This window comes from Crassostrea angulata, chromosome 1, assembly GCF_025612915.1.
Source record: "Crassostrea angulata isolate pt1a10 chromosome 1, ASM2561291v2, whole genome shotgun sequence".
Classification (NCBI taxonomy): domain Eukaryota; kingdom Metazoa; phylum Mollusca; class Bivalvia; order Ostreida; family Ostreidae; genus Magallana; species Magallana angulata.
In genome coordinates, this window is record NC_069111.1 from 23,297,774 (window position 1) to 23,424,672 (window position 126,899).

Below are 126,899 nucleotides of genomic sequence, written 5' to 3' on the forward strand. Positions count from 1 at the left end.
TATCCATGAATTTTTGAGGTTTCCTGAATGTTGTTAGTTGTCACACTGTTAAAATCTTTTCCAAAGAGTCTGTGCAAATCTGCATGTGAAAACTTAAGGTTTTCTGTAAATATTATAGATGTATTACTAAATAAATGAAATGAAAATTAATGATTTCATTCCTGTTTGATCTTATAAATATCTTAATATAAGTAATACAGCAATTGTAATCTTTATATTCATTAATGGCTTTCTTATTTAATTATAATAATTAATTCAGCCGCTTTATTGTTTAGTTAATTAACTTAAGTAATTCTAATAAGTTTCACTTCGTTTCATACGAAAAATACAAAAAAAATTACATGACTTGCTTATGCGGGTTATTCTATTTTTCTGGCATGTTAGCTACATGAAACACAACAAAACCCCTTATTTTGGTTTTGTTTCCAAGGATCGGAAATTCTAATACAAAAATACCGTGTAAAGGATTTATATGTAAACCATTATGAAAATGCACAACTTTTTAAAACTTTCCTAAATATGATCGCATCTGTACTACTGTCCTTTCCGATATATTTTATTTTATTGTTTTATTTGATAAAATAAAATATATCGGAAAGGACACTACTACCGGATGATGTAGCGCACCCATTACAGAGGTCACATCTAGTTCCCTGGGACGACAATCGCTATCGATTGCCTTCTTAAATAAAGGTCTAAATGATAGGATATGACAAAAGAATGGGATAATTTATCTGCTGAATAGATGGAACATGTGTAGTGCAATGGTACAAGCGTCTATGATTAATAGAAAAGAAACACTAAGAAACAAAAAATAATTCAGACTAATTACGACAAGCTATTATAAAAATGGATTTTTTGGTAAAATTTTTAATGTCTTTGATGTTTAAATTCGATTTGTTTTGTTTCTTAGTGTTTCTTTTCTATTAATCATAGACGCACGTTCTCAGTGCTGGAAACTTGGGGGTTTTTTAAGGCTAGAAATTATGCAAATCTTCCCTACCTAAACCAAAACAGCAAAACGCTCAATAATGCAGTGCACTCTTATGTTGAAATAGATGTGAGATAGATAGTGACGAGATAAATGTTTACTAGTATTAAATTTACGCACGGAAAACAATCAAAAAGTCCTTGTTTGTTGACAAATAATGAATTTAGCACGTATTAATTTTCATCAATTGGACCCTCCCCCATCCAAATTTTCCAAATTGCTGGATCCGCCTTTGCTTAAACTATGATGTTTCAGGTGCATGCATATTCTTTTTTCGGTTTTTTTTTTTCAAACGTAAATACAAGTAATAAACAGCAATGTTAAAGTTCACCGGGTTATGATCTTGGTATTTACGTGATCATAACTATGGCAAACCGAAACTGAAACAGTGTTTGAACCTAAGCACAAATCATCACCGCTGACAAGACTTAGTTCTTGAAAAAAATCGATAAATTCGATGTAATGTACGCTGAGGCATTTTTTTTAAGGAATCTTATTTATAAATACCTTGAAAATAGTAAGATTTTAAACAGTACGATTAATTTAGAAGTTTTTTGCAGTCGTTTGTATTCCTACGCCAGAGTTCAATATAGTCTCGTTCAACCATCGGATGTCTCCGTACATCTCCGACAAGCAGAGAGTCAGTCTATAGTTAGAGGTAGTATCATCAAGCTATCACGTGACCGGGTATCTCTTACTTGTCGGAGATTAACGGAGACAGTCGAGCATCTGGTTGAACGAGATTAGAGTTCATTATTGGTTGGATCCATACAATTTTTGAAACATTCCGAGTACCGATACATAGTTTGATGAAATCAATTCTATTTTTTAATAATACACTACATGATTCATAAGCGGTTTTCTCGAAATTCATGTCGAAAAAGTCCGAGAATTCATATTATAAAAATGAGCGTAATTCAAATACAGAAAATAAACTACTTGCATTGCCAAGCAAAATAACATATCGTTGATTTTAAGATAAATAATAATCGATAAAATCAACTCCCGTCAGTACTTAGTACTTTAATTAAAATAAGTTATCACACCACTGTCCGTGGCTAAACTTTTCACATGTTTACCAGCGGACATCTTGATCATTATAACTGTATGCTTGGTTTGTCCTGCCGAATGTCTGGTACTAGAGAAAAGTTTGTTTAAAGAAGCACTTCACATATACTATACGATTACTTGAACAACTCCTTAACACCAGAGCCTCTGACACTGAGGCAATAAATTTCACAATTTTGGTAGAGGCTCTCTTGATTATTCTAACCATGCATTTAATTTACATGCTAGTTGCCAAGAAGTAGAGGGGTTTAAAAAGAATGTATATTTACTATAATATGAATATAAGAGCCCAGTTCAATGCTAGCGCCTTTGACCCTGACTGCGTATATTTCACAAATATACTAGAGGCTTCCTTTATTGTCATAACAATATGCTTAGTTTTGTTGGATGTCCAATTGTAGAACAGATTTTAAATGTCTTTTTAAGAGTCTATGGCCCATTGGGGGTGTCGTGAATTTCATGACTTATGTTTTTCTCCTACTGTAAATGTTACTCATAAAATTTGGTCAATATATTTCTAGTACTTTCAGGATAGATTCTTAAAACTAATAGCAATGGGTCACTTGAGTGACCCTGAAAAAATAATTTTACTGCGTTTGAAAGAAGCTTTTAAAAGTTCAAGGAGTGTGTATTTCAGTTTAAAACTACCTGTGAGTAAATGCATTTGATATCTAATCTGATTTTAATTTGTGTAAATTCTGAACACGCTTACGTACTGTGCATCCGCTTATCTAACGAAAAATTATTACTTACTGAGTACATAACTATTTTGCTTTTATTTTAGTGGGTCTCACCTTTAAGGCGAGATGTTTCATATAAAGATTCATATCGCTCAGAAAAATGATACCGGTAATTACTAAGAGAAAACTAATTGTTTTAAAGAACAAAGACATTTTGTAGGGTTTTCAAAAAAAAAATCAAATGGGAATTATATAAAAAAAAGAACGTTTCCTTTATTTTTATTTTACTCGTATGTACATCTGTATGTACATCTGTTTGTATACAAAGTGAAAAAAAAAAGATCATTCTCACATCATTCTCACATCTCTATTGCCACAAAGGGAAATGACTGATCAGATGACTATGTCAAATGTACGTGTTAAAAACTCGCATCGTAGTGACTCTGCTAGTGTTTTTCCTTTATTGTTTCTTTCCACATTTACTTTATATACTATAGTGGAGAAGTTTAAATCTGTATATGTCTTTCTGTGGTTGCTTGCCTGGTGTGGTTAGGAAATAATAAGAATAAAAGGGCAATTCCTACATTATTCTTTAAAATAGTCGTCATCCTTGAGTAGTAAGTTTCGTATATTAGCCGGTTTTATATACTCGCTTTTATGATATAAATTAATATCTGATGTTTTAGTACTCGCAGTTATTCTCTAATGAATGGGTGTTAATTGACAAAAATCGTCGTAAATAATAGGCGTAAGTGTAGACTGTCATTTTAATTAAGTTAGATTTATGAAGAGATGACATCAATACTAGGTATCTTGCTGATTCCAGTATATCATCTCTCTCTCTCTCTCTCTCTCTCTCTCTCTCTCTCTCTCTCTCTCTCTCTCTCTCTCTCTCTCTTAGAATCAATCACTCTGTAGTACTGCATGGACATCAAGTGTAGTGCATAAACTATACTGCGGACTGAAAAAATGTATTAATAGCCTTAATAAAAAAATAAATTACATGTGAAATGTTTCATCTTGACCTCTCTTAAAATGACTGACCACCGTAAATAATCAAATGGGCCTGCATGTCAGAAATACCGTTAATTTAGTGCACCCGTAAAAAAGTGTTTTCTGATTTCACGCAATTATTAAGGTGTAGTTTTGTTAAGTTTGAACACATTCTTAAATTTAAACGTTGTAAATCGTTGACATTTGATTGAAGCTTTTTGACATGCAAAAAATGACGTCATAATCGCCCTTGATTTCAAACGTTGAGGAGTTTCCCGAAAGTGGCGGAGTTAGGGTAGTGACGGAGTTAGGGGGCTATGCAATATCTAAACAATTCAATTCAGTAAGTAGCTGCAGGTCTGTAGCTCCCGGTCTGAAAAAAACTTGGATGGACGACCTGGGAGCTACAGTTCCTTCCATAATAAAAAAAACTGCAATTTACAGCGCACAAAATTATGCGCTTGTTTAGGACTGATAAGCCTCATTTTCCCACAAATTCGGTGAAAACCATTAATACCATTAAATTTTTCGGGCAATTTGCTACCAATATCGTCATTTTACTTGCCTCAGACTTTCTCTTGAACATGATAACCGATTTCGGAAAATGAAGTATATTAATTCGGGAGTCGCCATTTTTAGATGTAAACAACACTGCCCCACTTCAGGTTGCACACCACTATTAATTTTTACTATATATTCTTACCAAAATTACGCAACTTTAGATACGGGTAGCGAGTTTAAAACAAACTTCTGGGAATATTTCCTCTTTACAACTTTTAAAACAATTGTTCCTAACCACATCTGATCGAAGAAAGTGTCACCGGAGAGTAAACTGGAAGAAAATGCTTGAAAACTGCTAAAATTGTTGCCGGTGTTTAAATGTTGCAGGTATTCCTAAAAACTATGGTCTTTTCCCGATCTAATGATACCTAGAGTACAGGGTTTAACGTCCGAGAAGAATTAATACGAGGCGACCGAAATCGGGAGGTAGCGATTTTTACGAGTTTTGATTCCTCCCTTGTGTATTTTATTGTATAGAGGTGGTAGATATAAAAGGTTGAAAAAACTTCGTGACGAGGTGGTAGATATAAAAGGTTGAAAAAACTTCGTGACGAGCCCCTGTGTTCCTAACCAATTCAGTAGCAAAAAACACACAGCCATCCACAAAGGCACGAGAGTTTGTTTACATGCGCTTGAAAATCATGCCCGAGCCCTTTCACCCCCCCCCCCCCCCCCCCCCGCCGAAACAACTGGCATCAAAAATTCAAGTGACCTCGTATTTTTACTAAGGTGGGAAAATCAGGCATTTTACACGTTGTTTTTCATCTCATAAAAAAGTACAGTCCCTGTCGCTGGCGAAAAACTCCTAAAAACGAAGGGGAGTATTTGGGAATTATTTTCCCTCAGCCATGTTTTGACGTGAACCTCCGGAAAAATAGTGTTGTGAGACCTTCACTTTCCGGGGTTAGTGATTTACCTTCACTTTCCGGGGTTAGTGATTGTGTTTAAAAGACTATCAGAGGCAGGTGAAATGAGGATATCTGTGGTAAAATGTCCAAGGAATTTTTTGGAATCAAATATTTGTACAGAATGTGTTCGGAAATGAGATTAATCAGTCCAAAACTAGCGCATTTTTGTGCGCCGTAAATTGCAGTTTTTTACTATGGGAGGCACTGTAGCTCCCAGGTCGTCCATCCGATTTTTTCAGACCGGGGACTACAGACCTGCAGCTATTCAGTAAGTAACAACAAAAGCCTCTTCGGGATTCGAACATGATACTTTATCCACTCGGCTATGGAGTAAGTGACATTTTGTCATCGATAAAATCCTTTTAATAAAACGAAATGTTGTTTCGATCAGAGGTCAGCCATTTTGTGATGAAGTGTTATTCCACCTTAAAAAATGAAATGTTTAAAAAAATGATTTTTTATTCTATGAAATTATTGAAGTATATCGGAAAACAATGTTTTGTCTCAATTAAAGCCTCAGCACAGTTTTTTCAGTTAAAAGCGACTGGAACTATTTCATCATTTGGAAGACATCTAACTGATTTAAATATGCATGATGATCCATATTTTACAAAAACTTGTTCTGACTGTTTGCTTTTTAAATGATTTTAAAAGCAACATGAGGTGTGCATTTTAGAATTATATCAAGCTGCAAAATTATGTTATGATAATTATGAATGTACTAAATCTTTATGATATATAAGATCAAAATTTATGAACAAATGTCATCGAAAGAAAGGTTTTCTACTAAAAGAAAACTTAGTCTAGTATAAGTCAAACATATATTTGTACAGGACCACAATAAACTAACTTGCTTCCTTCAGGGCGTCTAAATTGCTTTAACAAAAAACATGTTTACAGAAGTTTATAAATCATAACCATCTTTTGACTTTATAGTAGTAAATGACTATTCCACAATAAAAATATTTCCTATGATCCCAAAGGATAACGCCGCGAATAATATAAACCCGGAATTAAATCATATTGTTAGAATTTTTTGTTATAACTGACCTTCTCATACCACAGCCACAGTCATCTGACCAGGAAAACAAACTTTCATCTGCTTGATATGGTTTTCACATGGTAAAGGCTCCCCATCTACATGGGTGCTTATGTGTTACTGTATATACTTAGCATAAATTGAACTTTTCGCTTTAAACTGTATATTTATTTAGCTATTATGTAGAATACTTATAATCATATTATAAAATTTATGTAGTATATTTGTTACACGAACTTTAGTCATATGAATTTAAATAAATAAACAATAGCATACAATACAGCAAAAATACTTTAAGATCAGTATAAATTCATCTGAGCACGCCGAGATCTGTCTGTGAGACACGAAACTTGAGTGTAGACCGTGTACATCGTCTTTCAGTACATGGGTACTTACTTATTTACTATCTAATTTCAGCATCGGTTTAAAACTTTTACTTATCAGTATCATGTTCTTTCTAGCATTAGATACAATGTTTTTATCAAATATTACTGTTTGATCGAAGTCGAGGTCGGCATTAATACTATTACAAAACATAATTGAAAAAAAAAACTGTGATCGCCAAACAAAAATAAGTATAAGGGTGAGAGAACAACAACCCCATACAACGTGTTTTTAATCGTTCTGTGAATTGTCCATCCCTTGAAGTGTTGATCACCCGAGCTCGAATATCACCACGTCAGAGCCACTTACTGGGTGTGCGTTATGGGGCGTGTTTTAATAGACTGTCTTTTCTGTATTCCACTCCCCAGCGATGTCATGGTTTGATTACTCTGTTTGTATATATAACCTAGGCAATAGGTTCCCAGCTTACAATAGAAACAGAGCTTTGACCAGTTCACTTCATGTTGGAATTTTTATGAACTCGGATTTGTAGTGTCCACTGTGCTGATTGAATTTACGTCGTATTTGGTGAGTTCACTTTCCAGTATTTTGAGTGTGTTTTTAGGTCTTTACAATTTTCAAAATAAAAAACAATATAACAAAAAATATATTTTATCACTTAAAATAGCATCAAAATCGGGTTTGTAAAGATACTCGAAGAAACCAAACCAAACAATGGCATATTTAAACATTAAATTGGTTTATTGGGTGATTTGTGCAGAATACGAAGGTAGCGAAAAAATAAGATAATAATAGGAGAAATGATAACACTATACAATTTCATTCGCAGGGACAAAATAGGGCACTTGTTTGATTATGATGTCACAAAACAAAACAAAAAGTGTTTAAGGTTAAATGATTTGTTTGGTACAATTCGTCCATTAAACTTTATATTTTTAAAGTCCATTACAATATTTACGTTTGTGTTTGACAGTTCTTAAAATGCGGTCAAGATATGGGGCTGAATAGATACAAGAAACGTAGTTCTTTTATCCAGCACGTTATTGAATTGAAAAACCCTGCAATTTGCTCAGGACAAATGACTTCGACCAATATACGTGTATGTCATAAACTAAATAAACTGGGAGAGGGCGGTCTAAGTTATGGAACTTGTGCCCAATCCAAATTTTGTATTGTTGTACAAAAATAGGTTCAAATCATAAACTAAAGTATAAAACCAACGACATGCGTTTGAATAAGGAACACACCACATTCACTGTTACTCTCAATGGTCTGTTGACAATGCAAGCAATGCAAATAATACACCTGTATGAAAAATAAGACATGGAAGCATTGAATTTAGAATACACTCGTGCCTTTTTGATTGTTTATAAATAACGTTAATCTTTTCTGTATCTATGTACTTGAAATCTAAACACATCATTTTTATCTAGCTTATATTATTCCCCACCACCCGTTTCAGGAAAAAAATCCAAAATTGTATCGTAATTACCGCTAGATAAATTGTCTCTTTTATCATGAAAATGTGCCTCAATCAATAAAATTCATAAAATTAATTCATGGAGCACGATTTATTGTGAAATTCTTAACCTTTAATAGTAGTACCTTTTCCTTGAAAAATACAGTCTTAATATATTTTGAGCAGTTAGCAGTGTTACTAGCATTTGATGTAGCGCAGGGGTTTTGTTTTGATTTGGGGGATTTTTAAATTATTTTCTTATATTATTGTTTCTTTGTTTTTTGGGTTTTTGGAGGGGTTTTTTTTTGGGGGGGGGGGTGGTGGTGTGTGTGGTTTTATTGGTTTTTTTTGCAAATCATTTCAGTTTTAGATTACTTTCATTACATCTGTCAATACCAGTGAATTTCTGCAAAGTTGTGTCTAAGGTTTAACGTCGTTTCTGTCAAATTTTAAGATATACTAATAATATGTACATTTTATCTTTTGATTGAAAATCGTCTTTTCAATATTGTTTATATCACATTTATGCAAGTTGACAGAAATATTCAAAGCATTTTTTGAAAAGATGCACGAACACAGTAATTACACCCCCTAACGTAGGGAAGTCGACAAAGAGTATATTTGGGAGTATGGGGGAGTCGATTTTCTCCGCTTCGGAGACGGGAGTAATTTAGGTCACGCCTTTTGTAGGTATTTAGAACAAGTATTTTCAAAAAATATATACTGCACGAAAGACAGAGATAGTCAAACTTTGTGATGGTCATTGGCCCGAGTGCTCTTTGCGTCTAGTCTCAAACACTTTGAGAACTATTTGGGAAATTTCAAATTCACGGTAATCTGGTGATCAAAATATGCATGATTTGTAAAATATACGACTTATTTTGGATCACAGATAGTCAGATACATACATGTAGTTAAACAGTCGAACAAATAATCAACCTTGTAAGCGCAATAATCAAATCATAACAAATCTTAAGAAAAAACCCAATAGGCATGAGATTTTCTGCTCAGATGTAACGGCAACGTAGGGGGAAGTCGATTTTCGGAAAACAGAGCATCCGGGGGAGTTGAAAAATAAAAATTATCGCATTTCATCGGAAATGGGTTGTATACGGTGTTCATGTACCTTTCAAAAAATGCTTTAAATATCTCTGTCAACTCGCATAAATGTGATATTATCCGTCTTATTACCACTGACATCTGACTTGCGTTTTACCTTACAGATATAATAAATAATTGTTTTAACCTGGTGTAGCTTAAAATATAAATTACAGATAGGCATACAACAAGAAAGAAGGAATAATTTTAAAAAAAACCCGCAACAACAACAAATATTTTCAACGATAAACAAAAACATACAAGAAACAAATATATAGATAATAATAAATAGCACTCAATCTGTTTCTTAAGTGATACATGTACACAAATGAACCTCGCATCATAACTTTTAATAATATTTATGTCCCTTGTTGGTTTTTTTTTACAGGTTTGAGAATGCAAAGCTTGTTTTGGGCGTTGATTGTGCTTGTGTCATGTGACTGTGCCCTCTGTTTATTTTACACAAGTAGCAAAGAAAACGATTATCCAAGATTCGGGAAACGAAACAGTAGGATTCATTCAGACGCTTGGATGGATAAAGACAGTATTGAGGATTATAATGAGATTATAGATAGCAGTGAAATAAAACCCACACAGTACCTCTCACAATCAAGACTACGTATGTTCAAAAGAGGAACAAACCTGCTGTTTCAATTCTTAGACCGAAATGGTAGGAGCTACTCTTTACATAATGAATTGAAGCAAATATTTTAAGCATATAAATGCAGTTTTATACTAAAACTACACTTCTAATCAATCTTTGGAGGTGAATGGATTATATGTAACAGAGTGCATTTTTTTTTTGTAGGTGACCAATTAATAACGAAGAACGAATTCACAGCAAATTCATTTACGGAAATTTTAGACGCATTAACCAAGGACCATCACGGAAAATGATACAGCGAACATCCATAGCGCCATCCTGAACTATAACATTTGTGGTCTTTTGTCATTTTATTCAACAAGAAATTATAAGATGCATTAAACAAAGCAAAAAAAAACCCAAATCGCTTTTGAATTTAACATTTTAAACCAGTCTAAAAATAAAGAAATTCAATATCAAAATGATTACAATTATTTTAATGCAATGTGATGTTTCTTTCCTGAAGCTATTGTTGATTAACAAAATATCATCAACCTAATATGGGCGGCGAAAAGTTAAAAAAATAGGTTAATGCAAAACGAACAACTGATTATTAAAATCATGCTAAAGTACTAAACAGACCAGCTTAAATCAAAATCAACAGCAAAATCAGCAGTCACTGATGTAAAACAAACGGGTATCGATGCAAAAACAACAGTCATGCACCAAATTAAAGCTAGATAACGTGCAAAGAGGCATCAGGAAAAATCGTACCCTGGAAAAAACGTAACCATGAAAGGTACCATTGACTTAAAGGAAACGCGGATCCCGAATAATTTTTTCTCAGGAAAGAAGGGGGAGGGGGTCCTGGAGAATATTTAGATTTGCAAGGGGTAGGTTTGTCAGGATCCACCACCCACAGATTAGGGTGCGTTTCCTCAGAAGTAAAAGTACATTAGGGAAATCGTAACAAGAATTGAAATAGTTATAAAAACTATTCAAATGCAATAAAATATTCAATAAATATTTGTATCATTTTTGCTTATAACATTGTTATCTTAATCATGTACATTAAATAAATACACAATACAGACAAATAACATCGTTTTTGAGAGGGGAGAGACTCATCCTTAAAAACACTGACATACAAAAAGAAAATTAATTTACAAATCCTAAAAACTCTAATCGGCAAGAGCAGTTAAACTACTAGTAGTTGGCTACATATCGATACAGTATAACTGAAATCGTTTTAAAATATATGCTAGTTTTGATTGATAGATTAATATAATTATAAGAATAATGTGTTTACATATTTGATTAGGTGTATTCATTTATTTATCCTTATATGCCATGTTTATCAGTATATCTTAACAACTTGAGCCAAAGAAATTAATTTTTTTTCAATTTTTATGCATAGAATGGTGATTTGATGCTTTATATGCTTGACCATATGGAACACCTCAATTTCCTTATGTAGATAATCTTCATGCTATGATGATACTTTAACATTACATGTTGATACTTTAACATTGCATGATGGTACTTTAACATTACACGCTGATACTCGAACATTACATAATATACTTTAACATTACGTGCTGATACTTTAATATTACATGATGGTACTTTAACATTACGTGCTGATACTTTAATACTACATGATAATACTTTAACATTACGTGCTGATACTTTAATACTACATGATGGTACTTTAACATTACGTGCTGATACTTTAATACTACATGATGGTACTTTAACATTACGTGCTGATACTTTAATACTACATGATGGTACTTTAACATTACGTGCTGATACTTCAACATTACATGCTGATACTTTGACATTACATGCTGATACTTAAATGCTATGTTAAATTGCCATCATGTAATGCTGAAGTATCAACTTGTAATGACCAAACTTTGAGAGTAAACAATCACGATACAAACGAAATAAAGAGCTTTAAAGTCTTTGTTATGTAGATAAGATCAAATTCGGACCCCCTGGAAAAATCAAATTTCTTAATCTTGCATAGTAAAATTACCCCCGCCCCCCCCCCCCCCCCTCAATCCCCACCACCCAACCCCTTCCAAACCTTAATATCTCTCGGACCTCCCTCCCTGGAAACAAATTCGTTTAAAACGTTTTCTATAGGTCAAGGGTATGTTTTCTCAAAGATACGATTTCTCCTGATACCTCTTCGCAAGCCATCTAGATTTAATTCAGTGCATGACTGTTTGTTTTGCATCGATGATCGTTTGTTTTGCATCGGTGTCTGTTGATTTTGCAAAAGAGGCTGTTGATTTTGTTTAAGCTGGACTGTTTCGTATTTTAGCATGTCTTTAAAATTTAGTTGTTCGTTTTTCATTATTGTCTTTTTTACCCTTTTGTCCGCCCAACCTGCTTTAAAAAAGTTGTAGGTTATTCTGTTATCTCCATGGTTAAGTGGAATCTTGCAAGTCTAAGAGCTCAAATTTGATCAATTCAGATGTTTTTCAGTATAATGTTATTGCATTGTTTTTATCTTGTCTCACTTTCTCTCACAAAGCCCTTGGCCCTAAGGTTTATGTACTTTGTTTAAAACGTCCTTCGACTGATTTGTATTTTTCGTTTATCAATTAAAAAAGAGAGATATTAACAGAGAGAGAGAGAGAGAGAGAGAGTGTGTGTGTGTGTGTGTGTGCATGTTGGTGTGTGTGAATGCACACATAGTTGAGTCTTCCTTTGTGTAATTTACATCGAATCTTCACACTTCAATTTGAATTCACATAGCTCTTTAAAAACTTTATTTCATAACACAAAAACTGGAAAACAATATTCATGTTTTAATAGCCGAGAAACAAAGAAAAAGAACATGCATTTATCAAAATTATTGGGTTTTTTTTACCATTGAAACTTAATCAAGTGAAAATAGAATTTAATTCTTTTATGGAAATCCCGTTTACATATATTCATTTGTGAACAGTAGTGATTAATAATAATAAACACACTCTGGGACTGACGTCATTCCACACCATGTGTTGAGCAAACTGACACACATTGTACTTACCAAAGGTAATATAGAAATCAATTTATAGGAAAAAATGTTAAGAGAAACATGAAGGATAGTCCATCACAGATATCTAAGAACAACAGATTACGATACCCACTGGTCGGTTATTGACAATTTGACGCCAAAAAATACCAAGCCATCTGATGAATGAGAAAATGATAGATGTCAAAAATGTATCCCATGATTCTTGGTAATTAGCAGTCGCTTAATTTTCTACTACTAGTATGGCGGTTCATGCCAGTTGCTCATTTTAAATGCTTAATTGGTATATAAATTACAATCACAAATAGCAGAATATATGCTCTAGAACATTTATCATTAGGATCAAAACTGCTTTTTATTGAAGGCTTTTGTAACCATCTGGTGGTATATAAAATCCAATATGGTTTTATACATGTAGCTTTCCCAAATTTTACAAATGTCGTTCAGTATTGTTTCTAAATAATAAATTTTGAGCAAAATATTTGTTCATTCGCCGAAAAAAAAAATTACCTATATGAAAATGAAAAATATTAAGGAAAGCATCAACAGTTGATGCCTTTTTTAATTTAGAGTATAAAATTATTGGAAAAAGTAAAAACAATTGTTGAGAATATTGTTTTCTTTCGGCGGATACCGGACAGAGTTCAACTATGCATGGAACATTGATGCAGGCAAACGTGTAAAAGGAAAGATATTCACAATAATTAAATATCTTTATGATAGGGAAAAACATGATTTGTTAAGTGTATGTTAATTCAAAGCAAGGAGAGACTATATTTTTTTTGCTGTTTTCTATGTACATGTATTTACATTGGAATTCTGGTCAAATTTTAAGAGGTAACTTTCCTATACAATGGACAAGCATCTATATGAGTTTGTTTTCAACTTTGTACAATTTGAATGTAACTAATGTGTGCAGATGATGTGGCTCTTTTTACCGAAAGCAAGGATGGTTTATATCATCTGATAAATACACCTGGAGAATACTGTCATGTAAATTTTGAATTGGCCGGGTGGCAGTAAATAACAATTTAACAATAACGATTGTCATGTTGTAAATTTTGTATTTACTGCCACCACATGACAATTGCCATGTTGTAAATTTTGTATTTACTTCCACCACATGACAATTGCCTTGTTGTAAATTTTGTATTTACTGGCACCACATGACAATTGTCATGTTGTAAATTTTGTATTTACTGGCACCACATGACAATTGCCATGTTGTAAATTTTGTTTTTACTTCCACCACATGACAATTGTCATGTTGTAAATTTTGTATTTACTGGCACCACATGACAATTGCCATGTTGTAAATTTTGTATTTACTGCCACCACATAACAATTGCCATGTTGTAAATTTTGTATTTACTTCCACCACATGACAATTGTCATGTTGTAAATTTTGTATTTACTGCCACCAGCTGGTAAACTCAAAATTTACAACATGACAGTACTTTGTTGCATAGAATTAAAATGTCGACGCAACCTAATCAAAGATTGTAGTGTTTGGAAAATGAGATAATATACAAGACAATTTTTAGAAATGAGGCTTTATAACAAGTGGTTATTAGATACTACAGCGAAATTTCAGTTTCAATGGTACAGTGAACCACGTTTAAATCAAATTGTTAGAGACAAACTTTGATTCCATATCGTTAATTGTTCAAGTAGTTCTGTGTGTTCCATTTAAAGTTTAGATTTATCAAATTTAACCTAAAGGGGTAAGCTTTTATAGGTAAGTTTTAACTGAAGGATTTTAAACATCTAATGTAACAGTTACATGTATAAGTAACACAAGTTTTAAAACAATTCTTGATATTTTAATGGTTAATTGATAAACGCTGGTATATAAAGCAAAAATTATGCTTTTGTAAATAATTTCAATGTTTTTAAATCGATACTTTTCATTAATTTCTTTGAAACTTTCATACCATCAAGCGACTGCCTTCTCATCCTAAATGAAAGGATCAACAAAACAAGAGTGTCTGGCTGTAAGCAGTCCTACATGTATATATATATACCGTATGTATGTTGCGCTTTAAAATCATGCATAGAAGTATATCCGCGAGAATGGTTGGGGATGGTTGTGGTGAATGTTTTCTTAGAGAAAACTTTTTACCGGGAATTGATACTTCTGAAGTAAGAACAACTCTAAGGAAGGGGGTACATTATTACTAATTTTGCGAGGGGAAATGCTAGTAAACAACAGCTATATAGGCGCTTGTTTCATACAGAACACCTATATACTAAAAACGTTGTTTAAAGCCCCAAACATGTGGATGGTTTAAGAGTTTACAATCGCTTGAAAATTAAGACTTCTATTAACAATGCACATGTATATGTGACTGTATATATGTATTTCTAGCCTGTAAACATTGTTTATTTCTTCTGAAATTCACTATTTCGTCAGAAACAAGAAGAATCGAATTTCTCCTTGATTTCTCCAAAAAAAAATTGATGACATATTAATTTTCTGAAAAAGAGGTAAAAAAAAAAAGTCAGCCAATTTCAAGGGTACTTTGACAGGGTTACCGGTAACAATATGGCCGCGTGGCTTGACCAAATGCACGCTAATGTAATGTCCATAGATATTCAAGTTGTATTTAAAGAAATGAATATGTTTAAATTGTTTCAAAGTCACTGTTGGAAATGAAACCTGGTCCATTTTAACGTACACGTCTTTATATAATTATAATTAATTACTATTTTGCTCTTGAAACGTACGATAACACACACCTTAGTCCAGAGAACACATCAACGTCATAATACAACGTGTCTCTTCCTAATTCCTTTCTTCTCAAATGGACATGCAATTGATGTTAGATTTCAGATCATGCACTGATATTAGCTGTGCATGGTGTGATTTCTTCCAAATCAAAATTCAAACCATGTACACTTATTAGCAATTCATATGAAAACATCCAAAGGGCCACGGATTCGACATTTATTTCAGCAAGACATATTCATATTTGTCGTCAAGTCGATCATGGATTCTTCACACATTCCTCTGGGCTCTTACCTCATGTGAATGTTTTTCACACTCTCAACTTTAATGTATATGTTTAACTCTTTTAAAACAGAGACGCCTAGTTTAATATAGTGCCTTGGGTCTAGTTTATTCCAATGCATGTTGTTTGTATTGGGGGGGGGGGGGCTGTTAATATAGTAATTTGTGAAATGCTCGTTGTTAGCAACCATTATTTTTTAAAGTAAATGCCCCACTTTTAAAATGAAGATGTATTTATTAACAATGTTTTGATGTCCGGGTTGAGAAGTCCTGAATTCACCAAATTTACAGTAATCATCAAATTACAGAAATTACAGAAACTCTATGAAACTTCTGCGAGAAAATATTCACATTATGATTTTCTGTCATGAAATGACTTAGTCTTGACTTGTTTTTTGAGATGTAGGGGTACATGTGTCTCTGGCACATTATCTAGGTAAAACAAGCAATCTGAGAGTATTGGATAAGTAATACACGTCCCCTACCGGTTTTTATTATTCTATGATAGATTCGAAGCATACATCTATTTCAAAACTGTTATAAACGAGATGTTATGCTTTAATCAGAGATAAAAGAACAGAGGAAATTCAAACTACATCGTTGATATAGAAATGAAATTAAAAAATGGGTAAAATACTCTTTATTTTATCTCCTGTAATTTCGCCCAGTCCATTAAGTATTTGCTGGTAGAAATTTGTGAAAACAATGCTCTGTTATGCAGAATATCATTTCTTACCGTCTTCTGTACAGTGTACCCCGAATAAACAGACCAACCCGATAACGAACCCGATTGTAATAATACAAAAAACACTATCGATTTAATTTACAACACAATGTTTGATACTATTTTACAGAACTTATTTGTTTGAAAGAAACAATATAAGGAATGGTACAAGTAATGCACGATACCATTACTGACTACATACTTCACACACCGAACCCGATAACGAATCCGAACAGTAAATAAATTGGAATATAAAAAATTAATTTTCTCGAAAATATGTCAACCAGACGCTACAAAAGTGTAAACTTGATCTGTAGTTTGACATTTTGAAGCTGTTCGGCAGATTTCATATTATTCCACAAACGCATAAAGAAAAAAAGTGTGGAAAAGTGAAGTGGGACAGACAGACGGACAGACAGACGGACGGACAGACGGACTAACGGACGCAGAGGAAAGCTATAGTCCCCTCCGGTTAAACTGGTAGGAAACTAATAAAAGATAACCTATGCAATTTTGTGTTAAGGATGACGTTTACTCAGAATGAAAAAAAAAATTCACTGATGATAATGAAAAACCACTTTTTGAGTTATTTGATGCATTTCTAATGATCAATTGAAATTTGATAGTCATTCGTGGAGTTATAAGCAAGTTAAAGGGCTCACAATTTCTTTGTCACGTAAACAAGGCTCGTGTATTGTTTTTGTTTACATAGGTTCAATATACATGTACCAGTAAAAAATCTTTTTCAAGCTAATTTGTCTCTCTTTTTATTCATTTTAAGCATAATTAAACAGTTCATACCTTTTAGCACATTCATTTTAGGTCTAAAATTGGAAATTCAATTCAAGATTCAAAATGTAACAAACCCTTTGTTTACATAGGAAAGAATTTCAAGCTCTGTAACTTGCTTATAACTCAACGAATAACACTCAAATTTCGGTTGCCTATTAAGAATGCCTTACTGAAGCATTGTAAATATTAAAATCGGAAAAATGATTTTGACCAAAATCGTGACCATGCCCATTTAAGAAAAATCTCTAAAAATTTTACACTATGATTGAGATTTCTTACTTGTGAAAATAATACAATTTCCATAACCCTTTAATAAATGAAATACAGTTTAAGAATGGCAGTGACATTAAATAGATATAAAGCATTAAGTTTTCATTCACAATTTTTATAGATATTAAAGTCCGATTTTCCTTTATCAGTTTTCAAATCCCTACCCATTTTTGATTCAATATAACAAAGAACTGAATGATGATAATGCTAAAACATTTATAGCATTAAACTAAGTATATATATCGACCTTTCTCTGCTGGCATAAAATTTATATGAGGTCAATGATAAAAATTTTTTAGATACTTTTATCATTTTTGAGCATTTTTCAATATTTTTGTAGTGTGTGTCATACGATTATCTAAACGAAAAAGGGAGATAAAACCAACAGAAAATATGCAAAATTATGTTGACTAACAAATAAAATCTTGACTTTTAATATTATAGTACTACCAAAAATATTGCAGTGGAAAATTGAGTCCGACTTTCCTCTGTATTGCTAAAAGTCAAACTTCGTTTGAGCCTAATTCCATAATATAGTAAAGATATCTAATGCTATGTTAATAAAAATTCATTTCATATGTATTTTTTGTGTTTAGAACAAATTTTACTCATGACAATAAACTTTTTTACGATCTGGATTTGAGAACTCAAACCCTGAGTAAACAACGTCTTTAATCGGATCTTTTATGCATTAACACTTTTAAATCAATTGAGAAATTACCGGTATATGATAAACACAAAAAATTGGGTGAGTAGGGCCCTACCTTATGTGCGAGTGATTATTTATTGTTATATAATATAACATAAGATTAATAATCGGGTGTGGGAAAGAGTATTCGATTTCTGGAAAGAACTCGAGAAAGGCTTCGTTAATGTATCATGTGTAATTGCATCACGCAAACAAAGTAGTACTTACCAAACAATATACATTGTTATGTCAATAAAAATGTTTAAATATTATGTAGTAATGATATTTAAAAACGATAGCCTTTATAGAACTTCAATTTCTATAAACAACGATGCATGCTAGTTTTTTTTTTATCTGACGGTAGTTTAGAATTACTCTGTTATAAGAGAATTCACATGTTGTGGGGCGTGGTTTTGTAATTCAATTTTTTTCTCTCCAGTTTTAACAACTGTGCCAGTTCAATGACGTTACTATAGTCTGTCCCAAGTTATTGCTTCCATCACTTTTTGATGATTTTTCATAAAAAAAACCACATAGCCTACCTGTGAATTAAGTACAGTTAAAATCGATAAAAGGGAATATATCCAAGATATCTTCATTGAAAAACTATCATTTTTCACTCATAAAAGTTCACAGAAACGAAAACAAATTTCTTACAGAAATTTATAATGTGAAATGTTTTCTCCATTCGGAAGTACTCGGGACACCTTGCGCAATTTTTCAACGTTATCATCAGGGCCTATTAATGGCTGATGCAATGCAAAATCCCCGTGACTTTCTATTTTGGGATGCGTATTGAAACCTGAAGCGGTAGAGGGGGCGTTTCAAAACAGATAATCTGGACATTTTTTCATATTAGTGGATGAACGTTGTTTGAGCACAAAGTTACTTATGATTATCAAAATATCAAGCAAAAGGTGCTGGAAGCAAAAACTCGGGACAGAGTAAAGTATTTTTTTTTCATGAGTTGATTATCAAATATAATTATTACAATAAACCCCCACTACAAGTAAACTGGAATTGTTCGGTAAAATTGGCATCTCTCGTAATGCATAATTTGGTTGATTTATGTACATAATTATATATGTTTTTAATCATGTTTTGAAAAAATATATGTGCAATTTATTTATCATATTAATCAAATTTTACTTTTTATTTCAGAATGAATTTGCGACATTTCATATACCAACCCTTATATAATTAGTGTGGCGGTTAAAAAATTACTAATGAACTATACCTTTAAAACCCGTATGAAACACCAAGGAAGCGCTACCACTACTTTGAAGTCTGTGATTTAGATAAAGTTTTGATCAATCGTGAAAAAATCTAGACAAAGTCCACGTCAACAGTAAGATATCAATAAACAATATACAAGGGTCAATCAAGAAATATGTACATGTAAACAATGTCGCTATTGTATGTTTTTTCATAAAAGTTACAACTTACACATTATTTATTGCACTTACATTTACTTTATTGATATAGGAATGTTAATTCCATTTGTTTACAAGAGGTTTTTTGTAACCCGATTTTCAAAAACAACATGATTTAACACCACAGAGCACGATAACGTCCATAACCTGAGGTTGATATGACGCACAGTTTATCAATTTATACATGTACATATATAACGCACGAAGCATCGTCTTTGAAGGGTGGGTGGGCCAACGGACTTATCTGAAATCTTGACAAGCATAGCAAAATACAAAACAACCCTTTTCCCCAAAATCTTCAAAATCAATCATAATTCGTTGTGGTAAAAGGGAGGGGGAGGGGTGGGGGGTAACAAAGAGTGTAGCACTTAAAACTTCGCTTTTCCAATGGCCGTTTCTCATTTAGAGAGACGCACTACATGTAGCATTGACGCAAGAAATACCAAGCCATTTGAAAATGTTGAACCATTATTGTTTTTTCTTGTTCATTCTTGTACAATTTGTGTCCATTTTTTTCATAGTTGCTTTCTTGACGTACATGTACTTTACAATTGAAATTAAAAAAAAAACAACTGCATGGCTGGATATTTAGAGGAGCAGGCAGGTATGAAAAATCTAAACTGAAATGAATGATATATATTTTTATGCTAACTCCCACTGACTTGGATCCGCCTAAGCGCCTTACTCTCACTTTTGCTATTTCGGGCTAGTTTATCGAAAATGAAAGAAGGTCTTTAAATAATTTTACAGTAACTACTTATCAGATAAAATTCAGTTATATCTTACGGACATCATCTTACACATGCTGAAATACCAAAGGTAATAGCAGAGACTCGGTACAGGCATTTCGTAGTTTATTTGCAAAAAGTCTTAGTTTATAAGTATAGATATTGTATTTCTATTAGATACTTTCACTAAAATCCTGTATGATTCCCCCAGTTAGGTGGGTTAATTCCCATGTAGCTAAAATTCTGAAAATCTTCCCACCTAGCTAAAATGATTTTCACACCTGAGTGAGAACTGAGTATTGTCCGTTTTTGGTGTGAACTGCCTGTATAATATTTTTTTTTATAGATATTCTTGACGATATCGATTTACAGTGTAATAAAAATTTTAATTTAAGCACTATCAATTATTTGTACGCATCTCCTGGAATCATGGTTGTGTTTAAGTACAGTAACGTCAATATCTACTTTTCTGAGTTCGATCGATCGATGTTTTGTAAATGAGTCAGATGAAACACACGCACCCGTTTCTTATTTCTGTACATTTCCCGTGGAGAAATAATCCCTAATACACGCATACACCCACAGAAGTCATATGATTCAACGTCATGTTCTCATATAATATACATAGTTTTATACATATTAAAGAAAAAGAAAATAAAAGAAACACCAATATAGGGATTCAATTACATGTACGATATGTTTGAATAAAACACACTTTTAGATTTTTAAAAGATCCGGTCGAAAGTATTATAAAAATTCCCCATAAAGTAACTCCTTCTTTCCTATAGGAATGATAATTAGAAAATCTTACAGGGTTTTCAGAATATCCGGTAAGAAAAATATTTCTTCCTTACAAAGGCATTTTTTCCCCAAGGAATGACAATTTGAAAGAAAAAATTTCTGACCTCGCTCTTGTGTGAGGCACACTTAAAACAAAAATGGTGATATAGTATCTAGGCAAAGGTCTCTCGTCTGACGCATTTTAACGAAATTACATTTTAAGCGGATGCAAAAACGGCCTCCTTTGCAAAGGCATCTAAGTATCTGGCACAGTGTTTTCAAAGGAAGCATGCTCAAATTACAGTGTATATCATAATACCAATATCTCCCGCAGTTGAGTAAATCAAACGAACGACATGAAATCCTTATTTTATTGGTAAATATATTAAACTGACGTCTGTTTTGCGTACAGATATTTTAGTAAAATTCTATATTTACACCCGTTTAGTATTTTCTCCAATGTTTCTTTTAGAAGACTTATTGCTGGTCATGCAGCTATTGACTAAACCAAATCCACATGTAGCCTAAATCTACAATGAAAATAAGTCAAAAAGTGAAATCTTTGATGTTGAAGTATCAGCACGTAATGTTAAAGTACTACCTTGTTATGTTGAAATATCAGCATGTAATATTATAGTATCATCATATTATGAAGATTATTTACAATAGGCAGTTGGGGCATTCCATAACAAAAAGTAGCTTTCAAAAACTTAAAATTACTACGCAAACAAAAATTAGCTTTCAAAATCGAGGGTAGGTATATATTTGGTGTAACTCTTAAGGCAAGGAGAAGAACCAGTGATCGAGTATAATTGTAAATGCGTGGTAAATATTTGTTTTATCACATGTTTATCTCAATATGCGGTGGATATCACTCATGGGATATTTTTACTATGTGTTCGTACGCCACGTGACGTCATAATTAAACATTAAATCATATACCATCGAAAATCATGAGAGATTCTTTTTATCTCCATACACATTAACTGCAAGACGTCAATTACTTAGCGCAAGGAAAAGAAGTTCCTTGAAGTTTAACAAACAAACATTTTATTTTCGAACATTTTTTTGGTATGTATTCATGAAAAATAAATAAAACAACACTTATTGCTTCTCATTTACTGTGTATGTGTTGTGCGACTCACAATTACAATTTTTATAGAAAGAATAGAGATTAACAAAATACGTGGTAAAACATGTGATAAAAAGAATCTCTCATGATTTTCGATGGTATATGATTTTTATCCATCTCGCTGTGTGTTTTCTATCCTCTGGATAGACATCACACAACTCGTTGGATAAAAATCATATACCATCGCAAATCATGAGAGATCCTATATAAATATGTAGCAACAAACATTTTTCATTTACAACTTCCAAAGTTCATATATTTAAATGGATAAATTCAATAGTAAAAATTAGCAATCAGACTGATGATAAACGCCTGTCATATGTGACTAAAAATAAAAACAGAAGAAAAGTAAGGTTTGATGCAATTTTAATCAAAGTAAACTCGAATTAGGTTAACGTATGTTGTACGAAAACAGGTTTGTGTCAAGTGAAAATTAATATTTTCAAGCAACCAACATACAAATTAGTTCTCTGGCGGCCGTCCACGTAAGTTTTTGGCTGCCGCATCAGATGATTGAGCTTGTTGGTTAACAGATACATACCTCGAAGAAAGAAAAAAAATACGTTTTTACCATAATTTCAAGGCCCTATTTCACAGCAAAGGAGGGAATAAAAGGTCAACGAGTGACACATGTAATCTTATCACAGATTGACAAAATATGAAACGAACACACCAACGAATAAATGTTCAAAATGTTCTACAAAATTTAATACATGTATAATTTACGTGATATTAATAAGCAGTTCTTCAGCTCGTTATACATACTAGATGAGATTTGTGCAAAACTTACGAGAGTCTCCTTTTGTTCAAGTTCTCAATAAACTTTTCTGGGGCCTGCCAGATATGCAAGTTGCACACTTCAGAAACTCATCTTGCGGCAGATAGATACATGTTGTAATATTTGGCGGCCGCGCGATAAAATATTTCTTACGGAGAATGATAATGGAAAATGTATACAATGTATATATCTTTTCTCTATTCGAAAGCAGTAGAGGGGGCATTTCAAAACAGAAAATCTTGACTTTTTCATTCTAGTGGATGACGTTGTTTTGGCACAAATGTATACCTGTATACTGTTTTCGCAATATTAGTTCCTTGAACTGCATGTTAAACGTTCCTTTTCAAGAATTGATGTAAGATCAAATGCTGTTACAGGGTGTCTCATAATATATACCATTATTTTTTCTTTAAATAATTTTTTATTTAATTTATTTTACAAAATAATTAATGCATTTGCATAAATGTATTTGATTTAAATTTTCAATCAATAATTTTCACGAACATATCACGAAGTTTTTGACTAATCGAGCTTTGTTTATAAAAAAACAGCAAAAACGAGTGCTCGCCCTTTTCTATACTCGATTAGAAGTATTTAGATTCCTCACAAAAGCCGCTGCACTAGAAGAATCTGTTGCCTGTTGATCATGAGTTGAATTCTCCAAGTATTCCTTGCGTATAATTCGTACAACTATACAGTAGCCGGAGTCTGTCTTTGATAGTACAGTTTTAAAACTGAACAAGCTTATTGTTGTTTCAGATTTATCTTGAATAAAATTCTATACATTGAACCAAAGAATTATGATGCAATTTTGTGACATCATAATTAAAAGATTTTCCCCCAAAAAACTTCTTGTAAGTAAAAATTAAACAATTTTACTTTTAATCTGAGTTAAACTTTACAAATGTTGACCAACTATTGTTTAATTTATGCAGTTTTAAATGGTATCAGATATTCTAGGACACCGTGTACATCGAAAATTTTATAACTGTAATTTTTTTCTTCATCTTAACTTTAAGACAAAATTTGCTAACACTGGTAAAACAACCATTTAATTATAAGGGAAAACTTGTGTTTTATTTATTAAACATTCCAAACTGAAAACTGAGACAAACTGAAAATTGAGACAAACCTTCTGTGTCTCAAACTTTGGAACATTGATTATGTCGTGGCAAGTTTATCTGCTCCTCAAAGCTTGCAGTCGTCCACGAAATACATATACGATGCTTAATATGGAGGGTAATCGTGTTCAAAAATCCAGACATGTAAACTTGTTAATCCGAATTTGTAATCGTGTTGGTGTGTTCGGATGTCTGGATTTTTGAAAACGATTACCCTCCATAGCTTAACACTATGGTGTTCCGATAGGGCCACTTCGACCATCGCACTTTCGCCTTTAGGTCGAAGATGCGAGAGTGCGAAGTTGCGAAGGCGAAAGTGCGAGAGTGCGACGGCGAAGGTGCGAAAGTGCGAAGATGTGACGGCGAAACGCGAAGATGCGATGGCGAAAGTGCGAAGGTGCGAAGGCGAAGAAGTGATACTACTATCGCTCCTTCGCCTTCGCAACTTCGCACTCTCGCCTTCGCAACTTCGCACTTTCGCCTTCGCCTTTTTTGATAGCATTCAGAAAGTCTCGGTCGATTACATAGAATTCGATGCAGGCGCCGTACTCGCCAAGGTTTTCCGATTAATCCATGATATTATTTGTACGCATGCGCTAGGCCATTGTGCTTACTATGAATGTTTATAAATATTTTAATGTGTATATGTGACATATATGTTTACCAGCGCTGGCTATGCCTAATCATTATATACTCCGTTTAAAATGCAATGTCCGCCATAATGTATACATATGGACTTCCAGACTCCTGTTACTTACCAGCTGTCTGTTTACCGTGGATCAAACAGAGTAACATTCTAATTTCATTATGCGACACTCCTTGCTCATATATGGACCTAGAGGGGGAGAGGGGGTCCGCCCCCGGAAAATCCAATATTAATTATAACTTCACACATGCAGTAAAAGGGGAGAGAGGGTCCAGATCCCATCCCCCCGGAAAATGTAATTTTATTAATTATATATAATAAAATCTCTAAAATATGTCTTGGACCCCCCCCCCCCCCCATTAGATAAAGTTATGGATCTGCACAGGCTGTTGAAAATAAATTCTAAAAAGTTCATCGTCTACCTCATATGTCCTTTTATACAGCTAAAATTGTCTTTAAACGAAAGAGAGCTCCATAATTATAAAAAGGCGAAGACGAAAGCGCGAAGATGCGACGGCGAGAGTGCGAAGTTGCTATGGCGAAGGAGCGATAGTAGTATCGCTTCTTCGCCTTCGCAACTTCGCACTTTCGCCTTCGCATCTTCGCGCTTCGCCGTCGCATCTTCGCACTTTCGCTCCTTCGTCGTCGCACCCTCGCACTTTTGCCTTCGCAACTTCGACCTAAAGGCGAACGTATAACACTGATGTCAGAAATAGAATGATAATAGTAGCTTTTTCTAGCATCGAATTCGGTGTGATAAAAACACATTAACCGAGCATCAAGTGTGAGGTCGTTATTACTTTACCAGGCACGTGACATCGCTTTTAAAACTTGAGCCAGACCCACCCACCAAACAGCTTGACAAAAAAGGAGAGGTTAAATCCTATGTGGGGAGCCACGTTCGCATCGTTTGTTGAAAAAAAGTTTTGTATGTATAGATAATAGGAAACGGTTAAAAAAGGGGGTGGGTTGCAAGAGGTTTGCTTATCGCGAGGTCGATGTGTATTTTGTCTCTTATGAAGTTGATGTTGATGACATTCAGAAATTCTATCTACCTCATCAATGTTGCAAAATAATGGCATCGTATTTTGTGGTCAACAACAAACTTGACATTGGTCGACATCATGGTCAAAGAGGTGACCCTCAGGCATTGTGTCCCAACGTTCGGAATAGTTTGTGGACTAAAAGCATGGTCTTTGTTGGGTCACGATTAATGTCATTTTACCTGATGGATTGCGACTTATATTAATCTGTTTTGTATTAAGATTGATCGCTCCAATAATCATGCACCAAGTTTAATTATACATCAGTTGTGTGATTTCTTGATTCAGTACATTAATAATTGTACGACATTAGCGTTAACTAATATCGACTTGGAGGTGAGATAAACAGATCGATTCAGCGCCAAGTGTGAGGCTATATTATACATGTATACTCACTCAGCGCCAGGACAACGTCTACAATCGTTGGACTTTATGAACATAAAGTTTAATGGTTATTTGGTTAAGCGAGTAGTGTTCGTGAAAATTATATGTGATCAAATGATAAATATCGATATTAGTTTATCATGTATGAATATTACTGTGAAACACTATTCTAAACAGCTCGGCGACTCTAACATGCAAGATAAAATGCCTAGGCCCAAATTTTGTTAATATATTACTAAAGTGTGTTGATTAATTAAGATCCAATAATATTATTGTATGTTATTATTCATTTTTTTTGTGTGTTAAAGTTTTATGAATATGTTTTTGCAAGATTTTAATTCTATAGAACATGCTCTATATATATAGCGTATTATTATTTTTGTTTAATGAGAGATTTGTAAGTAAGTCCAGTGATGAGCCTGTCGACGCCAGGTCGATCAGAAATCTTAATAAAATGCTACTACTGACCACGGTGCGTTAGATCATTAATATGTACTTGATTGCATTTACTTTTTATGAGAATGTTGTAGCGCAGTGTCCGTGCATTAAAGAAAATGGGGGGGGGGGGGGGCGCAGCTCTCCAGTAGTCATATGGAAGCTGTCTTTCTGCCTCCTCTTTTTATAGAGGAAAGATAAATAAATACAATTGCGCGCATTCTCAAAGTAAAGTTGATAGATTCAGGGGGTTCATCTAATATTTTTGGGAGAGAAATTTTGGTAATGAATATTTATGTTGATATATTTCATTTAAATTAATATTTGTTGTTAAAATGTCATGTTAAAATGTTATATGTAAAACAGGGGTAGACATCTGGGAGCTGTCTTTCTATCTCCTCTTTTTATAAACAGACTGGGACACGGGCTACTCCCCATGTAGAGGTCACTATAGGAGGAGACTTTCCAGTAACACTTTGGCTAAGGCACCCGCCAGAAAATAAGATCTCGAGGATCTATATAAACTAAATATCATAAAACTCCAAATGACAAAGAATGAGCGTTACGATAGATGTATATAGTGAACGGGCTGCCCAAAGCTCAAACCAAATTTATATGAATGTACATTATGAGCCTCGCGTATAAAAAAAGTACTGATTAGTCGAAGAAAGACGGCCAGAAGAAAAGTTTGAGCCAATGCCTTAATTATGTCATCAACGATATTATTAAGGAAATGAGAGACATTTTGAAGATTCCTCGATTAATTTAACTGATCAAGAAGTTATTTTCTATCGTACGTATTTTAAAGAGTTAATTTATGTATTCAATCAAATATTTTGTAAAATATGAATAGTAAAAACAGTATATCAAGGCCAGAATCCTGATATAATGTCGCAGGAGTGCGGCAACTATCCTTACTACATGCATCTAAATGTAATTCTAAAAGTTATTATTACATGTACTTTGCATGTGTGCCGTCTGCATGCTTTTGTTCACTTGTCAAGAACTATTTAAATGTTTCGAATCAATTGCAAATTTGCTTGCCTAGATTCAAAAGGTAGTACGTTCATGCAAATGTGTCAGTTAATGAGGAAGTCGATTCGCACCATTTCTCCTAGAGCTCTTTGACTTGGAGGAATTTATCTATGATCGAGAGATACATTATTTTCAATAACGTTATATATTTAGACATATCATGAAGATATTTGCATATTTTTAATATATATGTGGATGACTGAGCAGTATTTACTTCATATTATGCATGGTAAGAAATGAGATTTTTAAAAATCCTTGTGAATCGAATTCATGAAATTGATATAATAACAGGCACATAGCCTCGTTTTTAAACTGAGTTGAGGAGGGGGAGGGTCAAGCTAATCGGAAAACTCTTGACAAGCAATTAAAATAAGAAAATAAAGTAAAAGGAAATTTGCCAATCATGAAATTCCTAATCCGCGCGCTCGCGTTTGTGTGTGGTTGTGGGGGGGGGGGGGGGGGGGGCGGGGGTGTGCTCCGAGATGTTCCACAATCGGGATATTGGCGGTATACATGTATATAGAACCACATGCAGGCGCTTCCTTTCTGCAATAAAAAAACTTAAGTTCACTCTATAGCAGGTACGTAGCATCGGGAGAAGGGGGGGGGGGGGGGGGGGGCTGGCCCCGGGCCACTTTTTCTCGCAGCAACTAATTTTTTTTAAATTTACATATAAAAAACTGAATTATAATGAAGTTGCCCCCCCCCCCCCCTTTTTTGAGGGTATGTAAAAATTGATATAAAATAAGGGAAATTAGGAGTGAAATTGAAGTTATATACTACGAACTGAGTCTGCCCCCCCCCCCCCCAACTTTCAAAAACGATGCTACGTGCCTGTATAGTATAACAATAAGTATTTATTTATTATAGTATTTTTATAAGTATAATGATAACTATGTATCATAGGCGTCGGAACCGGGGGGGGGGGGGCTAGGGGGGGCTTAGCCCCCCCCCCCCCCCCCCCCCCACTTTTTTGCAAAGTTATACCTAACCATTAGAAACATAGCATGATAGAGGGTTCAGCCCCCCCCCCCCCCCCCCCACACTTTTTCTCGCAGGATTAGTCTAGCCCCCCCACTTTCAATTTGCTTCCGACGCCAGTGTGTATAGGGTAAATTTTTATTACAAGAATCAATTAAGGGCCTTGTATTTAGATTAAATGCATCGTGATCGGCATGCGATAAATAGCGAACAAATTGTACTTTCAGTTTGCTATCGTTGGGTCTTCTTGGAAATGACGTCTATTTTCTAGTAAAAATTAAAAAGAAAGTAATGATTGTGGTGGTTTCTTGGGTTTAACAGGAACAATGGTTCAATGCTGTTGAATAAAACTGATTGCAGGGAGACGTATCTTTTAAACAAGTGATATATTGTGAATCTTGCATCGTTTCCTTCCGTTCACGGGGTACATGACATTTTCAGTGGTAAGTAATTTACTACAAAAAAAAGCACAAGCGTCAAAAAGCAGTTGGACATATAAGAATGCAATTCGTCGAGACTGAAAACGTCAGTCAAAATTTATCTCTGCAAGATTCGTCGAGACTGAAAAATTTTGAGTGACGATTTCAGTCTCGAATGCATTGCGGTGTCCTCGTTAAATCTAAATATATATACAAGTCTGTGTTATATATATTGTATTTGTATATATCTTATGCATGTAAGTTGTATGAAAGATAATGAGGTGCTTAATTAATAATTATGAATAAATATCTGTAATGTTTTCCTTTGTTTTTATATTCCATGATTGATACATTAATATTTTAAAATTTCATGCCCCAATTAATTTAAAGTGTCAAAAAAGGTACAGGTATTTTATAGATTTCACTATAGTGACACCTCTGGTACAGTGTATATAACTGTTGGCTTTTTAAAAAAAATTAACTTATGAATTGATACTATGTTAAAGTAAATTGTGGATAAATACTTCAACGCATTGCAGTTATCCCATTGGGAATAACCGGGAAACCTCATTTAACTTCTTCTCTTGTGGTTAAACCTGGGGTCATGAACCCAACCCATGGTATAATTTACATGTAGCCAGTGTTCGAAATAAGCCAAGCTTGGGTCGTTGTTAAATATTTATTAATACAGAATAAACCTGAAATTTCGTAATTAAACAAATAACACAGAATAGACACAAATGACAAGACAATTAGACACAGACAAACATACACATTAGAAAACGAAATGAAACAGTAATATTATAATTTAGAATGACTTTAATTTATTACATTAAGTCTTACCGGGACAAACAATCCTTATGCTTAAGTATATTGCTATACAGCTTTAGTTCTGACCCGTTCAAGGGCTAGGCGGAGAGTGCCAGTCCGGTATAAGATTTTGGCGGGGAAGGGTGCATGCAGAGTTAGTCATGTGACCCTATTGTCCAGTCTTGTCATTGTCCACGTTACAGATATTAAACTCTCATACATAACCACTCACTCTAAACACGTATACCAATCAAACACGCTAGCGCTGTAATATAATATACAAATTATATACCTGGTTACATACACAACACAACAAAACAGTTAAATCTATAACTTAATTGAGGATACTTGAGATGGAATTTGTTGTTACTGAAAGAGTACTACTGAGTATGTATATTTTTAATTTACTGTACAATGCAGGGTCCTCTTTCAATGGAGCATGGTCACATTTATTTTTTTTAATTTTTATCGTTCACAATGTCTTAGTAATGAATTTCAAAAGATCAACCAGACTTTGAGAGTCAGTCAAGATACAGCTAGAGCTCACAATTTATGTAAAACAAAGGCTCTTGCCATGTTTTTGTTTACATTAATTCAATATACCAATTAAAATTATTTTTCAAGCAAATTTCTCTCTCTGCTAATTCGTTTTGAACAAAAATAAACAGTTCATAGCATAAATTTGTCACATTCATTTTAGGTTGAAACCAGGAATTTTCTTTTCAACATACAAAATGTAAGCAAAAACTTGACCAGAGCTTTGTTTACATAACAAAGAAATGTTGGCTTTATTTCTCGCTTACAACTTGACAACTGACACTCAAATTGGTGCTTTGTAACCAACTGTCATCCGACAACCAGTAAAAATGCATATTATAGTACCTTAGCTAAATTTAGTTGATGTTATAACTGGAAAAAATCAAATTATGCACACAAATTACAGATTCTACTAGATTGTGTCAAATATATCTATGTCATGCTCTAGGAGCATTTTATTTTTTATGATACTAATTTTTCAAGTTTTGAATAATAATACTTTGTTACTATGGTTTTTATTGTATGTCATTGTCAGTTAAGATCACTAGCCTTGTTCCATCATGGACCATATTCTGTCCGTTTTGTTGCAGTAACAATATTGCAGTGGATTGATTTTCATTTATTTCTATTCCAACATCTAGCAATCATTCAAAACTTAAAACAGTGTTCAAACCACATGTATTCTAATTAAAATGCAGATCTTCACAATTAGTGCAAAGCTGTGCAAAATCCTTATTGTGTAAGCCCATTAATTGCAAACCTAACTCAATCTAATAATAGACAATGGCAATAAACCAAATTTCACTGTCTGAGTGTCACATTTCCACAGTATTTTATCTTTTTTTGAACCTTATCTAATTAAGCTGTACATCTTCCTGTCAGAGCTGCACGGAGTCCATTAATTTTCAGTTTATGCAGTATATGTTAATTATTATTTTTAGGCAATTAGACTTAATAAAAAAATTTACACATGTAATTGCCTTGTTTTCAGGCATTCAGTGTCTGTGAGCCAGTAATCATCAGTGCATTTGCATTTGAAGTAAATTGACCAGCTTTAATGTACATGAATATTGTGAGTTGAAAAACCTAATTTTGGCTGATTTTCAAATTCCTTTTGTTTAGCATATAGTAAAAATAAACAGAAATGCATTTTGCATTGATTTCTACAGTTGACATTCATAGAACTGACTGAATACTAAAAGATGTTGAAGTACAATATGATCTGTGATAACAAATAGCTATAGACAAATATTGTAAAAGATATACTAAGTATGCTGTGTGTATGACATACTATTAATTCCTCATTAATCTTGAGGATCCCATTAAGCAGGTCTCAAGGAATTTAAAATCTCGCTCTTTTTTTTCAAACAGTTTTGTCAAAACTTTTGAGCTGTATGAAATCATGACAAAAAACTGGTTCTTGCAATTTTTTATTCTTGCTATTTGATAAAGAATTTACGGTAGTTTGAACTTACTGGCGTTTAATTATTGATTTTTCATTTGTTACTTAATAATTTATTACACATTCATTTATTACACAAAGCTTTATATTTGCTTTACATATTAAATATAGGATTTCTCATGATTTGCAATGGTATCAAATGAGTTGTGTATTTTCAATCCCTGAGCCTTGGCGAGGGGATAGAAAACACACACGAGTTGGATAAAAATCATGTACCATCGCAAATCATGAGAGATTCTTTTTATCACATGTTTTATCACAAGTTAAACCTCACTCTTTCTGTAAACATTATAATTGTGAGCCGCACAACACATTCACTACAGGACAGACATCAACAACTTTACGCATGGAAAAAAGTTCCTTGAAGATTATTAACCAACAAACATTTCATTTTTTAGTATATTTTTATCAATGTATAAAAAAAATTGAAACAGCATTAAAAGCTACTCATTTATAACTCTATGCTTTTCAGCTGAATTATTTTGTTAATTTTTAATTCTACGTCATTAATCTGCCTAAAGCTACGTAATGTTTAATTAGGACATCACGTGGCGTAAGAACACACAGTGGAATATCAAAAATTTATCCCATGAGTGATATCCACCATATATTAAATATAAGATAAACATGTGATAATTTAGTTTTATATTTAATATGACTTGACCAAATAGTAGTTTTAAGATTCTCAAGCTAAAATTCTAATCTTCTTCATTTGGAAATTACAGAGTTAATGCATTGTATTGTATCATGATTTGTTAATTGTTTGATATGTTTGATCCAAAAGTAATGTCACAGATGCGATAAAATCATGAAAAATCGACGTAAAGTGACAAAAATTTGTGCTGTTAGATATCCACCTATTTCAATTCAGATTTGAAAATTCTAATGCATTATGATAAATTTTCCTGAAGATAATATATTTTGTAGAGCCTGAGGTAAGAATAGTCGCCACACGTAAGCGACGTCATTTCTAGATCTTTGGCGTTCTGGTAGAATTTTGTAATTTATAACTCTATTAACATTGGCCACGATGCCCTATTTTACATTTTTGTTATCATTTTTTATAAAGTAACTAATTACTCTTTTTGTAATCAATTGATTAGTATATTGGATTATTTAATGTGCGATCAGTTTGTCAAGGTCTCTTTAAGAAGTCATTAACGTAGCTTTATGATATAGCTCATTACCTAAGAACTTACAGTAGCTTTAACTTTCCTTCAGAGCTCCTGTCTATCTAATTTATTTATAAACATGTCATATGCTTTTATTAGATATTAAAACCACGTTAAGGGTACCTTGTGAACACACTCTCAATTTTAGGTCGATTTTTCGTTTCCAGTACATTTTCTAGTGATTTCTATCCATCGCACTAAAAAATGCATCGTATCACTATTCACATGGCCAGCCTTTTTATTCCTTGATCTAGAGACAAAAGGCATTGTATAGATATCCGAAATGGACAGTTAAACATTCCCTTCTATTTTTTTAAACAGTTAGAAAATGTCTATGTTATATATCTGATTCAAAATATTGTGTTGTTTGGGGCTTTTTTTCAAATTTTGAAGTATGTAATTTATTCATAAATACACAATTTAAAAAGACGTAAATTTATGACACGGCAATGTCACATATTTATTATGCTATAAACATCAACATCTTGATATCTGTTCAATGAGATTTAATCAAAATTTTAATTCGAATTAGAATTTTGATAAGGACAATTTTGATGCATCATTTTACACAATACAGTGCAAGTGAGAAGCGCGGTCCATAGTGTGACGTTACTTTTAGATCAACCCTCGTAGTTAATAATTGGCCACTCTCCAATATTTAGAGCTGTAGCTAAATAAAGCATCACATTTTCTTGTCAATCTATTCCTTCCTTATTTACCATATGCATATAATGACTGTAAAAGGAAATATTTTTTTCTTCATATTTCAGATGAAAGATTGCAATCCTTTACTGTGCAAATGAAAGTGATCCGAAATATTACAGTTTAAAACAGAGTGCAACTATGTCAAATATGTCAAAAACTCAGTTGATCAACAGCGATGCCAGTGCAAATACGAACTCTGCAAACTCCCACATTGAACTTGTTCCAGGAGGTTCGGCCGAGACCGGCCCGGATTCTGTGTCCTCCACCCACACACAGGTAACCAACTTGACCTCCACTACAGTCAATGGCCCCTCAACCTCCTCCTCCTCTTCCTCCCCAAGAGAGGAGAGACTAGCCCCTCCCATAACTAGTGCAGATCTTGACAGTCAGCCAGTCCAGAATATTTTGTCATCGGTGTCTGTCCAATCCACTTCTGGGGTATGCCTGCAGGTAGAGCTGCATGATGGCACAGTGTATAATGTGGACTCGAGAGACAACCCGACAGTTGTAGAGGACTTGTGTATTCAGCTGTTAAAACGCTATTTCCCAAAGATGGGACCTGCAGCTGTTCAGCTTTTTGGATTGGCTTCCATTGACAAGAAACAGATACCCAAAATGTTGTGGGTGAACCCTTGTATCACCATTGAGGAGTTGAAAAGGCACATTTTGAACTCGCCAACAGCTGGTGGGAAAAACACTTTCTTTCTGAGAATTCGTTATGTTCCTGGGAGAAAGTTCCTACACAACTTGCCTGCCCTTGGGCCCGAAATCTTGAAATATCTCTACCTTCAGTGTAAAGATGATTTTGTGAAAAGCCGACTGAGTGATATCTATGAACAGGACATAAAGAATGAGGCTAAAGCCAGAGGTTATGCTGTTCTCAGCATTGTCATTGCAAGTAAAATGGAGGAAAAAGACTGTCAGGATATCCTTAACAAACAGAAACTAGAAGCTTTCCTGCCATCCCATCTTGTTGTGAGGCTCTGGAGAGGCTACCAATTGAGAAAAAATATGAAAACGAAAACGGAAGAATTCTTGGCTCAGCACAGCAATACTAAAGTGGAGGAACTATTGATGGGATATATCAAGGTCAGATATTGTATGGCTGTTAAAGCATATACATCACAAGTATTAGTAGAATTTTTTGGAAATTCTTTATGGACTAAAGATATTCATCCACTCTTGCAACTTGTCAAGCATTGTAATAGGTCAAACCCTACTCTTTTCCAAAGGTATGTTAGAATTATGTCTCAAGATCTCTGATATTATCAAGTATCTATAACTCTTACTTTATGTACGAATTAACAAAAGAACACAATGAACAAATCAATCGCGACTTCTTGTGCTTTCCAAGAGACAGAAAAACATTAACATTGAATATGTTACATATAGGCATCCATCAAAGATTTAATTTAAATTTTTTTTGGTCTAATCTGTCTTTGTTTAAGTGCATATAGCAACACACTAAAAAAAACCAGTTTTAGATCTGTGGCTCTTGACTATTATTTGTACATTAATTTTTTATATACATGCAGTCCATAAAATTACTTTGATTTCAAAATATACTCTTCTTCTCGTTATTTGATACAGTGAAAACTATGTTATAGAACTTTGTACAGGAATGTAGTTATCTGTACATATTTATGATATAACAGGATGTTCTGAATGAGGTGCAGAATTATGGAAGAGAGCGGTACGAGGCTAAGAAGGTATCAGGAAGTCTACGACCGGTTCACATCACCCTGGACATACAGCAGCACGAGGAAAATGTCAACACCCAGTACAAAGGCCTGTTTATTGACAATGTAAGAACAACTGATGTTTATAGTCTGCTAAAAATGTAACATTACCTGTACGAAGACCTGTGAAAATAACACTTCACCAAAATATTTATTACAAACAACAATTTTTCAGTAATAAACAAAATGGTGGTTGAATTGATTTTTTATTTGGTTTGTTTGTTTTTTTTCTTTCTACCCAGGAGTTCTTTTCTTCAATTGTTGATTTCCGCTCTATACATATAACACCTAATCATGCAGATCAGAAGAAATTGTCATGGAATGTTCATTTGGACAGATCCAATGGTTGCCCAGAGGTAAGACCATCATTCCATGAGCAAGCTAGCGCTACAGACATCATTTCTTATTTTCTTTGGGATCACTTTTTATGGGAAAAGTTCAATTTGGTTGTGTAATTGGTATGTGCCTTCTTAAATGTCAGTTTTTAGGTCCGATTTCACACAAGTTGATTAAATCAGTAAACGGTGACAATCTATTTCTAAGTCTTGTGCAGTCATGTGAGACTTATCCAACTAACCATTTTTTTTTGTAAAACAATTTGTGTAACTGGAAAGTTTGAGTGTATACATACTGTAACTGTTGATAGAAATATTAAATCATGAAGAAACTGGTTTTCAATATAATACAGAGAGTTCCACTTAATCTGATAGCGTTTAATTGAAAAAAATTGGTTAATCTAATATAATATCAAAACATTGAACCATTTATCCTTTTATATTTTTTTCTGATAAATGGATGGAAAAAAATACCTGTTATTTTTTCGGTTATATGATCTCTACAGGGTATAAGTTATACTTCAACGCACACAGGTGGCTCCCTTCCTCGTAAGATGAATTAAGCTACCGACATCGATAGTTCTTCCGGATGACCGCACACAGGACTGACCTTACACATTTTACTGTTTGTTTATTTACCTATTGTATATGTTAATTTCATGTAGGGCTTGCACCATTAAGAATCAGTTAAACATGAAATTCTGAATCTAAAATGATTTGCATAGGAGCATGTGACATTGAGGAAATTCTGATTACCGTACTTTCAAATTTACATCGAGATAGAAAACTTAGAAAATAGAATTCAAATAATTTTTTTATCATGCATAATTAATTATATTTAAGAGCATGTTATATAACAGAAAAAAAAGAATTCAATTAAATTTTACAAGTGAAAAGAGGGGCAAACAATTAGCCATTTCCTCTTAGTACTTCCTGTCAAAAATGGCAGCCACTGACAGATTGTAATGAAAAATAACATATTTTTTTTTATCATTTACAAACAAAAAAAGACTAAAATGCTATTTCATTGCAAATGCAAGGTAAATTATTCATTTCAAACTGTAGACATACAGAATATATCTTTTTATTGATAAATTATGTCTTGAAACAAGTTACATTCTATTCTATCCAAAATCAAAGACCACTAAAATGATAAATCTAATAATCGCTTAATCTGATAATTTTTCTCTGACAAATTGACTATTAGATTAAACGGAACCCTCTGTATTTGTCTCTCATGATATTTAATTTGTCTGTTGTAATTCAACCATACATATATTGTAATGATTTTATATAAATGATTTAAGTCTATTGAACTCAATTTTTTCAAATTAATTTTCTCATTAATTGTATTAACAGTCATGTCCAAATACAACGTGTTAATGAGGTCTTTTAACGTAGAATACTCTTTGATTATCATGTGCTGATAAATTTTTTAAGTGTTTGAATTAATTGAAATTATCAGCATGTTTTTTTTTCTAATAATAAAGATCTTTATATTTAAGACAACAATTTTTTAGTTTTTTTGGATCCAATAATAAAAATCTTTATATTTAATACAACAAGTTGTTAGTTTCCATGAAAAAGTAAACAGCTAGATCATTGCCCCCACTTGAACCTTTTTACTGATGATTGCCTTTGTTCATATTGAGCACCTGAGTCATCTATTTACCTGTTCGTCTCAGGTGGGCATTTTTGCTCAGGTGAGTGGTGTGGCCCATGGACCTCTTGTCCCTATAATGACCTATTGGCAATGAGATTATTACTGTATCTCAAGAAAGATTGGAAGATCATAAAAAAGATTTTTTTCTTTTTTTAATACTGTATGATATCAAACAATAGGTTCATGCATACTGATGATTAAACCTAAGGTGAATTTCAGGGAAACAACCATTCAGAGTCACTTCCTTTATAAAACCATTGAACTTGGTTGTTTATTTATTGGGAAAAAGGCTTTCTTATGGAATCACAAAGGTTCATGGTTTTGCTGTCAAACTGCTTATTGATTATTGAAATTTTGGCCACAGTTATCATTGACTTCAAACATTGAAAACCAGTGGGCATTTGTATTTTGTGATGGTGAACTGTCAGCTAGGCTAAGAAGACCACCGTCTTGTGAAGGGAATATTGAGAATTTTTACCTCTTCAAATGTCAGAATTACTAATTTAAATAGTACAAGTACAGATTTTTTTATTCCTAGAAAAGAATTACAACATTGTGTGAATGCTGTCATTCTCTATATATCAACAATTTTAGGTGTTACTTTAAGGGGGATGTGTGGCCATCTTGTACATTTGAAGATAAGAATGTAAACATTTCTTGAATTGGCTTGAAACTTGCCAAAAATGTTGCCAAAAGATATAAAAGCAATAAATATGAAGTCCTACATGCCATTTTGTTTGAAAAGTGTTCATACAAGAATAGGACTATGCCTTTTTCATCACTCAGAACAGCTGTCGTACTGCACAGCAACAGACTTATTTTGAAGATTAAAAATTTCTGAAAAAATATGAAAGAGGTTCATTGGTGACCTAGCTACAACCATTTGTTGAGAAAAAGTTTGAATTTTGCTAATTTAATTGGTGCAACTTTGTCTCAAATGTTTACATTCTTATCCTCAAATGTACAAGATGGCTGCACATCACCCTTAATTTATGTTGAATGCTATATGTAATCATCACAACAATTTACAAATAGCTGCAGAGTTTTAGCTTTCATAATAATTTTTTTTACATATTATTAAATATTATTTAATGAGAATGTACAATTTCATAAATTTAAATCCAAGATTATTTAGGCCTTAATAATCTATGTGTACTGTATTTTCTTCTCATTGCTATCTGAGAACGCTGATTTGAATGATACAATGATAAACCATATGTTGAAGGAAAAAAGTTTAAAGCTCAAGTATGAGCAATAAAAATGTTTAATAGTCTTGAGTTTAAAGCTTTATGCGACTAATGTTTCCTGATATTGCAGCCTTTAAATTAAAACTTTTAGTAGGAAAAAGTTGCAGGAAGAGATATTTAAACAGACAAAGAAATGTCTTCTGATAAAAAAAAAGTTCAACTTGGTCAATTATCACAATTTAATGTCTCTGAAGGGTATATTGTTCACTGGCTGACTTCTTTAATCTAACTACGCAGTTTTTATATATATATATATATATATATATATATATATATATATATATATATATATATATATATATATATATATATATATATATATATATATATATATATATATATATATATATATATATATATATATATATATATATACACACACACATTCTTACAACCTTACATTGATTCTTTTTGTACATAAATAGCTTTAATACCTTGCAGTCTACCTTTCACCATTAAATTGATTCAGATTTTTTCTTCAGTTACGTGTACAATTTATTATTAAAAATAACTTTGGAGAGATTTTTTATGCATTTTACAAGTAATTGGATTTAGAAATGATTATTATAAATGCAAAGCAATGTTTAATTCTGCAATAGTGTCCTATACCCTGTCCCAAGATAATTTTGCAGCACAGTTTCTTAAAGTTATTTGATATTTATAAATACCTCAGGGTTCAAACGATGTTCATTTAATAATATGAAAAAATCCAAAGATTTCCCTTTTAAAAAGCCCCCACTAACTTGTCAGGTTTCAATACAGGACTAAAAATAAAAAGTCTACATGTATGGGGATTTTGCATTTGCTAACAACATGAAGTTCCATGGTTGATGATAATTACTAATTGTGCAGGTGTCTCAAGTATTTCCAAATGGAGAAAAGCTGCAAACATTACCCATAACAAATTTCTGTGGGTAAAAACGGATGAATAGTACATGTATCAATGAGAAATTTTGCAATTTTCCCTTTTTATCAATTTCGATTGTACTTAATTGATAGGTATGTTTAATTTCACTAAAAATCGCTAAAGTGACAGAAACAATAACTTGGGTAGACTATAAAACAATCTTGTTTATCATTTTTATTTGCTTTAACAAGATTACCAGTTAGGTGCCTTTGGCAGCTTAGTCCTGAGTGCATTCAAGATTATTATACATTTAGAATTAAGACTGGCACTGAACAATTAATTTATTTGATTATGATCAGGCTTAATAGTTGAAAATTGACACTTGTACATTGTACTTATATTTCACTGAAGTAAATTTTGTACTTATAACATTTTTCATGCAATAAAGTTTGGCATTGGTCTATTTCTTTAATAACTCTTAATTCCTGTCCTCATTATAAAACTTACAGTCAGATGAACTGTTTACTTTTTAGCCCACCTGAGCTGAAAGCTCAAATGTAAGCTTTTATGATCACATTTTGTCCGTTGTCTGTCCGTCTGTTTATTTGTCCGTCTATGTAAACTTTTCACATTTTCAACATCTTCTCTAGAACTACAGGGCCAATTTCAACCAAACTTGGCACAAAGCACCCTTAGGCAAAGAGATTCAAAGCTGTGAAAATTAAGGATCATGCCTTTTTACAAGAGGAAATAATAAGGAATTATTTTTAAAAAAATTCAAAAATCTTCTTCTCAAGAACCATTTGGCCAGGAAAGCTGAAACTTGTGTGAAAGCATCCTCAGGTAGTGAAGATTGTGAAATTGTGAAAATCATGACCCTAGGGATGGAGTGGGGCCACAATGGGGTGTCAATCATTTATATAGGAATACATGTATATAGAGTAAATCTTTAAAAATCTTCTTCACAGAAACTATTCAGCCAGAAAAGTTGAAACTTGTGTGGAAGCATCCTCAGATAGGGTATAGATTCAAGTTTGTTTAGATCTTGTTCAGATCTTGATTGGGGGATGGGGATTTTTTTTACATAGGAATATATAGAAAAAATCTTCTTATCCAAAACTAATAGGCCAGGAAATCCTAAATTTGAGTGGAAGCATCCTCGTAGGATAGATTAAAGTTTCTTCAAATCATGATCTCCTGGGGATGAGTTAGTTCACAACGTGGGGGGGGGGGGGGGGGGGGCAAAGATTTAAATTGGAATATAAAGAGAAAAATCTTTATTAAAAAATATTTTTCTTAAACCATTTTCCTAGAAAAGCTGTAACATTACTCAATACAACCTCAGATAATGATAATGTATAGATTCAAATTCTTTAAAATCAAAATTTTGAGGAGTAAGGGGGGGGGGATATAGGGGATCCAATTTTACAAAGTAAAGTATTTTAACTATTCACCAAACCTATAATGTTATAATGTATTGTTTTACCTACATGTATAAGCAAGCATTTGACACATTGTGGTTTTTTTTTTTTGAGAACTGCAATGCCCAACAGGTGATATAACTATAAAATCATCCTGTTAGAAAAGGGACTTGATTATAACCATAAGAATATCCAGGGTGAAAAAAAAATGGATATATAATTATTTATACAGTATCTACGTGCATTATATTACATTGTCCAGATAGTATACAATTAAAGTATACCATTGAGGGAGTCAGCAAGATTCCAGTTCCCCAAGAGCAAGTCTATTTCCCAAGGTGAAGCTGATGCAAAACAAATGCATAGACAGCTGCAATTCATAAGACCTTTAAAAATCCTGCATCACTCTTGCGAGTACACAAAACATTGTAAAACATTCATACTAATGTTTGTGTGTTGCAAGGCAATAATTTGGCATTCGGTTGCGTCTAAATATTGTGCATGTCCACTTTTTTAACAAGACTTGATGTGACAACTAGAAGCATTTTAACAAGGCCTTGGACTTTCAGTCAGAGAACTATCTATTTTGCGTCAAAACAAGTTAAAAATGACGCTGGTTTCAAATGAAATATACACCGACTGTGTAGTCTTAGCTCAAAATAAGTCAGACAAATCTTGTTGATTTCAAAAAGCAATGGCTGAGTGTCCTAAATTAAAAAAGACAGGCCTACGTCACATTGCTATTTAGCACCAACTACCCAAAGTCCAAGCTCTTGTTAAAATACTTCTAATTAACGCATGCATCAAATGCGAGGGCTCATGTGAAGCTAAAAAATTCCGATCGCAAAGTGTTTTAAAGTGCTTGTGTTTCAGTTGTGAAAAAGGCTTAAAATGTGGTGTATACTTTGCATTGAGAATTGTTATAGCATCTTACTTAATACATGGCACAGGTAGCTAGTTTATAATGTTATAAAACAAGAATTGATTTCATCCAGAAAATTGGGGGGGGGGGGAAGAAAACAACACTTAAGTCATTCTTCTGAAGAATCATAATTATTAAAAAAAAAATTGTGAAAATAGATTAGAATGAAGTTATAATACAGAATGTCTTGCTTTTACCTTTTTTGGTCAGAATGAGGCAGTTGGGGGCTTAATTATACCACTTTGTTGAAAACAAACGACCTTAATAAGGGAATGTAAAATTGTCTTAATAACTGCCATCAGTTGAGTAGACAAATCATAACTAGACTTTGACCCGTGCGTGCACGGGTTGACATTGCATTGTGATATTGGAAATTTACGAAATAGATACATCAACACACCGTATTGTTAGAAAATGTAGCTGCATTGAAAATAAAAGTTAATTATTCATAACAAACCATTTTGAGGCTATAAATACCTGTCATCTAAAAATTTAATTCAATGACAAATTTTTGAAAAATTCAACACTTCTTCACCAACTTTTTTTTACCATGTTGACATTCGAAACTCTCGTAATGCACCGAGTTAGAGTTATCTCCCATATTTCCTTTGATAAACAGAAAATATGACAAATTTTCAATGAAAATTTACACGCATTTGTTTTATCGTTTCTGAGTTTATCCATGCCAATGGGATATTGTGAAACATAAACTAAAGAGCCTCCCGTGATTTAGCGTGAATGTAATGCACATGCGCAAGATTCTAAAATCCGAAAAATCCACATGATTTCCGGATTTTTTAAAGGAATTTTCGTTTATCATTAATTAGCGAAGCTTGATTGATAAAAAATAAAAACAAATTGGTAATCTTCAAGTACCAATGATGTTTAAAAAATATAAAACAAAAGACAGTACTCTTCCAATTTCTCGGTCTTAAAGCCCAAAAATTCGAGTCTATTATTTTAATGTAGTAGTATAGATACACTATTGTTATTCAAGTTATCTGCATTTACCTGAAAGTAGTTAATAACAAAGACAACTTCAAAAATAAATCAATCAATGCTGTTTTAAAATCCAGTTATTGTTAAACTACATACCATAGTTTTATTTGTTTTTGTATGTAAAATGATATGTTGCTAACAAATAAATCAGTCTCTGAAAAGCTGTTAATATTACTATTATTATTAAAGGGCACCAAAGTCACTCGGGTATAATTATGCTTGTGTGACAAGTTAAAAGCACAGACCTGTTGTTATTTTCCTCTAAACTTATTTCCTTTATTAATAATAGGTGTTGAAATCACGAGTCTGGGGTTTATATGATGTACGTGATACTGATATCTAAGGAGAGAAAAAAAAAATCATTAGACTACTAAATTTCAATTATTTTCAACATCTTAGCTGTGAAGTTTGTATTATTTTGTATGTAATATGATATATATACTGCCAACAAACAAATTTATTGTTTGAAGTTGTGAAATAAATTTACTATTTATTACTATTGATATTTGTTTTTTTTTAAATTTATATAACTCATATATTTTATTTTTTTTATCAGGTGTTGAGGTTTGACAGTAAGACAGTTGCAGAGTCATTTGTCTCTGGTGTCAATGGGTATTATCGCCTCATTACTGACTATTATATGAACCTCTCCCAGCAGATGGAGCTGCCATCACTACAGGAAATCAACCGACTTAAATGCCATGGACCAATCGAGTCAGTTTTTCTTTGTATACAATCAATTTTACTCTATATACAATTATTGTGGTAGTAATTGCATTATATAAATTATGGATGTCAAAGTTGGAAGTTTTCATTATTCAAATAATTGGTTGCAGTCAAAAGATAGTCAGATGTTTGAAACATTTTTAGTAAATAAAGTTTTGTTTTGAGCTATTTAGTCGCCTATAGTCATAGATGACTGTGCAGGCACACACACACACACACACATATATGTTTCATACTACACTTTTACATCACATTATATGTAAAAAATTAATGAACATTTAACATCTATGTAAGACATTTACCATACTTATGTTTCTTTGTAAAATCTGTCTGCATGATTGTTATGTTGATATTATATTTTGTTTATTTTGCTCGTATTTTGGGTGATGGAATGATATGACGGGAGGATTATGTGTCTTTGGTGTATATAAAAGGAATAAGGAATCATTCTTTTAGTAATATGAGGTGATCAATTATGGTCAGGGGTTGTCAAATTCAATAAAGCCCAAAGGGCTTTATGATAGATTTGATCATGCCGACCATATTTGATCATGTCATAATATTCAAAGAATGGTTCTCTATTACTTATATTTATAAAACTTTTAGTAGTTGTACTATTAAATATTAAAATATTAGTCATTGATGAAATGTATTGGACTATATTTATTACAAAATTGAATCGTATATAGTGTTATCACTGACAAATTTCAGACAATGAAAATGAAAATATACAAGACTGTAGTATAGTATAATACTACAGTATAATACAGTCAAACTTCGTTATCTCGAACTAGATGGGACTGTTTAAAAACATCGAGATATTCGAGTATTTGAGATATCGAGGGTAAAATACTTAAAAAAATAATTGGTTGGGACTTACAAATCACTTGTACAAATCCATGGTATTTGAAATATCAGTATTCGAGATATCGAAGTTCAACTGTAATTATCAAAAGCTAGCCCTACATCCAATAGGGTAAATAGAAGTCTGCATGATTACATAATCAGATTCTTTAAAAACAAAACTGTCAAAACAAAAAAACAAGGATGGGCTTTTTTGTTTCATTAAGTAATTGGTTTTTTTTTTGTTATTTAGCATGCAAATATATTAGACATACATGAATAATGATACGTATCTAGTTGTCAATTTAACATTTTCATTTTAGTACCAGCACAGCTGTACGAAAGTTAAAGACCAAAGATCTGTCGGATGAGTATTATATACTGAAGCAGAGCATGCAAGTCTTTGATCAGCTGGCCATCTTGTTTTGTTATGGCGGACAAACCAGAAAGAGGTTGATTGATAAAAAAGAAAACATGTACTGTCTGGAAGGAGAGAATGAAGAAGAATTTAAAGACATCAACTGCCTCATAAAATACATGGCTGAAACCAGAAACCTGCTTCCAAAACGTCCTATCAAGGTCAAACCACAGCAAGGTAAGCCACGAGAAAACATTTTAAGGTCATCTTACCAAAAACTGTCTGTCAAGATCAAACCTTTGGAAAGTTAACCAAATGTCAACTTTGTGAAATTAAACCTAAACCATTCTTTGAAGGTCAAACCTCTGCAAGGTAAAAAGCAAGAAATGTCCTTAAAGTCAACTTTGTGAAAGTAAACTTCAATCATTATCTAAAGTTCAGAACGTCAGGAAGAATTTTTTTTATTTTATGTTGACTTTATGAAATAAACGCAAAACATTCTATTAAGGTCAAACCTCAGTAAGGTTAACCCCAAGACATTCTTCAATGTCAATTAAGTCTGTGAAAGTGAACATGAAACTTGATGGATAAACCTAGGCAAGGTATAATACAAGACATCCAGTCCAATCCAATTTGAACCTATACATGATGAACCATCAAGTGTCTAGTGTGCACATGCAGCTTGAATTCTGGAAGAAATCCTGGTGGTAAAAGATCTGATCAAACCTTAACACACCAAAGTTCATTTGGACCTAAGAATTGCCAACCATATAATGCGTTATACCTTGGCATGGTTAAGTGAGGTATCAAGTGTAGCTCAAGATCTGTCTCTGAGTCAGGAAAATATCCCACGTCAAAACAAGAAGCACTTTAAAAGTCTAGATTGTTATGAACCCCTTTGGCATTCATAGGCCTTTAAAAAAAAAAGAAAATTATTTCAAATAAGCTGCATGTCAGGACACATTGAATTCAAAATGTCTTTAATATAAATGATATTCCTAGACTAAGAGTAGAATTTTTATGTGCTAACCATGCAGGTTTTTATGTGCTTTAAGCTGCATTTATTTTATTTGTTTGTTTTTGGCTAAGGTTATCTGAATTGTGCTTCAATATTTACAGAGCCTGTGGATGTATTGAGAAAACTTTTTGTGGAAGAGATCATCCCTGATGATGATGAGGAGGCAGCCATGAACAATCAAAGAAGGAAACCCTATATTATCCTTCCTGAAGAGATCAAGATCAAGGAACTTATAGGTATCAGATCCTAATACAAAAGGCATTGATTCCTAATAGTAGATAAAGGCATTGATTTCTAGTAGATCAGACACTAAGTCCTAATGGATAATGCATTCAGTCCTAGTGGATCTGACAGTAAGTCCTTGTTTCAGTCCTAGTGGATCTGACATAAAATCCTTGTAGAAAATTTAGACATTGAGTCCTTGTAGATAAGGCATCAAGTCCTAGTAGATCAGACATTCAGACCTATTACATCAGACATTAAAGAGGCATGGTCAATATTTTGGTCAAATTTTATTTTTAAACTCCTGCTCCAAAGAAAAGAGGAGTAAACTGTTTTACCCTTGTGTGTCTACCGTAACAACTTTCCTGTCACATTTTTTTTCAGCAACTATTAATTGCAGATGCTTGAAATTTTAACACACTGTTTGTTAAGGTGTGCCATTCTGTGGGATTAATTTTTCAACCAATCTGATGTCGACTTAATTTCAGTAGACTATAAAAATTGCCTTACTGAAGCATTGTAAACATTAAAACGGAAAAATAAATTTTGACCAAAATCATGACCATGCCCTTTTAATGAGTCCTTGTAGATCAGGCATTAAGTCCTAGTAGATCAGGCATTAAGTCCTTGTAGAACAGGCATTAAATCTTAGTAGATTAGACATTAAATCCTAGCTAGTAGATCAGATATTTAGTCTCAGTTGATCAGGCATTAAGTCCTTGTAGAACAGGCATTAAATCTTAGGAGATTAGACTTTAATCTTAGTAGATCAGGCATTAAGTCCTTGTAGAACAGACATTTAGTCTTAGTAGATTAGATATTAAATCTTAGTAGATCAGACATTAAGTCCAAGTAGATCAGACAATAAATCTTAGTAGATCAGGCATTAAGTCCTTGTAGAGCAGGCATTAAATCTTAGTAGATCAGACAGTAGATCAGACATTTAGTCTATGTTGAACAGGCATTAAGTTCTATTTTTTTAAAAAATAAAGATATCTATATTAACAATGCTTGCCATCTAAGAAAGTAATACTACGTGATTTCATGTATACAACTCTTGTGTGTTAAGCCTGTTACACTATGTTAATACTTGTTTGTACTTGGCTCAAATTTGTGAGATAAGCTAACTTGCATCATTTTGGTTTTTGATATATAGTTATTTTTGTTGTTTTTGTGTTCACATGTAGATTTATATACATGTAGGAACAAAAAAAAAGGAAGTTTGGTGTGTAGAATATATACTAGGATTAGTTCATAAAATTGACATTCTCCCCTAATGGTGCATAGGAAACAGGTGATTCTATTCACCCAAATTAAAATATGTTTTAGAAATAAATATGGTAGATATTTTTATTATTTTCTGAAAATGTGTTGCCTTACCATCCTAACTTAAAAGAAAAAATATTTTTCTTAGAGATTTAAGTTCTAATTATGTTGACAAAATTGAAAAATTAAAAAAGAATTGTAACCTACTATAACCATATTACATTTAACTGTGTATTCTATTTTGATTAGCAATTTGGCAGCAAGCAGCTTCTGCTAAATCAAATACATCACAAAATTCCATGCACATATGCATAATGATAGGTACAATTAGAAAAACACTAATTCAAATCCACACTAACACATTGAAAAATCAAATACCATATACACTGTCGGTAAACATAATATGTTTACAGTAATTAAATAATATAATTAAGAACTACAAATTCATTTCCACGTACATGCACATATACTTTTTGTATGCAAGTTTTTCTATACAAACAACATTTTTATCTCCTAAAACTTGTTTTCCAGAGCGTGGAACCTTCACTGAAGTTTTTGTATGTGACCTAGAGAGTGGAACTCTCCATGCCGCCAAGCGTTTACGTCAAACATCAAATGATCAAATGTTTCGCTGTTATGAGGTGGGATATATCATATATTGGTTAATTAAAGCTCAATTTAGATGCAAGGGATTTTTTTATTCAACCAGACATAAGAAAGGTATTGGTGTCTCTTTAGAATTTGAATTCAATTTTTAACCAGGTTTTCCATAGGAAAAATTAAGTTATTGAAATGGTGAAAATGTATGGCAGCTGTCAAAAATATATCAGAGATGAGCATTTTACTTGGATTTTGATTTTTAATAATTTATGCAAAAAATACCAGCTGTTGAATTTGGTCATTTTTTTTGCATAATATTGCATATAGAACACCCCATTTCTCTAGATAGTTAGTGTTTATCAATGAATTTTTTTCAGGGGTCGACAAGTAGATTACTGATACACATTGACAGCTTTTCTCTTGGTGTTTTTGGATTGTACCGGTACATGTACTGTTTGAGCCTTAGATTTGTTTTTTGATTGTATTAGGGCCCTGTTCTGCTGGCGCCCTAAAGTGATCAGTCTATCTGTTCATCTATCCATCTGTCTGTCTGTCCATCTTAGATCACTTGTCTTGATCATATATTCTCTCCCCTTGGTCCTATCTGGCTCATACTTCTCTTACAGAGTGTCTTTGGGTAAAGGATATGCATTGAACTTGAACCATGTTGCTAGGTCTAAGGTTAAGGTCATGGCAGAATTATTTGAAAAATCCTTGTCTTGATCATATTATTCTCTCCCCTTGGTCTAATCTGGCTCATACTTCACCCACAGAGTGCCTGTGGTCAAAGGATGTGCAGGGACCTTGAATGACGTTTCTAGGTCAAGTTCATATCAGACCACATATTTACTCTCCCCTAGCGCTATCAGGCTCATACTTCACATAAACAGAGCTTTTGGGTAAAGGGTGTGAAGTGACCTTAAATCACCATATAATATATAACTTAAAGTTCTATGCCAGCCTGAAAACATCTAAGTCATTGATCAATATGTGAAAGCAAAATCCTCTGAGATGCTTTTATCCTATTGTCCATTATTGAAGCTGGGCCCTTCGAGATGGTCACCATTTCAATGACTTCTAGTTCTATCTGATACCAAGAATAAAACTATTTTGATTATATTCTTTGGTATTCACTTCCATTAAGTTCTTGACATTGATGTTATAAGAAGCTATTTTTCTAAAATTAATACTTTTTAGCTATATTTTCTCCACTTCTAGCATTTTCAGCATGCTGTTCAGCAGTTGATTCGAATGGAGGACCCTAAGTTCTTTGTGCGCGTCCATGGACTGGTTCTCTCCACTCCTCCTATGCTGGTGATGGAGAAGGCCCAGTATGGCTCATTGGCTTCATTCTTCAGGAGAAGACAGACCAGCCAACCAATCAAACCGTTCCATCTTCTTAACGCAGCCAGTCAGGTTGCTCAAGGAATGTTATTTTTGGTAAAAAAAAATTATGCTACCTACATGTAATATTCAAGACTTGTTATTCTACATTTATTCTTTTTTGTTGTAAAGATTACTATTATTTAACAAGATTGTTGCATGAATTTTTTATCCCAATTACCCTTGTCTATTAACGAAATTACATCCTCCCCACAAACATTGACCCACAGTATATGTTTGTCTTTATTTCATGTTTGTCCACTCCATGAATTTTTAACGTAGCATCTAAAGCCTGACATATTTTGAACAACTGTTGCTTAATAACCTTGACCATCTTTCTTAATCTGGTCTAACTGGAAGTCATTTGACTATTAAGGTCAAGATCACATTATTATTCACATAGAATTGACTGTATTACATGTATTACATTGTTGGAGGATAAGTCCTTCTTTTACAGCCTTTGTTTTTCGAGGAATGAAAAATTATATTACAAAATTCTTAAAATCTAAAATGAACACTGCTTTGCATTGACAGTTCTCATTTTAGAAAATTTCTTATGCTTAGTCACTTGCTGTATTCGTGTGCCTATATAGCCATTTGCTCTCTAACTTAAGGAACCTTTTTTTGCAACATTTTGTAGAATGAGCATCAGTTGGTACACGGAAACCTCTGCTGTCGGAACTTGCTTGTCTTTCGATACGAGATTGATGACATCCTAGTTAAGATCGGGGACCCGGGTATGGTCAGCCTTATGAACAGTTTGGACCTCAGTCTGCCCCAAAACAGATCCAGGTCAGTGCTCACAGACTGCTATTATATCATCAAGGCTAGTTCAGTTTAGATGCATCAATTAAATTGACATACAAATGAATGCTTACGATCTTTAATCAGAAAATAAAGTATGTAGATTTTTTACAGGTTGCTATTTTTAGCACCGGAATTGTACCCAGATTACCGGAAATGTGATTCCAAGATGACCCCACAGTCTGATGTGTTTGCCTTTGGGACAACTCTCTGGGAAATGTTTGCCCATGGACAGAATCCTGTGGAAACAAGAAAGTTAAAAAATTTATCAAACCTTGAGGTAGTAATTCAAACATGATTAATTCTTATTCTTCAATTTTGGAGTGAATGTTTAAGAAAATAATAATAGTATTAATACAATTATAGTGACTGTAAACTTTAATTGCTTATCAGCCCACCATATTTTGAACAGATGGTACATCTTGATATTATATACAATCCTATGCTCTTTTAATTCTCTTGGAGCTTATCAGATTTAAATATGATTACTGTAAAGCAAGTTGTGTTGCTGTAGTGAGACAAAATTTATCCCCTGACTGTTTGAAGTTTTTGCTTTTAAAAGACAAAGAGTTTGATGAATAATTACAATAAAAAAAAATGAAATATAAATCAAGAGATACCTACCTTGTATTTATTGTTGATATTAAGATCCTCCAGACTCCAGCCCACACAAGGCTTGATCCTCCCCGATCATTGGATGAGGCAACGGAATGGAAGAGAAAGGTCTTGGACTTCATGTCCCTCTGTTGGAAGCCGGTGGAGGACCGCCCCGCCCCTAACCTGCTGCTTAGAGACCTGAGGGCCCAGGTCGCAGACTATGGTGAGTTAGGACTGATTTCAGGAAAGCTAGTAATTTCTGGAAATATTTGCCCCTGTTTTATATTAGCCCCTTTCCCCTAGTCAAAAAGCAAAAGTAATGTCCCTGCGTAATGTAAAAGCGAAGTAACAAACCATTTTGAGGCTGTAAATACCTTTCATCTCAAAACCTGATTCATATTATTGAAGAATTCAACACTTTTTCACCAACATGTTTTACTCGCTTCAAATTTATACACCATGTTGACATATGGAACTCTCGGAATTTTTCATAGTAAATGAACTGTGTTAGAGTGAGAACCATTTTAACAAGACCTTGGACTTTCGGTTGGAGGTAGCTATCTATTTCTTGCGTCAAAACAAGTTAAAAATGATGCAGTTTCAAGCGAAATATGCACCGATTGCGTAGTCTTAGCTCAAAAGCCAGACAAATCTTGTTGATTTCGAAGAGCAATGGCTGAGTAGCCAGCAGTGAAATAGACAGGCCTACGTCACATTGCTGTTTGACTCAACTGCCCAAAGCTCTTGTTAAAATGGTTCTATCTCCCGTATTTTCTTTGATGAACAGAATATATAGCAAATTTCCAATTAAAATTAACACATATTTGTGTATTATCATTTCTGAGTTTGTCCATGCAAATGTGATTTTTTGGAAACAGAAACTAAGAGCCTTCCATGATTTAGCATGAATGTATAATGCGCATGTGCAAAGTTGTAAAATCCAAAAAATCCAGATGATTTCCGCAATTTTTTGAGGAATTTTCGTTGATTATTAATTAGCAAGACTTGATTGAGAAAAAATAAAAACAAATTGGTAATCTTCAAGTACCAATGATGTTTAAAATATATAAAACTAAAGACAGTACTTTTCCGAATTATCAGTATTAAAGGCCAAGAATTTGAGTCTATTATTTTAATATAGTAGTAAAGATTTCTCTAGATACCAATCTATTTATGATATAAGGCCTTTTTAAATCAGTTATTTTTTACTGTAAATGATGCATTGTATATTATCAAATTTCTCTCTCTCTCTCTCTCTCTCTGCATATTTCAGAATTTAGTGGAATACATTTGAATTTCTTCCTTGTTGTTTTGTAAATACCGGTACTCTGTTGACACAGCTGCTTGGTCAGATTTTTTGGCTATAATAGTACATGTATCAAATAATTTTCCATACAAACCAATTTTCTTAGAACTTACAGACTTTCATCTATTTACACCATCAGAATCAGTCTCCTTTCGAAGATAGAAATATTCAAAGTATTAATGAATTAATATTATCTGTATGGGTATACACAAAAAACCCAATGAAAATGCATCATGGGAAAAGGGAGCTGTTTGGTTTTGTCCTCCAATTGGTTTTATTTATTCAACTTGCATTTTATTCATCGATTGTAAACAAAACAAACTTCAGAAATATTAGGAAAAAAAATGTTCGCGTTTATTTTTGATTTGCTTTGACAATTTTGAAATCTTGCTTTATTTATAGCGAATGTACGTCAAAGTTGTAATACAATACCTGCCTCACCGCTAGGGGCAAATCTTAATTAATAAAGGGTGAAACAACGTGAAACCCTTTTATGTTAAATTTGTTTTATAAACAAATTTTTAATATCATTTCCCATGGAAATATGGATTAATTGACTGGGAAAACTGCTGCAATGCATGTTATTATACACATACATTGTACTACTACCATTGTTTAAAGCATACATAAAATTTGATATAAAATCAGACGAAGCTGCTTTTAACAAGCTATCTTATTGCATAATTATTATTATAATTTCTCTATAAAGAAGAAAGGAAATGAATTTGTAAGCCATAAAATAGTTTTGATTGTAAAATTTAAAAAAAGAAATGGAAAGGCAGTCAGAATAATTATTTTTTCCCCTTACCTGTCTTTAACTCTTACAAAAAAGTCTATAAACTAACAAATAATAAAAGAGGAGCAAGGATATTGTTGAAGTTTTGTTTCTCTGTTTTCAGACTCATCCCAGAGAGGCCATGGCTACTCGTCCATCAGGAGAGAGTTTGAGGACGACATCCAGGACCAGGGCAGGGACGGTAATGCTGTGCCTGACCTCATCAGCAGCACCCAGGGTCTGTATCATGTTGTGAGATTGGAAAGGGTGCTTTCCCTTGATTGCGTCAGGGTCTGTGGTGCTATTCTTTGATTGGGTCAGGGTCTGTGGTGCTATTCACTGAATGGGTCAGGGTCTGTGGTGCTATTCACTGATTGAGTCAGCGTCTTTGGTGCTATTCACTGATTGGCTCTAGCTATCAGATATCTCAAATGCAGAATTCTGAACGAGTTTTCAATGGGTTCTCCAAAGAAAAAATCCGGTTATTGAAATGGTGAAAATGGCAGGTGGACGGATGGGCGTCTGCCAAAAGGGTACCCTTAATGTACGAATAACTGCTCCTACAGTTTTCAAGATAGGAAGTTGTTCTTTTGCAGATCAATTGTACATATATCAGAGGTGTGCATTGTGCTAGAATTTCAATTTTTGATAATTTATGAAAAAAATACCAGCTGTTGAACCTAGTCATTTTCTCGTAGAATATTGCGTATAGGGTACTCCATTTTTCTGTATAGGTAGTGTTTATCAATTCAGGGTTGACATGGATTGTGGATACAGTTCACATAAAAGAAAACCCTGTTTGCTGTCTTAATGACAGCTTTTCACTTGTTTTTAGACTTATCAAAGCTCAGTTCTATTTTAAAATGTAACTTTAGACCTTTATAGGAATGAAAAGGAAGTTCCATACCTTCTTTCAAAATAAACAATACATTTATTGTCAACCATTACTTTGAGTTCATGACCACATGAGATTTTTATACAATATCTTAAACATTGTTTTCTGTATTAAATGTCAGTATCTCAAAATATTCCATTTTTTCTCATGTGAATAATCAGAATTAAATTATGATTTTCTATGCACCGTTTGCTGTGCACATCTCTATACTGTCAATATCTTAATTTTCTTGACAGAATCTCAGCCCCTAAGGCCAATGCTGTCCCCTACATTACCACCAGTGAATGCTGCTTTCATACCTCCTGCGCCTTTCATGTCAACTCCAAGTCGTGCCTCACTGAATACGAAAAGCCTGAGTAACAAAGCTGGAGGGGTCTATAACCGGTCCCTGCCGGAACTCCCGTTAGATTTCAAATACATCATCAGCTCCCGCAGACTGCAAATTCAGGAGAAGCAACTAGGATCTGTAAGCAATTTAAATCAAAATATTTTTTAATCATATGGGATTATTATATGTGGAAATGAAAAGGTTTTCAATTGAATTGAAATATAAATGCAATGGTAAATGTTTCAAATTTTGTCACAAGGATATAATTAGGGCCACGCAAGGATTTGCGGGTGCCCTATAGTAATCACTGTCCGTCCGTCCTTCTGTCCGTCCGTCTGTCACTCTTCCGTCCACAAATTTCGTGTTTTTTTCTAATAACTTTTTTTATGGTTGCCCAATCAAGTTCAAATTTGGTATGGTAGTTCAGTAGGCAGAAATACATATTTTGATGCTAAGTTTGGTTCTCTATGTCTTCTGGTTTAGAGCTGGGGTGGTGGGTTAGATTCCTAACTATGCATAAGAATGAATGGGCAAAGAGAGATAACTGCTGAGAATGAATGGGCAAAGAGAGATAACTGCTGAGAATGTTACCATTGTATACATGGAAGGCTGTGCAATATTTGTCCTTTGGGATTAATTAACCTTTCACACTATTTTATTTTTTAATTATTTATTTTATTTTTTTCTGCCTTAATGCTGTTAATTTTAACAGGTAATTAGATAATAACCCCATTCTGTCATTTCTCAAAAAAAAAAATCTTATTGTAAATTTAGAAGAAAAGGATCAGAGAGCAGAACAATTAATCCCCTAGGATTAATTATCTTGCCTGCTGCAGAAAATTTACAGGCTTATCTCTATCTGTCATATCAGATTAATGAACACCTTTGTCTGCACTTATGTTTGTTTTGAAGCAAATTAAACTCTCATTCCATGAGCTGCACCCTAATATTTTTACCCCTCAGTTTAAAGGATGGTATTTAATTGATAAAGAATATATTTCATTCTAGTCCAAATACTTATATTCTGTAAAATAAAAAAAAATATTTGAATTACAATGAATTTAATTTTTTTTTTTTATTAGATATCAGTTTTTTGATTCTTTTTTTTTCTTTTTTAATGGATGTTTTGGTGTTGTTGTTGTTTTTTGGTTGCTATGTTTATATTAAAGGAAACTTAAGAATAGTACTTCAAAATGTTCCTTCTGTAAGCCCTGATTAAATTCAATAAATGGATGAGAGCAGGATAATTAATCCCCTGATATAAATTATCTTGCCTGTTTCAGAAAATCTAAGGTATGTCTTTATCTGTTATATGTATTACAGTAGACATGTGTGTGTAAGTGATGTTTGTTTGAAGTTGAGATAAGGCCTAGGTATGATTGCATTGGTATCAATTCTTTGTTTTTTTTAACAAATTTTATTTCATCCCATGTTAACCTCCTTTATCCCATGGATATGACTCATTGGATATTTTTTTGATATCCCACAGTTGTGACTTTACAACGGGATTTGCGTAGGCATAATGAAGTAAAATAATGTGGAGTTTTATAAACAGTGTAAACATTGATTGTGATGTATAAAACATAGGATAAATAGAATCTCATATGATTTGTAGTATAATATGATTTTTATCCAACTTGTGTGTTTTATCCCCTCACTAAGGCTCAAGAAAAAAACACTTTAATTGTTGGATGAAAATCATATCCAACTACAAATCATGAGATCCTATATATTGCAGTTCTTTACATCTTATGCTTGGCATTTATTTTTCATCATTGTTAATATAAAGAGGATGGAATTCAAAGTTTTTTCACTTCTGTATATTAATTGTCATAGCGAGGCCCTTCCTGACTGGTCAGTTTTCTAGTTGTCTATTGTCATTTAATCTATGTAAATAAATAATATGTATCATTAAATCTGATCATCAATATATTTGAGTACATATACATATTGACATATTTCAATAATGAATAATGGTACTATGTTACTGTGTGATAGAATTTGACATTTATTTAGACTGATAGGAGGTACTTTTCACAATTTTTCTCTGTATGTTTAGGGGCACTATGGTGTTGTAAAAGAGGGTATGCTTTTTGCCAGCCAAGATGACCGATCAAATCCACAGAAGATAGCAGCAAAAGAGTTGAAGGGGGATTTCCAGAATGTTATTGACAGCGAAGAATTCAAAGAAGAGGCTGTGCTGATGTCTAAACTGGAGCACGATAACGTGGTCAAGTTCTTGGGAATCAGCGACAACAGTACGTAGAAAATCAACACTGGAACGCTTCTAAAAAATACATACAATTATTAGTTGGAGCTTTTTCGTTATTAAAATAGAATTCATGTACTAATTTGTAAATGAATGTTATTAATCAATAAGGAGGTTGTACTGTCAACTTTTCTTATAATCTTACTTGTATGATAAACTCAATGTAAACGATTTAATTAATTTTAAAATCACATCACATTCTATCAGTACATGTGAATATTCAACAGACTCTTCATGTCCAGAGGTAGAAGATACTTTAACTGTCTTAAAATGACCTTAACCAATGGGCCTCTTTAATTTGATGCATGATGTATCTATTTAGTGTTGATCCTAGAGTATGTTGAAAAAGGAGCCCTGAACATGTACCTTAGAAAATTTAGGAAACAGAACACCTACCTTCCTGTGTGGAGATTGATGAAGATGATAAGTGACGTGGCTCAGGTAGGAATTGTGGCTGAATCTGGCCACCATTTGAAATGTGTGAAATGATTCACTATTGAGTGAAACAAAACTGAAGCTATTTTTCCAATTGCTCAAACTTTTGCACTTCTTCAACACCACCTATGGCTTTCATTCAAAACAAGTCAAAATGCATTGATTTGATATGATAATGTGGAACCAGATAAAGAAATATTAGGATGCTCATTCAAGCATGGTTGCAATGTATTTTTCTTGCAAAAATGACTGGTGTATAGTAACATTTTCAATGTGGCATCTTGCAACTGACTTGTGGACTTATGGAGAGAACATGATTTTGTAGAAACATGTATTATGATAAGTTGTTGGGAATTTTCTTTTAGGGAATGGCCTACCTAGCCAGTATGAGAGTCATCCATTGTGATTTGGCCGGAAGAAACGTTCTGTTGACTGATAAACTGGTGGCCAAGATTACAGACTTTGGGTTGGCAAAGATTTTGCAAAATGATAAGGACTATTACACGAGATCCACTGGCAAAGAACTCCCTTTGATGTGGTCAGTTTATAATATGAACTATGTAAAATTACACAGTATAACCTGCTTAAGGTGTACAGCTATGAATGTTAACTTAAGATATGTACTTGTGGCTATACATAGAGGAAAGTGTTGAGAAATGAAGGATGCATGGAGAAAACACTGAAATTGCTTAACGGTATTTCAAACATTTCTTTTCAGCAATTTTTCTTGGCTGAACTTGTTCAAATTCATTACCACTTACCAGAATAATTTAACTCTTATGTATACTTTCGCAACTTTTTGAAATATGATTTATGAGTAATTGATCTGCGAACCATATCAAGGTGTTCTCCGGAGAGTATTGCCAACCGAAAATTCACAACCAAGGGGGACATATGGAGCTATGGTATTCTGATGTGGGAGGTCTTTACTCACGCCAAGCCACCGGTTCTGTGCAGCAATTTCTCCAAGGAGGGATTCAAAAAATTGGAGGAGGGAAAACGCCTCAAGAGACCAACCCACTGTCCAGAATTGGTTTATCAATTCATGGAGAAGTGCTGGAAATTCAAGCCAGAAGAAAGGCCAGATTTCAATGAGGCTTGTCAGAGTTGCAGGTATGAATTTAAAGACATTAAGTTGATTATGTGTCATGTGTATGTGTAATAAAATAAAACCACTACCTATCCTATAAGGAAATATACTGAATTTTGTTTTTAAAGCAGCACAAAACATAATTAATTTACTTTTTAGCTCACCGAGACGAAGTCGAGGAGAGCTTATGCTATACCCTCGGCGTCGGCGGTGGCGTCGGCGTCGGCGTCGGCGTCCGGACCTGGTTAAAGTTTTTGTTGCAGGTCCTATATCTAAGCTATTATTTGTCCTATCTTCACCAAACTTGCATGGATGATGCATCTGGACCTACTTATGGACTTGAAAGACTTGGATGCTGAATCTGGGTCCTAAATTTCAGATGCTGGAGGAGGTTAAGGTTGTTGGACCAGGTTAAAGTTTTTGTTGCAGGTGCCCTTTGATAGCAATATCTTAGTTACTGCTGGTGCGTACTTCACCAAACTTGCATGGATGGTGTGCCTTATGATACTAATGCACCAGACAGGCTTGAGTGCTGAATCTGAGCTATAGGTTTCAGATGCTGGAGGAGGTTAAGGTTTTTGGAGCAGGTTAAAGTTTTTGTTGCGGGTGCCCATTGATAGCAATATCTAAGTTACTACTGGTCCTAACTTCACCAAACTTGTATGGATGATGCGTCTTATGATACTGATGCACCTGACAAGCTTGAATGCTGAATCTGAGCAATAGGTTTCGGATGCTGGAAGAGGTTAAGGTTTTTAGAGCTGGTTAAAGTTTTTGTTGCAGGTGCCCTCTGATGATTATATCTTAGTTACTTCTGGTCCTAACTTCACCAAACTTGTATGGATGGTGCGTCTTATGATACTGATGCACCTGAGAAGCTTGAATGCTGAATCTGAGCAATAGGTTTCGGATGCTGGAGGAGGTTAAGGTTTTAAGAGCTGGTTAAATAAAGTTTTTGAAACAGGTGCCCTCTGATGATGATATCTTAGTTATTACTTGTCCTTACTTCACCAGACTTCCATGGATGGTGTGTCTTATGATACTGATGCACCTGACAGGCTTGAATGCTGAGTCTGGTTTCGGATGCTGGATAAAGTTAAGTTTTTAGGAACAGGTCACATGTTTAATAGATGATAGTACTATTTCAAACTTGCATAGTTGATTTAACTGTAATATGAATGAATCGCAGAGGTAGCTTCAGATGCAGAGCTTGATCTCAATTATCAAGGATGCTAAAAAATAAATCTTAGTTATTACAGGTCCTAACTTCACCAAACTTTAATGGATGGTGTGTCTTATGATACAGATGCACCTGACAGGCATGGATGCTGAATCTGAGCCATAGGTTGCGGATGCTGGAGGAAGTTAAGGTTTTAATTGCTAGTGCCCTCTGATGACGATATCTTAGTTATTACTGGTCCAAACTTCACCAAACTTGCATGGATGATGCGTCTTATGATACCAATGCACCTGATGGGCTTGAATGCTGAATCTGAGCCATAGGTTTCGGATGCTGGATGAGGTTTAGTTTTTTGGAACAGGTCACATGTTTTATAGATGATAGCTTGCATAGTTGATTTAACTTTATTAATTAAATGCAGAGGTTGCTTCAGATGCAGAGCCTGATCTCCATTATCAAGGATGCTAAAGAAATCTCCTACCTCACTCAAACCAGCTCGATAGATAGATGTGTTTGTTGATAAATGATATAACATGATTCCTATGATATAGTATTGTATGATATGAAACAATATTGTTTGATATGATACAATATGATATCTTATGATATATTATAAAAAGTTATACGATAAGATATGATATTGTATCAATTTTTTTTTTATATTTTATATGATATTGTATCATGATATTGTTATGTATAGTATTGTATATTATGATACAATATTGTAATATTATATTGTATTTTTAATTTATTATTTTATATATATAAGAAATATTGCAAAATATTATATTGTATCCTATGATACAATATTGTATATTCTATAATATTGTATGATACAATATTATATAATATTACAATATCATATTATACAATTTCATGTGATATAATTCTATATTACTGAAACCAATATCATATTATACAATATTGTATGATACAATAATATTGTATGATATGATATTGGTTTATATGATATATTATCATATCACATAAAATTGTATTATATGATATTATAATATATATTATTGTGTCATATGATACAATATGTATAATATAATAATGTATTTTATAATATTTTACTTTATCACATAATATTGTATCATTTGATAAGATACAATGTTGGAATCAAATTATATTGTATTATATGATATAATATCATATAATGTATCAAATATGTTTCAGTGTCATTTAATACAATATCATACTATATTATACAATATAATATCATGTTTCAATGTTATGTTGTATTATGTAATATGATATTGTAATATAATACTATATTGTTTTATATTTTATGATATTGTATTATGTGATCAAATACAATAAGGTATACCACAATACAATGTCATATCATACGTTACAATATCATATCTCATTATTGTTTATTACGGTATTTTATTGTATTATATGATATATATTATAAATATGACATGATGCAATATTTCATTTTATATCATTGTATTGATTAACATATGAACATATGATTATCATAAAAAAAATTATCAGATGATATACGATATTTTGTCAAAACAGAATCCATGAATATCCAAGATCATAAAGTATGATTTTCATATAAAATGATAAAGGTGGTCTTATAAAGGTGATGTCTCATAAGGGTGATGCTCCGTCTCGGTGAGCTTAGTAATCTATGATTACCTATGTTTTATTCTAATGTTTTTTGATATACGACTATTACCGTAGTACAGAAATTCAAATTATTGACCATTATTATCAATATAAAAGAAAATGTCAGCTCAACGCCTTTGTGGCTTTCCGGCTTTTAATTTTATTTTTAGGGTTACAAAACCACCGCTTGGTTTTTGAGTTTAAGGGGAAAAAATAAAATTACAAAAAAGATCTCTTATTTCACCGACAGCAAATTTTTGACGGGATCGAGATTTTTTGGGTTTGGGATCGAGAAAGTAACAACATTCTGTAAAATATGGCACGAGAAAACGTTCACACTGAATTTAGGTTTGTGTTTATTATGGCCCAGTTTAGTCGGAAATTTGCTTGTGTTGGCGGAAAATGCCAAGATCAACCACTTTTTTTTCTCTTTTTTTTTCACAATATATATCAAGTTTTTATGAAATAAAGATGATACACTGTACATTTATATGTGTTTATCAGAGAAAATGAAAAAATCCCTGCATTGATAATTTACAGATCATCATCGTAGATACACAGAAACATAATTCATACATATGCATGTGAGTTTTTCTGGCCCACACATATCAAAGGGTTTCACTGCCATCTGCCAAAGTCTGTGTCCATGTTAGAAACCCTTGGTATACAACTGAGGCTAAATTTTGTTTCATTGGTAACAAAGATTTCTATTAACAAATAAATTGGCAAACTATTTGTACCTAACTAAAAAATTAATATCATAATGATACAACTGTAACTAAAGATTCTTATAATGATAAATGACTCTGTCCCTATAAAATGACCAAACAAGAAAACATATATACACAAGTGTCAAATGGGCTGCCAATTTAACGGTAAAAAATATGCCGGATAATTTTTTTTCTAAATAGAATTATAAATCTTATCTAAACTTCAGTTTATGAAGATAATCATGGTTATTTGATTGCATGAGGTTCTCAAAGGTATTAAAAGTTAACTAGGTCGGCTCAAATTTTCAGGTCTCTCATATTTTTGCCTAAATAATTGATATGGATGTCATTTCATGATATTTTTCTACTACATGGAAATATAATTCATGCACAAAGTCATTTTATTTGACGTAGAACATAGAAATTCAAATATATCATATATATAAAATTTCATGTTATTCAGGTCGTTTGTATGTCCCATATAATGTCTCGATAAAAACACGCCTAACACGACAGTCTATATATGACTTAATTTACATTTACGAGTAAAAACATAAAATATGTAGTATTTTTTAAAGGCATAAAACATATTTCTACATGCAAATTTACTTTCAATTCATAAAAATAAGCATAATATTAATTCTATAAAGAAAGACTATCCCGCAGAAACGCAGTTACAATATCTAATTGTATATCAAATAACGGACACCTTCTGGCAGCCCGTAATAAACATTGCTTCATAATTTGTCAAATCTGGATGTCCAATATTCCATTGCACTATTTCAGTGATATGTTACATAGATGCCATACTTTTCCCGTGCTACACTTGATGCAATACGTCACACACCCCTATCACGAAGTTGTCATTTATTATATTATTTAAAGAAAGGTGATGTCATAAAATTTTTATTTTACCTCCTACAGAACATTACATTTTTGTGGTTCGTAAACCTAAAAAAAAAAAAAAAAATTGGTGGTCAAAAGTGATTTATTTTTTTTTCATTTTGTGGTTTGTAAACCTAAAAATAAAAAAATGCTGGCCTAATACAGTTTTTTTGTATGGATGGAACTGTAGCTCCGATGTCCGTCAACCCAAATGTCCTATAGAGCTACAGTTCTGTAGCTATCTGTATTTAAAGATTGCTTATGATTCCACTTTTATGATCAGTATTTTGTTTCTATTTTGTTTCTAGGGAGTTTGCAAAAATTTACCCGGAACCAGAACAAAGGGTGCCAGGTAACAATTTTTACCTGAAATAATCTTTGTAGATTAAAATTTATTTTTAACAAACATTGTTGAATACTATTAAGAGTATATACTAAACATTTAACAAAGAGGTTATATTTTTCATTTTTTGTGGAGCACATGGCTCAGTGGTCATGGGAGTTAGGCCAGTAACTGAAAGGTCTCTGGTTCAAACCCCTCTGTGGTCACTTGACGTCGTGTGTTGTGCACTTAGACAAGGCACTTTATCTACATTGTCTCAATCCACCTAGCTGAAATTGGGTACTGGCTACGTTGGGGGTTAACCTGCGGTGGACTGGTGTCCCATCCAGGGGGAGTCTATGACTCTCATCTGCTTAGCACCACGGAAACAGGAGATAAACACCGGCCCTATGTGCCCTCCTGGCTTGGAGAAGGATTTAACTTTAACTTTTAACTTATATTTTTAGCATAATTAAGAGTGCTAATTAATTCAAACTGGAAGGTTGACTTGTTTAATTTTAAGCTGACCGAGACGAAGTCGGGGGAGCTTAATTATGCTATACTCCGCCGTTGGTGTTGGCGTCAGCGTCCGGACCTGGTTAGAGTTTTTGTTGCAGGTCCTGTATCAAAGTTATTACTTGTCATATCTTCACCAAACTTGCATGGATGATGCATCTGGACCGTCTTATGGACTTGAAAGATTTTGATGCTGAATATGGGCCCTGAATTTCAGATGCTGGAGGAGGTTAAGGTTTTTGGAGCAGGTTAAAGTTTTTGGTGCAGAAGCCCTTTGATAACAATTTCTAAGTTACTGCTGGTCCTAATTATACCCCCGCTCCAAAGGAGAGGGGGTAAACCGTTTTACCCTTGTCTGTCTGTCCGTCTGTCCGTCTGTCTGTCTGTCTGTCCCTCCGTAACAAAAATTTCGGTCGCATTTATCTCAGCAACTATTTATCTCAGATACTTGAAATTTTTACACAGTGTTTGTATAGGCATGCCATATCGTGGGATATTTTTTTGTACCAATCGGACGTCAACTTCCTGTTAAATGACGACTTTGCTTATTTTTTAACCAAAATTTTCAAACAAATTTTCGTCAAAGATTTCTCAGCAACTATTAATCGCAGATGCTTGAAATTTTTACACACTATTTGTATAGGCATGCCATATTGTGGGATATATTTTTGTATCAATCGGACGTCAACTTCCTTTTAAATAATGACTTTGTTTATTTTTAGCCAAAATTTTCAAACAAATTTTCGTCAAAGATTTCTCAGCAGCTATTAATCGCAGATGCTTGAAATTTTTACACAGTGTTTGTTAAGGCATGCCATATCGTGGGATATATTTTTGAACCAATTGGACGTCAACTTCCTGTTTAATGAGTACTTTGTTTATTTTTAGCCAAAATTTTCAAACAAATTTTCGTCAAAGATTTCTCAGCAACTATTAATCGCAGATGCTTGAAATTAATATTTTTACACACTATTTGTTTTGGCATGCCATTCTGTGGGATATATTTTTGTATCAATCGGAGGTCAACTTCCTGTTAAATAATGACTTTGTTTATTTTTAGCCAAAATTTTCAAACAAATTTTCGTCAAAGATTTCTCAGCAGCTATTTATTGCAGATGCTTGAAATTTTTACACAGTGTTTGTTAAGGCATGCCATATCGTGGGATATATTCTTGTACCAATCGGACGTCAACTTCCTGTTAAATGCTGACTTTGTTTATTTTTAGCCAAAATTTTCAAACAGATTTTCCTCAAAGATTTCTCAGCAGCTATTTATCGCAGATGCTTGAAATTTTAACACACTATTTGTTTAGGCATGCCATATTGTGGGATATATTTCTGTACCAATCAGATGCCAGCTTTCTGCTACATGTCAACTATGCTTATTTTGGATATTCACATCAGAGCGGGGGTATCACTAGTGAGCATTGGCTTTCAGATATCTTGTTTCACCAAACTTGCATGTATGATGATTCTTATAGTACTGATGCACCAGATACATGTAGGCTTGAATGCTGAATCTGTGCCATAGGTTTTGGACGCTGGAGGAGGATAAGGTCTTTAGAGCTGGTTAAAGTTTTTGGAGCAGAAGCCCTCTGATGATTAGATCTAAAGTTACTTATGACTGCTCCTAACTTCACCAAACTTGCATGGATGATGCGTCTTATGATACTGATGCACCTGCCAGGCATGAATGCTGAATCTGACCTATAGGTTGCAGATGCTGGAGGAGGTTATGGTTTTAAGAGCTGGTTAAAGTTTTTGGAGCAGATGCTCTCTGAAGATTATATTTGAGTTATTACTGGTCCTAACTACACCAAACTTGCATAGATGATTGTCTCATAATACTGATGCACCGGACAGGCTTGAATGCTGAATCTGAGCCATAGGTTTCAGAAAGTAGATGAGGTTAAGTTCTTTGGAACAGGTCACATGTTTAATAGATAATAGCTTGCATAGTTGATTTAACTATATTATAAATGAATCGCAGAGGTAGCTTCAGATGCAGAGCCTGATCTCCATTATCAAGGATGCTAAAAAAAATCTCCTACCTCACTCAAACCTGCTTGATAGATAAGTTTGTTGTTTAATGATATAAAATGATTCCTATGATATATATTGTATTATATGATACACTATAGTTTTATATGATACAATATTATATCATTTGTTATATTGTAAAAAATTATATGATGCAACTGATATTGTATCAATCTTTTATCCCCTAGAGCAACTTGTTGCGAAGGGGATATAGCATCGCTGCTGTGTGGCAACGCACTTTGAAAAAATTACACACTTTGAAAAAAATTTTCAAAGTGTGTTAAATTTTGGACAAAATTAACGCACTTTGAAAATTTTTTTCAAAGTGCGTTAAATTTTGGACAAAATCAACGCACTTTGAAAAAAATTTTCAAAGTGCGTTATGAATGTACATCAACATTTTTTAGTATCGACACTCTTAACGCACTTTGAAAAAATATTTTTACATCACAAATTCTGGAACTGAATTTCTAATTTGTTGTTAGTATGATGATTTGTTAATACTCGTGAATCTAATATAACGTATTTAGAACAGGGATGGGGGTGGGGTGGGAGTTAACCAAAGTTACAGGTCAAATACCAGTGCATCATTTAATTGATTACAAAAAGAAGGTCCCTTACGCCTCATTTTTCCTTCCAAAACATATGATATTCAGTAACTTTGGGTAAACATTTAAGATAGGAGAAAGAAATATGCTCTGTATAAGTACATGAAGTGTTATTTAAAAAAACGAGCTGGCCGAACAATAATTTCTCCATTGGTATGTTAAAGAATCTATGTGTTTCAACAGTAACCCTCTTTTCGTATTCTTATCAAATAAATCACTTCAATAAAAGAATATTAACATTAACGAACATTAACTTATTATAAATTAAAAAACAAGCATTAGGATGTTGGTTAATTTTGTCGCATTGATCTTCTCGGAGATCATATTGTTTTTGATAAACAGAATTCAGGTATCCTTTTTTCACATCATATTTGCAATAAGCCAGTTGAAATATATTATACATTGATCTCCATTATTCATATATATAAATCATATTCGTTCGGGCATAGCCCAATACTAGTATACTAGATAAGAGGTAAATTTGCTGCACACTCAAAAAAGGACATGCAGTTGCTAAGCAATGAAGTTTATGTGATATTGGATAATTCAAACCTCCTGAATTTTTTTGGTGTAAATTGTCGACATTGTCTTAATAGCTTAGGATAAAAGAAAAAAATATTTCATCTAGAAACTGCTTATCAAGCTAGCTGAGAATGCAATGAGTTCTTTTTTAAATATATCACATTAAGCTGAACAAGGTTAAAACAATCTTTTCTTGTATATAAAACTATCAACTGTTTTCACTAAACCATGAACATTTTTTTTCAAAGTGCGTTAATATCAACGATATCTACGCACTTTGAAAAAAAAATAAAAAATTTTCAAAGTGCGTTGACTTGGTCCCAAAATTAACACACTTTAAAAAAAATTTCAAAGTGCGTAATTTTTCAAAGTGCGTTGTAACACTGCTCTGTGTGTGTGTGTGTCCAGCTTGGAAACAAGTTTAAAAGGAAACCATAAAATTTGCACGGATGTTTATCAAACTTTGTATACTTATCTGGCATAGTAAAAGGCCAAATCCTGTTTTAAGTCAATTAGTAGAGTACTTTTTGATATATCGTTAAAATAAAACAATTTAAAAAGGAAAATTTATGTACGACAATAACTACTTCCGCTTTGCTTCTGTGAAACCAAAGTGAAAGTAAGCAGTTCAAATCAACAACTTCATATTTTTTGGATTTAGATCAGATATAGAAAAAAAGGTTTTGTAGTAATGGAGGGTTAAAAAATGTTGTCTCCTCATTTTCATTTGCATAACTATATATTCCTAGATAATGCATCCCCCACACAATAACTCATGTCACGAGGGGATGCTCCGCTTAGTGGTGCCCTTGTTTTATATTTTATGATATTGTATCATAATATTGTTATGTATAGTATTTGATATCATGATACCATATTATATAATGTGATATTGTATCATATATTATATTATCACATGACACTGTTACATATGATATTGTAATTGATTATATTGTATCTTATGATACGTTTTTGTACAATATATAATGTAGTATCATATATAGTATATTATTATATTACATAAAATTGTATTATATGATATTGTAATATATATAGTTTTGTATCATATGATACAATATTGTATATAATGATATTGTAATATAAAATATTTTACTATATCACATGATATTGTATAATATGATATGATAGAATGTTGCTTCAAGTTATATTGTATCATATGACACAAAATCATATTATGTATCAAATATGATAGAGTATCAGACAAATAAAATATCATACTACATTATACAATATGATATTATAATAATATGTTGTGATATTGTGATGTATTATGTGATATGATATTGTATTAATGATACTATATTGTATCATATATTATATATTATGTATTGTATTATGTGATCAAATACAATAATGTATAACATGATACAATGTCATATTATATGTAACAATATCATATTGCATCATTATTTGTTATAGTATTTTATTGTATTATATGATATATATTGTAAGTATCATAGGATACAGCAATTGTATTTTGTATTATTGTATTGATAAACATGGTGTCTTATAATATCGTTTTAAATGAATGTATGATTATCTTACAATTTTTATGATATTGTGTCGAAACAATATCCATAAATATCATAAAGATCATAAAGTTTGATTTTCATATAATATGATAAAAGTGGTCTAATAAAGGTGATGCCTCATAAAGGTGATGCCTTGTCTCGGTTAGCTTTGTAATCTGTGATTACCTATGTTTTAAATTTAATTTTCTTTTTCCAATCCACAAGCAATACGGGTAGTTTGACAACTTAAGTTCAAATTTTCACAATAGCGGACTTTCTTTTATAGAATAAAGTATTTAAAGAGTGGACCAAAGGTTAAATTTGCATGACTTTCTTTCAGACCCACCCCCTGATGTACCCCCTGAAGTATCTGAACCCAAAAAAGAGAAATTAACAGTCCCACCAGATGATCAGAAGTTACCCGCTTCTGATAATCTGAAGTACATGATCAACACAAATCTCATCAGACTGGAAGAAAAGATCATTGGAAAGGTAGAGATAATGGAATTATAGAACTAAATGATTCATTACATTGTATACAAGCCAGGTAAGCTTGTCTTGCAGCTGTTAGTATTGATTAATCTGAAATGTTTGAAAAATTATGATGCCACACTTGATATTTTAGAATATATATAAAAGTTGCATCATTAAAAACATCAAACATTTTGAATTAAGTTTACATGCATGTATGCCTAACGCAACCGCATGAATTACCTTTGAATTACCTTTGAATTAGTAAAATAATAGCTATGTTTAATGATTGGGTTTTTTTTTAGCTTGCCTAAGCCAAAAGCTTAAGAGAGATTTCTAATAAAAATTTGTCCATTGTCAGTCGTTCTTGTCATCATTGTAATTTTTTCACATTTTCATCATCTTCTCCAAAACTGCAGGCCAATTTCAACCAACCGTGGTACAAAGCATTTTTGGATAAAGGAGAATTAATTCTGTTCACATGAAGGGTCAAACCCACTTGAAAGGGGAGATAATTTTGAATTATTAAAAATTTGTTGATATTTTAATTCATCCTAAGGTAGGGTAGATTATTCGTTCAAATCATGGTCCTGGGGTTCGGGTGGGGTCACAATTGGGGGCCGAATTTTTACATAAGATTATATAGAGAAAAATCTGTAAAATTCTTCTACTCAAGAACCAATTGACTAGAAAAGCTTTAACTTGTGTGGAAGCATCCTCAGGTAGTGTAGATTCAAATTTGTTCAAACCATGTTCCTCGGTGGTAGGGTGGAGCTAAGGGGGGGGGGGGCGAATTTTTACGTAGGAATATATAGAGAAAAATCTTTTTCTCAAAACACTAAATGGCCAGAAAAGTTGCAACTTATGTTGAAGTTCATACCACTACAAGGTAGTGTAGACTCAAGTTTGTTCAAATCATGATCTCTTGGGGTACGTTGAGGCCATAATTGGGGGTCAAATATTTATAGAAGAATTGTATAGAGAAATATCTTTAAAAAAGCTCGTATTTGCATCCTGAGGTAGTAAAGATTCAAGTTTGTACAAGCCATGATCCCAGGGGATATAATGGGGCCAAAATTTGAGGTCAAATAGAAGAGAGAGAAGGAGAAATATATTTAAAAATCTTCTTCTCAAGAACCATTTGGCCAGAAAAGCAGTTACTTGTGTAAAAGCATCCTCAGGTAGTGTAGATTCTAGTTTGTTCAAGCCATAATCCCAGAAGGCCACCATGGGGGGTAAATTTTTACATAGGGATGTAAAGGAAAATATCTTGTTTTTGAAAATCAATTGAGCAGAAAAGCTGTTACTTTAGTGGAAACATTCTCAGGTAGTGTAATATATATATATATATATATATAGAAAGAAAAATCTTTAAAAATCAAATATAAAAGGATATATCTATAATGGGGGGGGGGGTGAATTTTTACATAGGAAATAAATTTGATCATTCTCAAAAATATTTTGTATATAGTATTTTAGTATATTAGAACCAATGGGCCAGAATAGCTGTAAATTGTGTGAAAGCATTCTTAGGTAGTTGAGATTCAAGTTTGTTCAAATCGTGTTCCCCGAGGGTAAGGGAAGGGCCACAATGGGGGGTCAAATTTTTACATGGGAATATATAGAGACAAATCTTTAAGGTATCTTATCCATATTAGGACCAAATTTTTCCAACCTTGAATATCCATCATGCATTTAATACTTTGATATTTATTTAAAGCATTTACGAGTAGCAAAAGATTCACCGAGAGAAATTTTCAAAAATATATTTAACTAAGCAGTAATTTACTACCGTAAAGTATCGTGTATTATACGCACCGTGTATAATACGCACCCCCAAAGTTTACCAAAAAATGGCGGAAAAACAGCAGGTCCTATGTATAACACGCACCAAAAAAAATGGCGAAATCAACGGCCGCCATTTACCCCCAAACTATCGATGTTTCATGAAAATATTAAAATCCATACGCAATTTCTGTAATTGTGTGAACGGAACACAGCTCAGACGATGAAAATCGACGGCCGCCATTTTTCCAAATAACTATCGATGTTTAATGATAATTTTATAACTCAATTGCAATTACTGTATTTTCGTGGTCGGAACATGGCCCAAGCGATATCAGAGTCAAAGTTCTTACAATTTTACTATTGAAAATGGTATGATTTACAAAAGTGGTAACAAAAGGGGGCCTATCATCTGACACTTCGTACAGTAAAAGTTTTTTACAGTTACACAACAGCGGTGAAGTTGAAGATCAATCATCATATGTAGAGAAAAACGGCATCCGAGCTCTGTGCTTAAAAGTAATAATGTTTGCAGATATAAACCAAAACAACAACAAGAGAAATGATTTAAGTGATTAATTTTTGTTAAACTGTTTGATTGTTGTTAAATAAACATTGTGAAGAAACGTATGTATGTCGTATATCGTCATTATCAAGTCATACAAATGATCGATGTATTTTTAGCAGTGTCTATGTAAAAACAATAATGTTTAACTGCATAACTGGAAATAAAGTGATCAAATTAAATAAAATCATAATTATTGCTAATCTTCATGGACTTGAAAACACCATGTGAAGTCCGACACGAGACAGGTGCATGCTTCTGACACCGGAAATCGTTAAACAAACATTGACCACGCGCCGAGTCAACAGGTGGCTGCTTACGTAATGGCGAATACACTGGCGATTTTAAAACTTGTTTGATGCAAGGAATAGTTTTGAGAAAGGATAAATATTTCAATACATGGAAATAAAACTAAGAATAAGGTATTTCTGACGCAGTAAATATAGCATACACTCATACAACTTGCATACCACGCTTTATCGGCAGTATACACTCATACAACTTGCATAACACGCTATATCGGCAGTCACTACTCCCGTGGTATCAACAATCACGGCTTGAAAAAATGGGGTAAAATTTTGGTCCTATGTACAACACACCCTCCACTTTTGAACAAATTTTGGCTGAAAAAAAGTGCGTGTTATACACGCGACTTTACGGTAATGAATATTGCATAAAGGTCTCTGGAGACTAAGACATTTTTAGCTCACCTGAGCTGAAAGCTCAAGTGAGCTATTCTGATCACATTTTGTCTGTCGTCCGTCTGTCTGTCAGTCTGTCTGTAAACTTTTCACATTTTCAACATCTTCTCAAGAACCACTGGGCCAATTACAACCAAACTTGGCACAAAGCATCCTTAGCCTAAGGGGATTTAAATTTGTGAAAATTAAGGATCACACTCTTTTGCAAAGGGAGATAATTAGGAATTTATGAAAATTTTCGAGAAATTTTCAAAAATCTTCTTCTCATGAACCATAAGACCAGGAAAGCTTGAACTTGTGTGGAAGCATCCTCAGGTAGTGTAGATTCTAATTTGTGAAAATCATGACCCCCGAGGGTAGGGTGGGACCACAATGGGGGGGGGGTCGAAATTTAACATAGGAATATATAGAGTAAATCTTTAAAAATCTTCTTCTCATGAACCATAAGACCAGGAAAGCTGAAACTTGTGTGGAAGCATCATCAGGTACTGTAGATTTTAATTTGTGAAAATCATGACCCCCAGGGGTAGGGTGGGGCCAAAATGGAAGGTCAAAGTTTTACATAGGAATATATAGAGTAAATCTTTAAAAATCTTCTACTCAGAAACTAATCAGCCAGTAATGCTGACACTTGTGTGGAAGCATCCTCAGGTAGTGAAGATACAAAGTTGTGAAAATCATGACCCCCGAGGGTAGGGTGGGGCCAAAATGGAAGGTCAAAGTTTTACATAGGAATATATAGAGTAAATCTTTAAAAATCTTCTACTCAGAAACTAATCAGCCAGGAAAGCTTAAACTTGTGTGGAAGCGTCCTCAGGTAGTGTAAATTCAAAGTTGTGAAAATCATGATCCCCAGGGGTAGGATGGGCCACAATGGGGGGCCAAAGTTTAACAAAGGAATATATATGGTAAATCTTTAAAAATCTTCTTCTCAGAAATTAATCAGCCAGTAAAGCTGACACTTGTGTGGAAGCATCCTCAGGTAGTGAAGATACAAAGTTGCGAAAATCATGACCCCCGAGGGTAGGGTGGGGCCAAAATGGAAGGTCAAAGTTTTACATAGGAATATATAGAGTAAATCTTTAAAAATCTTCTTCTCAGAAACTAATCAGCCAGGAAAGCTTAAACTTGTGTGGAAGCGTCCTCAGGTAGTGTAAATTCAAAGATGTGAAAATCATGATCCCCAGGGGTAGGGTGGGCCACAATGGGGGGCCAAAGTTTAACAAAGGAATATATATGGTAAATCTTTAAAAATCTTCTTCTCAGAAATTAATCAGCCAGATGATTCTTTATAATTGTTAAGACTTTGGCCCCAGGATAATTCTTTGGCCTCATAAGAAGGTTCAGAGTTTATGTACGTTTATATCCCATATATAAACAATTGTTAAGGATCTTTTTGAGAACTGCAATACTCAACATATGATATGACTATAAAATCATCCTGTTAGAAAAGGGACTAATGATTATAAACATAACAATATCCAGGGGAAAAATGGATTTTATTTATACAGGATCAACATGTATTATTGTACATTGTCCAGATAGTTTGTATTATGACTCCATTAAGCTGATTTTATCATACCTATTGTTCCTCAGGTGAGCGATGTGGCCCATGGGCCTCTTGTTTAAAATAAAAAAGTAATTACTAGGAATATCAAAAAATGCTTCGGTGGAAAGATGTATTTTATCATAAGGAATACAAAAACTATTGAAAATAGATTTTATACCGTGTAGATTTTTTTAGAATTAATTTTCATAGAATAAAAGCAAAGGGGGACAACTCTTCAAAAAAAGAAAAGGTCACTAATTAGGACACATTCCACTCTTACATATTGACACTCAAAAGGAAAATGTTGTCCAATTATACTGAGTATTAAGCCCATACATATCTATCTGTGCACCCAGATTCTTTGAATCTGAGGCTATTATGGATCGGATACCTTAATTAAAAATCTTCTTCTCAAAAACCAATCGACCAGAAAAGCTGTAACTTGTGTGAAAGCAGCCATAGGAAGTGTAGATTCAAGTTTGTTCAAAATCCTTCTAGAGGATAGGGTGGGGCCACAATATGCATTATTCATATGTGCTTTTGTACTTATATGCAAGCATTTTGACATGTCGTTGATTCTTAATTGTTTAGACTGGGGCCCCTGGACAATTTTTTGACCCCACAAGAGGTTCAAAGTTTGGTGTAGGTTAATAATATATATATATATATATATATATATATATATATATATATATATATATATATATATATATATATATATAACAGTTTAATTAAGATCTTCTTGAGAACTGCAATGCCCAGTATTTAATATGACTATAAAAATCATTCTGTTAGAAAAGCTAGGAATTCAATGTGTTACTTTAGAATATCTGTAGAAAAATATGAAAATCTTTTTTACAGGATCTATTCTACTACTTTGTCCAGACATTTTGTATATTACTTCATATTAAAAGCTGATTTTATTATTATAATCGCTATTGTTGCTCATGTGAGCAAAGTGGTCCATGGGCCTCTTGTAACTAAAGGTGCGCCGTTAATTTTTGTGATTCATCCATTAACTCCATCTTGAAAACTACATAGTATATTGTCACTTGGCGATATTGAATTAATATGTGTTTTATTATAGGAAATATACTTTAATATCCTGTACATTGTATACGTGTAGAAATAAGCAGTATGCATTTTGTGTGCATTATGAATGAAACTATGAATATAACAAATAATTGAATATTAAAACCCTGTTTTTACCAAAATTTCACATTTTTTGGCCCTTGGAGCTAAGGTATTGATAATTTGAGATTCCTCTGACGTTTGAACACACCCACATTTTCTTGAATGTATGTTTTTCAAACATCAATAAATAAAAGCTGGTTAACAGTTAGAGGAGTCTCAGATTAGGGTTTAGACTTCAAAATTAAGCTATTTAAGCTTAAAATCCAAACATGTGACCCTGACATGTCAATCTAAGGGCTATGGTTTTCAGGTGACTGTCAAGGCCTGTGGGCCTCTTGTTTAAAAGGTTTGCAGAGGGAATTCTTTATGTATGAGTTTATATATGTAAGAGTCACAATTTGTGTAAGCTATTTTCACCCATAAGACACTATCTGGTTAAATGGTAAAATATTGAATTTCAAAATGACTAGTATATTCTTTATATGTTGTTTTTAGTTAATTCACCAGCATACAATATTTATGTACTAGTAATACAATTTAAATACAGTAGTGTTGTCTATTTTTTCTTTCATTCCATGTTTCCTTTATCTAAAAATTTAATTATCCTTTGTTGGCAGGGACATTTTGGATCTGTAAAACGGGGCACTTACACTCTCAAAGGAAAAGACATTTCCATTGCAGTTAAAGTCTTTCAAGCCATGCAGAGAGATATGATCGAGAAGGAGATGTTCAAAGAAGTGGATGTTCTAGGAGCTCTAGATAACCCCCATATTGTCAAGTTACATGGATTTACCAAAAAACCTGGTAAAGATTTCAATTATTAAATAAATAATATCTAAATGTGTGTTGTGATTTTTGTTTGTTTTTAGTTTTGGAAGGGACAGGAAAGGGTTTTAGGGGGGAAGATTTATAATTTTCCTACAAGTTTACATTTTATTTCCAAAAAGTCATCCTTATAAGTCTATATATATTTGTGTTTTTTTTTATATCTTTTAAAGCTAGTGACTCTAATATATATTGTATACAAATACATGATTTTGTATACCGTACATTAGAAATTTATTTTAAACAGATATAATGATGATTATGGAGTATGTTGAAAATGGATCACTGAAGAACTACCTAGACCAGACAAGGACCAGTGGTGGCCGGGTACCAGAATCTAGACTGATTGCCATAGTGATAGATGTTGTCAAGGTAAATTGTCTGGAATAGCGCTACCCAAAACTTGTCTATGGTTTCAGGCATCTAAATTATTTTCCCTTCCTAAAGACTAATAAACATGGTATTTATTCCTTGCCTTTATATCATGACATTCTTTCTTTTAAGGTAAATCAAGTTGCTTTCATGTCTGGTTCTTTTTTTCTCAAGAACATGAACAGTGACACATCCTTCATTTTTTGTGGCAAATCAGGATGAGAATCAAAATATTGATGTTAATGTGGCCCAAGGTTGAACCAAGTTTCTAAACCTAAGGTCATAGCTGAATGATGTTAAAAGTCCTTGTCTGGATAATATATTCTCTTTCCTTGGTCCAATCTGACTCATACTTCACCCACAGAGTGCCTTTAGGTATAGGGTATGCAGTGACCTTGAACCAAGTTTTTAGGTCTAAGGTTAATCGCTGAATTGTATGAAAAATCCTTGTCCAGATCATTTACTCTCTCCCATTGGTCCAATCTGGCTCATACTTCACCCACAGAGTGCCTTTGGGTAAAGTTTTTAGATTTTAGGTTAAGGTCATAGTGTAATTCTGTGAAAAATCCTTGTCTGGATTATATACCCCCACTTTAAATCAATCTGACTTTTACTTTATCCACAAAATGCCTTTGGTCAAAGGTTGAATGAAGTTTCAGGGTTTAGGGTCAAGGTCATATCACCACATTTAAAAAAAGATTTTGCCAGTTGAAAGCATACATTTTCTCCCCTTAGCCCTATCTGGCTCCCTTCACTTAAACAGGTCTTTTGGGTAAAGAGCATGCAGTGACCTTGGACCATGTTCCTTTGCCAGTTGTGATGGTTGTAGCATATCTCTTTAAAATTATCATTTGACCTGGATTAAAATGAAAGAAATCAATGCCTTAGGTAAGGGGTTTCCAAGAAGCTTGAATTGAAGTTTTATGCTAACTGGAAAATTTCTTGTACTAAGTTATAGGTTAATCAAAGCATAGTCTTCATAAATGCTTTTCATCCATTTAAATTTAATGTTTTCTAGTTAGAATCCAATAGGGTAGCATAATAGTGTCTGATTCATCTACTTATCTGTAAGTCACTTGAAAAACAGAAGCTTTATCCTGTGGCATCTTTAAACATTCTGTAAAGTTCATAACTTGATTGAAATCTATAACACTAAATTTGCAGGGCATGGAGTACCTGTCAGAAGTCAAGGTCCTTCACTGTGACCTTGCAGCCAGAAACATTCTGCTGACCAAGGATTACATGGCAAAGATTGCTGATTTCGGTCTCTCCAAACTGATGACAGGAGACAAAGACTACTACACAAGGAAGGGTCAGGACTTCATACCGCTGATGTGGTACGTTAGGTGGCGAGTTCAAATGATTGTAGCTGTGTATTCCTCCTGAGCTTTTGCTTTTGCTGCCCTTGTCTGGCTGTTGTTCAGTGCCGCTTTCTTTTCCTTCCTAACATCTAACTTCTACAAAGTGTCTGCAGATATCTACTAAAAGTGTAAAATTTCGTTATTATTCACGTCTACGGGATTTTAAAATCAGTTCACTGTATCTGATAATCCGAATTCGTTATAACCGTAAAATTTTGCAAATATTTCCTAAGAATTTTACTGGGAATACACAAAGATCTTCGCTATATACGAGAATTCGCTATATCCATGTTTGTTCTAAACAAGTTTTACTGTTTAAAGATTAAAGAAATAGCTTAGGGCAAGTAAAGAGAAACATGACAAACAACATCTTTTACAAGTTGTGTTTATGCAGCTTTAATGTCTACATGCAAATTTAACTCATTTGTTCTTATTTTGAAGGTGTGCTCCAGAGGTCATTGATAAAACAAAGTATTCATCTAAGACGGATGTGTGGAGCTTCGGTGTTGTATTGTGGGAGTGTTTCAGTCAGGGCCAAACACCAAAGATCTTTGATGTGGGAGACAAGGAACTTCGGAAAGTGACCTACTATTACTTGGAGAAAGGGGGACGCCTTACAAAACCCAGTGGTTGTCATGACGAGGTGTATGACCTGATGCAGAAGTGCTGGGAATGGGAGGCAGATAAACGACCCCCGTTCAATCAAATCTTTTTTAGGTGTCTGTAAGTATATCTATCAAAGTACATGTATGTCTACATGTATATATACAAATAGAAGATATCTATATTGTGTGATTTTTTATTTACTTATTCAAGGAGTTGAAATGGTGTATCTATTTGCCAGGCTTACCAAGGGAATATAAATACCTTTTTATAAAATAGGATAAAGCGCAAATATAAAATACTCAACTATAGGTGTTCTACATAGGAAAATAAAGTCAAAGTAAATTTTTTAAAAATCTTCTTCTCAGAAACCAATCAGCCAGGAAAGCTTAAACTTGTGTGGAAGCTTCCTCTGGTAGTGTAGATTTAAATTTGTTCAAATCATGACCCCCAGGGGTAGGGTGGGGCCACAATGGGATCCAAACTTTTACTTAGCAATATATAATGTAAATCTTTTAAAATCTTCTTCTCAGAAACTAATCAGCCAGGAAAGCTGTATCTTGTGTGGAAGCATCCTCATGTCATAATCCCTGGGAGTAGTATGGGGTCACAACATGGGGGGAGGCAAAAAAATACATAGGGATATAAATAGAAACATTTTTAAAATATCTTTTTTCTGAAAAACCCTTGCCTAGAAGAGCTGTTACTTTACTGCAGGCAACCTTAGATAATGTAGATTCAATTCTTTCAAATCAAAATCTGGAGGAGTAGGGTGGGGTCACATTGGGGATCCAATTTTACAAAGAAAAACATTTTATTGTTCACAAAAACTGAAATGTTATAATATATGGTTTTACTTATATGCAAGCATTTTGACACAGCTGATTCTTTAAGATTGTTTAGACTTTGGCCCCTGGAAAATTCTTGGGCCTCACAAGGGGTTCAGAGTTTGATCCCATATATAAACAATTGTTTAAGATCTTTTTAAGGACTCCAATGCTCAACGGGTGATATGACTATAAAATCATCCTGTTAGAAAAGGGACTTGATTAAAAACATAAGAATATCCAGGGTGAAAAAAAATGTTTTTTTATGTATACAGGATCTACATGTATTATTATGCAGTGTCCAGATAGTTTGTATTATGACTCCGTTAAGCTGATCTTATGATACCTATTGTTCCTCTGGTGAGTGATATGGCCCAAGGGCCTCTTGTTTGTAGTACCGTATACACCATACGCATCAGACAAATATGTATACATAAACCTAAAAAATATACACTGTAAAACAATGTTACTGAAACAGTGAATCCATTTTATGTTAGATATGCCAATCAAAGGTGAAAGCAGATTGTTTATAGATATTTCTCTGGTACAGTTTTATAGTCTTAGGCAAAATCTTTAACAAATCCTTATGCACAACTTTATGGTTATAAGGAATTCTGATGTTTTAAAGGCATTTATAGATATAGCAAAATAGATTTTGAGTTCCAATATTAGAGGTGAAAAATAACAAGATTTTAAACATTTATAACAAATTTCTTTGAAATATTTAAAGTACACAATCATTATAGCAATTGACATATAAGTTTGAATGAGTTTCTTTAACATGGATCCTTTAATTTCAATACAATTAATCTGGATATCGAAATAATGTTTTTTTAAGCATTAATCTTAATTAGTTCTAATTAACTCAATCATGATATTTATAGCAAATTTGCAATAACTACTATAAAGAATTCGTTCTAAGGATGAAATGAAATACTGTATATATCAATGTTTCTAATTTGAATTGGCAGTCATTTTAATTTTTTAAATCAACAGTTGGTCAAAATTACATAATTTTTGTATTTTTCCGATTTTAATGTTTACAATGTTTCAGTTACGCATTGTTAATGGGCAACCAAAATTTGAGTGTCATTCATTGAGAAATAAGCGAGTTACAGAGCTTACAAATCTTTGCTATGTAAACAAAGCCTTTGTTTACATTTTGAATGTGAAAGTAAAAATCCCAGTTTTAGACCCAAAATGAAAGTGTTAAACATTAGGAATTGTTTTTTTTTTTTGCTTAAAATGAATATGAATTAAGATAGACAAACCAGCGTGAAAAATATTTTTTACATGCATTTTAAACAAAAACAGGGCAGGAGCCTTGTTTACATTACAAAAAATTGCGAGCCCTGTATCTTGCTTATAACTCTATGACTGACTTGCAAATTTCATTTGATCATTAGAAATGCATTCCTAAATCACTGTAAGCAATAAAAACAGAAAAATGAAATTTGACCAAAATCATGACCATGCCCCTAATAAACATTTTAAGAGACAACACTGCATGTATCTTTATGTTTTGTAAATTTTATTTTTCAGACAATTGCAAGAAATGTTCGGCAAAGTGTGAACTGTGAATTAAAAAGACATCTGTTATTATAGCTGGAATAGCTCTGATAATAAAATCTCGAGTGTCATACTCACAGTGTCTTGTATGTGGGAGCTATGAAAACCTTACATTTCAATTCAACTGGACATGTACATACATGCACACCCTTGTTTGTTGTATTGGTTTAACATACAAGTAGGATGCAGATGTTGGAATTTTAAAGCTTTGTGATTACCAGGATTCACATATAATGGCAGACAGATTAGTGGATGTTTTATATGTTATTGGGAGAAACCTATGAGACACTGAGATATGCCACTGTGTAAATGCAAGTACATGCACAACAAATTGTACAGGTATACTATCATGTTGTAGTAATAAAAGATATCAGGACACTTGGTTATTTTAGTATGATCATGCAATTCCATCGAAAAAAGTTATACTGTCATGTATAATAAAGAACTGATAAGATGGCAAGTACAGTGATTTGGCAGGCTGTTGAAGTGAATATTTATGTAAATACATTTTTCCTCCCTTAATGTAAATATGCTTCAACATGAAAACCTTTCCATATACAGTATATTGGGATAAAACAGGTTTTAAATGTTAAAACTGTAAGGAAAATTGTAATGCTACAGTATCTTGTTATTGTTGTATCACTTCAGTTGATAGGGTAGCATGCATGATCTAACATTTCTCATTTTCTCATATCAAAAACTATAAATATTCACAAACATCTTGTATAAACAGTAAAACAAGCTAGCCTTATACGGAAGTGGCAGGGATGGGCGATTTTATTTTATTATATGTGTAATTTTGTTATATACATTAAGTTTACAACATGTAACATAGTCACGGGGAATAAAAATAACTTCGCTGTAAGCTTCAATTCATTATAAGCGTGTTTGCTATAACCGTGTTTTACTGTTCATGATTTTTTTAAATTTTATCTTTGTCTACAGTTGACAATACTAGTCAGTAATGGTGATGATTTTTTTATGGTATCAGTGCATATACTAAAAGGAGTTTTCTGCTTTTTATGGAGATTTTATTTAAAAATCATTTAACATCGCTATAAGTAGACACAATTTTCTTGTGAAAGGCTGCAGGATTTATGTATGTAAGTTTGAATTCTCTGTTACTAAAAATTATACAGAGAGTCAGTTTTATTGGTATGGTAATTGTTGACACAACAATGGGGGATCTGCTATATATGGTACATGTTTATATTATTGTGGGATTTATTTGTATTTTCTAACAGCACTCTGTCATTAAGAAGCTTATAAGGAAGAGGATGATGTGGTGTCTATTTACAGTGGGGCCTCAGATATCCGGATGCCAGACAACCAGACGCTTCAGTTTACGGACGATTTTATTTGGGAACATATTTTTTTATACTTATTTTGTCTCATTTATCCGGAATTCCGCATTCCGGATCTGGACGGTCTGTTTTTACTACTAATCTTGCTTCATTTAACCGGACGGTTAAATTTAATAATACCCTACTCAGTACAAAAGATTACCCCTGTCAATTACATTTTGTAAGTTTCACATCTTTTTTACGTGCTAGACCCTCATGAGTAGTTTGTATAAACACACTGACTTCCCAAATCACTTTCAAAAATTGGAAAATTGCGAACAACAGTGTATCACACACATATCACACTTGGACACAAAGAATTTAGTTAGATTCGGTTATCATTATTGTCCGGTTAATATTCATGACAAAATAATAAAATAAAGCAGAGTTCTTTATTTCTATAACATTCATATCAACAGACAACTCTAGCATGTGTTGCTATATGGTATGAAAGGCAAAAGACCCAGTATCAACACTGGGAACCATTGTATACAAATACATTATCATTCATGACAACAATAGACACATTTCAGATACCCGGACGTTTCACCTATCCGGACGATTTGACTTGGGAACGAAAGCGTCCGGATAACTGAGGCTCCACTGTATACACTCATTATAAATATCATGTTGTAGCTAGCTACAATTCATGTTGTAGCTAACTACGATTCATGTTGTAGCTACATGTAGCTACGATTCATGTTGTAGCTAGCTACGATTCATGTTGTGGTTGGCTTTATTATATTATGGTTATTGTTATGTTCATGCATTGCATCTTAAAAATATTCTATGCATTAATGATTACATTTTAAATTTATAAATTGTTATTGCCTCTCAAGTAAAATGCAAAGCAACTTTTGGAAGCATTTATGCATTAATTAAAACTCTGTATGTGTAACAGAAGGATTTACATGTATATATTTTTATGTTTTTTGTACAGGTGTTACATTAAAAATTTAAAATCAAAGATTTCTAAACTTATCTTTAACATATGGGCTATTTGTGCTGGAACCCCAAACGTTAGCATAGAGTGCAAGATGATGGCCTAACTGTGCTAGATTTTTGCATTTTATTGTCAGTTTTATGTACAAAATAATATTGGACTTTCTATGCTGGAAAAGCTTTCGGATGTTATCAAGTTGTTCTCTCGGAACTGAAGAATAACATGTACCATTCAGGCACAAAGCATCGTTTTCGTAAGTTTTGGGGGAGTTTCTATTCAGCATATACATGTACTAGTACTTGAGCGAGTGTAACAAGGTGAGCATCCCCCTGAATTCACCATTTACATATATATATTTACATTCAATTTATTTTTTGCTTGTAAAGTGTGTTGAAAGCTACGGCAGTTATAACACTGTAACGCACACAGGGTACTCAAAGGTTAAAATGACGAGTTTAATTATGAAAGCGCGTTACAACCAGACTTAAGTTTTATATATAATTTATTTCTGGTTGTAACGCGCTTTCCGATTGGCTAAAAAATTATTTTATATCGTATAAAGAATGTTGCCTACGTCAAGAATAAATCTTAAAATTTAAATTTTAAATTTTACACCATTTACATATATATATTGGTTAGTTGTAAAACATCTGAAAATGAAAATGAAAGTGCTTATGTTTTACTCGGACTTTGTGATTTTATTCATTTCAGTATTCTATATTTTATCCGACCACTGACTGACTTTTTATATATATATATATATATATATATATATATATATATATATATATATATATATATATATATATATATATATATATATATATATATATATATATATATAAGAGGAATGAATTCAATATTTATTTGTTTTATACGATAAAAAATGGTTTGGGGCAGTTTACGCTGTATAAACCGCTTAGACTTGTGTGTAGACTTTGGCTCCTGGACAATTCTTGGGCATCACAAGGGGTTCAGAGTTTGATGTAGGTTTATATCCCATATACATAAACAATTGTTTAGGATTTTTTTGAGAACTGCAATGCTCAACATGTGTTATGAGTATAAAATTATCCTGTTAGTAATTATCCTGGGATTAATGATAATAAGAATAAGAACACCCAATGGGTAAAATAGATTTTTATTTGCACGTATTATACATCATTGTCCAGATAGTTTGTATTATGATTCCATTAAGCCTATTTCATCATACCTATTGTTCATCAGGTGAGCGATGTGGCCCATGGGCCTCTTGTTTACAATGCTTTAGTAAAGCATTTCTGATGATCATTCAAAGCGTCAGTCATAGAGTTATACATGTAAGTGGGATACAGAGATAAAAAAAACTTTGCTTTGTAAACAGGTTTAAGTGACAAATGCACGGAACTTTTTATTTATTTTCAAAACTAATCGGCAGATAGAAAACTCAGTTGGAAAAAGATTTTTTACGGTATAAGATATGATCTAAAAATATGACATTGTACTTTTGTCGTTTAAATGAATTGACAGTCCTCGTACGCCTCTGTCCCCTGTAGATTACCCTCATCGCCCCCAACTGGGACTTTTATTTCTTTTTATATAAAACAATGTTCGGAGTAACCCCCCCCCCCCCCCACCACCACCACCACCACCATTTTAAAAAAAAAAAATTTATTTTTTTGGGGGGGGGGGTTGTGGAAATTTTTTGCATGCAATAATTATGAATTAAAATGCATATTTTACCTGTAAAGGTATAAAAGTTACAATTTCCACGAAACCTTAATTAGACAATGACAAAAATATGGAGCATAGACCCAATTTATAAAATAATGGGCAATGAAGTTCTAAAACAAAAGATTTTGGAACGTACATGTATATGTATATAGCAGTTTAAAACAATATATTGATGAATAAATGTTGTGTTAAATATACATCGTTTGAAATGATTATCAGATTTGTTAATATTTTAATTTTTCAGTAACTTATCCATCCTATTATAACCATTTTACGCGTATAACCCCCCCCCCCCCCCTGACTTGTTCATTTGAAGTACAAAGGCGCCTCGGTAGAAAATTCCCGTCACAAGTTATCGCTCTTTCGGTATTGCAAAACACCACATAACTTTTTACCAATACAACATGTACAAGATAAAATTGATTTCCAAAGTCATGATATAATTATTTCTTGCATTATTATAAGGGTTTCTATAGAAAAACAACCATTCGAGATTTTTTTTTTCGAATACTCAGAAAGAAAAAAAATATGTCCGAGAATAAAAATATCCCAACATTTTAGAATTTTTTTAATTGAATAGTTGAGAGAAAGGAGTGGGTTCATACCTTAAATAAACACAATCTCATCTTTACCTTTTAGCTCACATAAGCCAAACTTTGCACAAAGCACCCTAAGGCAAAGGGGATTCAAAGTTCTGAAAATTAAGGACCACGCCCTTTTTCAAGGGGAGTTAATTAGGAATTATTGAAAATTTTAATAAATCTTCTTCTCAAGAATCATTTCGCCAGGAAAGCTGAAACTTGTGTGGAGGCATGCTCGGGTAGTGTAGAATGATTCAAAGCTATGAAAATCATAATCCCCGGGGGTATGGTGGAGCTATAATAGGGGGTCGAATTTTACATAGAAGTATATAGAGTAAATATTTAAAAATCTTCTTCTTATAAACTATTTAGCCAGGAAAGCTAAAACTTGTATGGAGGCATCTTCAGGTAATGTACATTCAAAATTGTGAAAATCATGACCCCGGGGGGTAGGGTGGGGCCGCGATGGGGTCGAATCTTTTCATAGGAATATATAGAGTAAATCTTTAAAAAATCTTTTTCTAAGAAATTTATAAGCCGGGTGATTCTTTTAAATTGTGTATACTTTGGCCCCCGAACAATTCTTATGATCTTTTTGAGAACTGCAATGCTCAACATGTGTTATTATTATAAAATTATCCTGTTAGAAAAGGGAGTAATGATAATAGGAATAAGAATATCAAAGGGGAAAATGGATTTTTATTTATACAGGATCTACATGTATACAACATTGTCCAGATAGTTTGTATTGTGATTCCATTAAGCTAATGTTATCGTACCTATTGTTCCTCAGGTGAGTGATGTGGCCAATGGGCCTCTTACTTTTGAACATTTTCTTGGAATATAATATTTGACTCTCCAATATGATATAATAAACTAGCATTATTTCTACCAATTTTTTGTCAATTTAATAGTTATCACCTCGATCATTTGACGAATTTACAGTATTTTTATGTGTTCATCTGCATTGTTTGCGTTAGTAATAAGTCATCACATTTTGACCAGGGTTTGATCCACCCCTCTGCTCGATCCGTAAACATGTACAAATTCCACTTTTCTATAATCACTTAGCGAATTGCAACCAAACTTAGCATAACGCATACACTGAACCAAGGTTTTAAGTGTTCACCCATATAATATATTTATTACTATATGAAATAAACACATCCATTTGTTTTGCCGTCGGGGTGACTGAATTCCACTTAACTTTTAAATAGTTAAGAACGATGCATTGACCTTGACCACTGGTTGCGACCTGAGATCTTGACCTTTGCTAAAGACCACAAACGTTTGGTTGAATTTTGCTCAGAGCTTTAATAATTTTGGATTGTTTTAAGTTGCACATGAAAATGACGTTTCACTTACGGAAGAGAAAAATTATATCAAAATGATGTCTCCTTCCAATTGCTTTATATTTGAAACAATGTCGAGGACAATAAAACCCAGCAATTTGAAAGTGAGTACACTCTTTTGTAGTTTTACCAATGCAGACACCAATATTCCAACGGCTCTGGCTGTTCTCTCAATGATCATTATGGTCAATCATGTTATGGTTTTTTTTTTCTTTTTTTAACTATCACCAAAGACTAATGTCGATCACAAAAATAATGGGGAAAATCAGAATTCATTTACTATGTAATCACTGTAAACTGTCCGTCTTTCAACATAATTTGTTCAGAACATTCCTCTCCCCTTGGCCCAATCTGGGGGATTCTTCACCCATATAATACCTTATGGTAAAAGTCGTGCAGGGACTTTGAACAAAGTTTCTTGATTGTCAATGAACAAGTAATGTCAGACCTCTGTAGCTAATTTCCCTTGGCACTGTTTATTAAACTTGGCGAAAAGAGAGCAGTTTATGGTTAGTGGATGAACAATGACCATAAACTAAGTTTCTTTCTACGTCAAAAGTTAAGGGCATAGAATATCTCTTTGAAATCTAGTTATGGACTAGAATTTCTCTCACCTTGGCCCAATCTTGTACATATTTTCTATCAGATCGCCTGTAGACAAGTGGTTTGTAGTTATCTTAAATCAAGAGTATCTACATCAAATGTCAAGGTCATAGCAGGCCTCTTTCTTAAATCATTGTCCAGAAACTATTTTCCCCCTTTGTCTTATCTGCTTTATACTACACCCATGGAACGCTTGTTTGATAAATGTGCAATTCCTCCCCCCCCCCCTTTCAAAAACGTGTCTGTGAAACGAATAAATAGCTTTATATTTCATCCTAGGCGTGTTATTGGCAACCTTCAACTTGCCCTTTCTACCTGCGTCATCATTTGATATGTACCGGTATTAATATCACATGGTCCAAAAATGTTGAACTGGTAGCTAAATATATAATTCATATATGGTTTGTGTAGTTTGTACTGATCTCCACAGAGAGACAAACGGCAGTCTGTTTTTTGGTCTGTCAGTAAACAACCTCAATTCGGGGCTCGAAATATCAGATCACGGGTCACGCGGGTCACGGCAGGAATCACGTTTTGTAATGCCGTGTTGTAAGAACTGCCAGTGGTATTGTTTCTGTGTACCGAGAGAGGTGAGGGACGATGATCGATGGATCATACGTTAGTGCACAGTCACTGCGTTTTTTTTAAAAAAAGAGTGGACAAGTAAACAAGAAAAAAGAGAATTTCAACTGTAAGGGGATATTTTATAATGAATTGAATTTCATACTAGTAATTCAATTTTAATTGGAATTAGAATTGTTTTAACTTATAATTAGTCAAGTAAATTGTGTAAGAATGGACCAATCGCTAATCAGCCAGCATCCTGGATGAGATATGGTACCATATTAACAGCCATTCCCTTCTTGCGAAAGGATGAATCTCTGCAAATTTTATCGACTTAAATAATCGTTATTCGTGTATACATGGAAGTGAAAACAATAAATAAATTCAGAGTTTAATCATTTTTGGATGTCCACATTAAGGCCGTGAATTTGTCTTTAGAGTAATTGGGTTTAACACTCCGAAAAAAACCAGTCTAAAGGTACTGATAAATATTTTGTATCATTTAAAAAAAATCCGCTCAAATACCGGTATGTCTAAAGGTATGTATTCCTTAGAAGAAAAATCTTCCTTCTGACAAAAACTAATGATTTTATCAAATCTTATTTATCATAAAAGTTTAAGTTACATGCAGACTTGTCATTCTAACAGGTTTTTGGACCAAAATGAAATTCTAAAAAATACAGCTCATATTGCTAACTATGCCGTATATCTTTATAATTCCATGTCATTAAAGTTATTGTGTAAATGTAAATGTTCATCTTAGCTTTTCTTTGACTGATAAAACTTAACACATATATTTTTTGGCCATTTTAAATGATACATATAGGTTGATAAATATCAGTAATATGTTTTTGTTATTGTGCCAGTTTTTCAAAACAGAGTACATTGTAATTAAAACGATAGACCAATCAATCAATCAGTCACCTTTAAAATGAAATACATTCGAGAACTGTATCTTTATCTTACCATTATTATATGAATCTGGTACCAATGTTTTAACAGATTAAAACTTATGACTCTTTTTGCATAGAAACTTTGGTCTTTAAGTTATAAATGCAGATATCAATTACTAGTAACAGTTTGAAATTTTCCTCTCCTTACTCGGCAACCTGATGGATAATTTAGTTTCGGATTCCAGACAAGGAGTTGATAGCCTAGTCGGGATTTGTTTTTATCTCCATATTTTGCTAACTTTTCATTTGAAAAAAAAAATAGCGTCCTTTCAGGGCGAGGCCTAAAATTCAGTTGCCGAAATATGATATAAATATACACCAAAAACCGCAGCCTCTTTATTTAAAACCTGACTTAAGCAATTAAGTCCAATTATATACAAGCAAATATCTGGAATACCAGAGTCTATCTGGAGACCGTCTGGTGTGTAACGGTGGCATAGAAATGGCAGCTATGCAAGGGAGGGGCAAAGGGGGTCACTGCCGAGATTATGTCAAAGAGCTACCGAGCTACAATTTTACTACCGACCCTGTCACGTGGTCTCAGGTGATGGTGGGAAAAATGCAATGGAGGTCAAGTTGACTAAATGTTGGACATAAAAATACATCAGGTTTTACCTTTTTTTTTTTTACAAAACACCTGTTTATCTAAGGTAAAGATAATTTTCTCTTTTTTCAAATTTGGAACATTGTGTTTTTAGCGAACAACCTTGAAACTAGACGCTTTGCAAAACGTATAGACTACAGAATACCTCAAAACGCCACACTCATTCATTTCTTTATCACTTTTATTAAATATCATAATAATAATTTTAAAAAGTTAATAGCAGCTACTTGTATTATGAAGTATTGCACACGGCCGCAGTACAAATGTACTCTCACTCGGAGAATGTCCCAGTCACAGTTCGTTGTGAGGTTGGTGGGTCGAGTTTCGGGGTGGGTCCTACGTCCTAGACTAACCCCCCAAAGTACGCAGTCACCGATTTTTTTTTCGTCCGCAAACGGGTGCCAGGAGCTTCACGTGGTTGTCCCTCCTGATTCTATCCTCCAGTCGTGGTAGTGGTTCATCGTTGGATGGGAGAGCTGTCTTTCAGACTGGTTTCCTTTTTAACCGACTTTGTCTGACCTGACTGTAGCTACAAAACAATAACATACAAATGTTACGAACATTGAAAATATTAATCAATGAAAGCAAAAGTGTATTGACATTTTGACTCGTGTAATTATCTGTTGACATGCATGTTTACCTGCATATGAAGTGTTTTGTGCACAGCTAGAGTCCGAGACTGACAGAATCCTTTCCCACACTCCATACACTTGAAAGGCTTCTCCTTAGAGTGGATATACCTATATAAATTATACACCGATTTTTGAGCAAGAACTTGGAATGTGTATATCCATTAATAATGTACTAGTCATCAATTTTTTGACATCTTTCAAAGTTGCAAGTTTTTCTACACATTGCAAGATAGAAATTATCAATTGATGTATCAATTAAGATCACTGTTCATAAACATGTACGATCAAATGGCGACAATAAGTGGTAAAAGACTCGAATACGACTCGCCTAAGAGCTTCGAGAAATATATGTACGATTTCTGTACGACTTACCTATGATCTCTGAGATGGTCTTGGCGCCGGAAAGCTTTCCCACAGATCTCGCAGGGGTATGGCCGTTCGTCTGTGTGTGTTCGCTCATGGATCAGAAGATTGTAGGATTTGGTGAAATGGCGACCACAATATTTACAGATGAACTCTTTTTTGGTCCTAGCGGGCCCGCGACCGCGTGGTCTCTTGACAGGGGCGAACACTCGTGGTGGAAGGTTACAGACGGGAGAAAAGCTGCTGGTCATTGGGTTGTACCTGCAATGAAAAAAATGTGCTTGTGTATATGCATGTACATGCTTAAAATCGAAACTTGCTACCAACTTGCGGTGTATGAAATTCTGTAAGTTGCACTCAGTGTAAAATGAAATGTGAAAAAAGTAAAAGAACTTGGTTTGTACCGTAGAGATCCTGCGTTCATTATGACACTGCTGATGATTTTGGCCTCTTTTTCCTGTGAAGTGTCGACTTGTTTCTTTTCATTATCGTCGTCGTCTTTTTGTGTGGCTGACTTTGCAAGGTTGGCAAAATCAAAACGAGGTTTTGAATCCTCTGCAGAAAACAAAGCAAAAATTAATAATCAAACAAACTATACATACAATTTTTTCTAGTGACTGAAATTAGTAATTAATGCAAATGGTTTTTCATAAAACAAACAATTTCATGTTCTTACCCTTTTTTACTGTTGCACTGGATGTTGAACTACTTGGAGAGTGGTTTGCATCTATTGCATCACCGCTTCTCATTAGTGACATCAGGGGAGAGTAATTCCAATGGTTAAAAGAGTTGATCGACATGCAGTGTGGATAAGGATACACGGACAGTGGCAAGTGGAAACTCCCCTCAGGATAAAGATCGGCCGGGGAAAGAGCGTGTCTATACCATGGTTTTGGAAGATGATAGGGCGATGCTGCCAAAATCTGCGGCGAAAGTACCGGATGTGACATCATATAGTCTGATAGAGAGTTGTCCATGAAGGTCGAGCAAGAGGAAGTCGTCTCAAGACGTGGTGCTATGATAAAATGGAGGGAAAAACAACGTCAAAATAATGACCAAATTAATGTGGTGAATATATGGAAGTTGGGAAATGTTTATTTTACAATATTAAAAGTAGAATTTGGCGACAAGTGGCAATATAACACCAAGGATGATAGACCCCGAATCCTTCACAAACTTAGTGACAGTGGCAAGACAAACAGTGGTGTTGACATAAGCGGGTGTGAAGAGAGCTTAAGGAGGTTCGTGAGTTCCAAACAAGACTGCTTAAGACAAAATTAAACATTGAAATGGCTCCATAGCGTTCGACCACTTAGTTCAAGTGGCAAAAGTCAAACGGTAGCGCTACGAGAAATCTTTTAATGTTAATCAAACTGTAGATTTAAAAGCGCTTCATGTCTGTGAATTATTATAAATCACCGTTATTTATTCGACGAGTCAGGATAAGTTTTACCCTCTTATACCACTGGGTGTGTAGTGGGCTACCGGTTCTTTCTGCGGGTAATATAACTAGGGTATAAAACACACTCGTAAATAACTACATGTTTTATCTCTGAAAGAATTTTTACGACTTAATTGAGGAAAAATAAGGTTTGTTCATTTTGTTTTAACAGCCACTGCAATATCGGAAGCTGAAGCTAAGTAACTAAAATACCCGAAGGTGCACTTAGAATAATCATTTTCGTTTCGGAACAATAATTTTTCTTGCTCAAAGAAGTATAGAAGAATAAATAAACAATAAAATTCAGTGCATTAATATTTGTCGTATATTTATGATAAATGATTATTACTGATAAACATTTTCCCCAAGCGAAAAATGTAAAGGAATCTTCATTTTTTAACCGTTTCTTTATAAATAATTTAATTTTTACAACTTTGTTCAATTATCTTTTTATTGATAATTTCATAAATATTTCTTGTTTTCCTTTTATAATTTTCAATCACTTATTGGAAAAATATATATCAAATGTGTTAAATGGCAAAATTCAGTTATGGTTAGTGATACCTGCCTATGATATATTTTTTATTGTCAATTTTAACCATGTTTAAATATATTAATATACAAGTTTTATTAGTATATTAAATAAATACAAAACTCATGTTCCTAATTATTTTCCTGTTTAATAAGGCAACTAAATCGTAAGTTTGTCTTTATTCATTTGCCTGAATACATTTTATTTAAACATAACTAATTTGATTTAATTTGTCTCTTTTAATGGAAATTTATTGATTGAAATCTTTTATTATATTTATTAATTTTTTCTCTCCAATTTATCGCATGCAGCAAAAGGACTTAAAATTGCGCTATACACGTTACATATATATTTTTCATGTACATGTATATCAAAGCATCATTTTCATATCATTATTTCTTCATTTCTTTCTAAGAAATCTATAAGGTCTGGAAAAAAATCTATAAAAATAAAATATTTTTAAAAAGGTGAAATCTCTAAAACTTACCGACCGATTACTCCGCGCTCCGAATTAACAAAGGTTATATTACAGGGGGACTATTGTTGTTGTGCACGTGTAAAAATAAATCTGATTTCCCAGCCTCTCGCGGCCCGTCAGCCAATCAGCTGTCAGAGAGGGATCAGATTCCTCGTGAATGCGTACTGTGGCCAAGGGAAAACCGAACAGCACATCGCCGTAAATTATTGTGCGAATATGACATTTCACACGGCTTCGCGGCGATTGAAATTTTTTTAGATATATATTTTTCACTTGTTTCCTATTTTTCTATTTTAACAACGATTTTAATCTGATTTCTTTATTTTTCATTTTCACAAATTTTTGATAGTAAAAACAAGGCCAGCCAAGCTTTTAAATTAGTTATTTAATTGAATTGAATTTTGGGTATTTTTTTTTTTGAAGTTACAGATAGAAAATCAAACTTACAGTCAATTTCAGTTTTCAGTCGGGCTTCTTTCTTCATAACATGACGTATAAGAAATGATTTCGGCATTGTCCCCTCACAATATTCTTCGCCCTCTCGGTCAAGTGGAATGAACTTGCATCTGAACATTTTGAATGAATTCGTCAACATATATAGGGCCAAGCATCGGCAAGAAACTGTCAATTGGGGGTTTTAAAGTTTGTAAACAATTCTATTCGGGTAATTTGCTGGAATACTAATGATATCCTCAGTGTCGATTTATGGCCGACACGAGCCAATGTTATATTTACCATAACGATTGAAGGCGAATCTATTTACCTTTACAATGCGATTAGCAATGATGACTCAGTTGGGGTGAAATGACTGTCGTTTTAAGTACCTTTCCTCTACCTGTGGCCGGTAACGGAGTTTTACATATTTCTCCCCCCGCCCACCCCTAAACCCGGACTTGCGGCCAGCGCAGCGGGTGACCCCGTTTAGCAGACGGTCACCTGACTGGTTAGCGGAAGACGCTGGCATCTTAACGATGCTGGGAGGTCATCGGCGATAATTCATAAAAACTCCCCCACATAACCATCAATGTCCAAAATCAACTTACATATATATGGGGGCTTTTAAAACAAGATTATCTGCCAGTCTTGAGTGAAGGACGAAATAACATTGTATAAACATGTATAAAACTATCGAGTCTCTTATTTTTTTCTCCTATTTTTTCAGTGTCTGCAATTTATTACCATTTTAAAATGAATTCTTCACTCTGATTAAACTTAAATTTTAGCGCTCTCTCTCTCTCTCTCTCTCTCTCTCTCTCTCTCTCTCTCTCTCTCTCTCTCTCTCTCCATGTATCGACATGCAATGTCATTTAATTATATATTATTTGTGACTTTCAGAGATTAAAAACAAAATTCACCAAAGACTTCATTAAACAGTTTAATGATAACAATTTGGTACCAGTTGGATTTAAGTATTTAGTGAATATATAATTATTTTTACGATATTTAACAGTTTCCTAAATACTTAACTATCTGATAAATTTCCTGCCATTTATTTCAATGATAATCTACGCCATAACAAATGACATTTTACAGAGTGCATATACATGTAATATCATGTAATAAATGGACTTTTGCTGTCCATTTGCGATCAAAGATTTTTTAAAATGTATTTTGTTAACAAACAGGATATAAAGAAAAGCACCAGCAATAAACTCGATTTTACCGAAAAGATTTTTTTTCAACCCAACATTGATAAACTGTTTTATTTAAATTAAAAAAAAAAATTCGTTTGATTCATGTTCGGGAAAATAAAAATTCTGACACGCGGAAACCGATGTCACAGGATGCACTGCTCTCTCATACTCCAAGACCTGACAACGCCCGGATTCTTTATCGCTGATCTTTAAACGATGAACAGTTTATGAGAGAGAGAGAGAGAGAGAGAGAGAGAGAGAGAGAGAGAGAGAGAGAGAGAGAGAGAGAGTTTACCTTTACCTAATACTTGCACATGTGTCAACTTACCTTTACATTAAATATATTTCAGTCCAAACAAACGATTGTTATTTTACCATGGGATAGATGAAGTCGTGAATTAGACAAAATTTGTAAATGTTTATCTCGATCCTTAATCAGCTTTGGCCGTATTATAAATGTTACGTACAAATGGTAGTCTCCTGGAAAAGGACACTTAGAGGATCCTGGTTCCGAGTTTCCTGACTGACCACATACCCATACCCCTCATGCTACTGTGCAGTTTCCGTCTCTTTGTAACCAAATTCTGTTCAAGTGTACTAAGCTTCTCGAGTTTTTGCCCGCAACATGGACAACATGACCTTGCATACTACTATTACAACTACTTCTACTACTACTTTACCACTATTATTATACTACTATGTAGTACTCTCTCTCTCTCTCTCTCTCTCTCTCTCTCTCTCTCTCTCTCTCTCTCTCATGTGCAATTATGCTTCTTCTTCTTTTTAATTCTAAATTTTTGCTGCTGATAAAAAACAGTCGTGAGTACCTGAGTATTTCAACGAAATATTCATTACTTGTAACAGAAAATCAAATAACCAATATCCATTAGATATTCAGTTGAACTTGTGGCAGAAATACAATACCCTGTTTTTAAACAGAAAGAGTCCTGTGATCTAAGTATTGCAACTGACTTGGTCACCCGAAATAAATTGCTTTTTTTCCTCCATTTATTTAACAAAAATATAGATAACATTCGCACAAAAAGGTTTCGCATCTTTACAATTCCTCCTCTTTAATCTATTGATATCAAGTGTGTAAATCGGCCTGATTTAGACACTTCTTCAAGAATATTAAGATGTTAAATATGGTCTATCCCATAGGCAGGGCTTCAGCCTTACTCATTCGGTTCTCATTCGAGAACTCCCTTGAAACTTAATCGCCGCGTGGTGGTATACAACTATAAAATTTATGTCATCGCACCACAAACAATTATTCAGATGTAAGACGAAACTGATTAAAAACAAACCCGATTTCAAATTGAAATTGAATTTGCTACTTTGCACTCCCGTTTGATCAGCTTACCCTATCTGACCCTTCACACCTGCGTAAAGGAGACCCGGAGAAGTATAAATCACCTTCTTCATTTTTAACCGAAAATCTTGATGCTAAGCATGAATTTGATTGTTTTTTCATTCAAATGATGCTGAGTAAAGTCTGTTTGTTCTCTTTTAAGTGTTAGGGTGGCGAGATTTAAACGAGCGTTTAGAAGGAATTTTAATACAGATTTTAGAATGGTGGAACCGTGGGATTGCTTTTACCTTTTAATTCGACTTTGGGTGTCGTTAAACAACTGGGGATGTTTTTAAACGAATAAGGATTAACATGAACATAAAATTCAATTTTACAGTACCATGTTATATTCTTTTAAGGTTAACTGCTTCTGCTTAAGGAACCGGGGTTCTCCAAAAACCCCTTTGTAGAACTTCTGTTGGAGACGTCGTAAAAGGGACGTTTAAATTTTACGACATCTATGAAGTTTATTAACAACAAAACAGCAATGTTTTTTATTGATATTCTAGTATTGTTTTTACATCAAAGTAAACCAAAACACCTCCGACATCCGCGACAGTTTTCTGTGTATCCTATATATGTGTTGACTCGCCGGTAAATCGAATCCAGCTAATTTCCATATATGATTCAACAGAGATCAATGGAAGGGGTGCTGTACGAAGCCTCTTTGTTGCAGGTGTGCGTTGTTTTATGTAATGCCACCTCAAACAAAACTATTGGGCTTTACGCATTTAATTCAAACTGAAAGAACATAAATAATGCTAATTTTACTGAGGATAAAGAAGGGAGGTTAAAATTTGACACAAAGAAGTGTAAGTTTTATTGAATTTAGATGTAGATTATTAAAGAAGTGTAACTTTCATTGAATTTGAATGTAGATTATTAAAGAAGTGTAAGTTTCATTAAATTTAGATATAGATTATTAAAGAAGTGTAACTTTCATTGAATTTGAATGTAGATTATTTAAGTAGTGTAACTTTCATTGAATTTAGATGTAGATTATTGTAGATAATGATATTACAATGTACCACGGTTTATTCACTAGTTCTGATTTGAATGGAATCAAAAGAACGAAATTTTTTCATAAATTGGGATAATTAAAGAAACCAAATCTATATCAAAATGTCCCTCAGGCTAAAAGCAAAAACGTTGTCTTATCATAGCTAAAATACAGGTACATGTACTGGTAAATAATTTTAAAATGACTTTGAATAATAGTTCAGTGTAGCTCTGGGGCAATGCAATGGTTATAAAAATACTCGAAAGTGAACTTCCTAAAGTTCTTGTAATTTTGACATTATTACCAATGGCATATTTCCTTTATGAAACCTATTAAGTTAGGAAGTTAGTAATCTAATTGACAATTCAAATTAGATAATTGCTGTTTTAAAAAATAGATAAAATACATTGTTTATAGTTAATATTCACGTCCATAAAATCCGATTCTAGGGAAAAACATTCATTTTTGTATTCTATTGTAATACTCATTTTCCAAAATTTTGGTGTGTCAATAAATTTTGAAAAGGAACAAAAATGTCAGAAACTTAAAAAAAAAACCCCGAAACCAAATACCTGTATACAGATAAAACGTTGGATTTTTTATAACTCAAATTCCATTAAAATAATTTTACTTGAGTGCTTTTCTAAACTATTTGTACAATTGTACGCAAAATCAACTGAATGTACTATAAATTAACAAACATATTATATTTCAATCGTATTAATATTTCATCTGGTTGTCTGCGCTCAGAATGGTCAGCTGTAACCAGGCTTATCAAAGGGCCCCCACATTTCAAAACGTTGTGTATTCGGTTCTCGATGTAGTGTGCTAATACCAACAAGGCAACACTCGCCGATTGCCCTTTCTACGGCTACCTACGCAGGCGGATAAAGTTTCTGAATTTTGCCATAAATTTCTCCAAGTAATTTCAAAAGGAGGAAAGGCAAATAAACAGTTGCCGGACCTAATTATAGCTTGTAGCTGACCACCCGCTAGGGACCGTCCCCCACACAATGACGGACCACGTGGACATAACATTGTGGTGACCATTAACGGCCATCATTGGTCACTAGCTAAACTCAACGCGTAGGCAGGAGAGTCAACTAGTCCCCCTATTTATGGCGGGAATGTTGCTTAACTTTTGTAACTGCGTGGTTGGCGTTTTAAAACGTTTTAAAGACTTAGTATACGTGTGTATTATTCCGCTTGTCCTTTGAAGTCCTTTTGGTATTGTGCCTCCCTTATGATATAGGTACATTTAATTCGGTAACTGCTAAATGAGGGGAGGGGTCTAAATTTTCAAACGGCTTTTGATGGGTGTTTAATGCAAAGTTTAACTGGCTTTTCATTAGTTGTGGGTTTTTACATGATAAATTCAGAATGATTTAGTTAACTTAGATATTTCAATTATTTTTTGTTATTTGCTTTCTGTGATTCACTGAATGCGCATGGAATAAAGGCTACAAGTATTAACTTAATAACATCATGCTGTTATTGATATTTTTTTTAACATTGTACAGAAATCCGCGACATTAAAATGTAAAATTAATGGCCGTCGCTTCTCATACGTCTAAACACTGGTTTTTGTTTTGTGAAAGAACGATGAAATAATCGGCTGCCTCGTTTTGACAAGATTGATTGCATGAGTTATGCAGGGTCTCGCGTGATGATAAACCGAGTGATAATACAATACGGTCCAACCTTTTGACCAGATTAAAAACAACACGGGAAAACCAATTATTTCTTATCCATTTTAAACAAAAGTGAAGTTTACCGAGAAATTTGTGGCGGTAGTTTATTTTTCGGTTCGTGGATAGGGTAAATTGGTAGCGCCGCCCTGAATAAAATTGGGCCTAATACATTTATCTATATTTACAGCGTAGAAACCGTTCAGATTCATGGCAAGAAGAGTAATAAATTTACAGAAATCATCCTCTGTAGTCTTTCCAATTTTCTGCTACTCTAAGTACTTTGTTTTACATGTATATTTTGACAAGTGAACGAGCAAGTTTTTATCATTTCCTAGTTTAAATGTGACAGATCAAGAAAAGGAAGAATCCACATGCATCAAATTTACCTACCATTTAACTATTTCATGAACAAACCAAGTTGCAGAATCTCCTCTGAAAATATGCAGAATATAAAAAGAGCTGTATAGTCGTTACAATTTTATAGACCCTATTATTCTTCTTGCGACGAAGAGCTTTGTATAAATTCAATTTTTAAACCTTTTTTTTTAAATATTTTAATTATTTTCTTTTCTTAATAATAGTTTATGGCCAAAGTATCATACTTAATATTTTAAGATAGATCTTATGGGTAACTTTAATGTTGACCACCAGGCCTCCTTATGTGCTTTCAAAAATGTCTATATGCAGTGACATAATCATATATTAGGAAAGCGTGTTAAGCACGTGACCGTAGACTGGATGAAAAGATTATCTATTTAAAATATCATAATCTTAATACGATGTAATGGTTATATGAGTGTGTTATCAGGGGCAACAACTCTCCGATTACGGCCGCCGCCAACAACACACGGACGAGTACATATAGTCACCCGCTAGATGTCGTCTGCTTTCAAATTTTTGTGCTAAGTTGTCGCCGACACAATTACTTCATTCGCTTCTTGTCGTAATCTCATACATTCATCCACCTAAATTACTAAGAACAAACAATGCTGGCCATTGATGATGTATTTTCCGATAAGTTCATTCTTTTTGGCGCCATCAAATATGTTTTTGCATAAGTATTCCAGAATTTTTGTCCGATGACAGAATGGCGTTCTATCAGAGTCTGCTCCGTTTGTTTGCTTTCGTGTGTTAGCTTGTCGAAATCAGTAAAAGTCTTCTAATTCTTGACTACCTAATCATGGTGGTAAATAAAATATTTAATTCTCTGCACTTATGAATATTCATGTGAAGAAAAATATCTTGACATACAATATATAACAATTATACGTACACAGATTCGGCAACATACAGTTTAACTAATTATAAGAAGAGGAATTTAGAAAGAAGACAATTTCATTTAATTTAGTGTTACGTAAAATCGTTAGTTTTAACCACAACGACTGTTACGACAGTTCAATGTTATTCTTTAGGAGATTTTTTGGAGGATGTGTGACGTAATAGTCATTGCCATTTAGTTCAAGCACCGGCTGACCCCCTCGCGGACGCTGGTCGTATCTCAGTCACAAGATTTTAGAGGTCGTGTCATGAGCCGATGAGCACCAGGGCGCTCCCATGAAGAGACCAGTCCCCAAGAACGGTGCCACAGCTACTGAATTCTCCGACTCCTAAAGCCGATCTCCAAACACTTGGTCTCTATGTCCCCAGTTGCTCTCGACGATCTGCTAAGTGCCAGACTAATTGAATACGTTATTAAGATAATAAACCCCTTTCTGACTTCTATCTCTCAGTGTTTCCGTAGACATTAAAGAATATTTTGTAATTCGGTATGGCAGTAAGCAAAGACTGAAGATGAGTGTGCGCTTCCAAGTACAAATTTGCGAACTTGAGAAACGAATAAAATATGTTTGCATCCGTTGTTGAATGTTTTGTCTTTTTCCCCAATGGACAAACAAATTCACGGTGCGAGTTACCGTGCTGGGTAGGGCTTTCTCGTATCCTACTTTTTCAAATATTTGTTGTCACATAATATCGTTGACACATCCGGGTATTTAAAGACCATTTATCTAAATTTTAAATATAGTTCTGTCTTATTACGAAATGATGATGTAATCTAATCTTTATGGGACATGTTAGATCGGATGACCGTTGGGTCTGACTATGATCGTTCTAATACTACACAGGAAAATGTTGTTTAAATAATTGACTCTAACATATGATATCTGCATCGCATATAACGAGAGCACCTATATTTTCAGACATCACCAATGTTAGAATAAACAACTCCAAGGAACTATATTTCATTTTGTCTAGTTTAAAATGTAACCTGTGTACATATAATTATCTTGAAAACAAGTTAAATTAATATGACGAAGTTCAATTGTAATTTGTGTGATAAGCTTGATTATTTTAGACGCAAAATAAAGAAATATAGAAGAATTTATTTATAATTTTAGAAATACTTTCGCGGATCACCTTTTCACCTCCATTGTCTCAAAGGGAAACCGTTTCGATGTCAGCGGATGACGCTATACACATGTTAAGCTTTGATAACAAAAACGAAACATAAATTTCAAGAAACAAAAGCAAAGCTAATGATATCCGTGAAAATACGGTGAAGACTACCTCACTAACTTCAAAAGCTAACACAGTACAGAGTCGGCGAGCTGTTAGAACCAATCAAATATTAATGCGCGGCGCTAATTGTGTGAAATCATTTGATGGGGCGGTTAATGTGTAAATTAGTCGACATCTTATCATAAATCGGGGTCTGTGACAGATCCCATCCAATCCATGGACCTCTTGTCTTGTTAAAATTGTTCCTTGGTAAGTTTCGGGCCGATTAAGAGTGATAACAGAGAGTATAAATATTGTTCTTGGGGTTCTCACGGATTCAAGGTTCGCATCGTCTGTCCTCAGAAGTCACGTGGTCTTGGTCAGGTGATTTACGGGAAGTGTTTGAAGTTTGATATTTATAGTGCAATTATAATTATCAATCAACTGCTCTCCCTACCACTGATTTATTTGTGTTTCTTTTCTCTTTCTTTCTGCAGGTTGTTAATTATTTTGTTTTAATTAATAAGCATACAATGTACATGTAGCATATATTGAAGATTTTAAAATTAATTTAGGCCAAAATTACCCAATTTGAACAAAATCGTATTATGTACCTTAATTTTTTTTTTTTTTTTACCAAAAGCAAGTTATATTTTTTAAAACTAAGTTTGTACCATACATGTCTGTATAATAAGCTTTTTTTGTACAAAAAAAAAAAAAAAAAAAATCTAAAATGTACTCACAATTTCGTGGAATTGATGATAATGAATTTTGTGCTTTGTTAATGAATGTATTTTTGTATCAATCTACATAAGGCTATAAATAGCTATACACACATGACAATTTTAAACGTTTCAAAAGTTTAAAAACCATGATTTTTATTTTCATTTTAGTAGAAAATACTAATTTTACAATGATTATATTTTTATCTGACATGAACAGTGCAGATGATTTTGCGATTATATAAATATTTCTCTTGAAGAGTTATTTAAAAATAAAATTAAAAATTAAAAAGATATTTTTTTCTTCAAAATATCAGTTAATTAGCTTGCTTGTAGTCTGACTAATTCTTCAAAATGTCGCTGACCATTAAAGATATCTCAATTGCTTATCATGACACATTGTCTGAATAATAAAACGGAATGACGGTGATATTGACGCTCTCATGTCCGAGCCAATCAACATTACAACACTTCACGTCTGTGGATTCTGAGGATCACCTAATCAAGCCGTGGAGTACCGGACTGTTGATACAGGGTTAGGACCACAGCTGATAGCGGGTTATAAACCTACCGTGGCTCATCCAACAGTTATCGTTCGTTCCTCGCGTGTATGCTATGCACAATGTTTGTATAAGTTGTCCGTTCTCTACAATGATGATTGTGGTCATCTATATAGCCTGGTCATAAACAGGGGACGTCAATTATCTCTGTGGGTAATTCATGGCAGATACCGCCGAGAACCTTCTTTACCTGGCTCAGTAGGGGGTACACCTGATGGATCCATGTCCAGTATATATCCGGAAGATGGTCACACCCGACTCAGTATAGAGGGTACACCTAACGGGTTCTAGTCGCTCTACTTGTATGTCCCAAAGCCCATTACCGGCTTAGTAGTAGACACATCTCACGGGTCCCCGTGCATAGTATTTACCAGTAACCATAACCCGACTCAGAGACTCAAATGCACTACATGTAGTAACTCGCTCATGTGTACCTTGAATCCTCATCTAGCTTATTATTTCGTATATCTAATGGGTCCTTCTTGTAAACGTTTGCATGTCACCAATTGAGGGAAAAGTACATATATATGTGTATAACTGGTACTTACTAGTTACTAGTATGCTACAATGTATACCCGGTATTTCAATATACGAACGCTCTAACTTTCTCTTTCGATTTTCAAAAAATACTCACGATCTTTTGGTACAAGTACACTGTCCCAAGCTACATTCTGGGGTCTGCGTATAAGAGGATCAAACATCCAGTATAGAGCCAAAAAATACTAATAATTGATTTAATACCGCACTTTATAAATATACTTGTCCTTTTATTTATTCATGATTTCTCACATAAATTCCACGTTATTAACAGTTGTCAAACCTAGAAGTAATGCATGATTAAAATCCTTTTTTGTTTTTTTACAAATTGAACATTTCATAATTTTTTTTAAGTTATAAACACGTGCAATAACTTTTCAAAAGCTATCATAATGGTTTGATTTTTGTTACTCTATATCTTATATGATCGTTTTTCTATGCATTGAATCAGTTCACAACTGATAATCAAAGACTGAGAGATGTAGTGTTTTCTATAAAGAAAACCTTGTCTTTTATGAATACACATTTATACTTGTATCAATGGTTGTTAGAGTTGACTCTTTGATTTAAACAATAAAATTTAACGCGGATTATGTGTTCTTGTCTGCAATGTCGCTACCTTCATACCCATATGAATCACCAAAAAAGCATTTTTTGTTTGTTCATGTTTACATCTTTCTTTTAACAAATTATTGAATTTATCGCAAAGAGTAAGTAATATTAACTAAATTATTGTAAATGTACATCAGAACGTTAGAACGGTTAGAGAAAGAAGTAGCCAAGTCGTCTTATATGGGAATCATCATGATTATTTCGTGCAGTTCATGATTTTTCTTAGGCTGCTGATGGTTTCGACAGGTCAATAAACTAGTTAAAACCGGGTCGTGTAGATTTCAGCTATATCACTTTGTTTTCTTTAGAAATAACGACGAAATAGTCGGTAGACTGGAAAATAAGACCTGGTGTTCTTTAAAGGACTGGCGATTATAAGTTCACACATAGAACCATTTTAACAAGAGCTTGGATTTTGGGTGGCTGTGTCAAACAGTGACGTATGCTTGTCAATTTCATTGCTGGCCACTCAGCCATGGCTCTTTGAAATCCACAAATTTTGTCTGGTCTTTGAGCAAAGACTATCCAATCTATGCATATGTCACTTGAAACCAGGGTCATTTTTAACCTGCTTTGATGCAAGAAAAAACATCCTACCGAAAGTCCAAAGTCTTCTTGAAATGGTTCTATCCCACTGCGTGTGTCAAATGTAAATTTTATTATAAAACTTGGTTGGTCTAAATACAAAATTTACGACTTGAGTTGTCATTTTGTAATTTTGACATATACACCCACCAAAACAATTCAAAATTTACAATGCCGATGTCATATTAACATTTGGTGGAAAAATCACATTAGATTATGTATCATATTCCATTGTAAAAGACTAAAAATGTTAAGAACCAACTTTTTCTAAGAAATTGCTTATTTTAATTATATCTTTGTGCACAAAATTGGTGTCAATATATAGGCATGGCTTGGGTTGAATGATTCTTTTTTTCTCGTTGGTTTCGATGGGTGTTTTAAAGAGTACTTGACATTTAAAGGAAATCATACAAAAATAAATCTTTTTAAATTAGAAAAAAATTAATAAAGCATTCAAAAGTCGTGAATGTCTAAGGTGTCTACTCAATTCTGAATATTTATATTTCCTGAAAACCCAATTAAACAAAAGATCGTACTTATCTTTTCTTCCTAAAACATGTATGTACTTTACTTTAGCTTTCATATGGAAAGCTAAATCAAGATAATTCCCAAAAGCTTAAGGCGCCTCTACCAAATCGTAACGAGGTCGATATATAAATGTGTTGTTGAATTATTTACAAAGAAATGTTTGATTTTCTAACTTTAAAGCTTAGTGGGTATGTTACAGTAGACAGCTGACCTGCTGGTCAATGGTTCGAACTTAAGATCGCGGAACATTAAACTGGCAAGACATACTACCCATAGTCCTCTGCGTCTCCGAACATACTACCCATAGTCCTCTACGTCTCCGAACACAGAGACACTACCAAGTACCGCATAACGCGTACCGAAAAGAGATAATGTACGTCCGCGATTAAACGAACTCTAGCGGAAGTTTGACTGGCAAGATTGGAAAGATACAGCTTACGTCATTTTTACCCGTTACAGTCAAAACATTTGAAATGGGCGGGGAAAAAATCTGAGAAATCATTGGATATAGGAAGTGTATTTTCAATCCACCTCGGCGTTTCTAACTTGCTTAATTAGGTATATGACTCAAAGCGATCGAAAAAAAAATTAGTATCAACTAGGCGATTGATAAACATTCTATGTCATCAATACAAATATAATAATATCCTATTTTGGGAGATATCATACGCTAGGCAAAGCTTTGTCCGGTGAGAATCAGTCGTCACAAGTTAGTGTTTAGCTAGATAAACAATGCACGGGCATATCTATTCGTATACATAAACATAGCTTTTATCTGGATAAAATATGAAATTATTCAATCGAAAAAAGAATTATTCTCCTCGGGGAATAAACCCCGGTTCAACATTGGCCCAACTTGATTTCAGACTTGTTACATGTACGACTGCGTGATTCTTTGAAGCCTTAGTCACCGGACAATGCTTTAATTGCCTTTAATATAATCACTCCCGAATATGGATCTTCCCATATTTGCTGATTATATACTTATTGATAAAATAAAATGTTTATAAATCGCTTTGTTGATACCAAATTATTTTTTTCAATTGCTTTAGAAATACTGAGGTGTATTGATAATACACTCACTACAAGTTTAGCTTTTTTTAAAAAGCTTACCGTCTTTAAAACAAACCCTCAACAGCAATTAGTTATCAAAGACAGTTTAATTGGGTTTTTTTATATAAATGTCACCTTCCTCTACATAGCATGGCGAGTGGATTTATCCGAACATTTTTGTGTCTTGTGTCGTTTAAGCCTGCGTGTCTAAAATTGAGAACTGTGTACCCGAGCTTGTAAATTGAGATCGACTTTAGGATGAAAGAGATCTTAGGTAGGGTCGTAGATTCGTATTATTTTGATAAAATCAAAGTTATACCACTGCATTTATATATCTAAGGTGCAAATAACTTTACCGATATTAGGCATACCGCATCAATTTTTTTTTTTGCATTTTGGTATAAATATTTGAATAAACTATGCTAAAAGAAAAACAAATAATTTCAATAGATATTGTAGAATGTTACTTTCAACTAGTTGAGCCTGGAAACCAAAGACTGAATTTCATTCATAGCAATTTGTATTGCTTTTTCGTTTTCTCACTTTTTAAGATTTGAAATCTACGAAATTTGTTAAGTCGTACGTGAAAAAGATCATCAGAAAATTATCTCCCTTGCGCCGAACATTATTTCAACCAATGAAATACTAGTAAATGTAAATTTTCACATCATGTATTTTCAACCAATCACAAAGGAAAGGAAGTGCACAACCCGGAGACTGTAAATAATTTAAACTCTTTATACCGTCTTCCAAGGAAGACGGTAATAATCTGATAACTACAGTTTCAATCCAATGTTTTCTCAGACGTCCGCATTAATTTATTCCCGCTCATTTCAAATGTTTTGACTGTAACGTGAAATTGACGTAATCTGTATATTTCCAATCTTGCCAGTTTAATGTTCCACGGTCTTAACGATATGAATATATCTTTGGCTTTAAAATGAAGTGCACTTTTCTTTTTCCCGATCTTTTTTAAAAACATTCAAGGCATTCATATTCTACAAATGTTACTCCGAATTCAAGAGGACTTATAAACAACAAATTGTTTAATTAAAAAAAATTAACTAAGGAATGAACCCAATATTTATTAGTTTTATACGATAAAAATGGTTTCAAACAGCTTAGTAACGCTTTTTTATAAACCGCGAAATTCATTCCTTATATTTTATTATAATATTTTTTTTTTGCTATTAATTGTCGATAAAAACCATCATTTGACTTTTAAGGTCAAAATCTAGTAAATAAGAGAGACCTACAGATTAATGAGTTTCAGAATATAAATTCTTTCAGTGTCGCCTCATAACAATTGCTTTGTTTAATAACGCGCTTTCTGATTGGCTAAAAATTATTTTATATCGTGTAAAGAATGTTGCCTACGTCATAGTAAGACTAACGTCAAAAACGTATCAAAACGCTTGACGTTACGTTTTGAATTTTGTACAATTTTACGTCATTTTAAAGGTCAAATGACCGTGTATATCTACAATGAAGAGTTAAAAATTAAATTATAAGCAATGAATTCAATATTTATTAGTTCTATACGATATAAAATGGTTTGAAACAGTTTACGCTTTTTAATAAAGCGTAAACTGCACCTAAACTAATTGATGAATTCGATGTAATGTATGCTAAAGCATTGTTTTTCAAGAAAACTTATTTATAAATACCTTGAAAATAGTCAGATTTTAAATGGTACGAACAATTTAAATATTTTTTGTAGTCGTATGTATTCCTACGCCAGAGTTCAATATAGTCTCGTTCAACTCGACGCTCGGCTGTCTCCGTAAATCCTTGTCGGAGATTTACGGTGTCAGTCGAGCGTTTGGTTGAACGAGACTAGAGTTCAATATTGCTTGGATCCATACAATTTTTGAGAAAAATTTCTATCACTGATACATAGTTTGATTGAATGAATTTTATCTTTAAATATTATTTATCATGATTCATATGGGGGTTTCTCGACATTCTTGTCGAAAAAGTCCAAAAATCCATATCATAAAAATGTGCGTAATTCAAATTAGAAACTACATGTACTTGTCATGCAAAATAACATATCATTGATTTTAAAATGAATAAACATCGACAAAATCAACTCCCTTCAGTTCTTCAGTACTTTGATACTTTGACCCTAAAAGAGAGGCACCAACTTCTTTAAAGATAAAACGGCAGGCTACAAGCCTATATATGTTTTCTTCTGTAAACCATCGATACTAGCCAGTAGATACACATTTTTTTTAATCTGAATTAATCCTTATCTTTTTATGCCCCCTTTGAAGAAGGGAGGGCATATTGCTTTGCTGCTGTCTGTCGGTCGGTCGGTCCACCAACAGTTTCCGTTCATTTTCTTCGCAAAGGATGCACATATTGAAATGAAATTTGGTATCTAGGTTTATCATAATAATATCTAGGTACAGTTTAATTTTGGGTAAGATTGATCATTTTTTAACAGAGTTATGTGCCTTGGACTTAGAAAAATTTCAATTATTTTTATAGTTTCCGATCATTTTCTTCGCAGATGTTTCCAAGGGAGTGGGCATAAGTGTTTTAAAAACTGCATGCGGGTAAAAGAACGAGCTAAACCTACAGATTCATCAAGATTTTTTTTTGTCTAAAACTCTAAATCCCATTATGATCTTTAATGTTTTATCCCGTGGTGCTATGCCAAGATGGATAACATTTAACTCGTAATCTAGGGTGCCTTGAGGTTTGAAGATGATAAATTAAGATTAATGATTTAATGTATGACGTTACGTTTATCTCGCGCTCTATATCCCGCGAGGTGGATCAAACATCTGTTATGCATGTACTAGCTATTATAAACTGCGATAACAGCCTCTGATGATTTGTTTTTATTTTTTTTATTTGGTTTGATAGAGAGATTATTATATACAAGCAAGAGCCATACTTTACTGTGATATCGACCCAATTTATTATAAGCTAATTTTGTATGCATGTACAGTAAATATAAATAAGGGGGGGGGGGGGTTAAAAATAGGTCATTTCGAACTTAATAAAAAAGAATAAAGAAAAAAAAACATTTAAAAAATCTATGCAGAAATTGCATATTGTCAAACCATTAAATTGAAAAATTGGAAATTACACACCTACATACAGGGACCGGGGGGTACATTTAACGTCTATAATTAGGATGCAAAAATAAACACATTTTTAGAAAATATATTTCAACAAGGGGGAAAATAAATGTCAGATAACAACAAGGTACAAAAAAATAATACTGTACTTATTGTTTACACTTTAGACCAAAATTCAATAAATTAAATTTTACAGACTAATCAATTCTCTCCAAAAGTAAGGAACGGTTTTAGAGGGAAGCAAGCCTATGTATTTTCAAAGATTTTTTTCAAAACTTAGAAATATTATATAAATAAATATCTCTCTCTCTCTCTCTCTCTCTCATAAATTCTTAGATGTTAGTTGATAACTGTCAATATTTATCACTAAGTTGACAATGTTGTAAGGTATGTGTAATTCATGCTGCGCTTTTTTTTAACTGATCACTGAACAATCGAAACTGATGTATTGTTCTGCGTTCTTTGTCATGTCTTTGTCCTCTATAAATCTTCTCTTGCTAAATGCGCCAAGTACGCGGCTGTCTATTTCCCTCAAAACCTCTGACTCAGCTTCTATAAACGTCGCATAAATATAAAGCAATTTCCACGAGTTCCTTGCAGTTGTTTTTAATTACTACCCAGTTTCCAATATGTTTTTGTTTTTTATCGTGTGCATAATTGGAAACATAGTCAACTACTAAGCTAACGCATATCATAGTAGTTTTTAGATTCATAATCTTGGGATCTAAAACTCATGTTTACTCCTTAAAGTTTTGCTTGAATTTCTTCATGAACAGCTGTTTTCCTTTATTCTGACTTCACTTTAGCCTTATTTTTTCCATTGTTTGTTGATTTCATTTCTGATAATATTTTTTCCAGAAAAAATGCTGTATAGAGCCACATTTTGAAAACGGAGCAATCGAGTCCTTGGTGAATGGGTCATATACTCGAACTTACCCCCATTCATGCATTTGTTGGACTCTGTATTTCTTCCCTCTGTAGCGGAAGTGTTCCATTTCCCAAAGTACCGTATGAATGGAATACTTATAACCGTTTGAATTGGTTTGTGGATACTTTGAATGCGCGCACAGTCGGCAGAGGTTTTACGGGATGTCTGGACGATGTCCCTACCCTTGTGTAGAATAAGCTCATGAGTGTCTATTAATGTGCATCGGAAGTGGAGTATCACCATTTGCTTAAAACTTTATTTGTATCTGCTTGATGAAAAGATTATTCATTTCGGTTGAAACATATTTTCGTTAATGATATTTGATTTCAATTCGTGTAAACGTTCGGCGATACACACTTAAACTGGAGGGTCATTGTAATTTTCGAAATATGATTGAAAAAATTATAATGGAGAGAGAGAGAGGGAGAGAGAGAGAGAGAGAGAGAGAGAGAGAGTGTTCTTTATTTTGACATTTATTTCCATTATTCTTAGTAAGTAACTATATTCAATAAAAGAAAAATATTGGGCAACAAAACCGTTGTTACAAATAAATGTATTCTTTTCAGTATATACTATCATTTCTATCACTATCATTTACTAATCTTTAATCTTTAAAATCAATTAAAGTACCGGAAATACATACACAAACTTGAAATTAAGGTAAAATAACGGCCAAGAAATTTTTGGCGCGCGCTAACAAAACTTTTGCTCTGGAAAGTATGATTAAAGTCGTTTCTTCTTACATGTAAAGATATTATATAACATCGAGTCACAGTTTGCAAACATGACATTTGGGCAGAACTGACATATATACAGGCCATCTATATACTAAGTATATATAAAGTAAAAAAAAAATTGGACCGACCTGAGGCTATTCTATCGTAATTCAATCCATAATTTATTAATATTGTAATATTAGTGATCTTACAAGTCGATAAAATTTGTCAAAATATTGTTAGAATTATTTTTATGTTTTTTTAGGTAACTAATTAAATAAAAATAACGATGAGCCACATGAATACACATACTATAAAACATACCACTTCTTGAATTTGATATACAATTAAGTGTAATTCTAAATTTTCTAAAATATAATTGGTATAGGTATTAACTTAATGTTATGTACCATATCATGTCATTACATTATTTTCTCGTTATGTTACGGTAGCATTAGTATTTGGCCATCAGGCCATTTTATAATAGTTGTTTTGCAATACCGATCGACTTAACTTTTCAAAAATTGAAAAAAAAAATGTTTGTTGTTACGGGTTAATGAATTTATCCAAACCATGATATCCACTAGAAAAATAAGTATAAAATGAGATTTGAACAATTTTTTCAAAGAGGGAATTTACATTGCATATGTTATCAATCTATTTTGCATGGGTGTTGCCACTGTTGGATGCGAGTGTGCGCTGGTATTACATGCATGCGCGGATCCAGAAAATTTTTCCAGGGGGGGTCCGAAGGATAATTGTGTTTGCCAGGGGGGTCCGAGGCATATTTTCGCGATAATTTTACTATGTAAATTTAATAAATTTTCATTTTCCAGGGGGGGGTCGGGACCCCCCCCGACCCCCCCTCTAGATCCGCGCATGACATGTATTGTCACATCTATAAAATTATGTGAAAAAGTGTTTATATTTTTTTGTAACTAGCGACCTAATTTTTGGGAAAAAGTCTCGAGAAACAACTTATAAAAAGATATGGTCTCAGGTCAATTTTTGAAATATAAAATGTCAATTGGCTAATGCAATGTCTTTGATTTGGCGATATTCTTTAATTTTCATCATTGCAAACGACACAGAAAATTACAGAATAAATCATTTTCAAAATCACTTAAATTAAGTTCTTCTCCAAAAATTTTGTTATAACATATGAGATACTCTTAAAAATAACTTTTTTAAAACGATTAAAAAAAAGTTTTTTCGAATTTTAGTGGTGGCCATTTCAATTACCAATTGCATGATATTATTTGACCTCAATATGAATATAAAGAAAAAGGTTTAAAAGATCAAAAATGCCAAATTAAGATCAAAGCAAAATATATATATATATATTTCGAGACTGCCGCTCGAACTTCAATAAATCTGAGGAAACTAAGAGACTCTTTGTCACGCCTATGATAACCGGAAGTCAGAAGAGGGAAGTTTGTTTTTGGCACCGCCGTATCCGTCCGCGTCGATTACTGGTTAGGATATTGTCACTTACTTTTATTTTCTTGAATTTTTCAAAAAACAACCCCAAAATACTCGGAAAACAAGCGGGAGCGATAAGAACCCAATGGAATTTATCTCTTTTGTTCACACAAAAAATATCGAATTATCTTTAATTGTTTTACCGAATTTCCAAATATTACGCCATTTTTATTTCTTCTTTTTGTTTTGTCAATTTTGTTCTTTGTTTTCAAGTTTCTGTAAAGATCTCAGATCAATGGCGTTCATATTTTTCGAAAACACTGGTGACAGTCATAACTTTAATTCAATACGGAGAATGTTTTCCATTTACTGATGTAATAGCATTTCCAAAATTTCAGAATACAAGTAACTAGGAAATCTGTGTTGCGAAGTTTTTCATTCTAAATATTATGTGCGAAGGATAGGGTATGGGGAAGGGGATAGGGGCAATAGAAAGGTGGTGTATCAAAAATTTAATACAAAAAATGCCGTTATGTAACTCAGATCAAGAGTATTCTCGATCAATATACATTTCATAATCAGAAACATATCCATTTTAAAAATCCTGAATATAAAGTCCTTAAAATTTATTTTTGAAACCCGTACCGTTTAACAACTTATAAACAAGGAAACAGTCGTTTGTTGTTACCATATATCATAATTGTTGGCACTCTTAAACTTCATAATTAATAAGTGATAATCATCAATTAAATCTGAATTTCGCCTCCAACCTTCCGCAGTTACCAATAGCAATTTTTTTATAACTCCGACCCCTGACAATTTCCTTGTTGTACGTGTATATTTTCCTTATTGCATCCCATAAACGTTTAAATACTGTTGCTATTTCTATCCTTGTTACGTGTAGTAGTACCTATTTGTAGTGTTTGGTCGCCTATATAATCCCACTGTTTTAACTGCATCGAGTCTTAAAATTAACAGCATCTTTAATAAAAATCCACAAAAACCATAAATTTTACATTTTTTTATCATAAATTGAAATTTACCCCCTCTCCCTCGATGCAATCCATATGCTTTATTAAAGAGGTACCAGTAATTTTAAGTACACAAATAATTCAAAATTACACGTTTTAAATGAGTTGATAAAAAATTAAAGTATTGTGCACTGAGCAGATGTTTGTCAATTTCAAAATACTTTGACAGCCCACTAAAGTTACTTACAATCTCTCCTAACAATGGCGACAGCAAGGGGAGCGGCGACAGAAGTATATTGATAACATTGATTGATAATATTGATTATTTTCTTTCAAATTTTGTTTTCAATTTTCATTTGAAAGATTTGAAATGGCATATTAAAACAATGAATTTGTTTACAGCTACAGAGATTTATACTTTTTTACCAAGAAAACAAGCTTTGGCAAGATGGAGATTGATTAAACAGATATACCCCCCTCACCTCAAGTCCCCCAAAACCCCCTAAAATAAAAATAATCAAACAACAAACACCAAAAATTAGAAGCCAAAGAAAAAATCATTAGCAAATTGAATTAACTTCTATTTATAAATATCGACATTGGTTCATGGTATACATGAGCTTATATACTTATATACTGACTATCAGCCAATATTAAACCTACACAACTTCCTTTGCTGACTCCTGTTAGTAGTGGGAACAGCAGGCCATTTCCTTCAACATTTCCAGGATTATAGGATCAGTTTTAAAGTTTTTACTGTGCATTTCCTTCTCGACTGTGAATTTCGGTGAACTTTGTATGTTGCATTTATTCTGTAGTGCTTCAACTCATATACTATCAATCAACACCTGCTTCCACTGCTTTAGTGCTATAACGCAATTTTAATTCAATTGGTAAGGGAACCATGATCAAGTTCTCCGCGATATAGCAAGGAGGTGTGTGTTTTTAAACAGTTCATGAGATACAATATAAAGCATGGTAAAATATTTTCCCTGAAAAAAAAAAACAGTTCTGTGAAATCTATTAAAAAATTAAAAAGATATACAATGTAGTATTTAAAACTGCAATTTTACTTTAGATATTAAATTTTAACAATAAAGTTTTATACTTTATCTCTAAAAACACATCACTAAATCCTTTTGGCAATACTAGTACTCTCTAACGTCTATATAATCATTGACTGCATACAAGACATTAGCAAGTTTGGCTAGTTTGGTCAGTGAATTCCAAGCGAAGTTGTTGTCTGGTTCAACAACTTATTTTTGTTGTCTGCTTCACCAGTGCATTGCTGCTAACAATGGCGCACTGTTGCAACCTGGTTTGTCAGTCAGTCGACTACCGGGGATTATTTCACCACGATCGTATCATTGACTCAATAGACGATATTAATATATAATGTTTGAAGGAAAAACGAAATATCTCGTTTGTTCCTCAACAGAAATCTACAGGAAAGTGTGAATACTTTTAGTGTGTTCTTGATCAACTGTATATATTAGTAGGTTTTAAATGCCTTATAATAACCATTTCACAGTATACTGGTAGCATCTTCCCCCGACTCAATCATGTTGTGAAATAAGGTTGTTAAATTTCGCCAAGATCAGCCTTAATAAGAATTTCTTTCCAATTCCCTTCCATTCTAAACAATTTTCAACCGCCTTGTAGTCATTGAGACAAAGATAGGAGGTAATAATTTTAATTACTACTTGAAGATCTACACTAGATGACAATAATTCCAGTTCTTGTCTCCATATTTTATTTAAATTAAAGTAGACTTTTGTTTGCTATGGTTATCTATGCATTTATATAGTCAATCAGCATTCGCGTGTTTTGTTTTAAAAGCTTATACCATTTGAAGTGTCATGCATGCTAGCTGATTCTATATTAGCTTCAATATTCTGTCAAAACAACAGGAACAAATGACAGATAATTGAAATGTAAAGTACTTTGAACAACAGATGGAAACTGAAATGCTCCAGTTTTAACCCCGATCCGTTTTAAATAATAAACAAAATATCTCCCCCCCCCCCAAAAAAAAAAGAGAGAAAAAATTACGAAAAACATGCAAATAAAACCCCAAACTAATTATGATAAAATTTAAGTAATAGAAAAATAGTTCTGCGACTGGTCTTTATTTTTTTTATAATTAATTTTCTTCGTCATGATATTGTACACAAAAAGAAACACTTCCAATTTTGCATTATAGTCTTTAATTTATCCAAACTCTCTCTCTCTCTCTCTCTCTCTCTCTCTCTCTCTCTCTCTCTCTCTCTCTCTCTCTCTCTCTCTCTCTCTCTCTCTCTCTCTCTCTCTCTCTCTCCCCCCCCCCCCCCCGAGTAAAGAACAACTATATGCACATGTGGACTCAATAAACTGTCGCTGTGTTCATATGTCAGCATGTTTTTATTTAACTTCTTCAGATGATGCGATACCTGCGAACGACGAGCATAAATTAGCAGGTCTTTGGGATCAGCTGACGCCGGGGCAAGCACAGTCTGTTTACCGGGGCCGAATTCATTAGCTTCTTAGCCAGGCGGTCTTTACTGCAACGGTATAGTGTCACCCAAAGCCAATATTTGTTGCACTGATATACACAGAAGAATGTTAAGCTATATTTACCTTTGTTATCGGTATCCGAAAAATCTCATTTGTAACGTGTGATGTGTCTAAATAAAGAATGTCAACATTTTTATAATTCTTTGATTATGATCTGGATTACTGGTGACAATATACGTTTACTTATGGTCTATGTTAGTATGGATTGGCTGTTTCATCCTTGGTTACTAATATCGTTTGCAATAACAAGTAGGCCATGGCGAGAATGGTATTTACTATGTCAATGAAATATCCTTCACATTTCGAAAATTTAATACAATTGCTTGTATGAATACATTTTGTATAACATGGTTACATTGTTAATATTGAAAAGGAGCGTTTGGTTTCATTCATATTTCAGTAGGTTTCCTTACGCAAAAAAAATATTCAAATCATAAAACAGGAACTGTTTTGTTACATATGTACGTCACTGAAACAATAACCGCATTTGATCGATAGCTCCAAATTTGATATCATGTACAGATTTGTATATACTGAGTAGGTGCCATATCTCCTTGCTTCCAAATCGATTACCGAGGAAATAGTGATTTGACTGGTGCAGCGTTCCAAAGTACCAAATTTTAAACTTTGCTTTTACACAAAGCTTAACTACTTCTTAAAATAAGGAAATACAAGGATAAATGACACATGTATCTATACATTTAAATTTGATATGTTACTTGGTTAGTATATATTCAAAATTCTAGCCTACATTGCTTACTTGTATCGCATATATATATATATATATATATATATATATATATATATATATATATATATATATATATATATATATATATATATATATATATATATATATATATATATATATGAGAGAGAGAGAGAGAGAGAGAGAGAGTAACAATAATCAATTTAAAAAAGGTGTAACATTCGTACACAAGGATAATATAAGATATATATTTTTTGCCACAAAAAATGTAGCTCGTAACGAAAGACTGGACATATAGCATTGCGACTCGTGATCGCAGGATAAATGATGATCCGTGAATGTGCTCGCTTTCCTCATCTTAGCTAGAGCAAAACGTATCCCCCCCCCCCCCCCCCCCACACACACACACAGACTGCTCAGTACAGTTTCATATGGCTTAGACCTGTACGTGTATTGGCTAGTGGGCGGCCAGAAATGGGAGATAGAGGAAAGTCCAGTACATGAATTTCTATAAAAAGCCCGGAAATCAATATAGTTTAAGTGATTTTTGTCATGCTTTGATAGCTTAGTTTGCAAATGATCATTATGGCGACTCGTAATCCGGGAATTTGCCAGTCGCATGTGACATTGAGTTAATTGACTTTAGGAAAAGAAACTTTCTAAATTTTCCTTTTCTAAACTCAAGTGCAGCTGTTTGTGACTGATGTAGTTTAATACAACGCTTAAACAAGATTAAACTTGATATATAGATACAAACATACAATTTCTGTTCTCAATATTCTGTCTGTGTTTTAAGAGTGCACTTGTATTAGTACTTAAAATATAATATTAAATATGTATATCAACAGCTGTTCAATATGTACCTAAGCGACTGTTCGGCGCAATATCCAATGACTCAAATACTCGTTGATGACTCTACTAACAGCGATCGGAAGAAGTGAATTGTAATATATTGAATGCAAATCAAAACTGGTTATGTATTGACCAATTCAATTTGAAAATACTTCAAATGACGTCTAAATATGCTGTTTTACACTTGAAATACAGCAATTGTAATTATATTTATCCAAACACCTGATGTAAACACTGTCGTCTACTAAAACTGTTGTAAACACAATCAACTACTCATACTGATATAAACACAGTTATCTTCTCATCCTGATATAAACACAATTATCTTACTCATACTGATATAAACACAATCACCTACTCATCCTGATATAAGCACAATCATCTACTCATCCTGATATAAACACAGTTATCTTACTCATACTGATATAAACACAGTTATCTACTCATACTGATATAAGCACAATCATCTACTCATCCTGATATAAACACAGTTATCTTACTCATACTAATATAAACACAGTTATCTACTCATCCTGATATAAACACAGTTATCTTACTCATACTGATATAAACACAGTTATCTACTCATACTGATATAAACACAGTTATCTACTCATACTGATATTAACACAGTTATCTACGCATACTGATATAAACACAGTAATCTACTCATACTAATATAAACACAGTTATCTACTCATCCTGATATAAACACAGTTATCTTACTCATACTGATATAAACACAGTTATCTACTCGTACTGATATTAACACAGTTATCTACGCATACTGATATAAACACAGTAATCTACTCATACTGATATAAACACAGTTATCTACTCATACTAATATAAACACACTTATCTACTCGTACTGATATAAACACAATTATCTACTCATACTAATATAAACACACTTATCTACTCGTACTGATATAAACACAGTAATCTACTCATACTGATAAAAACACACTTATCTACTCGTACTGATATAAACACAGTTATCTTCTCGTACTGATATTAACACAGTTATCTACGCATACTGATATAAACACAGTAATCTACTCATACTAATATAAACACAGTTATCTACTCATCCTGATATAAACACACTTATCTACTCGTACTGATATAAACACAGTAATCTACTCATACTGATATAAACACAGTAATCTACTCATACTAATATAAACACAGTAATCTACTCATACTGATATAAACACACTTATCTACTCGTACTGATATAAACACAGTAATCTACTCATACTGATATAAACACACTTATCTACTCGTACTGATATAAACACAGTTATCTACTCATACTGACATTAAGACAGTTATCAACGCATACTGATATAAACACACTTATCTACTCGTACTGATAAAAACACAGTTATCTACTCGTACTGACATAAACACAGTTATCTACTCGTACTGATATTAACACAGTTATCTACGCGTACTGATATAAACACAGTTATCTACTCATACTAATATAAACACAGTTATCTACTCATCCTGATATAAACACAGTTATCTTACTCATTCTGATATAAACACAGTTATCTACTCGTACTGATATTAACACAGTTATCTACGCATACTGATATAAACACAGTTATCTACTCATACTGATATAAACACAGTTATCTACTCATACTAATATAAACACACTTATCTACTCGTACTGATATAAACACAGTTATCTACTCATACTAATATAAACACACTTATCTACTCGTACTGATATAAACACAGTAATCTACTCATACTGATATAAACACACTTATCTACTCGTACTGATATAAACACAGTTATCTTCTCGTACTGATATTAACACAGTTATCTACGCATACTGATATAAACACAGTAATCTACTCATACTAATATAAACACAGTTATCTACTCATCCTGATATAAACACACTTATCTACTCGTACTGATATAAACACAGTAATCTACTCATACTGATATAAACACAGTAATCTACTCATACTAATATAAACACAGTAATCTACTCATACTGATATAAACACACTTATCTACTCGTACTGATATAAACACAGTTATCTACTCGTACTGATATTAACACAGTTATCTACGCGTACTGATATAAACATAGTTATCTAATCATACTGATATAAACACAGTTATCTACTCGTACTGATATAAACACAGTTATCTACGCGTACTGATATAAACATAGTTATCTAATCATACTGATATAAATCACCTACACAATCACCTACTCATCCTGATATAAGCACAATCATCTACTCATCCTGATATAAACACAGTTATCTTACTCATACTGATATAAACACAGTTATCTTCTCATACTGATATAAGCACAATCATCTACTCATCCTGATATAAACACAATTATCTTACTCATACTAATATAAACACAGTTATCTACTCATCCTGATATAAACACAGTTATCTTACTCATACTGATATAAACACAGTTATCTACTCATACTGATATAAACACAGTTATCTACTCATCCTGATATAAACACAGTTATCTTACTCATACTGATATAAACACAGTTATCTACTCGTACTGATATTAACACAGTTATCTACGCATACTGATATAAACACAGTAATCTACTCATACTGATATAAACACAGTTATCTACTCATACTAATATAAACACACTTATCTACTCGTACTGATATAAACACAGTTATCTACTCATACTAATATAAACACACTTATCTACTCGTACTGATATAAACACAGTAATCTACTCATACTGATATAAACACACTTATCTACTCGTACTGATACAAACACAGTTATCTTCTCGTACTGATATTAACACAGTTATCTACGCATACTGATATAAACACAGTAATCTACTCATACTAATATAAACACAGTTATCTACTCATCCTGATATAAACACACTTATCTACTCGTACTGATATAAACACAGTAATCTACTCATACTGATATAAACACAGTAATCTACTCATACTAATATAAACACAGTAATCTACTCATACTGATATAAACACACTTATCTACTCGTACTGATATAAACACAGTAATCTACTCATACTGATATAAACACACTTATCTACTCGTACTGATATAAACACAGTTATCTACTCATACTGACATTAAGACAGTTATCAACGCATACTGATATAAACACACTTATCTACTCGTACTGATAAAAACACAGTTATCTACTCGTACTGATATAAACACAGTTATCTACTCGTACTGATATTAACACAGTTATCTACGCGTACTGATATAAACATAGTTATCTAATCATACTGATATAAACACAGTTATCTACTCGTACTGATATAAACACAGTTATCTACGCGTACTGATATAAACATAGTTATCTAATCATACTGATATAAACACAGTTATCTACTCGTACTGATATAAACACAGTTATCTTCGCGTACTGATATAAACATAGTTATCTAATCGTACTGATATAAACACAGTTATCTACTCGTACTGATATAAACACAGTTATCTACGCGTACTGATATAAACATAGTTATCTACTCGTACTGATATTAACACAGTTATCTACTCATACTAATATAAATACTATAAAAACTATACTGATGTAAACACTGTCATTTACTTAAACTTACATGTACGTTAACACTGTCATTTACTTATACTGACGTTAACACTGTCATATACTTATACTGACGTTAACACTTTCATCTACTCATACTGACGTTAACACTGTCATTTACTTATACTGACGTTAACACTTTCATCTACTCATACTGACGTCAACACTGTCATTTACTTATACTGACGTCAACACTGTCATTTACTTATACTGATGTAACACTGTCATCTACTCATACTGATGTTAACACTGTCATTTACCTATACTGACGTTAACACTGTCATCCACTCATACTGATGTTAACACTGTCATTTACTTATACTGACGTTAACACTGTCATTTATTTATACTGACGTTAACACTGTCATTTATTTATACTGCCTATACTGGTGTTAACACTGTCATTAACTTTTACTGACGTTAACACTGCCAACTACTTAGAGTATATACTATATTAACTAATGTCTATCCTTGCTGACGGAAACAATGTTATATTATCGTACTGATGTTAATACTATTGATGTTAACACTGTGTCTAAATGATCAAGATGTTACACTGCCATCTATTAATTCAAATGTACATTGTCATATAATGATTTTATTGTCATCTGTTTACACAGATGAAGACACATGGATCTTCTGATGTTTTTGTAGACATAATCATTGTCTTCTGATAGTTCTGTTATAAATGATGTAGGTTTTAAAACTAAGTGTCTACACGATATCCGTACCAGCGAGACGTGGACACTGGATATTGTGTCTAAACCAAAATCAGCTTGTACAAGTGACACCGGATTAGTGTCTATACCAAAATCAGTCTGTAAACGTGACGCTGGATTGGTGTCTATACCTACATCAGTCTGTATCAGTAACAATGAATTCTTGTTTATTTTAAAATCTCTCTTTTTAAGCGACACTTGACTTGTTTCTATACCAACATTAGTCTGTATCAGTGACACTGGATTTGTGTCTATAACAACAAAAATCAGCTCGTACAAGTGACATCGGATTAGTGTCTATACCAAAATAAGTCTGTATAAGTGACACTGGATTTGTGTCAATACCAAAATCAGTCTGTATAAGTGACACTGCATTAGTGTCTATACCAAAATCAGTCAGTATAATCGACACTTGACTTGTATCTATACAATCTGTCTCTATACCTACACCAGTCTGTATCAGTGACACTAATATGTGTTGATACTAAAAATCAGTCTGTAAAAGTGACACTTGATCTGTATTTACACCAACATTATTCTGTATCAGTGAAACTGGATTAGTGTCTATAGCAATATCTTTCTGTATAAGTGACACTTGAATTTTGTCTATAACAACATTAACCTGTATCAGTGACACTGGATTGGTGTCTATACCTAAATCAGTATGTACCAGTGACACTGGATTTTTGTCTATAACAACATCAGCCTGTATCAGTGACACTAGATGTGTGTCCTCAATGCCAACATTAGCCTGTATCATTGACTCTGGAACAGTGTCTATACCTAAATCAGTCTGTATCAATAACACTGAACTTTTGTCTATAACAACATTAGTCTGTATCAGTGACACTGGATTTTTGTCTATACAGGTGCTATAGTTCTGCAGCCATGTATCAACGTGAACATCAATTTATGACTATAATTAAGACTCTATCATTGTCTTCTTCAATATCAGTGCCTATCAGTGTATACAGAGTGTACGGTGACGTGTCATAAATGATGCAATTTTTCCCTAACGTCATTGTCACTCGGCAAACTTTCTCGTCTTTTCAAATGTCATAAACCAAAAAATTATGTACCAAAAAAAACCACTACTTGGAAATTTTCAGTATTTAGTGATGTAGCCTTAAGATATAATTACAGCTTTTAATCTTTTTGGAATTGTGTGGAATACGTTTCTGCAATAGGAAGATGTTAGTTAGACAGGACCAGATTTTCAAAACTTCAGTAATCAAATCATCTGTATTTTTAAATCGCTTTCAGTGTTTTTTAGACGTATTTTTGGGAGTTGATTTTAATCAACTCTCCTATGCAGTTACTCTGACAAACCGAAAGTGAAACAGTGTTTGGACCTCAGCACAAATCATCGCCGCTGACAAGAATTAGTTCTTGAGAATAATAGATAAATCCGAAATAATGTATGCTAAAGCATTTTTTTCAAGGAAACAAATATTTATAAATACCTTGAAAAAAGTCAGATTTTAAATGGTACGAACAATTTATAGATATTTTTTGTAGTTGTATGCATTCTTACGCCAAAGTTCAATATAGTCTCGTTGAACTCGACGCTCGGCTGTCTACGTAAATCTCCGACGAGCAGAGAGTCTCTCTTGCTTGTCGGAGATTAACGGCGAGATCTGAGCGTTTGGTTGAACGAGACGAGAGTTCAATATTGCTTGGATCCATAAATTTTCCAGAAATATTTCTATCACTGATACATAGTTTGATTGAATTTATTCTATCTTTAAATATTACTTAACATGATTCATATGGGCTTTTATCAACATTCTTGTGTCGAAAAAGTCCGAAAATTCATGTTATAAAAATGTGCGTAATTCAAATACAGATTAGAAACTACCTGTACTTGTCATGCAAAATAACATATATCATTGATTTTAAAATAAATAAGCATATAAAATCAACTCCCGTCAGTTCTTCGGTACTTTGATTAATATTAAGAACGCTATGCATATAAAATATTGTTAGGGTAAGGTGTAAATTCAATATCTACCCGGTAATAAGACTATAAACTGACTTATGGCGTTTTAGGACTTGAAAATGGAAATATAACGGATTCGTCGCAAACAGAGGAAATTCGGACTAATTTTTTATCTCCATTTTTCTCCCCTAAAAATATTTCGGCATCACAAATTATGTTTAGTAGAATGAAAAAATTATTATTTTCTCTTATTCTGATGTACGTTTAAAAATTACGACAGTTACATTCATAGCATATGCGCGGATTTCTGCGCAGAGGTGCGAAATCTTGAATTGGGTCCGTTGTCCTTAACCATTTAACCATATTCAAAAATATTATTCACTGGTGACTTTGATGGCCAGTCAAGACAATCTAATTCATTTTCATTTTTCAAGGCAGATGTTAATTGTGAAGCATGACATGGGGCATTGTCATCTTGGAATGCAAATGGAGAATTTCCAAAATGTTCTGCAATGACTGGCCATAAATTTTGATAAAGAGTTTCAATGTATAGATTTTGGCCCTAGTGTTCCCACATCCCCAAACATAACACTTATCCTCACATTGCAGCCATGTTTGTCCAACAGACTATGGTCGGTGTGTTTCATCCTGAGTTCTCCATACATATAATCGGTTTTCATTTGATATAATTATCTGAGTTTCGACAGAAAAAATTACTTTTCTCTAATAACTGATAACTTCATAATTTTTCATATTCTTACACCACTGAATACGGCGTTTTCTATTGCCTTCTGACACGGTGAGGGTCTTTCTTACTTTTTGTCAGTTGATTCCATCAGAACGGAGTCTCCATTATATTTTTCACAAGCCAACAAATTTTAGACTTATCTACAGAAAATATTTCTGTCAATTTACATAATGATTGTTTTTTTTACCTTGAATATACAAGTTTATAGCCAGTTTTCTTTGTTCCTCTCACATTTCTTATCGTCTGCCCTCCATTGTTTACAGTGACATCATTGGAGAGTTAAAACAAGGAGGGGAACTGAAATAAGGTGCAATAAGGTCCCATATAATTTGTTTCAAGCATCATTGTCGAAAAAAATATAAATTATGCATTTTTAAATTTAAAAAGCAAAGAAATTAAAAATATGTATAAACAAGTTCGGGAAAAAGTTGCATCAATTATGGACGTCACTGTATGTGTCTGTATCTGTCTTGTCTGTATCATTGACACTGTTGGTTAATGGAGTATAGCAGTTTAACTGTCAATTAACATGTAAAGCACCAGTATATATCAGTATACATTTACCAGTACGTACATCAGCATCTCATACCTAGCAGGTCTTTACCAGAATAAGTCTTTATCAGTATTTATACATCAATATCAGTCTCTGTATTTCACTACTATCAGTGCATGTACAATGGTATATTTGTCTATCAGTGCCTTCACCGGTGCCTTCACCGGTGCCTTCACCAGGTTCATTATCAAAGTGTACACAATTTTCAGTATATAACTGTAAACAAGAGTTTGTGTTTTATCAGTTTGTACATCAATAGTATGTGTACTCCAATATCAATGTCTAAAACAGTAGGTTTGTTTAGTACAATAGACGCTATCAATGTCTACACCAACATCGGGTCTATCAGTATTTTCTACAATATAAGTGATATGTCATTCACTGATTTACAATTTTCAATCGTTAACATGTCATGTTAATTAGTCGTGAACTTCTGATCAAATGAAAATTGTAAATGATAACATTATTAACATGAGTAAGTGTCTACACAAGAGTAAACCCACCGCATTCACAATTATCAGTGTCTTTTATCGTTTAGATCAGAATAATCGTCTATCACTGTCTACATGTATACGACTGATAATATCAGTAAGAGTTGACGGTATAGTCTATATCAATCAATGACTATACTAGTACAATTGAGAGTTGACGGTATAGTCTATATCAATCAATGACTACACTAGTACAAGTAAGAGTTGACGGTATAGTCTATATCAATCAATGACTACACTAGTACAAGTAAGAGTTGACGGTATAGTCTATATCAATCAATGACTACACTAGTACAATTGAGAGTTGACGGTATCGTCTATATTACATCTACTAACATTGTTTCTGAAAGCAAAATGTTATAAAAAAAAAAGTAATTGTATTTTTTGTAACTGTTAGTCGCTGACAGCATATCAGTAAATGACTATATTTACATTCTACTAAGTTTTTCCATTGAATTCTATGATCTTCATATGCCTCTTAAAGCAACAAGTAGTCAAAAGTCAAATTGACGAGTTTTATTGTGACGTCACAAACGTTGAACGCTGTAAACTGCAACGTCACAAGCGAAAATCAAAGTTCACGCTTGTGGCTGTTACTGTGGCTCTTCCATTAATATTAACTTACCCTTAGGATGAGATAGGAATTTCAAGGTATGAATCACATTTGCAGACAAGGCAAGAAGTTAAAAAATGTAAATGTAATGTAAAAAGCGGTGTGTGCATACAAATTTTCGTATCGCGCTAACGCGCGTTACTCAATTTTTATGCACACACGCTGCAGTTATGAGAGTGTATACTTCAAAAAATCATGATTCAATGCTATAATATCGGCAGTGTCATTAAAGGGGAAGGAAAGTAAAAAACATTTTATTTATATAAATAATGTTGTTAAATTATCACAAGTGGTCATGCTGTTTTGATAATAAACTACATAATTAGGCTTCAATGCACGTTTGAAGTAAGAAAAATCGTATTTTCTGGAGGCTGACATGATATAGAACTCTTTTGTATTGAAAACCAAAAAAAATATTAATTTGACGTCACACCATCTATTCCGGTTTGGTTAACGTTCCATATACAAAGTACACAGTGCTCTGAATAAAACGCTGATTAATGCCTTTCTTTTACTCAAGTAATCGACCGAACAAAATTGATGTTTCGCTTCACACGGCAATGTAAAGAATAAATACATGTACGTTTAAATATATGTATTTTTATTAAGTAAATGACAGTTGCTATCATTCAAAGTTAAAAATGATCTCAAGTAAATTTATATTCCAAGTCGAGTTCTTCGCAAACTAAAAAGGTTGTTGTAATTGTAATCGGAATATGTTTAAAATACATTCTCTGAACGTCACCATGTCGAAATAACAACGGCACATATTCTCTACTTGGCATCTGTTGACTATTTCCACACCACCTACACCAACCTCCGCTTTTGGATTTCAATGAACATGCTCTGTTTGACGTTGATTTGTAATTTAGTGGAAACTCAAAGGTAAAAGATCTAGAACGGTCTCATATTGAAATTGTTTTAATTTTTACAGAACTTGTCATTTAGAGCGAATACCATGATTTGATACTGATGCTATGTTGATAAAACAAACTGGAATAGATGATATGACGTCATGTATTCAATGGCAGCTCCCATGGCGGCGGGAAATTTAAATTAGGCGATCGATTTTCTTGATTTATTCATTGTTCCGGGGTTTTTAATGAAAAACAATAGAATTTACAATTATAGTAGATTATAATTAATTGATTTATTGTACAACATATTTTAGTTTCCTTCCTCTTTAAACATTATCAGTCGTAGACAGCATTCATTAAAGAACATGTATCAACTATCAGTATTATATTTGACAGTATACATCAGGGGTTTCGATAATTGTCAGATGCTACGCATAGTCGCCTTGACTATACATTATCAGTAACACACAGTATCATTAACATCAGTAATTTCTAACAGTTTTCTATTTTATGAGATAATAATAATATCTTATCACAACCAGTCGGAGGGGGCATTAACTACATCGTCGACAAGTCTTATGCGAAGTTACTGTCGCGATAAACTGATTTTCAATTGCATGCATGGTTAAGAGATTATAACTTTGTTTTCTGAAGCATTTGGAATCTTGATTCTCTGTAACGTTGTCACGATGCTTAATCTGAAACTCGATCGAGACGGAAAAAAAATCTAGGTTTTTTTCTAGGTTTAGCGACATAAGTATAACCAATGGACATTGAACGCAATCTATTGTTGTTTGTAGGTTTGACAGATTTTCAAACAATTTATATGAAGTAAAAGAGACCAAGATACAAAACAGAAGTGACAAGCAAAGTTTCCGTAACAGTATATAAGTATTAATCATAATAGTCGAATTACCTAAATAAATGGTCGGAGTATGGTGCTCATCTGTTCGTATGAAGTGAAAGTAAATGACAGTTTTCAAGGATGAAATTTACAACCATTTATTCTCAAATTTAATCGTATTTGTAAATTAATATGTATCTAAATCCGCCCAGTAAATTCAAAATTGAAAATTATCTGAACAATACCGGTATCTTTTAAACAGATTTCAAAACCATTTCAATATTGTAGATTTTTCGGCATCAGAATAAGACAGGCATATAATAAGGTACCGTAATCTCTCCTTGTCTCTTATCAGTACATCACTGGTGTAGTGTACTACAAAAAGCAGTGCATGAACATGTACTTGTATCTTACGGCTCCACTTGATTCCCGTGTCTCGGTAGACCGCGAGACATCCAAGACGATGGTAGAACACTTCGCTTGTTCTTCCTCACTCTCTCAATAAGCACGCGATTGTACAAGCAGCTACTTGCATGCTTTACGAACTGTGTAACGCCATTCGGTCGGTCACTTCAACATGATGAGCAATATACAATTCAGTAAGCGCGGGATCACCAGCTCAAGTGAACTACTGAAGATGAACAAGTATATCGTATATCTAGGCCTGGTGGTTATAAGTCCGTAGTATAAGAGCCTCTCCGATTCAACTGCATCTGAAGTCGAAAATGTTAAGAGACGACCATGAAGATGCAAAACAGAAGTTGTTTTGAAGAGG

At 33.3% G+C, this 126,899-nt stretch overlaps 2 protein-coding genes and 2 long non-coding RNA genes across 5 annotated transcripts; 2 read left to right on the plus strand and 2 right to left on the minus strand.

Moving 5' to 3' along the window:
• Window positions 1–6,980: 6,980 nt before the first annotated feature.
• On the plus strand, window positions 6,981–10,114 carry LOC128159081 (uncharacterized). The gene is made up of 3 exons (XR_008240093.1): window positions 6,981–7,152; window positions 9,531–9,812; window positions 9,951–10,114. It is a non-coding gene; the product is annotated as an uncharacterized LOC128159081 (long non-coding RNA).
• An 18,840-nt stretch (window positions 10,115–28,954) lies between these two features.
• On the plus strand, window positions 28,955–81,939 carry LOC128173684 (tyrosine-protein kinase JAK2-like). Its single transcript, XM_052839362.1, has 25 exons — window positions 28,955–29,179; window positions 33,907–34,930; window positions 35,497–35,646; window positions 35,823–35,936; window positions 43,571–43,728; window positions 44,907–45,178; window positions 46,061–46,195; window positions 47,979–48,088; window positions 49,266–49,487; window positions 50,071–50,222; window positions 50,349–50,514; window positions 50,883–51,054; window positions 53,037–53,150; window positions 54,044–54,273; window positions 56,195–56,393; window positions 56,727–56,845; window positions 57,205–57,377; window positions 57,683–57,952; window positions 62,636–62,679; window positions 68,208–68,359; window positions 74,690–74,876; window positions 75,145–75,269; window positions 76,434–76,606; window positions 77,072–77,353; window positions 79,603–81,939. Exons 2-25 carry the CDS (start codon window positions 33,980–33,982, stop codon window positions 79,631–79,633), a joined length of 4,701 nt encoding a protein of 1,566 aa, XP_052695322.1. The 5' UTR covers window positions 28,955–29,179; window positions 33,907–33,979; the 3' UTR covers window positions 79,634–81,939.
• Window positions 80,435–82,360, minus strand: LOC128173693 (uncharacterized). The gene is made up of 2 exons (XR_008242543.1): window positions 81,667–82,360; window positions 80,435–81,634 (listed from the first exon to the last, which is right to left on the minus strand). It is a non-coding gene; the product is annotated as an uncharacterized LOC128173693 (long non-coding RNA).
• Window positions 82,361–88,448: 6,088 nt separating this feature from the next.
• On the minus strand, window positions 88,449–92,341 carry LOC128187844 (protein odd-skipped-related 1-like). Of its 2 annotated transcripts, none has more exons than XM_052858476.1 (6): window positions 92,179–92,341; window positions 89,957–90,295; window positions 89,685–89,835; window positions 89,290–89,541; window positions 88,926–89,025; window positions 88,449–88,814 (listed from the first exon to the last, which is right to left on the minus strand). In XM_052858476.1, the coding sequence occupies exons 1-6, from the start codon at window positions 92,324–92,326 to the stop codon at window positions 88,743–88,745; spliced, it is 1,062 nt and encodes a 353-aa protein (XP_052714436.1). In that variant the 5' UTR covers window positions 92,327–92,341; the 3' UTR covers window positions 88,449–88,742. The 2 variants fall into 2 exon arrangements, with proteins under 2 accessions (XP_052714436.1, XP_052714443.1); XM_052858483.1 differs by lacking the exon at window positions 92,179–92,341 and adding an exon at window positions 91,741–91,836.
• Between the last annotated feature and the right edge of the window lie 34,558 nt (window positions 92,342–126,899).

Excerpts from the sequence above, each read along its gene's own strand:
- LOC128173684 (XM_052839362.1), top strand. The coding sequence starts at position 33,980 with ATGTCAAATATGTCAAAAACTCAGTTGATCAACAGCGATGCCAGTGCA. Across the intron at positions 45,179-46,060 it reads CAAGGTCAAACCACAGCAAG|AGCCTGTGGATGTATTGAGA; the intron begins GTAAGCCACGAG and ends CAATATTTACAG. Across the intron at positions 76,607-77,071 it reads GACTTCATACCGCTGATGTG|GTGTGCTCCAGAGGTCATTG; the intron begins GTACGTTAGGTG and ends CTTATTTTGAAG.
- LOC128187844 (XM_052858476.1), bottom strand. The coding sequence starts at position 92,326 with ATGTTGACGAATTCATTCAAAATGTTCAGATGCAAGTTCATTCCACTT. Across the intron at positions 90,296-92,178 it reads ACTGAAAACTGAAATTGACT|CACCACGTCTTGAGACGACT; the intron begins GTAAGTTTGATT and ends ATTTTATCATAG. Across the intron at positions 89,026-89,289 it reads GACCATCTCAGAGATCATAG|GTATATCCACTCTAAGGAGA; the intron begins GTAAGTCGTACA and ends TAATTTATATAG.